Raw genomic sequence first — 144,179 nt, forward strand, 5'->3', positions numbered from 1 at the left:
TTTAATTTTGTTATTTATTTCATGCTTCGGTCATAGTTTAAAATACTGATTTCTCCCTTGGATTTTAACCACAGGTGCGCGAAATAAAATGGTGCCTTCAGTTTCGGCGATAAAGTGTAAAAGTACCAAATTTTTCTTTATAGGCCCAAATGTAAACAATCATCGAAAAATTACAGTATCGTCACATTTTTGTTTTTTTTTGTTTTTTGTTATAAAAATTTGTTACATTAAAAAAAGTAGTTGAAAAAAAAAACAATTTTCTTAATTGTAGTAAAATATTCACCTCCCTTAGAACAATGAGTTAAGATTCCGAATTGTTATTGTTGTTGTTATGGTGTGTGTGTGTGTGTGTGTGTGTGTGTGTGTGTGTGTGTGTGTGTGTGTGTGTGTGTGAGAGAGAGAGAGAGAGAGAGAGAGAGATTATCAGTTGCACATAGCATTTTCTCTTGCAACCAGGGTAATTGCTCCTCGTTTGTTTATTTATTTTCTCATTTCTGGGTTTGTTAGGAAAACAGCCAGAATCTTAAAACCACGACGGAGAAGAATCGACAAAGGATCAAATTGTGCTGATTATTTGGTTAGCCAAATCGCGGCTAAAATTCAAATCATAAAAAAACACCTAAAGAAGAGAAAAAAGCAAACATGTCGCTCATGAAACTGTTGAAGGTTGCCTTCTTTCTTTCGCTTTCCTTTATTTTCTTCGGTATGACCATGTTGTATTTTCTGTTCAAACTGATTACTCACCCGAAAAGGATCGTCTTTTTGTATCACATTCTCAAACGGAAAAGTTTCAGCCGAGAGGGTCAACCGCCTCCGGATCAATGGAACGACCCTTCACTCGGGGAGCATGGGTTTTTACGATTAAAAGTAAGTCGGTAATTTTCCTTAATGTACGGTTGCTAATTTTAACTTGACATACTTGATTTATTTGCATGCATCAGAAAGCTTCGCCACATACTTGAAAACAAAATTCCGCCACTTAACACGGTCTTGACACAATCTTTCAGCTTAAAAAAAAAAAAAAAAATCACCCCAAATAAGGCATATTGTCACTAAGATGTAAAGAGTTACTATTTGGGACCATATTTACAGGGATACTATGTAGAGAGTTGAGCAGCGAGATGTCTGTTCACATTACATTTAAATTTTCTGCAGATTAGTACAGTCAGGGAAGCAGGAGATCGCAGGGGAGTTCTAAAGTCTAGTAGTTCGAGGGAAGAAACTATTAGAGCAAAAGGCTTTCCGGCATCTAGGGACCTCTACAGTGAAGGGTGAGATTTTGTTGCTTGCCAGGTTAGTCGGGGGTATTTATCTTAAGGAGGCACAAATGCTATGAATTCTTCAGAGCACATTCGATTAAAATACTTATAAAACAAGCACAAGAATGCAACACTGCGGCGATGGGACAGGAGTTGAAGCTTGTGTAGCGATAGCAGTGTCAGAAATCGTCATTAAAAAAGTGTGATAAAAACTTGAATAATTAGACTTACTATATTTCGAAGCTTATAACTACTTGAAAAATGTAATTTAAACCCTAATTTTTTTTTCAATAAAAGGAGCAAAGACCAAATTTTAAAATAATAAAAGGTTTAATAGCAACATATGCAATATTTGTTTTTTTTAAATCGGTTTTCTTTAAAAAAAAGATTTCAAGAAAATCAACAAATTTTAACTTACTTCGAATATAATAAATATATATATAAATTCCAAAAAATGACTTACCTATAAAAAATACTAATCAATGGGTACTTCCATTCTTTATCGTTAAGAATTATATCCATATTTATATTTTATATTTCATGTACTTTTTAAATAAAATAATCTTTTAAGCAAAGATTAAAAAATACTGCGATATTAGATGGTCACAACTGGAAGAAAGGGGAAACAAACGCCTCCCTTTCTTCCAGTTGCGATCTTCAGTGGCCTGTAAGCGCCAGAATTAATTTCCCCTTTCTAGTTCTGGCATGTGTTTGCTGTAAACAAAAGTTAGTCTATATGGACCACCGTAGTTGAAAAATGATCACATTTCACTTATCAGTTTTTGCCGTTTAAAAAAATTCCACTCAACCAATTTTCCATTTTTTTTTTTAATTCTCTTAAAGAAATACATAAGTTTTTGATTTAATATATTCTATTTCTTCTTTATGGAGTGATTATTTTTTTAAATCTAAAAAAAAAACAACATTGAATGAAGCAGAAAAAATTGTTGTGGGTATTCAATTTTTTCAAGACAAAATTTAAAAAATGTGAGGTTTCATGTAAAAAAAATCAACGTGGTTTTTAACAACAAAAAAAAAGGTTTTAAACTTTTGACTTTACAGGTAAATTTGCACAAAACTATTCTTTTTTTTGTTTGTTTTAAATTAGATTATTTTATTTGATCTTTTATCTTCAATTTGTGATATAAATCTGAAGTGAGAAAATGAATTATTTTCATTTTAATGGACATTTTAAAATGGGGGGGGGGTGAATTTAAAAAAAAAAAAACGTTTGTCTAGAATATTATATTCGATTTATTGGATGAGCATAAGATTTCACATTAAACCTGCAAATATTGTAAAAATTGAACCAATAAAAAAATTTTGATAGATTTTTAAATTGAAAAAATTTAACTTGTAAAATTCAATTCATTTTATTATGCAGAAAAAATGGCTGCATGAGCACACGCAGGCACTTTTCTTAAAAAATAAAAAATATTCTATTATTTTTCAAAAAACTTTAATCATTTATTTTGGAAGTATATTCCATAAATAAATCAAACAAACCACTTTAAAAAGAAAAATTACGAGTTTTGTCTATTTTATTCACAGTTTTGTGTTAAGGGTGTCAAAAATCCTCCCCCAAATTCTGACACACCTAGTATAGCGACCACTATATATATGGCCGGAACAACTCTCCAGAAGAGACGTTTTAATAGCAATCACCGTTTTCAACACGGACGCGTATGAAGTACGTGTAAAGACTAGTGATGGGACGATGCCAAAATTTTTCCCGATTCCGATTCCGATTCCGATTCCGTTCAAAATTTCCGATTCCGATCCGATTCCCGATTCCGATTCCGATTCTTGTAAAATTTATACATATTTAATTAGAGATTTTTTTTGTTTGTTTTTTCGTAAATTTTCAAATTATTACATAAACCCCTGGTTAATGTCCGCGTATATTTTATCTCAAAATGTTTGCCTTGTAATTGATTAAAAATTGTAACACAACAAAACATTTATTTTGATTTTAAAACAAAGCTATATTGTACCAGTTCGTATTTACTGTATAACATGCTACTTACATGAATAGTGGAAAATATTCGAAGATTGGTAGGCAAAATAAGAAAACAATGTAAGAACAATATATTTAACAACGCCACTTAGCAAAGCCACATCTCATTGTTACGAACGAATTTCTAAATAATAATATTACTATTATGAAAACCATTTTTAACGTGAGATTGCGTGAGCTTTCTGTGCTTTCTCTCGCAGCTAAATCCCTATTCCAAAATGAAATATTACTTTTATAGATTACGTGTTAGAACATTTTTTTAATTGGCGGAAAGAAAAGCGATCATTTAGAATTTAGAGTGTAAGATCAGTTTCGAATATAAATTTAACGTAAAATGATCATCATTTCTGGCCATCCTAATTCTTTATGGATATTAACTAAAGTGTTTCCCACTAAATTAAGTTCGGTTTGCAACGTTGTAAAACCATGTGTAATCGCTTAAAAAGTAGACACCCTATCCCCAATAAGCGCACATAATTTAAAATTGGTAACACACTACAGCTCATGTTACGTTATATTTATTTGTGAAACTGACCGTCTATTTTAAATTCCTAATCGTTTTATATTAGTGTTGTGTCGATTAATCGGAATCGGGAATCGGATAAATCGGTAATTTTGGGGGTATCGGAATCGGTATTGGAATCGGAAAAATTTGTGCCTAATTTCCGATTCCCAAATCGATTCTTTTAATATTTTTAAAAAGTTCATTTTCAATTGTTTGTACCGATTATAAATATTTCTTTCTTTTAAACTATTAGTAAAATTAAAGAAGATCTAAACTTATTTTATATGCGTAAAATAAACAAAACAAAAATTGAAACTTTGCGAAAATTCGCTAGGTAACCTTTAGAAGAATGCAGTTTATTTTCAAAGTAGCGAAAGAATTGCCTAAAATTAAAGAAATATTTTGCCCAGAAAATAATATCAAACATTATTGCTAATTAAATGAAAAGTAGAATATAAAAGTGTTGGGTTTTGTCGGTATGTTTGCTGCTCCCTCACTCGGCAATCGGTATTGACAAATATAACAAGCCGTGCATGCATGGTCCCCCTCTATGTGAGGAGGGGGGATCGAATAAAGTGATAAAAAAAAAGTGATACATAACTGATAAAAAAACAATTTTGAGTGAAAAAAAAATTTTCAAAAGTTTTCAGAAAAATGACTAAGTTCAACTTTTGCTCCACACCCAATATTAGCCCTAAAACCTCCAGGGCTTGTGACTCTGATTTTTCCCAGGGTCAGTGATACTTCCATCAGGTGTATATCAGGTATGCCCATGGTTTTGCCAAGTTTCAGAAAAATCTAATGAATGGATGAAAAGTTATTCTGAAAAATATGTCAATTTTGTCTATTTAGAGTCATTTTGAGGTATTTTTTTTACCTCTTTTGCCCCCATGGGGGAGCTGATTACTTGTAAAAATGGACAAACGGCTATGTTTCAGGCCTTAAGACATGTAAATTTGAGTTCAGCATCATAAAAAAACACTAAATAGAGATACATAATCACATTTTAGACAAATATGAAAAAAAAGAGCCTAAAAAAGGGGTGGTTTTTAGCCCTAAAAGTTCCCGGGGGGCGCAAACCAGAGTTTTGCCAGGATCAGCGATACTGAATTTACATTTGCAACAATTGCCTTCACATTTTGGACAAGTTTCAGTAAAATCTAATGGACGGGAAAAAAGTTATGGGGCCAAAAGTGTCATTTTTGCCATTTTGGGCGTTTTTGACCCCTTTTCAGCCCCTGGGGGAGCAACGAGAGTTTTCTTTAAAAAAAACTCGATGTTGTGCACATCTACGTATTGGAGTACAACTTGTGGCAAAATTTCAGAAAAAAGTAATGGACGGTTATCCGGGAATCATCCGGACGAACGGACGCCACTGAAAACTATAGTCCCTCTCCGATAAATCGGGGGGGGGGGGACCAACAAGGAATGGGCAAAATTGTGAAAAGGCTTGGCCTTTGATTTAATTTGAAATATGCTTCCAGTGTGATTTTCTTTGATTCTGTCGGTATTGTTTATGTTTATACTTAAGGATTGCTACGACGGCGCCAATGCCGTCTGAAGCCGAGGCCTCCGTGAGATATATATATATATATATATATATATATATATATATATATATATATATATATATATATATATCACGGAGGCCTCGCTGAAGCCCGCCAATCTCACTCAAAAGTTGAGTTGAAAGTATTATGGGGTAATTAACACCTTCGATGTTGGTTTCGACAACAATACTTTTTCACACCCACTTGCCAAATTTCTCAAGGAGTTTAATATGAAAAGATTTCAAACGAATAGAGTTTTATTTTATTTTCCTGGAGCCACATTGTCTGACACCGTCGCATTTTTCTCGGGTTTTGGAAAAGTTAAAAATATACATGAATATCTCACAATGAATTTATCAAAGTCTGGATAAAATAGATAAAGAGAAAACATTTAGAAATTTTTCAGATTGAAAAAGAAATTATATTTACATTTAAAAGTCCCCCCTCATTGAAATTCTACTTTTGGACGATATTTGTAAACCCACTAAAAACCAAATTATTTTTAGATCTAGGATGAAGCTCTAAACTGTCTTCACGTATTAAAAAAGGGTGCTTGTGCAGTTTACACTATGTTAAAAAACGAAAAATAAAAAAAAAATATATTCTACGTACTCGTTATGGAATGAAGTTCTCATAAAAAAAAAATCACGTAATTTCATCAAATAGTTTTTATTTTATGCCGTAAAAACGATTTGGGAAATTCGGAATCTTCCTAAAAAAACTGCGATAATTAGTCAAGGGAGCGTAAAACAAAAACTATTTAATGAAATTACGTGATTTTGTTATGAGAACTTCATTCTATAACGCGTACGTAGATCTATAGAGTTTAGTTTTACTAATAGTTTAAAAGAAATAAATATTTATAATCGGTACAAGCAATTGAAAATTAACTTTTGAAAAATATTCAAAGAATCGGTTTTGGAATCGGAAATTATACACAAATTTTTCCGATTCCGATGCCGATTCCGATTCCCCGAAAATTACCGATTTAACCGATTCCCGATTCCGATTCCGATTCATCGGCACAACACTAGTAAAGACGCAACGTCGTGATTTGATTGGAGACTCTCCTTTAGACCTGTCTAATAGAGAGAGACTAGTGATAGATGTGGCAACAATACCTCATGCACAGGTGAACGGTAGCTTTGTAGAGATGCAGGATATTTTCAGGTGAGAGTATTTTTCTAGCACAGTAGAGGGAATCCACTTTCTTTGCAGCAGCTTTGGCAATGTCTTCAATGTATTTGTTTCTTTCTATGTGGCCTGTGAATGTTAAGCCGGTGATAGAGAAGGTTTGTAAAGGAAAAAAAGCATACGTCATTCTCATTCTCACCGCTGATCTGGTCAGCTTATCTCTTTGATGGTCATCCTCTTGACCTTTCTTCAATTAAATCTTGTTGTACACACGGACAAGAAAATGTGCACTAACCCTAAGTCCCGGTGGTTACACTTTTAACTCTGTCTGATGGTAGACCTTTCAAGGGTGACCAGACTCTCGCTGGTGACTGGAAAATACCGCTCAGATGCTGAGAACACACAAAAATTACACAACCCTAAGTCTGTGTGGCAACACTATTTACTTCAGCTGGTTGTATGTTGCTTTGACTTTGTGCCGAGTTCTCTTCTCACAATGGCTCGGTCTGTGTCTTCACCGTCTGGGTGTCAGGGTAGATCTGAAATCAACTGCACTTTAATTCAACACACAATCAACAAATAAAGAAAAACCAGTGGTCATTTTCTTATAAACAAAAAAAATAATTATTCACAGAAAATTACAAAACTCTGATCATTTATAAGTCTCTAACTCAAGATGCAAATATTTGGGGACTGGCGGCTTCCATTAGTAAAGTTATGGTGAATAACCCTGAATCCGGGGGCTTGTCTCTGCACAGTATAGATTCAGTAGCTTGGAGCAGAGTGGGACTTAAATCAAAAGTTCTTTTTCTCTGAATCATGTGGCGCTTCTGGCATCAAGCAGAGTATGTCTTAAGTCAGAAATTCATCTTGAACTTGTGTGAAGCCCCAGGCAGGGGGCGGAGTGTGTCCTCGAGGCTATTTTTGCCTTTCATTATATTGAAAATCAGGTGGGCTTAACCCTGCCTCCAATTCCCAGAATTTCATTTCACAATTCTCAGAAAATCAATCTCAGTCAGTTTTTGAAATTCTTAAGCTCTAAAAACTTTTTTTCTTCATCTTTATTAAGTCTATAATCGCTGACTGCCACTCTCAACAGGAGAGTTCATTGCATTCACCCTCCATTGGGTCTCTACCTTCCACCATCACTCATGTGGGAGGGTCCGTCCTGTCTTTGCTTCATTTGCATAACCAAGGGATTTTTTTCAAGAGCCATTTCATATGAGTAAAAAAATAATTTGGTTATCTTTTTGACAATAATTAATAGACACTTGACTTTGTATATATCATCTTGTTTATCTTTATCCAAAGAAACTCATAACATCTGGCTTATATTTTGGGTGACCCAATAATAAATTTTGATCACCCAGAATTTGGTGAACTGCTTTTCCTTAACAGAGGTGGCCTATTCAAACGAACTTATTAAATCACCAAAAGACACCATTTCTGACATTTTTTGAGATATCTTTATATTGGAGCGACACGTTTTCGGCTAGTGTTCTTTCTTTAATGGCTGTTTATGTCAACAGAAATGATCATAAAAGAAAACATATTTCTTCTTTATCAATATCCACAAATGAGTGTGTGCATGTATTAAAGTGATACCATAACAACCTTTCCTAACAATGCTCTTTCTTTCCATTATCATCATCAACATCATCATCATCATCACCATTACATCCAACAGCTCTGTCACACTTTACATAGATGGAGTCTGGTAGCTGGGAAAAATGTCAAATTAGGAAAATAAAAAGTGGATCTTGGGTTTACTTTCGGCAGCCTCGTCACTCTCGCTTTCCTTATTGTCCGTTAGCCCTCACATTCCATGAGCGATGTTTCTGACAAAGGGGAAGGATTGCTTTTTCTTTCGGTTTGAATCTATCCACCTAACACATATCGTTGGCTAGTTTTTGATTTTGAAGTGGTATTAAAACAATTTTTTTTAGCTCCTTACATCTCAAGGGGCTTCATCCCCTGTCTGATGCGATTTGCATAAAAAATAAATAAATAAAAACATGTTAATTTATTTCTTTTATTTTTTATTTTTCTTAGAATACTGCCATTGATGGGCATGTAAATACGTCTCTTTTTAGTATGTGCATTTCAACAAATTCACTAAATTACAGCATGAGTGTATTGCGATAAAAAAAACTCTGTGTAGGAATTAAAAAATTTTTTAAATTATTATTATATGGGGAATCATTTAGAGTTAAAATCTATTGAGAAATACACATTTTGTATTGAGAAATACACACTTTAAATATGTAAACATTAGAATAACAAAGAGGCCCAAATGAGACGGCCATTTTGGATAACTTATTATTCTCTATGTAATATTTACAAATTTAAAATGTGCATTTCTCATTGGATTCTATCTTGAAAAAAATCCTCATACTTAACAAAAAAAATTTTTTTAATGCCTACACAAAATTTTTTTTTTTTCACATTCCACTCATGCCGTAATTTTGTGACTTTGCCTGCCTTTCTTACTCTTTCTTGAGGAGATTTTGGAGCGATGCCTATATACAAGCATGCTAATAGAAAACAAAAGTTACAACTTCAGAAACAAAGAAATATGTAAAAAGACATTTATTGCTTGCAAACCTGATTGAGTTTACTATAAAACTGTGTCTGTGTGAATGTATACAAAGGCAATCAGTAAATTGTATGAGCGTATGTCTATGTGGAATCTATCCATCACATATTGTTAGCTAGTTTTTGATTTTGAAGTAGTATTAAATTTTGTTTTAGCTCCTTACATCTCAAGGGGCTTGGTTTATAATGCGGGACCAATTTGGTTGGAAACTTTTTTTTTAAGAGCATTTTTTTTTTTTTTTTTTTACACGGTGGTCACCACTTATCAAGGCCTGGAAGCCACTCAGGGATAAGAGCATTGACACACCGGCATAATAACACACCGGTTCTCGTCAGATCACCAAAGTTAAGCAACATTGAGCCTGGCTAGTACCAGATGGGTGAATATTTTGGAATTCTAGACGCTCTGCTTATCTCTGCATTGTTTCTAGTCGTCCTGAACCTCTACTGGAATTTAACAACACTGACTCAGGAGAGGTGTGGTTGGAGATTGCGCAACCCTTGCCACCAAAAAAGTTCCATGTGCAGGCACCCTTACAGTGGGTAGCCATAGTCTGTCAAGACTGAAGGAAGCTCTCGTGTGTGTGTGTGTGTGCGTGCAGATAGAGGAAAGGTTTACATACAGAATTGTGTGTTTGTAGATGTATAAATGAATTGAGTTCAAGAGAAAGTGTTTGACAAAGTCTGGGTAAAAAATTGTGTATGTATGCATGTGTGTGCATGTGTGAGTAGAGAAACATCTTACATACAAGAAAAGTGTGCTTGTGTATTAGCGCACATGGAGGCAAAGCATCTATAGAGAATGTGTATAAGAAAGTTTGTAAATGGTGTTTGTTATGAAAACTGAGTTCATGAGAATATGGTCAACAAAGTCTTAGTAGAAAGATGTGTATGCGTGCATGTGTGTCATAGAGTAAAGAAAAGTCTTATGCACCAGCTTGTGTATGAGCACACATATGTTGGCAAGATATTTATTAAAGCAACTCCCAGAATGGGATCTGTCACTGTCAAGGCCAACTGCATGAAAAAGAACAAAAGGTAGAGGCTTTTATAATCACCAAACAAAACCATATTGCCTGGTTTTAAAGGGGGAAATAACTCAGATCTGAAAACGCTCTCTGTGAGGTGGTGAGTGTAATTGTGTTGATAAAAGGGAGGTAATGCTACAATTTCGAAAAATTATCCTAATGATAGTTCTTTAAGATTCAATTTTAAAGGCATTGAAGTTTTTCTCATGCTCTACTAGTATAGTTCAGGATTCACTTAGATATACAGCAAAAGAAGCTATCAATAATAGTCTGGCATCAAAGGGGAGATAACTCAGTTCTGGGAACAATTTTTCAGCTGTCAGGAAAGAGCGTGCCAATCTCAACCCTTATCTAAGCCCCTCTCTTTGGTATTCTTCTTGATCTTTCTTAGATGAAATCTTCTTTATATGATTTCTTTACAGAGCGGGAATGTGGTATCATGTCTAAACCACCTTAATCTCTTTTTTTCGAATAACATTAATGATGGACATGTTAACATAAGCGTCTTTCTGATCAAAAAGTTAATTTAATGATAGTTCTTAAACCTTTCATTTCAAAGACATTGAACTTCTCATGCTCTGCCAGGATAGTCCAGGTCTCACTGGAATATACAGTAATAGAAACTAGCAATATTATCACTGAATATCCACCTAGCGTTAAAGGGAAGATAATTCAGGTCCGAAAATGCTCCTTAGTGGTGAATCTGTAATTATGTTACTAAAAGGAGGTAATGCTACAATCTCAAAGTTATCTTAATGATAGGTCTTAAATCTTTCATTTCAAAGACATTGAACTTCCTCTCATGCTCTGCTAGTATAGTTCAGGTTTCACTTGTATCTACAGTAATCTATCTATCTATCTATCTATCTATCTATAAAAGTGAACGTGTCTGTGTGTCTGTGTGTGTACATGTTCCTATGCAATAACTCTGTCAATTTTTAGTCTACGGACTCGAAATTTGATATACAGAGTACTGAGATTTGGGAAAATCTATGTGATCGGTTTTCGGCCAGAAATTTGGCTGTTAAGGGGTCAAAGTTCAACGATTTGACCTTTGAGAACTCTACCAAACTCCTCCGCCAATTTGGAGTCTAAACACTTGAAATTTTAGATATAGGTTCCTTGGACATGGATCTAATTTAATAACTTGATTTGAGCCCAAAACAATAAATTTTAAATGGTCATAATAGGGGTCAAATTTTAAAAAAATTGACTACTTTTTTTTTTTTTTTGCTCAACATACACCTACAAACACCGGGCTGAAATGCTAGTAAGAACTATGAATAAGTCACATTGCTTGGCCTCAAAGAGAAGGTACCTCAGGTATTAACTTCAGAAGTGTTTATATGTTCTCCTTGCTTCACATTTTTTTTTTACCAAGCCAAGAAACACAAAATCTTCATTTTTTTTTTTTTTTTTTTTCAAATGTATTGTTATCTGCTAGACTTTGGAATTCCATCTTGGACCCCTGCTTCCTTGACTGTACTGGCATGCAGAAGTTCAAGTGTAATGTAAACAGACATCTCACTACTCAACTCCCTAAATAGTATTCCTGTAGTTTTGGTTCCAAATGCTATCCCCTTACATCCAAGTGACATTGTGTCTTGTTTGAAAAAACAGTTTAAAAAAAGAAAAAACAGTAACAAAAAAAAAACTTTGCAAGGACCCGTGGCGCAGTGGTTAGAGTATTTGGAAAAATCAATTGTAAAAAGTGATATTATCCTGAAGGTTGAAGGTTCAATCCTCAGTGTGGGTGATCGAAAAAATACAATTGCAAATTACTTAGGACCTCTATACAGTCATGGCTGACAGGACAAGAGCACGTTATCCCTAATAAGTAAATAAAGGGTTCCGCTCCAAATTTCATCCAAATTCCCGAGTTTGACAGAAACATTACCGAGTTTGAAAAGATACACCTGAAGAAGGTCAGAAGTTACATCAACCAAAACGTTGTGAAAATCACACTCAAGATGAGAACAGTAGTCCGATGAATCCAAATGATACAAATGACCAATCCTCATCTCAAAAATTTAGAAACAACAAAGAAAAGGTTTTCATAGCTTATACTTTATTAATAATTCACCCTAGGCTTGTTGAACTGGCTTCCTATCAGAGGAAGTTTCATGGGAATATTAAGTTCACAAGCAATCCCAACTCACATGTATAGTCTTATTAAGGAAGATGATGATATAAGGTTTTTGCATTTCTTGCAGGGAGGTGTCAACATATTCCTACATACAGTGTCTGGTATTTTCAAATAGTCACCCATCTGGTACTGACCAGGCTCAACATTGTTTAACTTCAGTGATCTAATGAGAACCAGTGTGTCAACAACGATTTTATTGTATATATTTATACTTTATTATGATAGAATGTCGACATTTTTGTAGCACACTCAGCTTTACATTCTATCTACGAGGGCAGAGTTAGACACAAGATCAGTTTTTAATGTTGGGGAAACCAGCTCCCCCCAAAAGGGGTATTCGAGTTAGAAACAAAAATAAAAAATGTATCTTATGAAGGATTTCTCCTCCACTAACCGAGACAAAAAAAAAGTGAAAAAAAAGGAAGTACAGCATCAGAGCAGATACTACACTTTGATCCTGGCTCGAAAGCCAAGAACATTTTTTTTTTTTTTCACATTTACTCTTTTTTGCCCCAGACAAGGCATATTGCCACTCGGATGTATAGGGCTACTATTTTTGGACCATACCTTTAGGGATACTATGTAGGGAGTTGAGCAGTGATATGTCTGTTTACATTGTATTTAAATTTTTTGTATATCAGTGCAGTTAGAGAAGCAGGAGACCAGTAGAGAATTCCGAAGTCTAGCAGTTCGAGGAAAGAAACTATTAGAGTAGAAGCCATATTTGTCTCATGCCACTCATCACCCAGAAGAGGAAAAGATTTTCCAAAACATATTATTACAATTACATAAGTTTTACCTTGACCTATATGCATATTCCAGAGAACTTCGCCACATGCTTGAAAACAAAATTCCACCACTTATCACAATCTTGGACAAGTCTTTATTTAAGCTGGCCGGAGTAACATGCAACTCTTAACCTTGATCTGATCAGTTCATCTCTTTCACGGTTATCTTCTTGATATTTCTTTATATGATTTCTTTACACAGCTGGAGTTTGGTAGCCGGAAAGCGTGTCCAACCCACCTTAATATCTTTTTTAAAATATGTTAATATTAAGCTTCTTTTTGATATCATCATTTCTTAATCTATCCTACAAGGTTAGCACAAGGTTAGTTCTTAAACCTTTTATTTCAAAGGCATTGAGCTTCCTCTCATGCTCTGATAGTATAGTCCAACTTTCACCTGTTTATACAGTAATAGGAACTATCATTGATCAACCCTACCACTTCACGTCAAAAGGGAGATAACTCAGGTCAGAAAATGCTCTCTGGTGGTGAGTGTGTTGGTAAAAGGAGGTCATGCTGCAATTTCGAAAAGTTATTCCAAAGATATTTCTTAAAACAAATTGTTTTGTCTTATACTGTAATACCTTGAAATACATATTTAATTCGTTTCATGACCGCCATCTTATCTTGAAAAAAAATCGTATCACAAAATAATTATTCTCGTTTGAATTAGAAGAAACAGAATTAATTCATTTCTAAGGTAAGAAATTTATCCAAAACAAGCTAAAATTATGCTCAAATTACACTCAACAATCACTAAAGATAAATACAACAATCATGATACAGAAATTGATATATAATAATAAATAATAATAAAAACTATAAAAAAATAGAGTTGTACTCACCACCTAGACGAGTGCTAGCATAACACACACACACACACACACACACACACACACACACACACACACACACACAATATAGTAACTAAAAATGGGCAAGATTATATGCAATTAAAAATATTGAATGAACTTACTAAATGCTTAATAGTTAAAAAAACAAAAAGAATAAAATTATAACCAACTTACCATGGAGACAAGGATGAGCGGCTAACGAAGGTGAGCTAGGAGGAGAATGAGGCAGGGAGAGAGGGTTGAGAGAGCATAGCCTAGCCTAGATGCACATATGCACAACTATCCAAACACAGATTTTTTTCTTGCTTTGCATTTTGTATTCCTTTTTTTTCCCCAGCTTTTTGTTTTTTTAAATTTTTAACATCACATGATTTTTTAAATCATATCTAAAAAAAAAAACTTGTATCTCAGGGCATAAATAGATACAATGTATCATCATATTAAAAAAAAATCATATCTTAGTGCACTTGTGTACCAAGGTATTACTGTACCACGTTTTTAAAAACAATACAATCAAATATATAACATAACCAACCTTTCATCATATGTGTAAACGCTGAAATAAAATATACACTATTAAAATATACCCTCCACTCCCTTACAAACAAGTCAAATTAGAGGCTATCTAATATATTTTAATTAAAGGGCAGGGTTATGAACTTGACCTCAACCGATGTAGGTATGTGTCTGGCTAAAAGTCAGAAACCATACAATCCCACCCCTACACTGTAGAGATCCCTAGATGCTGGAAATCCTTTTTACTTTAATAATTTCTTCTCTTGAACTGCTAGACTTTGGAATTCCCTCTGGGTTCCCCACTTTCTGGACTATACTGACATGCAGATGTGAACAGACACTTTGCTGCTCAACTCCCTATATTATTGTCTCTATAAGTATTGTCTCAAATAATAGTCACTTACGTCCAAGTGACAGTGTGCCTCGTTTGGGATGAAATAACAGTAAAAAAAAAGACACACTTGCAAACATAGCATCATCGGATCAAGTGTGATACTGATACAGTCATAGTAAACAAAATACTGTAATATTCAGTTCTTTTGGATTACCAGGGATCAAATAAGTGTGAGAGCAGGGTATAACCCTAACACCCTCTCTCCGTCCGAGGGCCGGGCCGCATCCGTCACTATCCTGGTTCACGGGAGCATACTTGTGATGTATTTCTGGCTGTGTTCGTTGCTCCCAGCTCACAGGACCATAGATGCAACCCAGCAGGGCTACATTCTTACTTGTCTAGTGGTGGACCCCTCAAGAGTGACCAGACTCTCACTGGTCACTGGAAAATATCCTTCTGCTGCTCAGGGCACGCAAAATGTGCATAACCCTAAGTCTGTGTGGCAACATTGTCAATTTCGGCCGTCACTCTGGCTTCGTGCTGGACCCAGTCTGTCTCCTTCATCATCTGGCGTCAGGGCATACCTGAAATAAACTGCATCTTTATTCAGGCTGGCAAATCGAGAAACAAGGAAAAACTCTGGGACATTTTTATATAGCGAAACAAAATAATTATTCATAAATCGTTTTACACTTGTTATAGTCGAGTTCTTTGATCCAAGCTTCATGATGCAGGTTAAGTTCCTCTAATTAATTTCCCAGCTAAGAACAAGAGCTTTTCAACTTAGCTCTTATGGATGTTTCGCCCCCCCCCCCCAGGCGGGGTGAGAGCGATGTAGACGCCTCGAATGCCAGCTAGTAAAAAGCCCCCTAACCCTAAAAAGCCAATCGTTTTTATCAAATCAGTAATTCCTCCTTCCACCTTTTTGGAGTTATTCTTCTCTTTTCCATTCTCTTATTCTTTTTCTTCTCTCGTGAACTAATTATTTTATTCTTTTCATTTTCTCTTTCTTTTCTCTCTTCTTCGTCTTTCATGACCATATCTCTCCCTAGGTTCAATTTATTTATTTATCTGTCCAACTAACTTATCACTGGTTAGTGATCTGGTAGTTAAATACAACAGGTGGACCCAAATGACAACATCTCCCAGACACCAGAGCAGACCCTTTGAACCCAAGTCATTGTACCTTTCAACAGAACATTGTTTCTTTAATAATTTGAATTGTTGTTCTAACCTAAACCAGAAAACGACGCTGTATTGTTTTTTCTGCCAACTCGAGAATCTCATTATCATATTTATTTATTTTTTTTTTTTTCATTGAAATATTTTATTTCTTCTCTGGGGACAGGAATCTCATAAACATCTGTTTTTCCTTGACCAAGTATCAGCATGCCCCCCCCAACCATACCTCATCCTCTCCCATCTTCTCTTCCTCTATTTGAAAAGCAAGATCATCTGGTGTCGCCAGGGATCTCGTCATATCGGTACAAATGACGTTTTACATTCTTATTGGTAGTTCATTAAAAAAAATAGGTGTATCAAAAACTACACTGAAACTAGGTTAAACAGTCACTCCTTTTATTTTTTTTTTTACTTCATTTTTATTATATTGCATATTTGTAAGGGATGTGTAAGGAGGAGAGGTTTAATGAAAGTGAGAGGTATAGATTAAGAGATAGAAGAGCAGTCAGGGGGGGAGGTATACAGAGAGACAGAAGCTGTAGGAGGAACAGAGGTATGTGGGAAGGACAGGATGAAAGATTAGAGGCAATTAAGAGAGAGAATGAGAGGGGAGAGGGAGAAAAGATACTGTAAACATTGTTTTTTTGTTTGTTTTTTTACTTTTCCATTTTGTTCTTTATGACACCACACAACATTATGTTACTCTGCTAGTTCCGTAGCAAATTCATCATTTTTGTTTGATTTTATTTCTTTTTCTTGGCCAAAGTAATTTTGACAGCTCAACTTCAAATTACAGTTTTCATAGTCGACTAGTAGAGAAAATAAGGTGATGTAGTTTGTTTGAAACATTGCGCATATTTAGTAGGAGTCATTGAAGGCTATCACAATACAAAAAATGGAATCCTGTTAGTGTTATTAAGAAAGAGAACAAAAACGGAAGTAGTTTTCTAAAAAAATCTAATTACATTTTTTTTTTTCAGATGTTATAATTTTTTCTATAGTAAATCTTACTTGTTTAGTTAAAACTTCTAGACAATGAGCTAATGCATGTGACCGAGTTCCAGGATATATTTCGAGGTAAAACCTCTTTATCAAATGGTAGGTGTTTTGAAATCTCCTGAAACTCGTATTGACTGGTAATGTTGTTTTTTAGCTGTACTGCAGTAAGTGTCCCAGTGATCTGCAGCAAATAAAAACAAAATAAAATCTTTAAAATTTAAGCGATAAAATCGTTCATGTTAAATTTATTTGTAATTGTTATATTTATTTATTTTAAAAAATTTTTAGTGTTCAAGTTCGATTTTTAGTAAAATTTGTTTGTGCGTGTGTATTATGTATATAGATGAGTATTAGTATCACAATTCCAAAATTGGGAATATGTCAGTGTTGAGAAAGAGGACCAAAACAAAGTGATTTGGTTTTCATAATTTTTTCCTTAATGATAAATCTTCCTTGTCTAGTCATAATGTCTACATAATGGTGTGATGTGCGTGACCTTGTTCTATAATATATTTTCTAACCCTAACCTGACCTCTTTATCAAATGATGGAGTGTTTCAAATCTTTTGAAAAAAAAAAAAAGGTTATCACTTACACTTGACATTGTTAATGATCAAAGATTATGAAAAGTAATGGCAAAGTCTATCCATACGATCAATCAACTTTACTTTTAGTTGTTCTATCAAGAAATGAATAAAGAGTTAAAAAAAAATGTTTAAAAAGTCTAGACCTGAAGTGGCCAATTTTTTTGGATACAGGGGCCACATGGACTTTTATATTTATATTAACCAGAGAGTTCATTGTTCAAACTCCCCAGCTTAACATTCACAGGCAACATGAACTGGAACAAGTACATTGAAAACATAAACGACCATATTATCTACATATTAATACGATAGCATGTGTGTTATTTTCTGTGTCACGCTTAAATCCAGGTCATTTAATTGTTATGCACTTCCGTTTCTTGCCATAAATAATTTTACCAAGAATTCTTCATAAGTTTTTGTTTCGGTTTCAATTATAACTGATGGCACTCCAGTAATCTATTATTTTTTATAAATAATTTTATCAAGAATTCTTCATAAGTTTTGGTTCTGGTTTCGATTATGGCTGAAGGAACTCAAGTTATATATATATATATATATATATATATATATTTTTCATAAATTTTTATTTCTGTTTCGATTCAAGCTAATGCACCCAAGTCATATGGATATATTTTTTTTTATTTTTGAAATCGCAACTTTATAATATATAAAAATCAATAGAACATTAACTCTATAATAATATATACGAAATCTGTAAGAATTAAAATATCCTATTTAAGCGTACTCTTTACAACTGGGCTTTGCCGGGTGTTCGTGCTAGCTTAGATAAATATTTTTGAAGTTTTAACAAAAAAGCTACAATAATATCAGAGCGTCTCCATTTACACTGAACATCTACAGAATGCCAACATCACTATAATACATATGAGTCCCCTGTTGAATTTCCATAGGTCCTGCTAGTGTGAATTATTTGGTTTGATTTCCTTTACAAATCGGTGATAATAAATCGCAGAAAAGTAGAAAATGAAAAGCAGTTTTTTTTTTTCTGAAAATACTTATTCCTGCCAATAAAAATCTGTCCTGTACATGTTTCTACTAAATCAGCATGTCATAATCTGCAAAAGGATGACTTAAGATTTGAGTTGATTGTCTATTTATTTTAAATCTAAATTCTTCATGCTGCCACTATGCGTGTACATCACCACTCAGTCACAGTCATGACTGGGTAGAAGCGTGGCTACCGCGAGTAAGAAGAAAACCGATGCACATGACAGCGTGACGTCATTATCAGATCTACTTGTAGGTATATGGTCTAGGCTAAAGGTCCCTCTCAGCAGCAGTTTCGTCTACAGTTCTCAGTTTGGTATCCAACATGATTTGTTCTTGCATTGTTCCAAATTGCCGGGGAAATTATCCAAAAAGCCCCAAAGTACATATATTTTCTTTGGTTAACTCAGTGGGCGTGGTAGAAGCCAATCGCAATTGTACTTCTAGTGCCGCCCACACTGAGGATTGAACCTTCAACCTCCAGAAATGTATAACTTACAACTGAATCTTACCAAGTACTTTATTCACTACGCCACGAGTCCTTGTGCAAATAACAACCAAGATGAGAACAGTAGTCTGAATAATCTAAATAATGGGAATTCTTAATATTGTTTTCTCATGTATTTTTCTTTTTTTTTTTGGTTCTTTTATTACATTTTCACCCCAAACAAGGCACATTGCCACTTTGATGTAGGGGGTTACTATCAGGGACATAAACTACAGGGGTACTATGTAGGGAGTTGGGCAGCAAGATGTCGGTTCATGTTACACTTGAATTTCTGCATGTCAGTACAGTTGAGGAAGCAGGAACCCAGAAGGGAATTCCAAAGTCTAGCGGTTCAGGGGAAGAAACTACTGGAGTAGAAGGCTCTCTTACATCTAGGGATCTCTACAGTGAAGGGGTGTGATTTACCTGCTTGTCGGGTTTGTCAGGGGTATTTACGTCGAGGAGGTACAAGTGCTTGCAGTTCATCGGCGCATTCACCTTTAAAATACTTGTAGAACAGGCAGAGGGATGCAACATTTCGTCGATGGGGCAGAGGCTGAAGCTTAGATGACAGTTCAGGACCTATCAGGTTGGCAACTCTCTTGAACCTTGTCTAGGAGCGAGAGATATGTAGCAGATGCACCGGCCCAAATATGATAGCAGTACTCCATACATGGGCGAATGGTGGCCTTATAGAGGTACAGGATACTTTTGGGCATTAGTAGCTTTCTAGCATGGTAGAGAGAACCTACCTTCTTTGCAGCGGTCCTGGCAATGCTCTCAATGTAATTGTTCTAACTCATGTTTCCTGTGAACGTTAGGCCGAGGAGTTTAAAAGAAGTACTTTCAGATAAAGAGTCTTTGGCATTGCTATTGGTGGTAGAGAAGGTTTCTTGTAATTATTGAAGGAAACAAGTTTAGTCTTGGCAACATTGAATGTGACCATCGATTTTTGTCCCCATTCCACTACAGATTGGATGTCATCCTCTAGTGTTTCTGCCATTTCCTTAGATATGTGTTTATTTGTTTTCCTGTTGTGTCTGTTATAGAGCGTGGTGTTATCAGCATATATACCCATCTCAGAGATAATTTTGTCAGGAAAGTCATTTATGAATATTAGGAATAATAAAAGTCCAAGGCAAGGATAGACCCCTGAGGCACTCCCACATTTATATCATATTGTTTAGATATACGATCGTCGAGGACAACCTGGATTTTTCTCTCATCTAAGAAGGATTTAATTATGTTAAGTATTTGTCCAGTGATACCGTATGATCTGATTTTCCTGAGAAGACCTTCATGCCATAGCCTTAGATATAATCTAGAGCTACCGCTTTACCCTCCCCTGCTTTGTCAAGTGAATGGTATATACATTCAGAGATTACAGTTAGGATGTTTGCTGTGGAACAGGCTTGCCTAAATCCATATTGTTGGTCGGTCAGAAGTTTAGCATCTGTAAGATGATGGCCTAGAGCTTGGTTAATTATGGACTCAAATATTTTGGCGAAAAGGAGGAGGAGGTTAATGGGGTGATAATTTAATGGGTCAGTTCTTTTGCCAGAATTTTTGAAAACTAGTACCACAGAAGCACTTTTATATATGATTTTTGAATTAATTTATTGATATATATGGCTATGCTATATATCATTTTTAAGCACGTTTTTCACGCTATCGAATTGTACTATTTGTTACTGTTCTTAATCTCTTCATTCTATTTTTTTGCAGGTTGTTCAACAGCATGGACAAAATTCAAATCCACATGATTTTCTTGTTCCAGTTCAAACTAGGCTGAAAAGCTGCCGAGATAGCTTGTAATATCAATGATTTGTTTGGCCCAGGAACCATTAACAAACGTGTGACACAATGGTGGTTCAAGAAATTTTGCAACGGTGACGAAAAACTCAAAGATTAAGACGGTTGCGGCCAGCTGACTGTGGTTGATAATGAACATTTGAAATCCTTAATTGAAACTAATCTTTGCAAAATCACACGAGAAGTTGCTGTTGAACTCAAAGTCGACCACTCAACAGTTATTCGCCATTTAAAGCAAATAAAGAAGTAAAAAAAGTTGGATATATGGGTGCCGTATGAATTGAACAATTCTAGAAGTGTAAGCCATGTTTAGTTTCAGAACAGTTTCCAATATTTCGTTGTTCTGCACAAATCCTGGGAGTTGACTGGTTTGCAGTAGACAGTTCTCAAGTTGGAATCCATAGAGCAAAAGATTCTTCCCGTGTTGAGACGGAAAAAACATATGCGAAATTGCTACAGAAATGTTTAATATTTATGGAGCAATTCTGGTTTCTGATTGGTTAGTAGCAGAACACGAATTAATTCAATTCGTCAGTTCCTAGCAGCATCGTTTATAAATTGAATCTCCTGACTATGCGGGATCATACCCCATTATATTGCAAAAATATTGTAACAACAATAATTTTAAAAAGTCGTCGTTTTGAGGTGTCTTCTGTGCAACAAAAACGACCCAGTTCTCGAACGAATTCTGACGTGTGATGAGAAGTGGATCCTCTACAACAACCGGCAACATTCAGCATCGAGGTTGGATGCCAGAGAAGCCCCACAACACTTCCCGAAGCTGAAATTGCACCAAAAAAAGGTTATGGTAACTGTTTGGTGGTCTGCGGCCGGTCTCATCCATCACAGTTTCTTGAATCCGGGCGAAACGATTATGGAGGAGAAGTACTGCCGACAAATTGACGAAATGCACCAGAAGCTCCAACGTATGTACTCGAGATTGGTCAATATGATGGGACCACCTCTCCTCCATGACAACGCTCGCCTGCATGTTGCTCAACTGACCCTGCAGAAGCTGAACGAATTGGGCTACGAAACTGCCTCATCTGTCATATTCCCATAACCTCTCGAACACTGATTATCATTTTTTCGAGCATCTCGACAACTTCCTGCACAAAAAATGCTTCAAAAGCCGAGATGATGCCAAATAGGCCTTCAATGACTTCATCCCTTCCAGAACTCTGGATTTTTTTGCTGATAGGATAAATAAACTTGTTTCTTGTTGGCAAAAAATGTGTTGATTCTAATGGTTCAGATTCCAATTGATAAAGGAGTTATGATTTTTTGAAGTTGAATGTCAAAAAACGACATTATTTTTGCACCAACCAAATATCAATCCTCATCCCCAAAATTCAGAAACATAAAGTGTTGCCATATTATTATTCTCACTTTTCTTCTTCTTTTTTTTTAATTATTTATTTATTTTTCAGGAGGTGAAGCTGCATTATGTTGCTTGTGGGGATGAAGATAAACCTTTGATGCTATTTATCCATGGATTAATGGATTGCTGGTATACTTGGCGTTTTCAGATCCGAGAGTTTAGTAAATACTACAGGTAAAACAGTTTTTTTTTTTTAATTTCATGACAACGATGACGACTACAACAACAACGACTATTATTATTATTATTATTATTATTATTATTATTATTATTATTGCACCAAAATATTAATTTATTTTTCTTATGTGTTTCATATCATACGAATCCAAAGTTTCTATTGTCAGCATTGGTTTCCATATTTTTCTAGTCAAAATTCTTCCTAGAAAGACATAAGCTACTTACAGGAGGAGCTATGTGAAGGTTGTTAACATCCTAAATCCTAAGTGAAAGTGACTAAGTAGAATAAACTGGATTCGAACTTGAGACACTCACGTCATCAGTCCATGTAGTTGACCCCCGTTAACTTGACCCCCGTTAACTCCCTTCTTATGTGGATAACTGTGTGTGATAGTGTATGTGTAAGTTTGGAATAGTGATCTGAAAGAGAAAATCTCAAAGGCTGGGTGGGTAACGTTAGGGACGTTATGTTATGCTTGTCTGTCTGATCATCCTAATAATAATGGATGACTCGTGCTGCGAGTTTGTTATAAATGAAGCTGGTTTGCACAGAGCCAGCCTCATTCTCATATCCCAACCAGACTGATCCAGCAACAGAACAGGGTTAAGACAGCTGGAGGCCAGTTGGAATGCAGGAGCTGCCATAAATGTCGACATCCTCCTTTATACAGCACCTGGCATTCCCAGATAATCACCCATCTGGTACTGATTGGGCTTAACATTGCTAAACTCTGGTGATCTAACAAGAACTGATGTCTCAATGTGATTATGTCATATTAAGTAATGGATTACGTTTAAGGTTAAGGTTAGAGATAATGTTACAGTGAAAAGCAGAAAATTTGATAGTTAGCCAAACATTTCTTTGGTGTGTATTATTGATGATTGGTTAGGGGCAGTGTTTACGTGGTGATTAGGTATGTGAAAAGCCGGGATTGGGGCATACTAGAGATTAGGGAGGGGAGACGTGAAGAGTAATAATTCGAGGGCTCCAGAATCAGCACATCAGATGTTTTACTCTGTTTCATTTATTTATTGTATTTACAATTTCAACAATGACTCATGTGTTTTATATGTCCATATAAAGAGAGTAAATATGAAATAAAATATTTCAGATAAAATGGAAAATTAGTTTAGGGAACAGTGGATAAGCAAGGTAACATGCTATTAAGGACAAAAACACATCATTAAAGCTAAACCGAGATATTTTGGTTGATGGGTCCTACCATATTCACTTGGTAAAATGAAAATTATTAAATAGAACTCGATATTCTATAAAGTGAAGCTTGGAAAAAAATCGGGGGGGGGACAGCAGTAGGAAGAGGGGAGGTAGATGCTGTATTTTGTGAGTTGGGTAAGTGAGGAGAGGAAAAGATGGAGGTGTGAAGTAGGGGAAAAGTGGGAAGGTAGTGCAGAAGGTAGATGATAGAGAGGTGGGTGGAGGGGTAAGCAAGGAAGAGGAGGTGAAATAGAAAATGGATAGAAAAAGAAAGAGAAAAATAAAAAATAAATAAATAATAAAATAAATCAGGAATAATAAATTCAAGACATATAGAATGAGCCTTATTAAATAGAACTCTCCTAAGATTCACTGTAATAAATCTAGTTTTACCAGATAAATATGGTCAGAAAAAATCGAATGCAATATCCTTATTCCATAAATTAATTTTCCGTATAAATATGAGTGATCAAATATAAACCTACTAACTTTCTTGAAGAGGGTGATACCCAAAGAATGCCGCTCATGGCATTGTTAGTAAAATTCGCAATCTTTTTTACAATCTAACCATATTAAGTACAAATATATTTCAATCTATGTCTGATTTTATTTATTGAGATTGTCGGACTGACTTCCTCATCTTGGTTGTTATAGTCACAACGTTTCGGCCGTTTTTCCCTTCGGCCTTCATCAGGTGTTTTGTGTCGAACTGGGGAACCGTTTGTTAGGAGTCTCGAACCCAACCCTTTATTATTATTACGGGGGTACCGTGTTTGGACTCCAGCTAGGCTCTGGGACATAGTTGCTGATTCTCTGGTTTGAATGTTACTTTTCACTGCCTTTGTTCAGGATTGAACTCAGCACCTTTGGGTAACTGTAAACTTTGATACTACGTCTAGGACCACTCGGCCATATGTCACTAGGACACTGATGAAGGCCGGAGGGCAAAACGGCCGAAATGTTGTGACTATAACAACCAAGATGAGGAAGGCAGTCCGACAATCTCAATAAATGAAAACACCTCATCTCAAAAATACAGACAATCACTATGCCTGATTTGTCCACCAAGTTCTAATTCTGAATATCCAACAGTCTTCATTCTACCATCACTCGATGATATGATTGTCTCATCAATAAGAGGTGTGATCCTAAATTGGTTTCACACTCAGAAAGCATTTCATCTCCACATTTTGTTTTCAAACAGTTCGCAGACTATTTACAAATTGGAAATGATGATCACAACTTAAATAAGTCGTATCCAAATGTACGTGAAAAGGCCAAACTTGTCTAAAAAAGTTTCAGTCATCAATGTCCAATAGTCTTTGTTATATTGTCATTCTATGATGGGGGACATTTTGATGATCGTTTCATCAATACAGTTTTATATCCACCAGATTTTTATCTGTATTTTTTCTCAAATGCAATATCCATCAAATAATCTCCGGACTATTCCTTAACTGAAGAGGACTATCACAGCCCAAATCAGAGCAGTGCAAAGAGAGGAATGCATCTGAGTAATTGGCAATTTTGCACATCCTATCTAAGTGAGTTTATCATTGAACAGCGATAAAACTAAAGACTGTTGGATATTTATGACTGAAACTTGCTGGTCAAGTCAAGTATAGATTGAAGTTTATTTGTATATAATATGGTTGGATTGCAGAAAAGATTGTGGATTTTCTTAGCGATTTCATGGGTGATAATTTTGAGGGATCATCTTGTAGATTGCGTAGTGGCTTCCGTTGAACTCTTTTCATGTGGACTATGACCGTGCCGTTAGCCGTTATATTATTACATTCTTCTTTATACAGACTTTACACGCGTTTGTTCCGTTAACTTTACATGGTTTATTATCTTGTTAATTGATAAGTTAACAATTTAATCATATATTTAACAAATATCACTTTTATTTGTTAGTTAGGACGATTTTGGCATAATGGTTAAAGGGCTTGTTAATAGGTTGGGAGATCTGCTGCAAAGAAGGTGGGCTCTTTCTACCGTGCTAGAAAGTTACTTACACCTGAGAGTATCCTGTACCTCTACAAGGCCACCATTCACCCATGTATGGAGTATTGTTGGCACATTTGGGCTGGTGCATCTGCTACTAGTCTCTCCCTCTTAGACATGGTTCAAAAGAGAGTCGCCAACCTAATAGGTCCCGCACTATCAGTTAGGCTTCAATCGCTGTCCTATCAACAAAACGTTGCATTCTTCTGCCTGTTTTACAAGTATTATAATGATAACTGCTCCAACGAACTACAAGCCCTTGTACCCTTTCAATGTAAATACCCCGACAATAACAACAAACAACAAAATCCCACCCTACACAGTAGATATGCCTAGATGATGCCTTCTCTTCTAACAGTTTCTTCCCTGGGACTGCTAGACTTTGGAATTACCTTCTGGGTTCCTGCTTACCCGACTGTACTGACATGCAGAAGTTCAAGTGTAATGTAAACAGACATCCTGCTGCTCAACACCCTACACAGTATCCCTACATATTATGTCCCAGATAGTAGCCCCCCCCCCCCGCCCAAGTGGCAAAGTGGCATTGTGCCTTGTTTGGAGTGAAAATGCAATAAAAAAATATGATCAAAGTTCAATCTTCAGTTCAGTCATAGTGGTGGCGTCCTCTCCTCTATCACAGTGAACAAAAGCCTTCAGCTTCCCCTCAGCTACAGTCGGTCCATTCATTTTAACTTATTATTCTCTAATTTTTTAAATTCATAAATAAGGTTAATTTTTAATTATTAATCAACAAATGTTATTTTTAATTGATAAATGATAAAGTGACACTCAATATGGATTTCGTTCTGCTAGATCTACAGCAGATGTGCTTACAGTTATATCTCATAGGATTAGCAAATCTCTCGACGGAGGCAACCTTTCTAGGGCAATTGCTCTTGACATATCTAAGGCCTTTGATAGGGTATGGCATAAAGGTTTACTTCATAAGATCTCTAGCTATGGTATTGCTGGAAATGTCTTCTCAATTATTAAATCATTTCTTTCTAATAGGTTCATAAGAGTAGTAGTTGAGGGGCAAAAATCAGAAGCTCACAGTATTAATGCCGGTGTCCCTCAGGGATCCATCCTGGGCCCAACTCTTTTCCTGATCTATATTAATGATCTTCCAAATCACATCCTTACATCATTTGTAGACATCTATGCTGACGACACTACCATTTATGGTAGCACATCTAAGACAGTAAACGACCAAGTTCTCTCCAATTCTCTCTCCTTTGATCTTGAGCACGTAGTACAATGGGGTAAGGAGTGGCTGGTTACTTTTAATGCATCTAAAACCAAGCTTCTCTCTTTACATCATCAACATTCTGATCCACATCTGGCATCAATTGAAATGAATGGCACTCGTCTTCAGGAGGCCTCAAGTTTTGACAAGCTTCTTGGCTTGACCATTACTCCTGATCTTAAATGGAACACGTACATCAAATCTGTTGCCAAGGCCGCTGGAAAAATGGTGGGATCTTTCTATCGATCCAGTAGATATCTCACTGCTGATGCAATTCTCTATCTATATAAGAGCCAGGTATGTCCAAGGATGGAATACTGTTGCCACTCGGCAGGAGCTGCTAGAAAGGACTTGGCCTGCCTTGATAGAGTTCAAAATAGACTTTGTAGCCTCGTAGGAGATGTCCTTTTCTCTTCCTTGCAACCTCTATCTCACAGAAGAGATGTTGCGAGTTTGTCTCTGATGTATCGTTATTTTCATGGAATGTGTTCGACTGAGCTTTAATCTATGGTCCCCCCTCGCCAAACTTTCACAAGAAACACTCGTCTAGCTGTAAACACTATCAATAATTCCCCCCACTCTTTATCTGTGCCTAAACCTAAACGTAGATTCCATGAACAAAGCTTCTTTCTTAGAACTGCACGCCTGTGGAATTGTCTTCCGTTTTCCTGGTTTCCAGCTAACTACAATATGGTTGTCTTCAAGTCTAACGTAAACAAGTTCTTGATGAGCCGTTCCATATAAGTTATCAAATTTACCAAATTTTCATTACTAATGATTACTATATTGTCCAATTTCTACTGTACACTCTTTAACCCTTATCCTTGAGTGGCCTCTTGGCCTTGATAATGTGATGATGCCTATGTAAAAAAAAAAAAAAAAAAAAGATCACTTTTAATTATTAAGTGTATTGATATTATTATCGGCAATCAATTCATGTGGAATTTGCTTGGTTTATGATGAAGGAAGGATTTCCCGAAATATTGCAACACGGATATGCTACCTGACCACCTAACGCAAGTAAAGAACATATCACATGTAAAATATTATATAAAAACATATCTACATGTATATTATTTAACTTTATTTTACTTTTTAAAAACAGTAATCTACATACATGTGTTTCGCTGCTCTACAGTTCATCAGCATGGCTTGACTGTATTAGGATTCAAACCCCAAACCATAGGTTCTATGGTTGAGTGCATATACTGTTATAGTATGAGCTGCTACTGATATTATTTGCTATTTTTTTATCACTTTTAAAGTTATATCGATTTTTTTGTTCTTGACTTTTAAGCGATAATTAAATATTTGATATTAGTGTCTCCTACCTATGTATATACGCATGTATTGGATTGATAAAGGTGAAACTGCATAGTTTGTTTGTTCCACCATTACATCTTAAGTTGCTTCAGTTTGTGGCTATCTGTTACATCCCTGCAATTTTTGGATATTTGTCGTCCGAGAGACTGACCTTTTAAACGATACCAATTTTGCCAGTGTGTCAAAAGCTTTTGGCAGGCATACAAACATGCACGCATGCACGCACACACGCACACGCACACACTTTTTCCCTTTTATATGATAGACTAGCGTGGGTGCCTGGCGTTGCCCGGGTGTTTTGGAGGCGTAAAAGAAAAAAGGTTTTGATAGGAAGGTAGGCTCGAACCCACAGCCTTGAGGCTAAGGTGGAAAAGAAAGGGGAAAAAAACCTGACATCTTACTGCTCAGCCAGAGGAGAGGAACTGAAAAGCGTTTTGATTTAACGATTAAAAAGTTAAATGATATGTGCATGAATTTAATGAGGTCGAATATCACACCATAAAGGAATACCATAAAGAAATTAAATTAACTTTGTCTGCAAGCCAGTTTCTACGTTTCCCTCCAAGATGTTGGGAGAACCAGCTCCCCACATAAGGGGGAGTGTCCAAATGAATAGCAATTGTCGTATATAAGGAGTTTCCCCCGCATTGAATAAAGTTGATTGCTTTTCTTGACATCCCTTTCATGAGTTCCAGGGAGCTGCCTTTGCTACGGATTCAGTTTCTCACTTATATACAAAAAAGCTAAACAAACACGTGTAGACCAAGAAATATCGTGAAAATAGCATGTAAAAGTCACCCAAATTAAAGATACACGCGACTTTGTTTCGTAAATCATAGATATTATAATCTAGGTAGCATATAAAAGGTTCTAAGAAACAGTAACCGGCCCGAGCCCCCCCCCCCCCCCGAAAAAAGCCTTTGCCGGACATACACAAAAAATGCACACACACACACACACACAAACTAACACACATTTTGCCTTTTATATATATCGACTAGCCTGGGTACCCTGCGTTGCCCAGGTGTTTGGAGGTGTGTGTTGAGCAAAAAAAAAAGTTATAGTATGCAGGCAGGCAGGCTCGTACCCGTGACAAGAAGGCGGAAAAGAAAGTGGAGATGTGTGTAACAGTGTTGGTTGAGAAAAAAAAAAGGAAAATTGACCAAATGTGTATTTTTTATGACTATGTGGTTTACAGCAAATCAGTTGTCTATTAAACGTTTAATTTTAACTGCTTGCAGGGTGGTGGCAATTGACCGAAGAGGATATTCCTTATCGGATTGTCCTGAGGGAAGATCCAACTATACTTGGTTCAAAAATTGTATGGATGTTGCTGAAGTTATTGAAGCTCTAGGTATGTAAACAAGATGCATCTATTCGAAATAAAGCATGACAGACCAACTGACTGACAGACTGCAATATTATAAGTAGTTTCCCTTGAACTACTCAATTATAAATGACATATCTTGTAATCACATAAGTTATTTCCCTTTATTATAGAACGTTTCAAGTGTGTTATACTGTCTCTGGGATGTGTATGTTTTGTAGAAACATGCAAATCTTGGACAGTTAGCATAAACTTTTATCAACAATCAAAACTATGAGGCATGGTATATTCTAGATACAGGTTTATTGATCATCAACAAAGGTAAAACTGAAAAAAGAAAGAAAACATTGTTTCAAAAATATACTAGCCTGGGTGCCCGGCGTTGCCTGGGTGTTTGGAGGTGTGTGTTGAGCAAAAAGAAAAAAAAAATGGTAGTAGGCAGGCAGGCTTGAACCCGTGCCGCGAAGGTGGAAAAAAAAGTGAAAGAAAATCTGATGTCTCCATGATGCAACCAGAAGTCAAAAGCATTGAAATTAAAGATAGTCAATCCAACAGTGACGATGACTTGCTAAAATGTTGGCGAAAAAAATTGACCATGACCCCCTTGTACAAAACAGCCGAGTTTAAGGTGAAGGAATTAATGTTTTTGGACAATTTTTTTATATTTGTTGTCCGAAACGTCTAGCTTCAAAATGATACTGATCTTGTCAGGATCTGTCGCCTCTGTTGAAAGTTTTTGCGAGACATACATACATACATGCATACATACATACATTTAAACAGACAGGTGAGATTTATATTATAGATAAATACAAAATGAAAACAAGGCAGAGATGAGGAGTTTATCAAAATTTAAAGAGAGACCTAAGTTTAAAGTTACAAAATAGAAAATATTTTAAGCATAAAAATAAGGCGAGAAAGGAAAAGAATTCTTGGAGATCGGTTAATTATAAGTGAGGAGAAATATAGGCTAACATGTGCAGAAAAAATAAACAAAATTCGTTAGATAAAAGAAATAATCGTACAAAAATAATACTAGAACTATCCTAAGAGAAAAGAAAGGTAATATTTCTTACCAGTGATAATCAAAACATTAGGATATTTAAAGAGATAGAAAACTACACCTGAGTTTCATGAAAAAGGTAGATAAATAGATCAGGGACAAGCACTGGAAGCTTCTCATAGGTGATGGGTCTGTAGGAATTCTCTAAGAAAAAAGGGCTAACAAAGGGAGATAAATGTTAGGAGATCTATTCTATGCTAGACAGGACATAACGTCATGTGAAAATAAAGAACTACTTTCTTCCCTGTTCTTAACCATTCACAGCTTTTATATTAAACATATATTCTAGAATGAAAGGCTAAGACCAAAATTACAGTTAGCACATACATAACATAACAAATACAGTTGACAATTATTAAAGACAGTCAACATACATTATGCAAAACAATAAAAGATATGTAGTTCTAACTCTGCCTTTAAAATAGGAGCATTGTTTACTGGGGAGAAGGGCAGATTCTTCATTTTGTAAGAGGCCTGTGAGAGATTTTCAGCAACAGGGAATTCTTAATACTCTCTGATCAATTAAAATTTCTTTAATTTTCTTAATTGTTATAACTTCATTAACAAAAAATAAAAATAAAGTGTGGCATATTTGGCTGTTTTTTTTTTTGTTTCTTTGCTTTCAAATATAGATGGCCACCACAAGTGATGCAATGTATACTATGGAATTGGCCAATCCGAGTTCAAATCTAGTCAAAGTCACTCACGTATACTGCAATATTATTTGAAAAAGTATGAATGCCCCCCCCCACTTATATGCAAACTAGAAGCTTGTGTCTAATATGGTAGAATATACATTATTTTCTTTCACAGTTCATGTATCAAACATATATCCGAAACATATCCATAATTAGAACAAAAACTAATATCAAAGTATGCATTATATAGTGCGGTGCATTTTCATTAATCTAATATATAAATCTCACTGTGTGTGTGTGTGTGTGTGTGTATGTGTGTGTGTGTGTGTGTGTGTGTGTGTGCCTGTCTCCGTTTTTTAAATTGTATCTCCTCCTAGACGGATGGTCAATTGACGTCGTGCAATAGCTCAAAAGATTACATATAGAATGCAGAATTTTATTAGCGGTATTTAATCAGTTAAAACAATTGCTAAGGGATTCAAAAAAAGGGGTTCAAACTTGACAGAAATGACAACTTGAACAGTATAGTGCTCATGTTGTCATTGTGCACATGCACACAATCTGTAACAGAGATTTATTTAAGTAAATTTACAAGTGTTTGTAATCAGTTGTCTCTTTGGTGCAGTGGGTAGCGTCATCGATTACTAATGCCAATGTTGCGGTTTCGAGCTTCACCACTTGTATAACATAAAACATCTTACTGCAGGTTGTCCAGCCTTCATGTGTGTGCATGTGTGTAGCACATGGTAAAGGAAATAGCACATAGAAAATGAGGAATAATAAAGATAATTACTCACAGTTTCTTAGTTATATACATTTATTGTGAAGACAAACACACATAATGACAAATTAAACATAATACGTTTAATTTGTCCTTAAGAAGGTTAATAGTTTGAGTATAATAGCTGAAAACAGGCGAAAATGATGTTCATTTCTCCATTTTAAAAGTCACTCTGTTGTCTCCACTTTCATACAGTCATATTCTTGTGAGAAGTGAATTTAAAGTTTCGGACTGTAACAATGGAGGCAGCTTTGTGCTAAATGGTAAAGAGTTACTTCCCTTTTATTGTATTTTTTTGTGTTGTCCTAACAGTATGGTCAACATATTTATTTACGGTTCTGAATTTTTTAGATGAGCTGTGAATGCTTGTGTTATGTTGAGTAATCAGACTATTATTCTCATCTTCGGTGTTACTAGCACAACGTTTCGGTCGCTGCAACCTGCGACCTTCTTCGGGTGTTGAAAACATGCTTCTTTTTCTCTACTATGGAAAAGAGGGTTGAGTCATAGGAAAGCCTTTAAAAAATATCTCTGTGACCCCTGAAGATTGAACCTTCTTTATGATCTACAGACCCACCCTCAAACCCACGATTCGAATTCTTGTAATGCAGAGCCAACCCTCTTTTCCTTAGTAGCGAAAAAGAAGCATGTCTTCAACACCCGAAGGAGGTCGCAGATTGCAGCGACCAAAACGTTGTGCTAATAACACTCAAGATGAGAATAATCATCTGATTAATCAACATAACACAAGCATACTTATTTACAGTTGAAAGGCAAGCAACTGGAATTGAAACATGTTTGTGTAAGAATATAAATTATTTTATTTTACAGCTCATGTATTAAACATATATTCCAAACATATCCATCATTGATAAGATCAAAGTATGGTTAACACATTTATTGACGTTCATAAAAGACAAGCAACTACATCATTTAAAAAAAAAAAAAAAGCAATAAAAGATGTATGGTTCTTACTCTACCTTTAAGCTAGGAATATTGGTTACGGGTGGAAAGGGGAGAGGCGCACATTCTTCATTCCGGTGGCATTTACTTATATTGTACCTATTTACTATGCCTCCCCACGGGACAGAGTTAGACACCAGGGTCGTTTTTTAACGTGGAGAAAAGGTACAAAAATAAAAATTGTCTCAGTCGTGAAGGATTTCTCCTCCACCGAAAGAGAACAAGAAATAGAAGTGCAGCATCTGAAGAACAGATGGTATTTATTTGCTCCCCCACTGAGCAAATTAGGCACAAGGCCGATTTTTAATGTGAGGAGTGAAGGGAGGGGGAAGGGGAGCTGGTTAAAGGTCAGGCATGTGGGGTTGCCCCCACATCTGGTCTTTGCTAGTCATAGCTTGCAGCATCTGCCGGAACAGATGCTACACTTTGATCTTGTCCCGAAGGCCAAGAAATGATTCTTGTAATATCATTGGGAAAAGTATGAATCCCACCCCCTACTTATGGTTAAATTAGAAGCTTGTGTTTAAAATGTAGAATCTACGTATTAATACCGTAGTACCTTTAACGTATGTACGTACGTGTGTCACGGTTTCCAGATTATAAATTATTCGATCAGGTGATCCTATTTATTAAAAAAAAGAGCATAGAAGGTGATACGATATTATGAATGTTAAATTAGTATATATACATGCAAATTTAATGTTCGTAGCATGTTATCACCTTCTATCCTCTATCCCCTAAATACTTTTGGGATAACAAACTAACATTTCATAGCACAAACAAAAGTTAAACAAAGGGAAGCACATATGTTTTTGCCAGTGAGCGATCAAAAATGCAAATTAATTACATACGTATATGGTCTTCATTTTTTTAGTGGTCATTTTTCTTTTTTTGTTTTGTGTTTAGTTTTAGACACGAATGGGTAAGGGAAAACACAAGAAAAGTAAAAAAAAAAGAAGAAAAAAAGGATCTTCCGGAACCCTTATAACTCCCCCTTCCCTCATAAAGCATAAAATAATGAGTGCATACAAAATGATTCAAATCGAATCAATTTAAATGATATCATTACAATTACCTAAATGATGTCTGGAAGGTTCTTGAGAGCTGGTCTACTTGGGGAATAAGAAATGCAGACGGCAGACATTGGGGTGGCATTTTTTTTAGTTTCTCTCTACATTTTCAGAATGCGTATCGTCCCTCTTGCTTTCCAAGTCCGACTGCTTAGAAACTTTGTTCTATCTCCCAAACATATAATCATTTCTATCTAATCATTCGACACCTCATTTTCTAGCGTGCTTTGTCTAGGGAGCTAACTTTTGAATTCTCGCTCCAATCATGCTAGCTGCACTGGGTCTATTTCCATTTTTTTATTTTTTACAAAGTCCGGAGGCCACTCAAGGATAAGGTTTAATGAGTGTACAGTAGTCAATGGGGCAATTAGCATAATAATCGGTAGTAGTGGAAATTTGGTATAATTTGATTATTTAAGGGGGCGGTTCAACAAGAACTTGTTTACATTGGACTTGACGACAACCATATTGTAGTCAGCTGGAAAGCAGGCCAACGGAACAGAGTTCCACAGGTGGGCAGTTCTAGAAAAGAAGCTTTCTTCATGCAATCCACGTTTAGGTTTAGGCACAGATAAAGATTGGGGGAAATTATTGACAGTGGTTTTAGATAGATGAGTGTTTTTTTGCAAAAGTTTGACAAGTGGGACCATAGATTGGAGTTCAGACGAGTACTTGCCATAAAAATAATGATAGAACAGAAACAGGCTAGCAACATCTTTTCTGAGGGAAAGAGGTTGCAGGGATGAGAAAAGGGTATCAAGACAGGATAGGAGCACCAGGTAGCTGGTTACAGTACTCCATTCAAGGATGTACTTGGCTCTTATACAGGTAGAGGATTGCATCAGAAGTGAGATCTACTGGAGCAGTGGAATGATTCAACCATTTTTCCAGCGATCTTGGCAACAGATTTGATGTATGTGCTCCATTTCAAATTAGGAGTGAAGGTCAGACCCAGAAGCTTGTCAAAACATGAAGCTTTCCCAAGATGAGGGCTATTCATTTTAATTGAGGCCAGATAATGATGGAAAGAGAGAAACTTGGTTTTAAATGCACTAAAATTAACTAGTCACCTTTTTCCCCATTGCATCACTGCTCAAGATCAGAAGAGAGATAATCATTGCCGGCCTTTGAAGTGTTGCCATAGATTGTGGTGTAGTTTGCATAAATGTCTACGAATGATCTAAGAATGTGATTTAGGAGATTATTGATGAAAATCAGGAAGAGAGTTGGGCCCTGAGGAATGCCAGCATTAATACTGTGAGCTTTTGATTTTTGCCCATCAACCACTACTCTTGTAAACCTATCAAAGAGAAATGAATTAATAATTGAGAAGATATTTCCAGCTAATCCAGAGCTGAAGATTTTGTGTAGTAAACCTTTATGCCATATCCTATTGAAATATGTCAACAAAAATTGCTCTAGAAACAAAGCCCACATCGAGAGATTCATTAATCCTGTTTGATATTACTTATTATTTTTGCCACCAAGTTATCCTGATATGTTTTTAATATAAATTTACACTAGTTAACATAATATCTACTTACTGGTGTAGGGTCTCAGTAGGTAACATATTCTTTTTTTCTTTTGCTTTTTTTTTTTACGAGAAATGAATTCTTTATTGTAATCTTTATCAAAGAATAAATAAAGTTTTGAGATTTAACTGTTAGAAAGACCAGACGAGTGCGAAATTGCTTTAAATAAATATTGTTATTTATTAAAAATAAAATTGAAATTTTGTTTTCATTCAAATTATTGGATAATAAAATATTCATCTTCAGAAAATTAGACAGTTTTTGTTTTTCTTTATTTTTATTTTTCTTCCTCTTATATGCCATGGTGGTGGTGGTAAGTCCTGGTATGATTTGAGATGTTTGAAGTTAAGTCAAGAATGATGTTTGTATGTCCGATTACAGATTTTTGGCAGCTTTCAAACACGTGTGTAATAAAAAGAAATTCACTGTTTGAAACACTTTATAACAATTTAAAATTTAACAGTTAGAAAGACCAGGCGAATGCAAAATTGTTTTTAAGGCCACCATTCGCCCATGTATGGAGTACTGTTGTCACATTTGGACTGGTGCATCTGCTACTTGCCTCTCACTCCTTGGTAGGGTTCAAAAGAGAGTCACCAACCTGATAGGTCCTGAACTGTCATCTAGGCTTCAGCCTCTGTCCCATCAACGAAATGCTGCATCTCTCTGCCTGTTCTACAAGTACTTTAATGGTGAATGCTCTAACAAACTACAAGCATTTGTACCCCCTCGCCTTAAATATCCCCGACAAACCCGACAAGCAGCTAAATCCCACCCCTTCATTGTAGAGATCCTTAGGTGTAAGAAAGCCTTCTACTCCAATACTTTCTTCCCCAGAACTGCTAGACTTTGGAACTCCCTTCCTGGATTCTGCTTTTCCAACTGTACTGACATGCAGAAGTTCAAATGTAATGTGAACAGACATCTTGCTACTCATCTCCCTTCATAATGTCCCTACAACTTATGTTCCTGATAGTAGCCCCCTACTTCAAAGCGGCACTGTGCCTTGTTTGGGGTGAAAATTAAATTGAAAAAAAAAAAATGTTTTTAAATAAATATTTCTATTTATTGTAAATAAAATTGAAATTTTTTTTCTTTCAAATTTTGGAATAATAAAATATTATTCAGGAAATTGGACAGTTTTCGTTTTTTTTTTTTTTCTCCTCTTATATGCCATGGTGGTGGTGGTGGTGGTGGTAAATCCTGGTATGACTTGAGATGTTTGAAGTTAAGTCAAGAATGATGTTTGTATGTCTGATTACAGATTTTTGGCGTCTCTTGAACACGTATGTAATAAAAAGAAATCCACTGTTTGAAACATTTTATAGCAATTTAAAATTTAACAGTTAGAAAGACCAGGCGAGCACGAAATTGTTTTTAATAAATATTCCAATTTATTGAAAATAAAATTGAAATTTTTTTTTCTTTCAAATTTTCAAATAGTAAAATATTCATCTTGTTTTATTCAGGTTACAATGATTGTGTATTGGTTGGCTACGAGTTGGGTGCTAAGGTAGCCCTGACAACAGCCCTGCACTACCCAGAGAAAGTCTCCAAGCTGATAGTGTTCAATTCGGTGCCTGATCCGATCTTTGCCAGTCAAATAGGTAAAAAAGTATCAGATGTGAAGTTTATTGTGTAAGTGACTATTTACTGATATACCTTATGCATTGGTTAATCTTCGAAAACAGTGAGGAAATCTATGTGTGGTACTTTCAGCATTCCTACCATCCACCTACCCAAAATATTGGGAAGTGGAGGAGAAAGAGAAAAAGAAGTTTTGGGGGTTTTTTAAAAAAAAATTTTTTTATTACATTTTCACCCCAAACAAGGCACATTGCCACTGTGGTGCTACTAGGGGGCTACTATCAGGGGCAGCAACTACTGGGGCACTATGTTGGAATTTGGGCAGCAAGATGTTGGTTCACATTACACTTGAACTTCTGCATGTCAGTACAGTTGGGGAAGCAGGGACCTGGAATGGAATTCCAGAGTCTAGCGGTTCTGGGGAAGAAACTACTGGAGTAGAAAGATCTTCTACATCTAGGGATCTCTACTGTGTGGGGGTGGGATTTAGCTGCCTGTCGGGTTTGTCGAGGGTGTTTACATTGTGGTGGCACAAGTGTCTGCAGTTCGTAAGAGCATTCACCATTAAAATACTTGTAGAACAGGCAGAGGGATGCAACGTTTCGTCGATGGGACAGAGGCTGAAGCTTAGATGCCAGTTCAGGGCCTATCAGATTGGCGACTCTCTTTTGAAGACAAAAGAAAGGGGAAATAGGTTTATCGGCAAAACAATGGGTAGGAAACTGTTCACAAAGGAACACAGAAGAAAGCTAAAATAGGATTGTTAAAAATAAAATAGGTTGCCTCTAATAAAAGACCGGACATTTAAGGTAGATATATTTAGAGTTAGTTTATGGGTAGTTTTGGGTGTGACTGTGGGTTTTGCGACAGTTATTGACGGTTGGGGACAGTCTTGGGTTTGTGATGATTGATGACAATCCAGTTGAGGACAGTTACGAATTGGACACAGTAAAAGCCAGGTCTGGACTTGGACCAGGTCGGGAGAGTTTGGGGAGGTTGAGATGAGCTGATATCCACTGATGAACTTGACCTCATCAAAAAAAACTAAGATATGGATGTTAGAGCTTAGAGTGCTTATGGATGTCAGTGCTTTTCATCTTTTTTGCTGGAGTGGAACCCCATGGAAACATTCCACTAGCTCATGGAACCCCTATGCAATAATTTAGTTGTCTTATGCAAAAACAGCATTTAAAAGTTAAAATGAAATGAAAATATGCTTCCGAATTTTACTGCGATTCTTTTGACGTTAACTGTATAGTAAATCTAATAGTGGCAAGACAAATTAATTTTTCAAATGCAGTGAGTTTAATTATGTAAAAATTTATATATTTAAACAATAACTTTTTAAAAACATGCATATAATAATAAAATAGATTTTCAAAAATGAATTTAACATTCTGTTTATTTGTTTTTGTCATTCTAATTTAGAAATTGCAGAACCCCTGGACTGTACTGGTAGATCCCTAAGGTTCCACGGAACCGTGGTTGAAAAGCACTGACTTAAAGCGTAGTTTCCAATGATGGTGTCACACACGTACCCAGTATCCAACCGATATTTATAGAATGTATCAAAGTTTGTGTTTTGTTTTTATGTTATTTTAATTTTATACTTGTGAACACTCAACAGTCACTAATGCGAGAAACAACAACATGGCCAGAAGAGAAGAGGAAAGGGAAGACCACGGTAATAGTGATGGAATCAGCGGTTGTTGAGTGAGCAGCATGTGGTTTTAATATATATGTATCAGTTGCAAGTCTTATTACCGAAGTTAAGCAGTATATATAGGGTATGCAAAAAGTCACTGAAGGGTTTTGAACTTAAATAGATTCTGCATTTTTGATGATATCTTTCTGTAATTTTAACACAGTCCGACTAAGACATTGGGGAATTTTTTAAAATATACAAAATTCAAACAATCTTTATTTATGAACTAGTGGGGGTACCCGGCGTTGCCCGGGTGTGGGTAGGTGGTGTTGTAAGGAACCCCCCCCTCCAAAAAGTGGTAGTAGCGGGGAGGGGGGAGTCAAAACAATAGTAAGCAGTTTGGGTGGAGAGAGGTGCTAAAAACAAAAAGAATGGTAGTAGGCAGGTGGGCTCAAAGCCGTAACACAAAGAAGAAAAAGATTACAAAAAAAACGTAACGGCTTAGCCGATGTCTCCATGGCAAAACCGGAAGTCGCAAACGTTGAAATTAAGGCTAGTCAATCGAAAGGAAACGATGACGTGTGAAAATATTGGCAAAAAAACGATCCCTCCTTGTAGAAAACTGCCTAGTTGAAGGTGAAGGAATTAATGTTTTGGGCCAATTTTTCAATATTTGTCGCCCAAAAGATCGAGGTTTAAAACGATACCAGTTTCATCACATTCCGACATGTCTGTCGGAAATTTTTGCAAGACATACAAACACACGCACACACAAACATTTTGCCTTTATATATATAGAAAACATTGTTGCCCATTTTCATCTTTGCATATTTGCGCTCTTTCAAAAACATTATTCATAACAGGTTGCAGAATCTATGGATTTTGATTTAACTTCCTTATTTCATTCTGCAAGCTGGCAGATCTCGAAATGTCAAACCCCAAGCCCTGCAAGAATGGAAGGAAAATATCAGGAACAAAATAAGGGAGTTAAATTGCAATCCAGAGATACACAACTGGCCAACTAGTAGATGGTCTTCAACAAAAAAAAAGAAAACCTGTTTTCATAAAATGGAAATGGAATCATGTCATTTTTTCTAGGGCGACAATTTTATCGTTCCACCCTGTATAATTATTATAAAGTACTTAACTTCAAATTAATGTAATCAGATTATTAGTTTACAATTTATTGTTTACTTGCAGAAATTAGATGTTTTCCTTTCTATCCAGCCCAGCTAACTGAAAAACACCAACTGAGCCAACAGACCCTCTGTTTTCAAGAACCACCAAAACTCAATTGCCTGGCTACTCTCCAGAGAATCAACTCATCACTCATCAAACATAAACATTCTCCTCCTTATTGGAAGGGGGGGGGCATATAACCTCTTTCTCTTTCAATTCTCCTGGGATCTTTTCATCCTTGACTGTTTCTAGCCTTTTGTTGGTGGTCACAGTTCGTTTGTCCTGGGGTTTAGCTGCTTCAAACATTTACCTAAGATAACATCTAAAACTGTCTCCATTCCTGGGGCTTAACCTTCAAATAACCCTGAATATTGTTTTTCTCACAAAGGCGATCCCAGTGGGACTTTTTCCATTCATTGAAGTACTTATTTTCCAGAAAAAGAGAATATATTTTGGGGTGGTCAAAGATATCTTTAAATCTTTACACCTCTGCCCCCTTTCCTCTGACCAAACATTCAACGTTCACCATTAACATGCATGAGCAAAAAAATTGTGCTGAACATTTTTACATTTCCTAGATGCAATAAATGTTTCTGACAAAGGGGGAAGAATTGCTGTTTTTTGGGTCAGAACTTGTCTGAAGAAATCGGCCAGAGGCTTACTTGGTCAAAACATAGTGAGATGACAACAACTATGGAAGGCAGTAATTACTAAGGATGCAGTTAGGAGATTCAGAGTTCCTATCCCGTCACGGTTATCACCTGATGAAGGCCAGAGGAATAGTTGGCCGAAATGTCGTGAAACAACAACTAAAAAAGATGAGGATGATAGTCCGCAATAAATAAATTAATATAAATAATACTCATCTCAATAATGAATTCCAATTAAATGATATATATAATCGCAGCCACTTTTGAAACGTCTCATTATTATCTAGGTTCTCATTCTCATTTATTATTCTGCTTTTACTGATCTTGTTTCCCTCCCCTCAAAAACAAAAAAAAAATGTCACCCCTGAAATCTATATATCTATAAAAGTGAGAATGTTTGTGTGTGTGCGTGTGTATAAGAATACTTTTCAACCTATATACTCAACGAATTTTTGATATACGGACTTGAAATTTGATATATAGGGTATTCAGTAAACTTTTTACATGTTTTTCATACAGAAAAAAAAGGGCTTCTAAGGGGTTAAAATTGAAAATTTGGTACTGGAGGCGGGGGGGGGGGTGTCATGGGATTTTTATCTGTTTGTCAACTGTTTCACAAGGTTTTAAAACACTTTTTAAAGATCTTGGCAAGCTGGTCTAATGGTTATCGTACTGACTCACTGTCTTTAGTCTTTGGTTTTGCTCTCAGCTCGAGTATTTTTTTACTTACAAGAAGTGAACTGTTTAGAAAAATATGATACTTGCAGGCACATGTCTCAGTTTCTTTTCGTTTTTTTTTTTTTTACTTCATTATTTTACAGGAATTTAAAGTTATGTTTAATACTGGGCAATGCCAGATACATCTTCTAGACATTGATAAAATTCACAATCCTTTTTTCAATCCTATCATATCTGTTACAAATAAACTGACTTGTCCACCAAGTTTCAATCATAAATGTCTAACAGTCTTTGTTTTACACCTGTTCAGTGATATGCTCCAAGTTTGCCTACTTTGCATCTTTGAACAGGTTCCATTTGCTGGCTGTCGATTTGTCAACAGAGAGAAACAGGGAATACACAGTTCATCTATTGTCACATATTAATGTAATTTGTTTTTTCTGTGTTAAAACACTTGTGCACTTGTACATATGTTCTATCGACTTCCTATCTAATCACCCATTTTTGTTTTAAATTTCAGCCTTCATTTACTGGCGGCAGTTCCTTACCTTCCAGAATTCCTACTTTCTTTCAATGATTTTATCTCGTTTGAAACTTCATTCTTGAAGACAAAGGACATAAGGAAGGAAAACCTGACGAAAGAAGACATTGAGGTTTATAAATATGCATTTAGCCAAAAGGGTAAGTAATCCATTACATTGTTAAATCATTGTGGAAGCCATCTTGAAAAAAAAATATTCAAAACATCGTTGGATGGAGCATCTGATTATTGTCTTTGTGGTCGAACTACAATAAAACAACATAAGTTGAGTTCTTGATATAACTCAGTATGTGTGTGTGTGTGTGTGTGTGTGTGTGTGTGTGTGTGTGTGTGTGTGTGTGTGTGTGTGTGAAAGAGAGAGAGGAGAGAGAGAGAGAGAGAGAGAGAGAGAGAGAGAGAGAGAGAGAGAGAGAGAGAGAGAAGAATGTTCTAAGTTTATTATTCCTGTCTGGAAGGTTTTGTTTTTTTATAATAATTATTTACCGATTTTACAAATTATTTATCATTCAATTTCAGGGGTTTTTCTTTTTTATTCTCTAAACTCATAATTCAGTTTTTGCAGAATTTAATTGTGTCCTGCTCCAAACATACATAATTTTGGTTTTTATTTTTTGTCTTTGTTCTTTATTTATGTTGAATAAAATTCTGTTTCACAAATAAATTAAGTCGTTACTTTTTCTGTTTTCTAAATGCAATTTTTTAAGTAAATAAACAAATTTTAATCATGGATGTTCAGTGATTCAGTGATCCATGAAACAATGAAATATATATTTCCTTTTAATGCAGAAACAATAAACAACTTTTTGTTTTGAATTAATTCTTGTTTTTCTTTTATTGAATACTGATAAATTCACTGTTTCCCTTTTTCAATGCATATTTTAAAAATTTTCTCAAATTTTATTGTAAAAAGTTGTTAGTCATTAATCGACAGTCTGACTGTTCGACAAATCTTGATTGTTTGTACCTCAGCCATTACATCATTTTTCAGTGACCAGATCTGCTTTACAGTGGCTGTGTGTGTGTGTGTGTGTGTGTGTGTGTGTGTGTGTGTGTGTGTGTGTGTGTGTGTGTGTGTGAGAGAGAGAGAGAGAGAGAGAGAGAGAGAGAGATACCATCACATAACATACAAAAATGAACTCCGAATGTTGTCCATTGATAATTGTCTGGGCGTGTAGATTCCCAGTAATTATATTCTTGGCCCAACCTATTCTCACCCGACCTTGACTCCAATCTCCCCAACCTTTCTTGGTGAACATCCAAGCTACAAACTGTCATCAACTGTTCTGTACTGAAAACTGTCCAAAAAACTAACTCTGACTCCTAAATTTATTGACTCAAAATCAGAAGTTTTATGTTCGGTCTTTTGTCTAAGAGTGACTAATATAAGCGAAAAAAATGACTTGCTCTCTCTCAGTCACTGCCAACTGGCCACTCATCCCATTTCCAACTGCTTTTGTGTCTTTGGTAAATCATTTCTTATTAATATCCTGACTTTTTTATACTTCCAACAACTTTTTGTTTTGTCTTAGTCACTGTTACACCTGGTTAATAGAAACTTGAGTGCTTGTCCTGTCAGCTGGGAGTTGCTGATTATTCAGAAACTAACCACCTGTTACGTGCAAAACACACAGCATATATTGAAAAAAAAAAATAAATGAAGAAGTTTAAGAGAGAAAAAAGGAATTTATTGAACAGATATACAAATGGAAACAAATATTTACAAAACAAATGTGTAAGGGCGGTAACTCTTTGTTACTAGTTTTTGTTGTAGAATAATAATAGAGTTTTAGAAAATGTATATTTTTATTTTGGTCAGAATATAAGATCAGAAAATCAATATTTACCAAGTGTCGGTTTATTTGGGAAGTAGTTTGCAATAGGCTTGTTTTAGGACTAGATTTTATTCCAGGAAATTGGTCCGAGTCATAAATAAGTGAAAGGTCGCCTCAACTTAGCATTTCTTTCTCAGAGTTGATTTAATAACTGAAGTTATGACGCTATTAGCGTTTATTTATAGTCATGTTGAGTGGAACCGGCAAGAATTTCCAAAAATGGAACACTTTGACTTTGGAACCTTCTAAAGGCCTTAAAAAAAGGACACTTTTCTGTTCTATTTTTAAATCTCTCCAGAGATGCTTAAAAAGAATCTTTTTATTTTCTAATTGTAATGTAATGTATTTTAATATTAAAAGTTTTATATTATATATTATATAAATTTAATTTTATATAATATATTTTGTATTATGATGTATTATGATATTAATTTATATTATTATTATTTATATTTAAATCTCTCCAGAGATGCTTAAAAAGAATCTTTTAATTTCTAATTGTAATGTAATGTATTTTAATAGTAAAAGTTTTATATTATTATATATTATATAAATTTAATTTCATATAATATATTTTGTATTATGATATAATCTAATATTAATTTATATTATTATTATTATTATTATTATTATTATTATTATTATTATTATTATTATTATTATTATTTATATTTATATATATTTATTTTTATATTTATTTTATATTTTATATTATTATTATTTATGTAGGAAATGGTGATTTCTTCATATTTTAACAGGAACACTGTTCTCTCATGACACCACCAAACATGAGGTGTCTTCCTGTCCCAAGAATACAAAAAGATCTCGGCTCCATTGTCTTTTCATTAATCTCACTTAGAGTTCAAAATAGACTTCGTAGCCTCGTAGGAGATGCCCTTTTCTCTTCCCTGCAACCTCTTTCTCACAGAAGAAATGTTGCAAGTTTGTCTTTGTTTTATCATTATTTTTATGGCAAGTGCTCGACTGAGCTTCAATCTATGGTCCCCCCTCGCCAAACTTTCACAAGAAACACTCGTCTAGCTGAAAACACTATCAATAATTCCCCCCACTCTTTATCTATGCCTAAACCTAAACATAGATTCCATGAACAAAGCTTCTTTCTTAGGACTGCACGCCCGTGGAACTATCTTCCGTTTTCCTGCTTTCCAGCTGACTACAATATGGTTGTCTTCAAGTCTAACATAAACAAGTTTTTGATGAGCCGTTCCATTTAAGTTAACAAATTTACCGAATTTCCATTACTATATTGTCTAATTGACTACTGTACACTCTTTAACCCTCATCTTCGAGTGGCCTTTTGGCTTTGATAAGTGGTGATGCCTATGTAAAAAAAAACCCCCAAAAAACTATACTTTTGCTCTGCTGATGAATTATTTCCTTCTATTCTCGGGGGTCTCATCTCTGGGAAGGTTACGTACATATTATCCCAATTATTCAAACCCTTTTATAGTCTTATGAGATACCCTGCTTTACTTTAAAGTCATGGCACCACGTAATCACATTAAATAAATTCACTAGCAGGTCGCCTAGCATTGCCCGGTCATAAAATACCCTTAAATATGATATTTTAATTTATGTAGATTTCATATTTATTATTATAGAGCCAATACTCTATTGATTATTATATTGTACCCAATGTATAATAGTGACTTCAAAAGTTTTTTTTTAAATATGACTTGGATGCCATCAGCTAGAATCGAAACCAAAACATTTAGTTCTCTAGTGCCATTTGCTACCATCTAAGCTAATGATACATGTATATGAAAATTTGACAAATTAACACAATTAAATGTACAAACGTATATTTGCACATATGTAGAGCATGCACAATATTTCAAACTATGCCTGCCAAAGTCTTATTTTTCAATTTTGATTCCTTAACAGCTATTTTTTTTTTCAGCTAAAAACCATGTCAATTTTGCTACACAGATCCGAATACCCCATATATCAAGTTTCAAGTCTGTAGACCAAAAATTTAATGGAGTAGTTTGGTAGAGACCGTTCAACAGAGAGAGATATTGATTTACTCTAAATGCACTTCCATATGCTATGCAATTATGTTCAATGTAGAAAATATGCACAAAAAGAACTGTGCGTAAATAGTGAAATGAAACTAATCATCCAATAAGAAAACATGAAAAAGAACAAACAGAATTAATAAAAGTTCGTTTTTAAAGGAACATGCAAATTATTTATCCTTTTTGAAGTCGCTGGTATATTGAAGACTAAGTATATAAGTTGTATTCACTTTTAAAATAGAAAAGTGGGCTTTTAATATCAATGTCAGTGTGACAAATAACCCAGCTTTAGATTTGTCTTTAATTAAAATTAATTACAAATTTTCAAGTAATTTTAATTGATTTTTTATTGACAATTTTTTATGCTTTAATAATTTGACATTTTTTTTTTATTTTTTTTTTTGTAAGTTTAATAAGAATTGAAAATATTTTTTGCTTGCTATGGAACTGATCAAAGGCTTTTTTTATAAGTTTAAGTGTCATCTATGTTTTATGGCTCCGTTGTGCTTGTAAATTCTGACAATGTTATTAATGATAATGTTATTAATTTGGACTAAACATATGATCCAAAAAAGCCCAGTAAAGGAAAGTAGGACTAAGCTGAGAAAAAGAAAGGAAAAAGAAATACATATAAGCAGAGTCAAGGGAAGAGAGAAACACTCGTCTGGCTAAAACTACTGACAATAATTTTTCTCACTCTTTATCTGTGCCTAAATCCGTGAGCAGAGCTTCTTTCTCAGAAGTGCACGCCTGTGGAACTCTCTTCCGTTTGCCTGTTTCCCACCTGACTACAACTTGGATGTCTTCAAATCCAACATAAACAAATTCCTGACAAACCGCCCCCTTAAGTAAGGCACACTATCAAATCTCCAATACTAATGATTACTATAATACTCTCTCATTGATTACTGTACATGCAATAACTCTTATCCCTGAGTGGCCTCCGGGCCTTGATAAATGGTGACCCCCCCCCATGTAAAAAAAAAAAAAAAAAGAGGAAGACAATGTATTCAGAATGAAAGAAAAGTATCTCCCCACTCCTGACATAATCCCTTACTTGTGCAAGAATCAAATACTTCTTAACATAGAGTACTGTTGCCATATTTGGGGAGGAGTTGTCAAAAGCACCCTTTCGTGCCTGGACAGGGTATAAAACCCGCACTCAAAATCTAGTGGGCGATTCCTTCTTCTTCACCTTAGTTCCTTTTTTTCACAGAAGTAACAAGTTTATCTCGGCTCTATTATTATTATGTCAAGTGCTCAACAGAACTTCTATCTATGGACCACCCCCTGTAAAACATTCACAACAAATACTCGTCTAGCTACCCCACTCTCTATCTGTGCCTAAAACTAAACAAAAATTATATGAGCAAAGTTTCTTTTCTAGAACTGTCCGTCTGTGGAGCACAATACCACGGGACTGTTTCCCAGCTGACTATAACATGGTCGTTTTCAAATCTAATGTAAATAAGTTCTTGTTGAGCCATCCTCTTAAATAATTAAACCCTACACAAGTTCCATTATTACTGATGATTATGGCGTTGTCTCACAGTCTTCCTGGCACTCACTAACCCTTATCCTCAAGTGGCCTTTAGGCCTTAATAAGCGATGATTTTCTAGTAAAAAAAAAACAAGCAAAGTATATTAAAAGAATTGTAGTAATTGCATGACGGATCTATTTTGTTTGTATGTACATGCAATATCTTTTGTTATGCTGAGTTGTGGTCCAGCTTGGCCCATATGCGATCATGTCCAGACTTGATAGCATACACAGACTCAACTTTCAACTTCTACCCAGGGAGTTTGACACGAAATATATGAACAAAATTTCTTTCCCAGAACTGTTTGTTTTTGAAACACACTACCACAGGGCTGCTTCCCAGCTGACTATAACATGGTTGCTTTTAAGTCCAACATAAACATGTCCTCATTGAATCATCCTCTTAAGTTATCAAACCCAACCTAAGTTCCACTATTACCAGTCATTACTGTGTTGTCTCCCTGTCTGTCCGACACTCATTAACTCTTAACCTTGAGTAGTTCTTGGGCCTTGATAAGCGGTTACCATATAATAAAAAAAATAAGTGAAACATGCATGGTCCCCTGTGAGTGCACAGTGAACAAGGTGTAAAAAAAATGACTAAGTTCAGCATTTGCTATCCCCCCCCCCCATTTAGGCCCAAAAGTCTCCGGGGGGGGGCATCAAATCCTGATGAAAATGAATAAAAGGTGCAGTTTTAGGCCTTAACATATGTAAATTTGAGTTCTGCAGCATGCAAAAAAAAATGAAATGACTGTCCATCATTTACCCCCTCCCCTCACTTTTAGCCCCAAAAATCCCCAAGGCCTTAACATATTTCAATTTAAGTTCAGCAAAACTACTAAATAGACATACACAAAATTTTGGACAAATAGCTCCAAAAATGGAGTGTTTTTATTAGTCCTAAAAGAGTCCCTGGGGCACACCCAAGAGTTATCACAAAGTATAGACAAACAAAATTATATAAAAATTAGTTAGTTACAACTTTTCAGAGTTTTATAAAAATCCAAGTTTTCATCAAAGCATCCACCAGTTTTCCTGGAAAATCCTTTAGTTACTTTTTTAGTGATATCATGTTTAATGTTTGTGCAAAATTTCAAAAAATCCCAGGCGTACTTATTGAGAAAAGTGCAGACAGACGAACAGACGAACGGACAAGGGTGAATTTACAGGTCTACCCTCCTTTTGTCGGGGGGACCAAAAATCAAGAAAATGTAAGAATATTAAAAGAATTGCAGCACTGTGATGCCCAGACTTATGTAACAGTGTAGACAAGAGAATACTTCTGCACGGACTTAACGTTCAATTCCCACTCAGAGAGTTTGGCAAGAAAGATGCTTCATAAGTTTTCATCCTTAAAGAATATAAAAATGTTCTTTTAAAGAGTTTCTGAAGAGTTCTAAATATAGAATACTAGCAGGACCCGTGTACCGACATTGCCTGGTGGAAGTATGTCCCCCACCCTACCTGTAAAAAAAAAAACAAAACAATTAAACTATGGATGTAAGTGGGAGCCACTGCAAGCCTAGTAAAATAGTGGGCACTGGCACCCATGGCCAAAATGAATGTACCATGCCGAAGTAACAACGTTTGTATCTATAAACCTATTCTTAACATGGGGATTTGATTATGTGCTGTTATTATTCTGTGCTTTCACCTAACATGTCAAATAAAAGTAGGGTAGTGTGGCCTACTAGATAGCAGTTATTATCATCTGCCTGTATTGTATAATGAAAATAAAAGAATGCACTAATAATTAATTATAGCCCAGTGCATTTATTTCGGAGGGAACATTGTGTCACGAGCAAAAGACCCCTCCCCCCAAAAAAAAACTCTGCGGCAGACCTGAACAATGATTCATGTAGTTTTTAAATATTTCCTTTAAACTTTGTAGTAATTTTTTCCAGTGATTATCAACAAGTACAGGCTTAATTTTCAGATTAAAAAAGAAATTTAAGGTACTATTTTTAATGCCTGTAAAAGTCGGTTATCAATTTATAATGATAACGTTCTAATAAATGGAACACACACTTTTTTTGCCATGGCAGTTATTAATGCTGCCCTTAGCTGTTAAATGTTTCCCTTTTCTGTTAGTAACGTGTATACAGTTTTTTCCAATGTATTTTGGTAATGTAAAAGCTAAGCATGTAATCTATGATAAGCGCCATAGAAATTTGCAAAAAACTGAAAAGGAAAAATCTAAATACTAGTGGCGGCATTAATAATGGGAGTGGCCAAAAAGTGGATGTTCACTGTCGTAGAATGTTAAATTCGAGCCTGTAAGCGCTGATAATCATCTGAAAAATTTACGAATAAGTGAAAAATAAAAAAAGTAAATGGTAGGGGCAACATTGTTCAGGTCCACTAATTCTTTTTTTTTTTTTTTTTTTAACTATTTTGCAATCTGAAAGTTATGTGTTTTAAAGGTTCTAAAAGGGTAAATGTGTCCTAATTGGATTTCCAGACTGTACTAAATATTGGAAGCCAAATCTTTCAGAAAAAAGGCCAAATTGATAACTTTAGCCAGATTTTCACAAATAAAAAAGCCAGATTGAACAAACAAAGAGCGTGTGTGTAAATATATAAACATTTATGTATTTTACACGTCATTATTGTTATTTTTTGGTGTGTTTGTGTAGATTGGTGATGTTTTAAACCGACGTATTTCATATATATTTATATATTGAAGAGTTTAGCTTCCAAATAATTGTCTTTTTTATTACGATTTGTTTCGGAAAAAAAAATTACAGAATTTTATTAAAAGAAATAAAATTTTTGATAAAAAATGAGTTTGTTTTATTTCGTTCAATAAACTTCTGTGGGGTTTTTTTTCGGCATAATACTATTAAAACACAAATATTTGAGAGCTAATCTCTTCAATTTATTCCAGAATTAACATCTTCAATATGGCTATATTCTCTGTATAGTATTAATGAAGGTCATGGTCAAGGTTTAAAAAAAATGGTGTTCGAAAGCTACATAAGATAGTGTCTATTAGCCTAGATGTATTAAATTTGTATGTGGCATCTGTTGTGGCAAACCTATGATACTTTAGTCCAGAGGGAAAGTTCTGCAGGCATTTTATTATATATGGAGATAAAAATATTCTTTTTCGAGAACTTCTAGAATGTTCCAAATTGTGGTGTTCCATTTGGAGCATTTCTGGAACTTTCCATCCATCAAAACTATAAAAGAATGCTTATAGCATCAACTAGTTCGTTAGTTAGTCAGTTAGTGAGTCAGTTTGAACTGTTACACCGCTCTATGTTGTCAGATGCTGATTAGATTAACTCCAGCCAATATTTCCTGGGATCCAAATTCGATCAAAAGAAATCTTATAAAAAGAATCAATTACTAGTACCCTCAAAGAAAAACTGGACACATTTGATAAGTATAAAGACTTTCTGACCAAAAAATATTGTTTATTAATTCTCAATAACTCGGTCTTTCTTCTAAATGTAAAATAGACTGAATTAAGAACTTGCTTATCTCCCTTAGATAATTTGTAAATATTTTTGTTTCTTTGTTTTTATTTACAATAAATACTTTTTACTTTTCTTTAAACTCTGAGTTTTATGTTTTTTTCAATATGTTACATGTTTAATACCCCTAGATTCAAACACGTAACAGTGACTAAACCAACAAAGTCTCCTGTTCTGTATTAATCACATCTATACTCTTCAAGTTTACTCTTTCTCTGAGAATCATCAGATCTAAACCTATACATCCATCATATCAATCTCATAGCATTTCTCTCCATTCAACAACACATGTCCTCAATCCTCATTGGCCAGTTTGCACTTTCATACATTTCAATTTTATATACAGATAAAAAAAAAATCCTCTTCTACAAATGTTGTTGTTACTCTACCATTTCATATTTGTAGGTTCCATCTATGCTGTTTGTGACGGTTATCGAAATCTTATAAGACCTGAAAGCAGCTGGACACATAAGATCGATATATATAATTGGAAAATATTGCACATTTACGGGCCCGAAGATAAGTGGATAACGAAAGCGATTGTTGATCAATTTGAAAAATGCTGCCCTAATGGCGTCTTCAAAACTGTGAAGGGTGGTACGCATTTCATGCATCAAGACCAACCAGAGGTGGTCAACGCGTTGATGAAGGAATTCTTGGACAAAACGGAGAGTAACTAAAGAACTGTGACACAATGAGAAACTTGTTGGTGGAAATGTTAATTAATTAATTAAATTAAATTGGTTTTGGTTTTATATAATCCACGTTTATTCATTATCTGATCTTCATGGTCGGGTCTGTACCGAATGGTATATATATTATTTTGATTGGAATTCATTATTGAGATGAGTTTTATTTATTAGTTTATTTGCTGCAGACTATTATCCTCATCTTTCTTAGTTGTTGTTTCACGACGTTTCGGCCAACTATTCCTCTGGCCTTCGTCAGGTGGTAATCATTCTCAGCAATTACTGTCATCCACCAACAACTAAGAAAGGTGAGGATAGTGGTTCCCGGTGGATAAATTGATAAGTGGCACTCATCTCAATGGTGAATTTCAGTTAAATAATATATAAAGCTGAAGTATTGTTTACTATAGGGCAACAATTTTATCGTTCTACCCTCTGTGTGTGTGTATATATATATATATATATATATATATATATATATATATATAAAATGTACACTCTTTAACCCTTATCCTCGAGTGGCCTCAAGGCCTTGATAAGTGGTGATGCCTATGTAAAAAAAAAAAAAAAAAAAGAAAAGCTAGTTAGTAATGAGATCAGGAATGTTTTGAATTTTCAAGACTGAGTATAAAATTAAATACAAACATTTATTGATGTTTCTAAATTTTTGAGATGAGGATTGATTATTCATGTTATGCAAATTATTCGGACTACTAATCTCATCTTGAGTGCTATTTTTACAATGTGCCAGTCGATGAAACCTTCAACCTTCTTCAGCTATCTCTTGTCAAAATCGGGTATCTTTCTATCAAACTTTCAAACGGACGTAGCATGTTCTTGTTTCATCAGCCATAACTGGGTAGAAGTCCTAAGAAATTTGCAATTATATTCTGGGTATTGCCTGCACTAAGGATTGAACTTTCAACCTTGAAAAGAGTGTAACTTACAGCTTAATATTACCTAGTACTTTATCCAGTATGTCATGGGTCCTTTCTCAAACATTGTGAAAATAATAATTAAGATGAGAACAGTAGTTCGAAGAATTAAATTAATGCAAACATTTGTATTTTGGGGTAAAAAACGGTCATTGATCAAAAAAAAAAAAAAAAGGAAAAGAAAAATCCGGGTAAAATGACAGGTTGAAGTGAGTGGATGCTTTGCCTTTTGCTCCCTTTCAGAGAACAGCTGGGGAGTTGACTGTATTTGTATAGAATGAATGTGCCACGAGAATATCAACATTCTATCACAATAAAATATAAGCTTTAAAACATCCTTTCTTTTTTTTTTTTTACTTTTCATTTTTGTTGAAGAAAAAGGCATCTACAAATAGCTTTCACATTTTGGGATTTATTATGACTGACTGAAGCAGCGATTGCTCAAGGCAGGTTAAGCTGGCTTCCTCCAGAGAAGGAAGTTTCATGGGGGTATCAAATTCAGAAACAATCCCCAATCACTTGTATATCCCCATTAGGGAAGATGATAACGTTAGATTTTGGCAGTTCTGTAGGGAGGTGTCAACGTCTTCCTACATACAGCATCTGGTATTCATAAATGGTCACCCGTCTAGTACTGGCCGAGCTCAATGTTGCTTAACTTTGGTGATCTACTATGATTATGACAGGATCTATTATGAAGTGGGTGATGAGTAGTATGACAAATATACCTTCTACTCTGATAGTTTCTTCCCTCAAACTGATAGACTTTGGAATTCCCTACTGGTCTCCTGTTTCTTTAACTGTACTGATTTACCAAAAATTTGATTAGAGAAGATGGAAGAGTGTAGGTTAGTTTCACTAAGCACTAAGATATCCGGGTTTTTTTTTTTTTTTTTTTTTATTCCATTTTCACCCCAAACAATACACAGTGCCACTTTGATGTATGGGGCTATTATCATGTTATGTAATGGATGGCTGGGACCATCCGATACATAACTGAAAAGAAAAACTTCTTTAAAAAAAAAGATAAAAAAAGATTGGAAAGATGGGCATCGAATAATCGATTGTCCACCAGTCGAAACGAAAAAATAATTACGTCATAAACAGAGAAATCGGACGACGATTTTTTTTGTTTACAAAACAAGGAAACGTGATATTCCTTGTAAATTTGGAATGTATATGAAGAGCATGAGAAATGGATTCATGTGTATAAATAAAGTCAATAATCGGTCAGCTGAAGAGAAATCGGTCGCGATGTCTCTAGGTCAAGATGCGGCGAAAGATTGTCAAAACGTGACCAGCAGACGCGTGCACCATTATCGAGCAGAGTGATCGACAGGTAGCGTGGAGTGGAAAAAACCAAGCAAAAACAAATGCTAATATAAGAGGTGATTTTTGGAGTCCAGCAGAAGGGAGAGAGGAGGAGAGCAGAGAAGCAGGAGAGAGGAGAAGAGAGAGACGCCCCCTCTCCATCACTGAAACGACAGTAAGCCCCACTGTTAAATTTTGAACTATTAAAAATCTCGATGTACAAGAACGAGAAAAAATAATTTCAAAACAAAATATATTTTTATATAAAAAGTCAGCGTGTCTTACGTCTTCATTTGGTATGCTGAGTTACATCTGATCTTTGTGTGCATGTTAATTCTCTTTTAGTCAGAATCGTTATTATGACAAGCGGATGACAGCTAAAGAAAGCCGAGAGAGAAAAATGCACAGTCAAGGGGGAAATAACTCTGCCGTCTAAGCCGTTACCATAACAACCAGAAAACTAAACAACATAGACGATCAATAAAAGATGGCTACTTGGTTTTGTTGCAGCGGGGAACTAACTAACAACAACCATTCCCAACCTAGGGGTCCTGGCGCTATATAACACAAGGACATAAGTTGCAGGGATACTAGGTAGGGAGTTGAGCAGCAAGATGTCTGTTTACATTACATTTGAACTTCTGCATGTCAGTACAGTTGGAAAACAGGAACCTGGAAGGGAGTTCCAGAGTCTAGCAGTTCTGGGGAAGAAACTATTAGAGTAGGCTTGCTTACATCTAGGGATCTCTACTGTGCAGGGGTTGGAATTTTGCTGATTATCGGGATTGTCGGGGTATTTACGTCGATAGTGTACAAGGGCTTGTAGTTCATCAAAACATCCACCATTAAAATACATGTAGAACAGGCAGAGTGTTGCAACATTTCGTCGATGGGACAGAGATTGAAGCTTGGATGACAGTTCAGGACCTATCAGGATGGCAACTCTTTTTTTAACCCTGTCCAGAAGCAAGACTAGTAGCAAATGCACCAGCCCAAATGTGACAACAATATTCCATACATGGGCGAATGATGGCCTTATAGAGGTACAGGATGCTTTCAAGCGTAAGTAACTTTCTAGCACGGTAGAGAGAGCCCACCTTCCTCGCAATGCTCTCAATGTATCTGTTCCAACTAAATCATTCTACATTGTCAAAGTTAGATTTAAGTCCATGGATATTTGTGAATGTGAGCCTCAAGGGAGTCTGGTTTGATCGTATAACTTGTTTGTGCTGTCATTTTATTTAATAACTTCAGTTTTAGAGTGAAAGGTGTCTGACATAGTGGATGTGCATGACACCAAACATGCAAGAAGACCATCAGCCGACTCTTCATCTGCAGGAATGTGGCTTCAGGAAAACCCACTGGAGATGGGTGCAGGGTTCCTTTCCCTGCATGACGTGGCACTACAACCATCCCAATATTATACAACTGATGTTTTGATTTCATTTTTGTTGAGGAAAAAGGTATCTACAAACAGCTTAAATGTACTGTAAACAAACATCTCGCTGCTCAACTCCTCACAGTTTTAGCCCCCCCCCTTTTAAAACTCCTTTTCACTCCAAATAAGGCAGATTACCACTTGGACGTAAGGGGCTACTATTTGGCATCATGTCAATCTGCCTTATTTGGAGTGAAAAGGAGTTTTAAAAAGGGGGGGGGGCTAAAATGAGAATCACTTTTTCTCTTGATGCTCAAAGAAAAGGACAAAGTATGGAATATGGACCCTGGAAGTCGAGTGATTTAAAGGGAACACTTTGCAATTGACACTGGTCGACTGCCAACGCATGTTATTTGTAAACAAACATATGCAACCTGAGTATTTTGTTCTCTTCGTTGATTTTAAATATTAAAGAAAGATTTAATGAAAAGTGGGGGAATATATTTTTTTATGCAGGAGGCGTTTTTTTCGGGCGGGGGGGGGCTTTCCTCTTTTTTTTTTTAAAAACAAAACTTTTCAATAAACGAACATAGATCTGGTGTCTATCAAGTAATTTCTCGGGAATGTCAGGTTGTGTATGTTTGACAAATCATTTTTAATATGGCGAGAGTGTTTACTTATTCTGTATTTTCATCTAACAAGTGGCCCATTGCTATGAATTCGGAATAGGGGCATGTGAGCGAGAAAAAATGAGAATAGAAACAGGGATACAAAAAGAACTAAGAAAAAAAATAAAAACGCAGTCTACATTAAAAAATAAATATTTATGTTTTTCTTAAATGCTTAAAAGAGAAAAATATGAAATGGCCCTTCTACACTATTGGAACGAAATTACGGAAATCGTAATACTGAATTTCACATGAAAACAATGGTATTTTTGTATTCCTCGAATTTTTAAGATGATTATATCCAAAAATTACCAAAATCTATAAGGTAGAAAATTATTTATTAAAGAAAATAGAAAATAGATTTAAAGAAAACGATCATATTTGCACAGGAGAGTTCAAAAGGGAGGTAATTCTTTGTTTCGATTTAAACAAGATGGCCGCAATTTTTCACTTGCTAACATAATTAAAGTTATTGTTTTTAATAATTCAGTAATATCCAGGTAATTTCGACTGCATAATTTGGAAGCTAACATTGTAATTTATTAGAATTGACAAAAAAATCTGTAGAAACCATTGGGATTTTTTATCTGAAAACTCCATTTAGCAACTACAAAATTTCGTTCTGATAGTGTAGAAGCGCCGATGGAATAGAATAGTCGTGGAGAATGAATGCATTTTAAAATGAGAAATTACGTTCGTTCATTGAAAAGTTTTGTTAAAAAAAGGAAAGCCCCCCCCAAAAAAAAAAACACACTCTACATAAAAAATATATTCCTCCCCACTTTTTAAATCTTTCTTTAATATTTAAAATCAACAAATAAAACAAACAATTCAGGTTGTGTATGTTTGTTTACAAATGACATGCTTTAGCAGTCAACCGGTGTCAATTGAAAAGTGTCCTGTTTGAGTCTTTCGGCTTCCAGGGCCATTGTTCTATACTTTGTTGAATCAACATGAGGGTGAGAGAAAGGCATAGATAACTAAGCGAAAGATGCATGACTTGCTCAGTTAATTACAAATCACGTATAACTACAAGTATTAAAGTGGAATTTTTAAAAACATAACTCAATCCCAGAACCAAAGAATATTTTAGCATGTATTTTATATCATGAATGTATATAAGGAAGACTTAGGAAATAAACATCGAATTCAGCTCTAGTATAATCTAATATATAAAAGGCAAAATGGCCGCACTCATTTGTGTATGTCCACGAAAGGCTTTTTGCATCGGGCTTGCTATGTGTGTCAGAATTTTGGGGGAATTTTTGACACTCCTAACACAAAACTGCGAATAAAATATAAAAAACTCGTAATTTCTCACATCAGTTAGATTCCGGGAGAAGTTTTCTAATACTGTCTATATCATAATATCTCAGATTCGCAAACGGATATTGTCTCTATCTTTTTTTTTTTTTATCGAGTTTTAAAAAATTCCCTCGTTTCGAGTGTTTGTCTTTTTCGTATAAAGTGAAACTGTTCGAACCCCAACGACAGCTCGACAGGCTGCAGTGTCCGCTCTTGCACTGCGCCACTGGCCAGTTTTAAAAGCAACGTTCATTTCTTAACTTAATTACCAACTCATTGAATACAATATCCCCTCACGAAAAGAGAAGTAACAAGTGAAACAGACAATAAAAGGGAGATAATTGGGGGGATTTTATTATAGCAGACGAGTGCTGTACATTGTTATTACATGTGTATATATTACGTTTATGGGGGGCAAAAAAATAAGACTGAAATTAAACAAAGAACAAGTGAATTTATTGGAAGCCTGGAAAAATCATGGATTACAATAGAAAAATACAAACATGAATAGTTAAGGACTAGTTGTTAAAACTGGAAAGGAAAAGGACAATATATTCTAGTAAAAAATATAAATTTATAACTTAAAATATTGCAGCATTAAATTTTTTTTTTTTTTAAATTCAATTTAACATTATATAATCAATTCTTAATGCTGCAATATTTTAAGTTATAACTTTATTATATTTTTTTATTAGAATATCTTGTCTTTTACTTTTCCATGTTTAAGCTTAACCATATTACTTTTTATGCTCGCATTTTTCTATTGTAATCCATGATTATCCATTTCTATTTACAGGATTCACTCCTAAACTAATTAACTGAATATTATGAATTTTGGAACACAGACGTAAAACATAAGGGATCCAACTATATTTAAATTAATTTAGTTTTATGCTAAAGCAATTTTTTAAAAAGGAAAAAAAGAGGATGGAAGCCCAAGATGAAAATACAAATATCTCCAAATTTGTGAAATTTAAACAATAGGTATTAGACAGCAATTAATAAATATTTCCCAAATTTCAGTTTCTTTAGAATATTTTAAAGAATTTTTAGAAGACATTATGGCCAGAATCTCATTTAGAAAATGCAAATATTTCAGATTTGCATTAAATTTGATCCATGATCATTAAGCAAAATTCTCTGAATTTCAATTTATTCTTTAAGACCTCTTAAGCTTAAATCGCAAGAATCGAAATCATGCAGTGGATTTTGTTCAAAATTGGAATAAGAGTTCTAAACATAAGGTTTGGTATTATTATATATTGATTTTTAATCTTCGTAAAAGCACATAAAAGTAGAGCAAAACTGTTTTGTTCAGGTAATTATTTTTCTGCCTCCTGGGACGAGTATTCTAGTTTTTAAATTACATTTTCAACAAATGAGAAAGGAAGAAAAAAATATATAAACTAGTGATGGGACGATTCCAATACAAGTACAGATTCTGATTCTAAAGAATCGCATAAAAAGTAGAATTTCTTATTTTTAGAGGGAGGGGGGCTTATTTAGCAAAGTATCCTCATCTACTTTTAAATGTAAATTCCTTCTTAATTTGACAAATTTCTTTTATGTTTTCCCTTTATATTGAATTTTCAACTAAGAGTTTCTGCCCATATTATGTCTTCTAAAAATTCTTTAAAATATTCCAATGTAAAACCGAAACGAAACCAGTATCGTTCTAAACCTCAAATTTTCTGACAACAAATAACAAAAAATTGGCCTAAAACATTAATTCCCTCACCCTCAACTGGGAAGTTTTCTACAAGGAGGGGTTGCTTTTTTTAGACATTTTTGCAAGTCATCTACTCTTTTTGATTAACTAACCTTAATTTTGACGTTCGCCACTTCCGGTTTTGCGAGCAAAGACATCACATTTTTTTTTTTTCACGTTCTTTTCCTCCTTCTACGGAGTCGAGATTGCCTGCTTACTACCACTATTTTTTTTTTTTTTTGCTCAACACGCACCTCCAAACACCCGGGCAACCAGTATTTTATAATATTATGGCATGTGTTCTTCAGAATTGTCTGATCTCTTCCCTGCTTCTTTTGTCCCAGCTCGTTTGACTTGTTGGTCTAGTGGTCTTCATCAATTCACTATTTTAATGCCTTATTGCAATACAGCTTCCTTCTAAGAACTGCACATATGTGTAACTCTCTTCCTGCCCACTGTTTTCCGCCTACCTACAGCCTTGGTTTTTCAAAACTAAGGTCAATAGGCATCTCCTGTCTCTACGATAATTAGCTTTCATTCTCATACAATCTTTACATCAAGTGGTTTCATGCTTTGTCTCAAGCGATTTTCATTAAAAAAACAAAAAAACAAAGAACAAGAAACAACAGCAACACGTAATATCAATTCAAATCTCATTTCTTTATATGTTTTATTTGCTTAAAAGAAAATCAAACTTTTTTTTTTTTCTTTCAAAAAGCATGATCACTGGGTAAAATCTCTGCAAACAAAACTGTTTGAAGTTCAAATCCTGTCACCGGTTGGTTCACTTTTAACAAAAAAAAAATCACTTGTTCTTAACCAGAATTCAATCTAATTTTTAAAAAAATACAGAAAAATCTTTGATTTTCATACCTATTATGGAACAAAAATATCATATTCCAAAATTCATGTAAATATTATCAAGGAATTTCTTTTTTATATAAAGAAAACAATTTTTAAACGATTTAAAGTAATTAATATGAAATCAGTAGCTTTACAAGGCTGATCTCACAAGTTTTAAGAAAATCAATTTTTATTAGGAAGCAAAAATAGGATCGTTTCACATGGCTAGCTTGAAAAAACACTAACAGATGCCTTCACGTGTGCAGATATGTTCAGTACTAAATTGAAAATATTTTTATCAATGTAATTGTTGAAGAGAATTAGGTGCTTCTATATTATAAGAATGAAAAAATATTGAATTTCAAGTAAAACAAATGGTACCTATGTAATTGTCATGTCTCAAATAGTGACATATCTAAAACTTAAGGAAAACAATATGGTAGAAAAATAATTATTAATGAAAACAGTTTTCGATAAAGTTTAGATGAGGAATAAAATTTGTCCGACATTTTGAATTATGGTCATTACATGACATAAACAACAGAACTTAATTATCTCCCCTGTCAACTAATCTTTTTTTTCTTCTTTTATTTTAAATTAAATGTAACAGTGATTTCGCTTCATTTCACAAATTTCTTTTTTCATTAATTATTTTTCTATCTTATCGTTTTTCATAATTTTTGGATATTTTACTATTTGAGGCTTGATAATTACGTAGGTATCATTTGTTTCACTTGAAATTTAATATTTTTTCGTTATAATAAAGAAGCGCCAAAAATTAAGGAGCTTAAATAAAGGGAGTTAATAAAAAATACAATTTTGATATTTTAACTTTGAAAATATTTTTATCAATGTAATCTTGTTGATTTGATCATGCAACATATTGGAAATTTTTTTTTTTAATGATATGCATGTAAAAATATATATGCTAGTTGCTGAACTGATTTTCAAAATGGACACAAGTCTTTGATAAGGAAGGAACTAGTAATTGTACAATAGATTCATTTTAGTTATGAATAAATCTAATTTAAAAGTTAAGCTGATTTTTTTCCTACTTCATGTGCAGATGTTGTTTCAGCTTCTTATTCAATAGAAATTTCATAGTTTGAGAAACATTATCTGGAAGAAATAACTGTGCTTGTTTACATTGGGGATCTTTGGTACTTGTACAGTTTAGTCAAGACATTAAAAAATGAAAATATCGAGAAAAAAAAAAGTTTAAATTGTATGTATTCGTTATGGAAAAAAAATTTCACTAAATTTCATCAAGTAGTTTTTTTACAGTGGCAAAAACACGTTTTTAAGAGAGCGCTTTGAAGGCAGCCATCTTGGATTAAAAAAAAAAATTTGTTTGAATTTTAGAAATGCCAAAGGGAGATAACTCCAGTTAAAGCGCTGACACCCCTCCCCATCTTTAATACTAGCTTTTCTTCCTAAAAATCGAACATTTTGCTCGGTATCATAACAAATTGTTTTTCGCTGTAAAAAAAAAAAAAAAAAAAAACCTACTAGATGAAATTAAGTGAAATTTTTTTCGGAGAACTTGATTCCATAACGGATACATACAATTAAAACTTTTTTCGATATTTTCATTTTTTAATGTCTTGACTAAACTGTACAAGTACCGTATCTTTTAAGGCAATGCATTTCAGGTGAAAACATTATTACATATCATGGCAAAATTAGCATAAATTACAAAAGTTATTAAAAAAAATAAATAAATAAAATGATCCAGGAGAAAAATATATACAAGTAAAAATAAGATTTATCAAATTATCAAGTTTTAATGTGAAATAGTTGTGCAACCAGTTTAGTGTGACAAACCAGAGAGATAACTCTTGACTTAAATTGCCAAATTAAGAGACCACCATTTTTAAACCAACACATTTCAGAATGTAACCGTGGATGATTTTTTTGTTCAAAATATATCTAGCACATTTACTGGATCATTTTTCATAATTTTTGGAATTTATACTAATTTCGCCATGACATGCAAGTACATAACGTTTTCATCTGAAATGTACTGGTTTAAAAGATCACTAATATAAACCGAAATATAATTGAAATTTAAATAAAAATTATTGAAACTAACCTCATTCCATATTAATATCCAATTTGTTAAAACTAATTATAAAATGTTGTCAGAGCCCCCCCCTCTTTTTTTTTTGCAAGAGCTAAAGAAAATTAAACAACTTAAAATAAAGCGGCTGAGGTTTATAAAAAAAATGCAATTTTCATATTTTAATTCTTCTGATGTCCATTTTAACAAAAGTTGACAGGCATGCAGTTCTTCAGCACCTAATTTATGATAAATGTAAATTCTGCAAATGTTTGTCATCTTAGAAATCAGTTTGCAAGAATTGAATAGCATCAATGATTCAACAGTGGCTTATATGAATTTCTTATACGAATATTGTTGCTAAAAATATGGAAGAGGGAATGCTTCTGTATTGTTAGCAGTGGGAGCTGTTTCTTGTGGATGGCTTATATGAATTGTTTTGTTGTCTTGCATTAAAAATGTTGATATGTATATGTTTCTTATGTATTAAAAAGACTGCTAAAAATTCGTTTTGAATAAACAAATATGGCAGTCTAAATATAAATTCACAATGTAAATTCTGCTATACGCTTCATTTCCAACATTATATATGGTCATGCTTATTTCTTTCTAACAATTTTTTTTTTTTTTTTACATAAGGAAAAATTCAATATGAACATAAAAATAATGATTGTTCTACATAAACGAAACATGTCTTTAAAATGAAGTTTTCATATGTTGAAAGAACTGATTGTCAAGATAAATCTTAGATCTTGGCATATATCTGTATTGTTATTCTTTTATATATGTTCTGTTAATATATTCAACATTTATTGAGCTTCTAAACAAAAAGGATTGGTATACATAAAGAGTGGAATATAATTGCAAAAGCAGATTTTCCCAAAATATACAAAAAAAAAAAAAAAAAGTATAAAGTAAAAATGTTAAATAATCTTAACCTATCAAGATACAATTAATTTTTATTGTATCTTGATTCTTATATCATAATTTATTTTTCTATACTATTTTTTTATTTATATATTTTTTGTTTTTGCCTGTCAATATTTTTCATATTTCTCCCTATCATTTCTTTTGTTTTTTGTATATTTTTTTTATTTACCTCAATTCTGCACATTCTATTCAGCCTCTATATATTTTTATTTATTTCTAGACTTATGTTTATATATATATATATATATATATATATATATATATATATATATATATATATATATATATATATAGTAATTTATAAAATATATATGGCGATTAAGCTACACTGAATATTCGGCGTTTCATCCACTCTAGGATTCCTCAGGCTTATGCGCATAAGCCTGAGGAATCCTAGAGTGGATGAAACGCCGAATATTCAGTGTAGCTTAATCGCCATATATATTTTATAAATTACTAACTAGCTCTACCTACGTATTGAGCACTTTTGAAGTAAATACTTAAAGTTTACGCATAAATCTACACTTTCGTATATTAATTTTATGTGAGTAAATGAAGTAGTTATATATAACCTTTGTTCTACTCTTCTGATGAGAAGCATTAAGTTTTGAAATACCATATGTAAAGAATTTTCTTTTATCCTTATTGATTAGATGATCATATAAAGTTAACTTGACATCATTTCTTATACATAACAGTATTCATTTATTTTACAATTAAAACAAATTTTAAATTAAAACAAAAGATTACAATGATAGGAAAAAATAAAGAGATTCATCAAAATATTCAGAAAAACTTGGATTCTTTTCCACAAATAATTAAAAATCAACAACTTTTATAACAGTTAAAAAACACATCAAAAAGATACTTTTTTTTTTATAACCCTAACACCGTATATATATATATATATGACAAGTAGGAAGAGAAGACATGTTTTTAACATTCATGGTTAAAAGTGATAAGAGAGAGGGAAAAAAATCACTCAACCAGTTTCCCCTTCACTCGTCAAGAGCTGTATTGAGGGATTTTTATAAAAGGAAAAAAAAAAAAACGAAGAGGGACGCATATACATTTAAAATAAAGTCAAAATATTTTTAGTTCTCTTGATCCCCTTATCACATTTAATTATGAATATTAATAAAATAAGTTTTCCCCACCTGTAATACTGAATATACCCCCTCCACCCCCAAAATCATATATATATATATATATATATATATATATATGTGTGTATGTGTGGCCAGCAATCTTTAGTCTTTAGTTTATCTATCTAAATTAACATTTTTAGTCTTAAAATTCAGATTAAATGGCATATCGACACCTTTGTAGGTCAGTTAATACTAAAAAGGAAATAAAATCTTACCAATTAAAAAAAATTAATATTTGTAGCAAAACCTATGTTTGTGTTAGATATATATATACATATATATATATATTATATATATATATATATATATATATATATATATATAGTCATCCACATACAGTACTGTTTCGCTGTATCACAGCTCATCAGTGCGGCTAGACAGGCAACTACCTCCAGCTAGGGTCGAAATCCGATCACCCGTATGACAGTCAAGGCTTTGAACCATTACGCTACTCAGCAGCTGCTGTGCAGGTAGTGAATTAACAATGTTTTAACATCGTCCCAATACCTAAGCTCGATTTGTTTACACAAAGAGCATCGCTTAATACGCCAATGGTATATGGTGTATCACTTCCCAATATGTTCAACTCAAGATAAGAAGCATTATAGTCATCCACATACAGTATTGTTTCGCTGTATCACAGCTCATCAGTACAACTAGACAGGCAACTACTTCAAGCCAGGATCGAAACCTGACCATCCATACGACAGTCAAGGCTTTGAACTATTACGCTAATTGGCAGCTGCTGTGTGGGTAGTGAATTAACGATGTTTTGCCATCATCTGAATACCTAAGCTCGATTTTTTTACACAAAGAGCATCGCTTAATATGCTATATTGTATATCGGGTATCACTTCCCAATATGCTCAACTCAACAGTACTATATATATATATATATATATATATTATAAACTAGCTCACGACTTGAAATACTTGAGACCAAAATTTTAAATAATAAACATTTCATATGTTTTTTTAAACATAAAACTAAAGCTTTCATATTTATTTGTATAAATAGATTAACATTAACCTCTTGAATGTTAATACAAATTTACTCTACAGGAGACAGAGCAAGTCAATCAGCCTTCCTACCCTTTTATTGCTTTTGCCTGTCAAGGTTTTTTAGTAAGATATCAATTTTTTTTTTTCAATCATTTTGATCAATTACTATTAATATCAATGAAATTATTGCATATATAGATGCAAAATAGGTCAGTAAGATTACAAATGTAGAACACTAAACATCAATTTATGAAAAATAGTAATGCAAATTATATAAAAAAATTGTTATGCTTATTAGGCCTTTTAATGATTTTCTTTAGAGCGTTCGTCAATACTATGTACAGATTACTGCAAACTATGATATTGTATTATTGCTTTAAATAACAGTAACCCATTTTGATTGGCATAAGTATTATTTAGAACTTTTGCTGAAAAACAAAAAATACAAAATCTTTATGATGTACATACTCATCACGGAACGAAAATGTCATATTCCAAAAATCACAAAAATTGATCAAGTATTTTTATTTTAATTAAGAAAAATTATGAGGAAGTGAGGAGGCCAAGAGTGGCCATATTGTTTTGAATTTTCCCAAAAATTCAAGAGCGACAATTTAACTGCAAATATTCTGTTTGAATTCAATATAATTAAAACTTTTTAATTGCTAAAAATCGTAAAATTTAATTTGCTTAAAAAACAAAAAAAAAAACTATTTAACCAATTTACGTTACTTTTGGAATATGACATCTTTATTCTGTGACAAGTACATATATCAAAGATTTTTCTGTATTTTTGTTGTTTTTAATCAAGCCTTATTTTTATTTGTTTACATACTTAACACAATAGTGTTCCTTGAATTCTAATTGGAAAATTACACTTTACACTCTGCCTAACTTTTAAACTTACAAAACTTACTATACTAATCAAATTTTTTTTTTTGCACATTACCTATTATCTTTCTACATTAACTAGTTTGTTTATTCTTGAAAATAGCCCAGGTGGAATTTCAGACAATTTCTACAAGTTTTGATATGGATATATTATCTCACAGAGGTCTTGCTTTTAAGCTACCTCTTGAAATTAAGTATTGCTGGCTAAATACACAATATATATATATATATATTATACTTGTTCAAATTCAACAAGAACCCCATCACAATCCTTTGGGTGGGCAAAGATAATGGGCTTTCCATGCGCACCGATTTTGGATGTCTCACTAAGAAGTCGAATTTTCTTGGCACGAAGATCCTTTATTGCATTTTCAATATCATCAACCTACATGAAATGAAAGGAAAAAAAAAGATAACTCATATGAAATAACTTTGCATGACAAACAGGTTTTGTAGTACAAAACTTATAAATACTTTTAAATAAAATGAATAAAAAAATTGCCTTCAATTGTTTATTTGGTCAACGGAAGACAATTATTAATAACTAATATCAAGTTTTGAAAATATATATATGGCAATTAAGCTAAACAGAATTTTCCGCATTTCATCCTCGAAAGGATTTGTCAGCCAATAGGCCAATGAATCCTCTCAAGGATGAAAAGCAGAAAATTCTGTGTAGTGTAATTGCCATATATATTTTCAAAACTTACAACCTAGCTGTACTTATGCATCAAGCACTGTCAATACTATAGTAAATACTAAAAATATTTACATAAGATTTTATATAGATACATAAAAAAATAGTGATATATATATATATATAGTTGCAAGTGGGAGAATTCAGATAAATCTTTATATAGGGACCTATCAGGGCATATGTCGCATTTTCAAACAGTATCTGTTCTGTTACATTCCTTTAATCCAAAGAGACACTGAATCCACAAATGTACTCTATGGGTGGTATTAAACAAGACATTACAATTATACACAAACAGAATCTTACAGTAAGAACATTTGGCATCCTCACAACACATTACCATTATCTGAACACTGCTGACCCAAGGTTTTAAGGAATTTTCTCATGGAGATTACAGCTCGGTTTCAAGCCAGACATCTACTTGAAGAAAATCTACATTCAGATATAGAAATGCTGTCACCGGCATTGCCATATGATTATCTTTTATTACTTTCACTAATTTTCTGATTGTCTTTTTTTTTGTTTTGTTTTTTATAGTTTATATGCCTATATCTTCTATTTTCTTCAATTGTATTACTTTATCTATTCTACATTATTTTAGGTACTTGTGCAAAGGTACAACTTTTTTGTTTTTCAGCTGAGACATATGGAGAGTGCATAGCAAAGGCAGAAAACTATTTTGTGTTATAACCTTCTTATATTTATTTTAATTCAATAAATGTGTAACAAAAAATTTCTCAACAAAAAGAAAACAAAGAAAACGCATTTGAAAATTTCAGAATTTTGGTTTGTTACAAAAAAAAAAAAAAAAATTGTGCTATTATAATTTTCTTAAATTATTTTTAAAAAAAAATACACGCATTTATTGTTGTGAGATTTTCAATTCACTCCTAAAATTGCACTTGTTTGCTCCTACTATGCACTCTCCACATATCCCAACTGAAAACCAAAAAAGTTGTACCTTCCTAGTAGTGCACAAGTGTTTTATTTTTTATTGAATATATTTTCACTATTTGAATTTGGGTGTTTTTTCAGTGTTATTATGCACTAATTCAAAAAGAAAATGCCAACTCATTACTTGAGGAATCTATTATATAAAGAAGAGTTGTATGAGTGTCCCGCTAGAGAGGTATGGGCTGGGGAGAGAGGTAGAGAGAAGATAGAATGGGTTACTTTTGCCCCAGGCAACGTCAGGTAACCCTGCTAGTTGCTAATAAGAATTTCCCTTATTTTGTCCAATTTTGAATGAGGTCTGGTAAAAAAAAAAAAAAAAAAAAAAAAAAAAGAGAAAAATTCATGCAGGCTCAGTGCAATAATGTGTAAATTACACCTAACTTCTTAGTCTCTGCAGCAAAAGAGCATCAATTCAGATAAAGAGCTGTGAATGGAGGTTTGCAATAAACACTAGTTAAGAAAACTCAACATTTAAAAGGGGAGATAACCCTCTATTTCAATTTTTATAATGAACCTTAAAATTTTATAAATGATTTTTTATTTTTTATTTTATGTAAAATCAAAGCTTCGCTGTGTGAGGAAAATGTCACAAAAATATTGTTAGCATATTGGCTTAAACAAATAATAAACTTTTATAGTATCCATAGTGTTCGATTTATTCCAGACAAAAATTTTATCCTCCAAAATGCTTTTAAACTCAAAAACTATATATCTGCTCAGGTTGAAATTTTGTATGATGATTACTATTATTAAAAGCATAAAATCCAAAAAAATAAATGGGAAGGTGAAATTTTGTAAAAGTTTTGATTGCGACTGAACTTTTCAAAGTCAAAAGCCATAAAAAATGCAAAATTTCATAGGCTCTAATATGGGCCAAGTAGAGTTTTTAAGATGAATAGAAAGTTATTACCAAAATTGTGATTGACTTTTTCTGTGATATTGACCAAGATCTAAATACCCCAAAATTAAATCAGTTCCAAGTTAAACCATGACCGATATTTTGATCAAGTTCAGTGACAATTGGTCAAGCAATGTGAACATTAGATTGTGTGTAAACAAACTCGATCAAAAACAATTTCTGTCTTGGAAATGACTTGCATAGCAATAGCAACTGCAATCATTATAAATATTAGTTGTTTAGTTTAAAAATATATCCAAGCTGTTGTATATAACTGATACGGTAGACTGAAGGTATTAAGGTCTTATTTTCTGATCTTGAAATTTGCCTCTTCTTTCTTTCTAACGCCAGGAAATCTATTATTATATTACATTGTTTACTTAAAGCATAAATACAAGAGCAAGAACTACTAAAACAAATACATTTCAATTTCTTTAGCTCAACTATTTTTATATTGTGTAATTATTTGATAAAAATAAATTTGTTACCCTTTGAAGTTTTACAGTAATTTGGAAGCATTAAAACTGTTGAATATAAAATAAATGATTTATAATATTAAAAGTTACAGCTCAGTTTCACCCACTATAAACAGGACACTAATTTCTTTCTAAAATCTACAAGATGATATATATAATAGTACTGCTTGCTGCATAATTACTCTGAAGGAAGGATAAAATTAATCTCTATTCATCAACTTTTCTCCAAGAGTTGTTGGAACCTTCTGAAAAATTCTTGTGAAATTTATTAAAATTCTATTTGTTCGATGAGGTATTAACTTCTTTAAATGAGTCTTGCAATAGTAAGCCAGTAATTTATTGCCAAAAATGCAATGTAACTTTTTGTGTGAACCACTTTGCTCCTTACCATAATGTGTAAATTTTATTTCTATTTTCTTTCTTTGAAGATTGTATGGGGCAGCCAAACCAGATGTCAACATTGCCCTGCTTTTTATTGAAACCATCCGAGAGCTCTTTTTAGTATCCTCACTGCTTCCTTAAGTGCAATTGTTTGGATCTCTTTTGCACAGGAATATTAGTTAGGTAGGACTTCAGATTCTTCTTCATAAGCCCTGTGGCACCTATGATAACTGATATGATTGATATCTCCTTAAGATTCCAGTTTCTTTTCATATCATACATGAGACCTTGGTATTTGGTCTGTTTATCTCTTTCAGCTCTGTTCAGACCGCCATCATTAGGAGCACTCACTTCAATCAAGGTTGCAACTCTCTCTGACTTATTCCATATAACTATGTCAGGTTTCACAGCAGCATTTTCAAGGTAGTTAGCTATAGGGATTACATGGTCGTAATGTATAGCCTATTGGTTTCTAAAACTTGTACTCAGTCTTATTTATAAGAGGGTCAATATTTCTTTTTCTAAATAAAATAATTTTTTCTTTTCAATTTCTGTATTCCAACTCATTTTTTAGTCATTACACAGTTTCAACTAAATAGTAAAAAATTTAGATACTCTAGACTTAATGGGCTAAAAAAAAAAAAAAAAAAAAAAAAAAAAAAAAAGAAGAAAATGAAAGAATATTCATGGGCAACATCAAGTAGTATTATATATTTAAAACTTTTGTTGTCTTGGGCATACAACTGGAAGACAAGCAGAGGCAGGTGCTAGTCTGATCGCAAGAATTAATTAAAAAAAAAAACACACTTCAAAAATTTACAGCAATTTTGAAATATTTAAACTGTTAAATAAAAAATAATTTTAACTAGCTCAAAAACAATTGAAAGTTATAGCTTAGTTTAAATATAAAAAAAAAAGGAGAACAACATTAAAATAAAAAAAACATTCCTAGGCAACATCGGGTTAGGATCAGCTAGTATTACGTAAAGAATAAAGAATTAAAACTGAATAAAAATGAAAGTAGCATATTCAGCTTTACTTACCTCAATACAAATATGGTGTATTCCACCGTTTTTATTCTTTTCCAAGAAATTCTTGATGGGACTCTTTTTACCAAGTGGGTAGAGTAGCTGTAAGAATTTATGGAAGGCGGTTACAGTGTGGCGATGTATCAGATGTAAGCATAAATGAAAACATGACAAGACAAATGCAAAAATGAAAATAAATTTTTCTCCATTTATTACTATAACTTTAAAAAAAAATCTAACTTAATTTTAGTGTCACTTGATGGAGGACTCTGTATAACATAATATTTCGGGGGAAAATCTTTTCATCAGACATGTTCAACAATGTCACTTGAAGGACTTTGTATAACATATTTTGGGAAAAATCCACTCATACATACATTCAACACCTTCTGCATCTTGGGACTAGTAAAGAACAGAGCAGAAAATTGGTGTAAAAATCAGAACAAAACTATAATGAAAATATATATTGTTTGTATTTTGAGGCATGTGAATTGATGAATGCGTCGAAAATCATTTTCAAAATTACATCACTACAAAATAACCTTTTTTTTCATTTTTATCCTCCTTCATTTAAACATTCATTAGTGCAAATCACATGTAATACATGAAGGAAGGAGGAAAAGATGGAAGAGAAATGATGGAGCAGAAGACAAAGAGGATGATAAAAAGGAAGGGAGAGGAGGGGGAGAAGAAGGGGAAGAGAAGAAAATTTAATTAAAATATTTCACAGAGAGAGAGAGAGAGAAAAAAAAAAAAAAAAAACTGGTAGAATCGCACCTCAATTTTTGCATCGCCTAAGTCAACAAAAACCGTTGTTACTCCATGCTCTGGTAGATCCTGAAAAAGATGAAACAAATACAAATGAGAAAATAAAATTTTATTTTTAAAAAAAAAAGAAAGAAAAGAAAAAAAAAAATTAAAATACGTTTTGTGTATATTTTATATATATATATATATATATATATATATATATATTTTCAGTAACAAAAAAAAAAAAAATCACATAAATTGATCAAGTGGTTTTTTTTATAATAAAGAAAATCAAATTTTATGAGGAAGCGAGTAGGCGGCTGGGAGCAGCCATATTATTTTAAACTTTGCTAAAATTCAAGAGCAACAATTCAATTTGCCTACAGAGATTTTGTTTGTAAAAGCTTTTAATTGATAAAATCGTAAAATTTGATTTTCTTAATTAAAAAAAATACTTGATCAATTTATGCAGTTTTTGGAATATGACATCTTTGTTCTGTTATGAGTATATACATCATAAAGAGTTTTCTTTACTTTTGTTTTTTTAATCTAATATATAAAAAGCAAAATGGGCGCGCGTGTTTGTGCATGTCCACAGAAAGGCTTTTTGCGGGGTTCTTGCGTCGGTTAGATTCCAGGAGAGGTTTTCCAGATCATAATTTCTCAGATTCGCAAACAGATATTGTGTCTATCTTTTTTTGATTGAGTTTTAAAAAATTCCCGCCGTCCTGTCGTGTTAGCTGTTTCTTTGTCTCTTTTGTATAAATAAAGCGAAACTTATCAAATGCAACCGCCAGTGCTTGACCTTCACCCAGGTAGTATCTGTTCTGTAATTGGTCTTTGGTCAATGTAGGGAAAACCTTTCATACTGAGATGATTACTATTTATTTGGATACTGCCAGAGTGCCCCCCCCCCTTTTTGGGCCTAGCTGCTTTTTCCCCCAACATTAAAAACGATCTTTGTGGGAGGTTTAAAAGCAACGCCGTTTCTGCAAGTCATCTTTTTGATTGACTTTGTTTAATTTGAACACTTTACACTTCCGGTTGCGTCATGGCGTAGTGGTAAGATGTCAGGTTTTCTTTCACTTTCTTTTCTGCCTTCGCGTCACGGGTTCGAACTTACCTGCCTATTACCACTAGCAAAATGTGTGTGTGTGTGTGTCTGCCAAAAACTTCCAACAGACGCATCGGAACATGCCGAAACGGACAACAAATATCGAAAAATTGGCCAAAAACATTAATTCCTTTACCCTCAACTCGCCAGTTTTCTACAAGGAAGGGTCGCTTTTTCCAGTGACATTTTTGCAAGTCATCATCTCCTTTCAAATGACTAGCCTTAATTTCGACGTTTGCAACTTCCGGTTTTGCCATGGACTAGCTGGCAAAGAAGTCATGTTATTTTTTCAGCTTCTTTTCCTCCTTCGTGTTACTGCCTGCCTACTACCACTCTCTTCACCCGGGCTGCCTACTTTTTTTTTTTTTTTTTCGGGCTTCCTTATTTGACACACCCGGGCAACGCTGGGTACATCTGCTAGTCTAGTATAATTCTAAATAAACATTAAAAACTTAAAATTTGGATCTATGCAGTTATGATGAAAACTAAAATGACATAAGTAGTGATATAAGAGTAAGGTATATTTAGAGGATGATAATTCAATGTGTAACAAACAAGGAAATAAGCATAAAAGACTAATTTGAACTAAAAGAGATGAACACAGAGTCATGATTTTATTCAATATTTCGCCTGTGTGCCCGGCGTTGGCCAGGTGTTTAGAGGTGTGTGTTGAGCAAAAAAAAGTGGTAGTAGGCAGACAGGCTCGAATCCGTACCGCAAGGGAGGAAAAGAATGTGAGAAAAAAAACGTGACGACTTTACTATTGTGCCCATTTCCAAACTGGAAGTGGCGAAGGTTTAAATTAAGGCTAGTCAATTGAAAAGAGGAGATGACTTTCGAAAATATCGGTGAAAAAAAGCGACCCCCCCCCTCCCTCTGTAGAAAAGTGCCCTGTTGAGGGTGAAGAGAGCAATGTTTTTAGCCAATTTTTCGATATTTGTTGTCCGAAAGACGAGCTTCAAAACGCTACTGATCTTGTGAAAATCCATGGTGGAGGTGTGAAATCCCAAATGCAAAGTAGCATGTTAGGAGAGAGTATTAAGGTGGAAGAAGGATGAGTGTGTATTAGGAAAATTGTTGGTAAAGTGGATAATACAAGCAGGGATTTAATAAAAAAAAGAAAAAGGAAAGAAATTATTCACTATTTTTACTTACCAATTTTTCACTAACTTTGGCACCAAATGCATCCTTGTATAGTGCGACGGATTTATCGAGATCAGCAACTGCAATGGCCACATGACTGAGTTTTCCAATCTGCCATTCCTGTATGAAAATATGGAAACAGATATAAAAAGCGGATAAAGTTATACAAAATCGAATACTCAACAAGATATCAAGAAATAGTCACAAGACAATTCCACCAATCAAAACAAGAGTAAACTTAAGGAAGTGGATGGTAAGGTTACAGTTTTATGACTATTATAGTTGGTGAAATTTAGCTATACCTGCCCTCCCTGCCAAAAAAAATTCCATTTACATTTTAAAATTTTTACCCAGAGAAAAAACAAAACGAAAAACAAAATAAAACAAAAAAAAATAAAACGAAAAACAAAACGATACAAAAACCGAAACAAGAAACAAAAACCGAAACAAGAAACAAAAAACCGAAACAAGAAACAAAAACCGAAACAAGAAACAAAAAACGAAACATAAAACAAAACGAAACATAAAACAAAACATAAAACAAAACGAAACATAAAACAAAACATAAAACAAAACATAAAACAAAACATAAAACAAAACGAAACATAAAACAAAACGAAACATAAAACAAAACGAAACATAAAACAAAACGAAACATAAAACAAAACGAAACATAAAACAAAACGAAACATAAAACAAAACGAAACATAAAACAAAACGAAACATAAAACAAAACGAAACGAAAAACAAAACGAAAAAAAAAACAAAACGAAAAAAAAAATGAAAATGAAAAAAGAATGAAAATGAAAAAAGAATGAAAATGAAAAAAGAATGAAAATGAAAAAAGAATGAAAATGAAAAAAGAATGAAAATGAAAAAAGAATGAAAATGAAAAAAGAATGAAAATGAAAAAAGAATGAAAATGAAAAAAGAATGAAAATGAAAAAAAAATGAAAATGAAAAAAAAATGAAAATGAAAAAAAAATGAAAATGAAAAAAAAATGAAAATGAAAAAAAAAATGAAAATGAAAAAAGAATGAAAATGAAAAAAGAATGAAAATGAAAAAAAAATGAAAATGAAAAAAAAATGAAAATGAAAAAAAAATGAAAAAAAAATGAAAATGAAAAAAAAAAATGAAAAAAAATGAAAATGAAAAAAAAATGAAAATGAAAAAAAAAATGAAAAAAATGTAAATGAAAAAAAAAATGAAAATGAAAAAAATGAAAATGAAAAAAAAAATGAAAATGAAAAAAAAAATGAAAATGAAAAAAAATGAAAATGAAAAAAAATGAAAATGAAAAAAAATGAAAATGAAAAAAAAAATGAAAATGAAAAAAATGAAAATGAAAAAAATGAAAATGAAAAAAAATGAAAATGAAAAAAAATGAAAATGAAAAAAAATGAAAATGAAAAAAAATGTAAAGACAATTGTTTCAATGCAATACTGTTATAAATCAAGCAAGTTTGAAATGTATGTATAAATTATCATCTCCACTTTTCCAATGCATGCGAATGTACATTTGTTGTCAATAACAAAACAAATGATTCCTTTAGTTGATATAAAAACAAACTGCATTTTATTTTGACAAATCGAGCTTGTGGTGATGGAGAGAGAGAAATGGAATGGCGGGTTGTAGTAACAACGGAAGAATGTGGACAATTGCTCTGTTCACCAGTCAACGTTCTTTCCTTTCTGTTTTTTTTTTCTGACCCAACAATTCATTTTTTTTATTATCATTGCATAAATCAAAATTTTCTTTGTTTTATTTGACTTACATCATTCCATGTCAGCAGTCAAAAATTGGGATGTGTTTACCTCAAAAGCTGTTCTTTGTTATTTCCCAAAAACCTGATATTGTCCAGTTTCGTTATCCACTATAGCCATTCTTTCTTATTTTCCAAAAACCCGGTATTGCCTGGATTCATTATCCAACTATACTATGGACTTCACTCGACTACAGCCAGAACTGCCAAAAAATGTCAAGTTAGAAAATAGCTGACCATACAAAAAACAACAACAAAGAAAGAGACCTGCGAATCCATTTAAACTACTAAGGCAGGGTGGTCAGATAAGGAGTTGGGAAATGCAGTAAGTTAGAGGATAGCTGAAAAAAAAAAGCGGATGTGGCCAATTCTAGTGATACACTGAGAAAAACATCAGACATCTAGAATTTCCAGTCAATATTTAGATATATAGTTGTTGTTGTGTACGGCATTCACCCTAGGCGGGTTGAACTGGCTTCTTCCAGAGAAGGATGTGTCAAGAGAATATTAGATTCAGAGGTAGTTCTCAGTCACATGTAATGTTTGATGTATTTTTGCTGAGGAAATCAGTATCTTCAGACAGTCTAATTTGGTAAATCAAGATTCCCTAACAAGTATTACCACACTGGGTCAAAGTGGACCTGGGAGCAATGGTAACTAAGGGGCAACTCCACATTCCCCACAGCACTCCCAACTGGAGCCTCACCAATGAATGCCTTTAGATGCATAGACAGATAGTAAAATACAGATAAGTAGAGAAAAATGACAGGCATGTGATATTAGATATTTTGGACCTCGGTGATGAGAGGATTAGCATGGGTGCTAATGATGGGGCCCCAACAACGCACACATTTAACAAGTCAATCTTACAAAATGTGTTTGTATTTACTTGTTTTGAATAAAACTTTGACTAGTGCTTGCACTGTTACTAGTCTCTAGTGCTAGAATCGACATAGCCAGTGTAAGAAGTTGTGAAGAAAAAAAGCCACAACAAATATGCATTTGGGGTGGAGAGAGAGATCGTAGATGGACATTATCCACACCACAGAGCATTCTATATCTTTACAAAACCATAATTCGCACATGCATAGAGTATGGTTTCCACATCTGGGCTGGTACATCTGCCACTAGTCTCACTCTTAGACAGGGTTAAAAAAAAAAAAAAAAAAAATTTAAAGAAGTCTCAAACATAATAGGTACCACACTATGAGTCAAGCTCCAACCTCTGTCCCATCATCACAATGTTGCATCTATGTACCTGTTTTATAAGTACTTTAAAGGAATGCGCTTATAGTACTTGTGCCCCCTCGACATATATACACCCGACTAACCCGCAACAAAATCATATCCCCTCACTGTTGAGGTCCCTAGATGTAAGAAAGCCTTCTACACTAATAGTTTCTCCAATTCAAATTGTGAGATTTTGGAATTCCCTGTTTCCTGATACCTGACTGTACTAACCTATAGAAGTTGAAATGTAATGTGAACACACATCTTGCTGCTCAACTCCCTATGGTCCCCTGTTAGACACGATCCCAAATAGTAGCCCCCTTAATTTACAAGTGGCAATGTGCCTTCTTTTAGTGAAAAAAAAAAAATGTGAAAAGAATACACCAACATATATAGAGAAATATATATGCATAGGTAACAAATTTGAAATTAAAAACCAGCAAACTCAGTACAGAACTCTGATGTACTCCCACTTTAACACTAAACATCTCTTGATACTCTGTCAAAACGTTTCTCCAGATCCACAAAAGCAAAATATGTTTTCCTATCAATATGTACTTCTCTTTGTTTAGGCATAAAATCACGCTATCAGACTTTTTACAAAGTGAAATGATAAATTTGTCATCCTAAAGAAAACACTGCAGCTTTATTTTAAAGCTTTTATTAAAAAAAATCAATTCAGGTAACTTGATTATGTAGTAGATCTATCTATTCAATGTAGTTGCCTTCAGCCTCAATCACCGCCTCAATACAAGTCTGGAACTGGGAGCATGCCTTTTCCACACGCACAGGCGAATACTCTGTGGATAGTGGCGATCAGGTTAGCTTTGGTGTTGTGGGAGGTCATGTTAGTGATGTTCTTAATGTATGACCAAACGAAGCAGACCAGTAGGTTCAGGTCAGGGGAAGAAGGGGTCAGTGGGAGAAGGGTACAAAGTTGTAGCACTCCTTCTGAAGCCAAGCCTGGGTGTCTTTGGATTGTGGGCCCGTGCAAAGTCCTACTGCCACACCACAGGGTCTGCCAGCTGCCACACTCTTCAGCACATCCAGATACACTTTGGTGTTGACTTTCAAGCCGACTTCAAAGATGTGAGGTGGCATGATGTGGCCCTCACTTGAAACATCACCAAAGACTATAACTGTGGCTGGAAACTTCTTTGAGCTGTACCCTCAAGCATTGAGCCATCCAGATTTGCATTTTGAAGGTGCTGGCAATGGTCTTGTTGTCATAACTTGAATTGGTAAAGAGCAAGAGCTGTATAGCAGCGTATCTCCAATCTCACTCGTTGAACACTGTGTCACTTTCAGACATGATAGAAGGCTTCTATTGCTTTTGGGATTTGTACACAACTGGCCAACTAGTAGATAGTGTGCAAAAAAAAAAAAAAAAAAAAAAAAAACGGTTTTCATCAAACGAAAATGGAATCATATTGTCTTTTCTAGGACAACAATTTTATTGTTTCACACTGTATTTGCTGCTCAATTATTTTCTCAATTACTTTTAGGATCTGATCCATCAACTTTAAACCTCTGTAATCACCTCGAGATAGAGCTCACTCTTTATCCTTGCAACAATTTTCCAAACGCCATCTAATTTTATGATCTGATTTGTCGAATCTGTGATCATTTCAAATGTTTCATTTGAATCAGCCTTTGATGATGCTTCTCTACTACCACCTGAATGTAAACGTTGGAAAAACTCATTTCATCGTAGGAACCGGGATGCCAACTGACCCCTAAATATCATATGGTTCGAAATATAAATTAAAAATCGCACTAACCTTATCAAGCCTCTAGATTCAAATTTTACTAGCTAAGACAAGATGGCTAGAGAATGCCCTCCCCTTGCTGCTACTGACATGAGTATCTTCCTCCATACTTCCAGATTCAGAAGCATCTTGGTTCCAGAAGAAAACACGTTCAAATGCCTGAGATCTGGGGCAATCAAAAGTTGCTATGACCAGATGGGGGCAATCAAAAGTTGCTATGACCAGATGGGGGCAATCAAAAGTTGCTATGACCAGATGGGGGCAATCAAAAGTTGCTATGACCAGATGGGGTGCAATCAAAAGTTGCTATGACCAGATGGGGTGCAATCAAAAGTTGCTATGACCAGATGGGGTGCAATCAAAAGTTGCTATGACCAGATGGGGTGCAATCAAAAGTTGCTATGACCAGATGGGGTGCAATCAAAAGTTGCTATGACCAGATGGGGTGCAATCAAAAGTTGCTATGACCAGATAGGGTGCAATTAAAAGTTGCTATGACCAGATGGGGGCAATCAAAACTGATTTAACTATTTGTGAATGTGGAGAAGAGGACTATATGATGCAACACTGCGTTGTCTGTCTACTGTTGCCCAATCAGAGTAGCTTAAAAAATCTTGCAGAATAGAACAAATAATGCAAAGGACTGTGTAAAAAAGTGGGGAACTGTCGTATGACCATATGCTTCAAAGACATACAAAAAAGAATTCTCATCATTCAACATTTCTGCAACAACGCCTGAGGATCCTCTAGTTTAAACGTTAAAAAAAATAAATAAAATCAAGTATAGTAATTATGACCTTCTTTAATAGAAACAGACAATGCATGAAGCCATTTGATGTAAGAAGCTTACAAGAGCAAAAGATGATTATCGCAAAGACAGGATATGCCTATCGACTTTAGTTTTGAAAAGACCAGGGTTGTATCAGGTTGACAAGGAAGTTCTTGCGGTTTTTAATTTATAAATTCAGATGAACATATCTCAGCTCAAACAAATATTTATTGATCAAAATAAGCACCATCAAAATCAACACATTTTTGCCAATGCAAAACAAGTGTATTTATGCCAGTAACATAAAAATTTTGGGTTTTGGTGGCGATGAATTCATTGAAGATGTTTTTAATGTTACTTAGATTTTTTAAGCATTTCTCACACAAAGTTGTTGAGATGCATGAAAAAGTGGTAGTTGATAGATGAGAGGTCTGGAGAGTATGGCGGATGAGGCAGAGTTTCATAATTCATTCAACTTGTACCGGGTCAGTTTAGCAATGTGTAGTCGGGCATTGTTGTGGAGGAGAATTGGGCCTTTTCTGCTGACTAAATGCCGAGTGATGTTGTCAAAGTTTCTGATACATTTCATCCATTTGCTGACAGCACTTTTCTGCCATAATGATTTTTTTCTGCATTCAAAAGACTATAATGGAGGGGACCAGTCACGGACCATCAAACAGTCAGCATGACCTTCTTTTGGTGCAACTCTGGCATCAGGAAGTATCGTGGAGCTTCGTCGGTGCATAACCACTGAGCTGAGCATTGCCGGTTATCATAAAGAACTTACTTTTCATCGCAAGTCACAACCCAGTCTAGAAACGAGTCATTCTTGTTGCATAAAAGAAGGGAAGATTACTCTTCATAACAGCGTTTCTTTTGGTTGTCGTTCAATTCATGAGGCACTCCTTTATCAAGTCTTTTGTTTTTCCAATCCTTCTCAAACATTTGGAAACCACTGTATAAGTTACGTCTAATTCAGAAGTTCTTGAACAGTTGTGCATGAATTAGCTTCGACTAAGGCTCTTAATTGATCTTTGTCAACATCCGATGACTGACCACTATGCTCATCTTCAAGACTCTCGTTGCTGCCACAAAATTTCTTAAACCACCATTGTGGTATGTGCACAGGAATAGTTCCTGGGCCAAATACTTTGTTGATATCGTGAGCTGTTTCAGCAGCTTTTTGGCCTAGCTTGAATCAAAATAAGAAAATTGTGAAAATTTGCTTTTTTTTTTTTCATCTTGTATTTAACTGAAAAGACATGATTGTTTTAAAACGATCGAAAAAAACGATCGAAATTTAAAGGATTAGATAGAGTGAAAAAATGATATATAAAGTAAAGGTATTATAATGAAAACTTATTTGAAAATACATCATTTGAAATCAAAATAAAAAAATCCACAAGAACCGTCTTGTCAACCTAATAGGTAGAAAGAAAACAGTGAGCAGGAAGAGAATTCCACAACCTTGTATAAGTGATTTTTTTTTGTATGAAAACAGAATTAGAAGCTGTATTACAGTGAGGCATCAAAACAGCAAATTGATAAAGACCACTAGACCAACGAGTCAAACGAGCTGGAACAAAGGAAGCAAGGAATAGATCTGACAATTCTAAAAAAATAAATAAATAAGAAGAATCACTCTCCACCACCAAGCAGGAGCCAAACTAAAAATCACTCTATGGACAGTTTTTTTTTTTTTTTTTTTTTTTACTTTTAATAAATGTAAACTATTTGAAAATACATTTTATTCTACTCAGAATATTTTGGATAAGTGATTTTTTTTTTTTGTATAAAAACAGAATGAGAAGCCGTTTTACAATGAGGCATCGAAACAGCAAATTGATGGAGATCACTAGACCAATTTTAGCTGATGGCATCCATAAAAATGCACTTTCGTAAATAACTGAATTCATTTAAAAACGTATCGCAAAAACAAAAACAAATAACATCTAAGTAAATCACGATATATCCAAACAGTCGTGTGAGATGGACGAGTGGTAAGAGTTCAGGCTCCTTACCGTGGGGTCCCGATTTCGAATCTCGCTAGATTCAGCCACTCTGATGAGTTGTAGGCGATGAAACACGTTTCAGTGGATAATTATATTTAAAGAACAATATATATGCCACTCCCCATATGGGGGTACCAAATTGGCTAAAGGGAAAATTATTCCCAACTTTAGGTAAAAATGCACTTTCGGAAAATTCATTCAAAATATATCACAAAAACAAATAACATTTTATATATATATATATATATATATATATATATATATATATATATACGAGCCCGGCGTTGCCCAGGTGTTTGAAGGTGTATGTTGAGCAAAAAAAAAAAAAAAGTGTACCTGTACCGCGAAGGAGGAAAAGAACGGGAAAAAACGTGACGTTTTTGCTGTTACGATCCCCGCCAAACCGGAAGTGACATAGGTTTAAATTAAGGCTAGAAAATCGAAAAGAGGGGATGACTTTCGAAAATATTGGCAAAAAAAGCGATCCCTCCCTGTAGAAAAGTGCCCAGTTGAAGGTGAAGAAATGAATGTTTTTAGCCAATTTTTCGATATTTGTCGTCTGAAAGGCCAAGCTTCAAAACGATACTAATCTTGTGAAAATCCGTCGCCTCTGTCGAAAGTTTTAGGCAGACATGCAAACATACATGCATACATTTATATATTGGTAGCTCAAATTTTCGACCCAAACTGATTAAAAAAACACTTGCCCTATCTCTGTATACCCTTGATGTAAAATTTCAAATATTTAGACCAGTAATTTGGTAGAGACCGCAGTGGTCAATTTTTTAAAAATTTTGACCCCTATTATGGCCCCTTAACATTTATTGTTTTGGGCTCAAATCAAGTTAAGTTAGTTCCATGTCCAAGGAACCTATATCTAAAATTTCAAGTGTGTAGACCCAAAAGGTGTTTGGTAGATTTCTCAAAAGGTCAAATCGTTGAACTTTGACCCCTTAACAGCCAAATTTTTGGCCGAAAACTGATTACAAAAGTTTTCCCAAATCTCAATACCCTCTATATCAAATTTAGAGTCTGTAGATTGAAAATTGACAGAGTTATTGCGTAGGGAAATGTACACACACAGACAGACAGTTTCACTTTTATAGATATATAGATAAGCTGAAATAAAGGAAGCAATGAATAGATCTGACAACTTTTAAAAAACTAAAATAAAAATAAAAATTAAAAAAATAATAAAAATCACTTTCCACCACCAAGCAGGAGCCAAACTAAAATCGCTCTACGGACAGCTTTTTTCTCTTTTTTTTTTTCTTCTTTTTTTGTTAACTACTTTTAATAAATATAAAGTATTTGAAAATATACTTCATCTTACACTGAATATTTTTTCAAAGGGAAGCCATCTTTGTTCTCAGCAGCAAAAGTAAATTAAATTCTAAAAAATGTAAACTTAAAATTACATCGACTTTAACGTATCATCCTGTTTAGGAAAGAAAGAAAGAAAGGAAGGAAAAAGAAATCAACAAACCTTCCTTGGAATGCAACTTGTGTGGAATGCTTGTTTTGAAAGTAAACTCTGAAAAATAAAAATGAAAAATATAATAATTTCCGTCATGTCGAAGAGAGTTGATATTTTACTAGTGTACACGTTTTTTTTTTTTTTGTTTTTTTTTGATAAGTCATATACGTTCTCATTAAAATAACCCTATCCCCAATATGAAACAAACAACAATTATACTACCAATCTTTTCAAATCTGATACAAAAAGGCATGATTCATCTAAACCTTGAAACTTTTAAAAATTATAATTGCTTGTAATTAAAATTTAGATGTCAGAAATATGATGTCAAGTTGAGATTTGAATTGCTTCATCATTTAATGACAGCATTATTTTCATCTATATAAATAAAACAATAGATGTATGCATGCGTGTGAGTGTGTGAAAATATTTAACCGATAAACTCCTAAACTACTGGTCACATAACATTGAAATTAACAGAAAATAGTAATAATACACCAAGGATGGTTTATAACGAGTAAAATATTTGTTTGGACGGATAAATAGCACATAGAGAAAAATATATTGACAAGTTGAAGTGCAAAATGTTCATTTCAACATGCCATCATATTTCTATTACTTTTGCGCATGAGCAAATCCATTAATAGCTTGAAGTGGTTTAATTTTAAATCTTTATCTATCTTGTGATAACTAAAATGGTAGGGAATGTGGCTGGAACACTAAACGTTTTGGTTTCAATTTTAGCTGATGGCACCCAAGTCAGTTTTTTAATCTTTTGAAATCAGTACTAATATATATATATATATATATATATATATATATATAATTTCTGTAGAAATATATTTTCTTATAATACAGGGTGACCCAAAAAAACGGGCCCAACTCTAATTAAGCCCCGTTTCTTAGTGTTTTGTCTGAATGAAACGAAACTTTGGTCATAACTAGTTCATTATATTCAAAACATCACATCAAAACACTAGGGTCTTTGGCCTTGTTTTTTCTCCGTTCTACAGCATATGTTCTAGATGGCCTCCATTTTGCTTTTATTTTTTTTTTGAGTCGCTCTGTATATACCAATCCTTATTTAAGAAGCTCAATGTAATATTCTCTCTCTCTCTCTCTCTATATATATATATATATATATATTAAATAGAAAACTGTCTCTGTAATAATAAATATGAAAGACCCAACTTTTCCCAGAATAAAAAAAATCCCAAATCAATAATAATAATAATGGTGGGGGTGAGAAAAGATGAAGGACTTATCAAAATGAGACTATCATAATTTCCAGTTCAAGGAATGGGGGATCGATTTACTAGGACGTTGTATGTGAAATTGAACCCCCTTCCAAATCTATAAATACTAAAAATACTATAAATTTTTCAATTTTTTTTTTTTTTTTTATAATCTGGTAGCTTGGTGTCCAATCGATAATAATCCACAAAAATAGTTGAAAAAAAGACAAAAAGGAAAAAATTCGGGGGGGGGGGGTGAAAGTTTACGTGAACCAATAAATGTTACAAAAGCCAATCCCTGCGCCTGTCTTACAAGTACTTTAATGAAATATGCTCTGATGAACTCATTGCACTTGTGCCCTCTCGACGTGCATACCGACAAATCTGCTTAGCTAAACAAAACAAAAACAAAAAAAAAAAATCACACCTCTTTACTGTTGAGGTCCCTAAATGTCAGAAAGTTTTCTACTCTAATATCTTCCTCCCTAGAACGGCTAGACTTTGAAATTCCCTTCCTGCTACCTGCTCTCCTAACTGTACTGATATGCAGAAGTTCAAATGCAACTAAACCAACATCGTAATCTTTCTTAGGCATGGCCCCAATTAGTAGCCCCTTACGTCCAAGTAGCATTATGCCTTGTTTGGGGTTAAAGTGACTAAAAAATAAAAAAATAAATAAGTTACTCTTCGCCTTACCTGGATAAGTTTTGTGTGTTATAACATTTTCAGGCTATTATTTGGTTTGGAAAACAAGCAGAGTTAAGCTGATAAGTTAAGCAACAATCATCATGGCGGACGAGAACACACTATCTTCAGAGCGTCAATAATGGTTCAAATGTCCCCCAAATAAACAGAATATTGAGAGAAATCGATAAATCTTTCCCTGGTTTCCCGAAACATTTTCCTTTAAAAAGACGACTTTTAAAGGTTTTCGGGTATGCTGAAAACATATTAAGCAATGTCATTTTCTTATGTTGCTGCTGGTGGCCATCTTGGCTAGTGCGTAGTTTCTCGGGGTCGCACATACCAAGATGGTCACTAGCAATAAAATAAGAAATGACATTGCTTAATATCCAGAAAACTACTTATTTGCGGAAAATTCAAATGCTATATTCGTTTTTAGCATACCCGAAAACTTACAAATAAAGTTGTCTTTTTAAAGGAAAATGTTAAGGTGGAAACCAGGTAAAAATTTACCTAGTAATCTACTCAAGTGTCACTGACACTTATTGAGTGGATTTCTACTCTTTTCTAAACATCCTTGATTTTCTTAAAAAAAAAAAAAAAAAAAAAAAAAAAAAACGGCGCTTGTCTACATTTGGGCCTATAAAAAAAATTTTTTTCAAGAAAAATCTTGATGTCTGTATCTGTCACCGCACAAAGATATCATATTCCAAAAATCACGTAAATCAATAGTTTTTTTTTTTATTTAAGAAAATCAAATTTTATGACACATTTTATCAAAGAATTAGTGTGCGCCATCTTAATTTCACTGCTGGTGACACCTTTCGGGAATGTAGGATCAACAACAGCAGACAATCAACTTTCCATCCTCAAGAAAAATTTTGGAAGACATTTCTACTGAAATTACCGTCTCCTCAGGACATTTTTATTTTAAAAGAAAACAAAAACATTAGAACCAGAAGGTTCTAGAAGATTGTGAAAGTGCCTTTCAAGAAAAGGACTGAAAAGAGAAAAGGATAAAGACATTTATAAAGACCCCTTTTTGCATGCTTCTTTTCTTTGTTTTTACAAATCAAGTAAGACTATTTTTGTATGATTATTTTAAAAGGGACACTATATATTTTCCCATTTTATTTGTCGCTATCATTTGGGCGATAAATTTAATTTTGTTATTTCATTTAATAGAATTAATTCCAGAATTAGTTTCTCAATTAGACCTCTTTTTTGTATGTTCTATTTTTTTATTTTTATAATTGGGACCGGAGGTTAATTGTTAACCCCTGCTTTGAGAAATAAAAGCAATTCAGCATTTATTTATTTCAATAAAACTTGATTAAATTAATATTCTTTTCGGGTCTGGTTATCATTTGCTTGCTTTTTATATTTTGCTTACCTTTTGTTTATTGTCCCTTTGTCTTTTTTCACAAGATTCTGCTTCATTTTTCTCCCACCCATTTTTTAAATATTTGTTACACCTAAAAAACATCTTGATAATGACAACTTTAAAATACATCACCTGGAAATCTTTTTACTTTCATTTAAGTTTCACTTCATTATTTATTTATTTTGTTAAATTATTTTTTAAGTTTCGTCAAGAAAAGGTTTGCCCAGAGTTATCCTTTGCAAAATGAAACAAGTTTTTTTTTTTTTTTTTTCAAATTCTAATTTTCAAAATAAGCAAACAAAAAGAAAGATTGATAAACCAATTTTTTTTTTGTTCGTTTGCTTATTTAAAAGAATAAATACAATTTGAATTTAAAAAAAAAATCGTTTCATTTAGCAGATGACAGCTCCGCGCAAACTCTTTGTAAACATCGGACGACAAAGCTTGAAGATAACCCTTAAATGATTTTTTTACGATACTTTACTGCATAATCACCGGATTTTAAAAGTTAAATTTAATTGTTTATAGTATTATTTATAATATTGTTTATAGTATTATTTATAATATATAGTCATTAAATTATAACTTTGAATAAAACTTATGAAGTGAAAACTAATTTTATCATTTAATGTGTTTAATATCCATTTATAAAATTATGGAAAGTAAATAACTTTCAAATTCTTCAATATTTTAATATACGTGAGGATTGGTTAAGAATCTAAAAGTCCAAATTTAAATTAAATATGACAGTTTAAAGGTTTCCAAATTCCTTTCAAATTTTGAACGGTCAGAAATTTTTCTATATAATATATATATATAAACATCTAATATATGTATGGTATAATCACGTTGACACACTGGTTCCCATCAGATTATTGAAGTTAAGCAATGTTGAGCCTGGTCATTACTAAAATGGGTGATCAATTTAGAAATTCCAGGCGCTGTATGTAGGAAGATGTCAACACCACCCTTCAAGAGTTGTAAAACCTTAACGTCATCGTCGTCTCCCTAATGGGAATATACATGCGACTAAGGACCACTTGTGAATTTCATACTCCCATGGAACTTCTTCCTTCAAAGGAAGCTGGTTAAACCCAAATAGGGTTAGTACTGCTTCACACACACTCACGCACAATATATGTAACTGTGATAAAAAAAAAAAAAATTATCCAAGTCAGTAGAAGAGTAATTTATCTTGCCTTTAGTAACATTTTTTGTGACTGGTCACGTGTCACCTTATAAACATCATGACATGTACTGTATTTGAAAGTAAAGTATAAGCGAAAGTCAAGATCAGCTGTGATGAGAAAGATTACATCCTGCGGTCTGTGACAGCGAGCTTGTGTGCACAAAGAGGTGCCAAGTTGGAGTTCATGTTACCTGCCTGAGCATGACATGCACAGTTCCAGGTTCTGCGAGACCCCAGACTCCTGTAGCAGTTACCATAACAGACTATTTTCTCATGAATTAATGCTCCATCGCTGACTGATTCGGCCACACACTAACCAGTCAACTACCATGGTGCATTAATCCTATGTATCCCTTAATGAACTATTTACTCCTGTCTGGAATGATCCAGCAGCCAGGAGAGCAGCCCTAACCACCACAGGACACGGACCTCTCTCCTCTTGTTCTCTGAATCTCTCCCCCCCCCCATCCCATGTTGCAACTACCCTACTGAAGACTTCCACTGGACAGCCTGGGGACACTTCAAGTTTTCTGCTTCCAGACGGTAAAACATTTGAGAACTTTCTGTTCCTTTTTCTTTTGCCTCAGACACAGTCCTTCTTAATGCGAAATAAACCTTTTCATTGTTTTGTTATAAAAAAAAGGTTTTGTTTAATTGTTCTGTACCTGTATTTATTAATATTTTATTCGGAGCTTTGTGCACTCGTGCATAAAACTACCTATACCCCTTAAGGTAAGCCCTGTGTTTAGTTTAGGCTAGCCAAGTGAATGCCCCACCCTCTCTTCCCCGATAGGAAAACTCCAAGATGCCCACACCTCAGCTTTTCCTTTAGTTCCTGGCCACCCCAAAAATTGACCTCATCTCATACCCCCAACTCTCTCACCTCCACTTTTTCTTTGTTCTCATCTAGAATTCAGTCTCATTTATAGATCTACCTGCTTGTTTTCAGCCTCCATCAAGAGAAAAACAGTGGGCGCTCTACCACCTAAAAGGGTTGGGAGGGCCTTACTCACACTTTTTGTTTGCTTTTTGAATTTTTCCTCCCCACCTCACGGCAATGAAATTTTACTTATGAATAAAACTATTTTTATAAAATTCTATTATATATACACACACACACATTATATATATATATATATATATATATATATATATATATATATATTACTAGCAAAAGTACCCGTCGTTGACTGGGTTCAAAAACAGCCTACAGAAAATCGACTCTGATTTATGAAAGTATGATAGGTGATGAAAAGGAAGGGTTGTAAAGAGATAGCTTCGAATTTCAGGGGGTATCAAAACCAAAGCAAAATATGATGAAAGTAAAAATAAAATAGATAAACCCCATAATTTATTATACCATACCCGTTCACACTGAAACACTTATCACAATATTCTGTGGATCTATATTAAAAAAACCTTGTTAAACTTTGTGACATATTTCCATTCTATGGAGGTCAGGCGCGAACAAACAACCCATAATTTTATTATATCATATTTCTTCAAACTGAAACATAATTATCAAAGTATACTTACGCAGATAGATATGAAAAGTCTTTATTAAAGTTTGTGCCTATTTCCATTCTATGGAGGCCAGGCGCGAACACAGACCCCACAATTTTATTATACCATCCCTATTTAAGTTAAAACATACTTATCAAAGTATTATGTACATCTATATCAAAAACACTTGTAAACGTTTTTTTTTTTTAAATTTTTAAATTTTTTATTTCTATACTTTGTGGACCAGGCACGTACGTGGACCCCACAATTTTAATGAATCATAATTATGCCAGATCAAGCATACCCATTCCTGTGTCTCGACACATCTATCATTATATGTGATCAGTTTTCTATAATAGCCAAACATATAGGAACCTATTCGTGACCAGACACACACACACACACAGACGTTCAGCTTTATATTATAGAAGATATATAATTAAAAAAAAAAAAAAAAAAAAAAAAAAAAAGGGAAAAAAACGATTTGATTTGGCAATCTTAAGTAGGACGACCTCTGGTATGTTTGTGGTATTATTGTGAATGAGAGCTATAGCTAGGATTAGCATAGACAAATCAAATATACCAATAAAATGGTGTTAGTGCACTTACTGATCCGCGCTATTTTTAAAATCGTATTTCCAAGTTTAATTAAAGTTTTGTTTTTTTTATTCAATTGTAAGATAAAAGTATAGAATGGGTACAAAACACTATCCCCTTCCCATGTTAAGAATTAGTTTTTAAATAATAACGTTATTATTTCAGCACGGATCAATAACTGCACTGCAGGCCACTGCACTAGTACCAAATAAATAAACAAACGGCAAACTTGAATGAGAATCACCCCCTTATAATTTTTATAGTATGTTTTAGTATATCGTATAGTTTTCGAGGTTGGGCGCATTTATTCCGAAAGCCGTTCTTAATATGGCGAGGTTGGGATGTTTATATTACACCAGGTTGGGGTAAAAAAAAAATTCCAACTGTAGAATACCGGTTAAAATTATAAGCGGGGGGAAGGGGTATGATTCTCGTTCAGGTTCGCCAAACAAACAACTTTTTATACAATTTTATTTTTATGGTAAATTTTTATGACGTGCGTCACTGCGTCAGTAGGTGTGTCAGAAATTTCGTGAAAAATATTGAATAATTCCACCCCGTCTTTCCAAGCTTATAACTCCTCGAAAAATGCAATTCAAGCCCTAATTTTTTTTTCAATTAAAGGAGCAAGGGCCAAGATTTCATTAAAAAAAACACAAAACAAAAACAAACAACGTGTTTTTTTTTTTTTTTTTTAAAGGTTTTAAACTTCGGACTTTACAGGTAAATTTCTAAAAAACACTACTTTTTTTGTTTTAAATTTGAATATATTATTTATTGATCTTTTATCTTCGATTTGTGATATATAAAACTTTGGTGAGTAAATTAATTATTTACTTTTTAATAGACACTTGAAAATGGGGGGGGGTGAATTAAAAAAAACCGTTTGTCTAAAATATTATATTCGGTTTATTAGAAAGAGCATAAAATTTCACATTGACCCTGAAAATATCGTAAAAATTGAATCAATAGAAAAAATTTTGATAGATTTTTAAAGTTTAAAAATTGAAAAATACTGAGCTCGTAAAATTCAATTAATTTCATTAGTTTTTTTTTTAATTAAAAAAAATAATATTTCTATTACTTTTTATACAACTTTAATAGTTTATTTTGGAAGTATAATCCATTAAAAAAAAAACCCACTTTTAAAAGAGAAATTACGAGTTTTTTATATTTTATTCGCAGTTTCGTGTTAGGGGTCAAAAATTCCTACAAAAATTCTGATATACCTAGTGCCTCAGCGTATTATAAACACCCCAACCTCTCCATGTTAAGAACGGCTTTCGGAATAAACACCCTCTCCCAACCTCGAAAGCCGTTTTTAACATGGGGAGGTTAGGGAGGGTTATTCCATAACTTAACATAGGGTGGTTGGGGGTGTTTATACCGCGCTGAGGCAGGTCGTAAAAAAAAAATACCACTTTTACTTATATTACACATGTTTAAAAAAAAAAAAACAAGGTGCTAATGCAGAGAGTGATCCGTCGGATCACTCTCTGCATCCGATCCGCGCTATTTTTAAAATCGTATTTCCACGTTTAATTAAAGTTTTATGATATGTTTTTTTTTTTTTTTTTTATGATTTTATGTTGTTTTTTTATTCAATTGTAAGGTTAAAGTACAGAATAGGTACAAAACACTCTCCCCATGTTAAGAATGGCTTTTTAAATAATAACGTTATTATTTCAGCACGGATGGATCACTCACTACCCAAAACAAAACATGATTTGGAAATCTTAAGTAGGACGATCCCCGGTATGCTTGCAGTGACTAGTATAGACAAGCAAAGATATAGTGACGAGGATGACCATAACCCCCCCCCCCCCCCCAAAAAAAAAAAAAAAACTTTTCCTGGTTGCCTTTGTGCCTAATTTTGTTTTGTTAAAACCTGTTTTGGCGAAATAAAATATATAAATCAATTTAGTAGAATATTATAATTAAAAAGTGGTCCCCAACGTTAAAAGTCATTAAAAAGTTTTTTTTCTTTTTCAAAATATTTTTATTAACCTAAAAGCTAAGTCTGTAATGGATGATAATCCCTGGGGGAAAAAATAAGAAAAAGTGAAAAGGAAATCATTTACAAATAGGGGATAAGCTCTTTCAGGTCCACCAATCAAATTTTATTACGAAGCAAGACGCTATTTTTTGATCCACCATTGTTTATAAATTATTGAAAGACAACTCACTTTGAACTATCGAGATCAAAAGCAACATTGTAATAAATACAATTTAACATTGTCGAGTACCACGTAACCTAACTTCTCCCAAAGTGAAAACGAGGCTAGAACTTCAGACCCACATTGCGTCATTATTAGCCCCTAATAAATATTTATTAGTAAAAAAAAAAAAAAAAATGCTTGATCAATTTACGTAATTTTTGGAATATGACATCTTCGTACCGTGACGAGTACGTACATGAGATTTTTCTGTCTTTTTTTTTTTTGTGTGTGTGTGTGTGTGTGTTGGGGGGGGTTTACTTTAATTACAACAGAACACCGACCAATAAAATTTGTTTCTATTTAGGTTTTCGGGGTCGATGACAACGAATCTGATATTCAAACCCGTCGCAAATGTACGGTTTGTATGGCATTAACCCCCTGAACCCTCGCACTATTTTGTGCCAACTCACCGCCATCGTTTATGCTATTCTTACATGATGCGTTCGCGCATGGACACGCGTAGTAAGGTGACTTGTCACATCGCGGAAGAATTTTTTTAGCAGACATTTAAAAAAGGAAAGTTTTCAAAAACAAAATGTGGTTCATTTTTCTGCGTTACGTAGTTTTTGGTGCTTTTTTAATTGATCTAAAAAATTAAGTTTTCACGAGCGGTCTACAAAAGCATTTTTATTTTTCGTTTTTTTATTATTTTTCTTTTGGAGAGGGGGGGTTCAATTATAAAACTTGTACAATATTTAACAGGTGCTTCTGCAGTTTAATTTACCGTTTTCCGTAAGTAACGCGCCGACATAAAGCGAGCAGAAGAACTGTTTAATTTTTCACAAAAATTCTGTTTACATTGGGGGGGGGGAACGCGTGGTGTGTTCCCCCCTGCCCCCTCCATCGCCCTAACTTACTACGCGCGTCCATGCGCGAACGCATCATGTAAGAATAGCATAAACGATGGCGATGAGTTTGCACAAAATAGTGCGAGGGTTCAGGGGTTAATACCATGCAAACGGTAAATTTGCGATGGGATTGAATATCAGATTCGTTGTCAGTGACCCCGAAACCCTAACCAAACCAAATTTTATTGGTCAGTGTTCTGTTGTAGTTAAAATAAACATTGATCTTTTTTTTCTTTTTTGGTGCTAGTACACTTACTGATCCGCCCTATTTTTTAAAATCGTATTTCCAAGTTTAATTAAAATTTTATGGTTATTTTTTTTATTCAATTGTAAGGTTAAAGTACAGAATAGGTACAAAACACCCTCCCCATGGCTTTTTAATAATAACGTTATTTCAGCACGGTCGGATCAATAAGTGTACTGACTGCGCCAGCACTTTTTTTTTTTTTTTTTTTTTTTTAAATAAGTCGAATTCTAAATAAGAACAAAAAAGCCCTTTCCCTCCCCATGTTAAGAATGGGTTTCTAACATTATTTGAGCATGGTCCGTATTCTGCAGGAATAGTTCGAACAATCGAAATTATCACTCTTCACCTATAAAATTGTCAAAATATAATAGCATTACCGGTACTAAAGCCCATTAAAAAAATAAGAAATTAGCAATTAAATAAGAAATTCGGTACTCGTGCAGAGAAGGTACCGTGCTGAAACAACGTTATTAATTAGAAACCCATTCTTAACATGTGGAGGGTAACTATCCTTTACTTTCACACAACAAAACAAAAGATACCGTAAAACTTGAAAATACTTTCCCCAAAAATAGCACGTTACCTTCTCTGCATAGTGCATAAGTACCAAAAATTTAATGAAACTAAAAAGTCTCCCGAGCAACTAAATAAATTTGATAAATTATAGTTTATTTTTTTAAAATTTATTTACTTACGTAAGAACTTAATCTTTATTCGCACGCCGTACGACGGTGTGTGCGGTCACCTCCAACAAAATACGTAACACAAATTATAGAACTGTATTTTTAGTAGCACTGAAGTTGTTTATAATTCAAATATGAGAATAAAATAATGTGCATTACATTAAAAAAAAAAAAAAATTCAATCGGACCATTTATTTATAGAAATCTACTTACGGTAGGTCGGCTTAGGACTGTTCGAACAAGGTGCGTCAAAGGCGACATGTTTTCTTTTTTTCGCTATACTGGAAATTCAGGGGAGATAACTCCTTGTTTTAAGAAAAGATAACTCTATTAACTTAATTTCGTTCGCTTTGAACCGGTATACTAGATACGTGCAAAATGAATGCCTGTACACAAAATGTATAAACATTTTGATCCCTCCCTTTACTTAAAAAAAAAAAATCAGAAAATAAACAAATTTTAATGAAATTTTCAGTATTTATCAAATAATGATCATGGAATATAACGAACACATTATTTTTAGTTGAATCTTAGTGGAAATGTATTGTTTTGCTTAAAAAAAAACACTTTTACTAAAGTTATAGTTTTCAATAGTTAAAAAAAATGAATGAATTTATGTCTGCTTTTTTATATATATAAAATAAAGCATCGTAAATTGTAACATTTTTTTTTCAGAAACACTCGAAGAAAAATTAATTTCTCGAACTACCGATATTATCTATATTATATTAGTTTCGGAATTTGGACGGAATATCGAGCTGAGCCCTTTATTTACTTCATGGAGGTAGCATGCTCTTGTTTCATCAGCCATGGCTGGATAAAGGTGTTCAGTAATTTGTAATTGTATTTTTCGGTCGCCCACACCGAGGATTGGACCTTCAACCTTCAGGAGAAGGTCACTTTTTACAATTGATTTTCCCAAGTACTCTAACCACTTGCGCCACGGGTTCTTGCAGACAAATTCCGTCCAAATTCCTGAGTTCAACAGAAACATTCCAGAGTTCGACAAGATACACCTGAAGAAGGTCGGAGGTTACATCGACCGACGTTGTGAAAATCACACTCAAGATGAGAACAGTAGTCCGATGAATCCAAATAATACGCTTGTTGTTTTTGTTTTCTTTTGCAAAACACAATCATGTTCTGCAAAGCCAAAAACCAGAACAAAACAACCAAACAAAAACAATTAATACAAATAACCAATCTTCATCTCACAAATTCAGAAACGTCAAAAACATCAATGTTTGGTGCATTGTTTTTTGTTTGTTTGTTTTTTTGTTTGTTTTTTTTTGTGTTTTTTTTTCACAAAACTGGTATCTTCAGACAGCCTTATCTGGTATAAAAAGCATAGTAAAGTTTTGAGCTCGATTGCCGAAATTTCTATAATTTTACAGACTATGTTTGTGTGGTTGATGCCTTGGAGAAAGTAGTAAGATTTCTCTTTCACTCTGCACACATAGCAAAAATGCATCTCATCATCATCAGTTTAACGCCCATGCTGGCATGTGTTGGACGGCTTTTAGAAATTTACTTCCAAACTAATCTATTTCTAGATAGGTCCTTATTTATCCCTCTTTCTTTCAAGTTCATTCTTATTACATTTTTCGATGTTTTCCTTAGCTTTTCCTGATGAACTTGCAGTTTCTTGTTTTGCACACACCTCACTATACTGTCCAAATTTAATCTTCCTCTAGGCGAATTGAACCAACTTCCTGCAAAGGAGGAAGTTTCATGGCAGTATGAAATTCACAAGTGGTCCCTAGCCGCACATATATCCCCATTAGTCAAGATGGCAATGTTACGGCATAATCATGCTAACACACTGGTTCTTGTCAGATCACCAAAGCTAAGCAACGTTGAGCCTGGTCAGCACCAAATGGAAGACCATTTGGGAATACCAGGTTCTGTATGTAGGAAGACGTCAACACCTCCCTGTAAAAGTTGAAAAACACCTAACATTGTTTCTCTCAAGTAATCAGATCTAAGCCTCGACTCAACAAATATTTATTGCCCGTTGACGTGAAAATGACCATTTTGTAGTTTGTATAGAAGCATTTCCACCAAACTGTGTTATAGTTGGTAAGTTCTGAGAAAGAGTCTCTGCAGAGTTGGTAGATCTCAACAGTGAGGAAGAATTAGTTTCAATCCATTACAACATTGAGCTATGATCAATGTTTAAGAAAGGTGTTTGATTACAGAAAAATAAATAAATATGACTTATAACAGATTAGGTTGAGTGCCCGGCGTTGTCAGGGTGGTTGAAGGTGTGTGTGGAGCAAAAAAAAAAAAGTAGTAGGCAGGCAGGCTCGAACCCGTACCACGAAGGAGGAAAAGTATGTAAAAAAAATTTGACGTCTTTGCTTTTGTACCCATCGCTAAACCGGAAGTGAGGAATGTTTAAATTAAGGCTAGTCAATCGAAAAGAGACTTTCGAAAATATTAGCGAAAAAAAGCGAATCCTCCCTATAGAGAAGTGCCCAGTTGAGGGTGAAGGAATTAATGCTTTTGGCCAAGTTTTCGATATTTGTCGTCCAAAGGCTCGAGCTTCAAAACGATACAATCTCGCGAAGATCCGTCGCCTCCATCGAAAGTTTTAGGCAGACATACAAACATACATACCTGTTTGACTGTACAAAACATACGAGGGGCGTGCAATAAGTAATGCCGCTGACCCAGTTCCAGCTGTCTGATCTAGCTGAAATTTTGCATGTGCAATGATTTATATCTCTATGGGTTATGTGGCAAATTACAGCTCTGAACTAATTGTGGTTTCTGTTTTATAGGTGTTTGAACTGAGTCAGATGTGAAATGGAGCCTGTTGAATGTCGAGCAGTGATCCGTTTTTTTTGTATTTGAAATCACGCACACCACAGGAGACTTTTGATGAAATGAAAGAAACTTATGGTGATAATGCCCCATCATATGACCTTGTAAAACGCTGGCATCGTGAAGTCAAACATGGCCGGAAGTCTGGAAACAGCTCCCAAACCTGGTCGCCCCCCCCCTCTTCTGCCATTGATGAGGCATCTGTCCGTCAAGTTGAGGCTGCCATTTTGGAAGATTGGTGCATTACTATTCGCCAAATAGCCCAAGATGTCAAGATTAGTACAGGGTCTGTGGAAACTATCATTCATGATCATTTGCATGTGCATAAGGTGCCTGCCAGATAGATTCCCAGGTTGCTCACACCATTCCAGAAGCGAGAACGCATCGAGTGCTCGAGGATGAATTTGGAGATGTGCCAAGAAGACAAGTCAAAGTTTTTCAAAAGACTGATTACACTGGATGAAACCTGGGCCGATCACTATGATCCAGAGACCAAAGCCCAGTCAATGCAGTGGAAACACTTGGACTCACCACCTCCAAAGAAGACAAGGGCGCAGCCCTCCGCTGGCAAGGTCATGCTCAGTCTTCTGGGATCAGGACAGAGTAGTGATGACAGATTTCCTGGCAAAGGGTACCACAATTATAGGAACCTATTATGCTTTACTTTACTGAGGAAATTAAGGGAAGCTATCAAAATCAAGAGGCGGGGCAAAATCAGCAAAGGTACCCTACTTCTGCAGGACAACGCTCCAGTCCACACCTTGCATGTCGCCAGACCAGAAGTACGTGTGTGTGTGGTTATAAAATCCTCCCCAATCCTCCCTACTCTCCTGACCTTGCACCCTCTGACTTTCACCTCTTCCTAGCCATGAAGTTGTTTTTGAAAGGAAAGCGTTTCCCAGATGATGTAGCCTTGATTTCTGAAGTCACGTCGTGGTTGGAGGACCAACCTGGGGTTTTCTACAAAAACGGTTTCCAGAGCTGCATCAAACGATGGGAGAAATGCATAAATCTGGGTGGTTCCTATGTAGAGAAAGACTAATAACTGTGCCAAGTTTCGTTGCTCTGCTGCTATGGGAAGTGGGTCAGGGGCATTACTTATTGCATGCCCCTCATATATTGCTTTAAACAAAATAGCTAGCAAAACCCGAGGGGCCCCTTTTATCAACAGACTCATCAGGAGTTAATCGTTGATCATAAAAATAAATAAATAAATAAAATAACTCGCAAGAACAGACTTAATGGGGTGTACGTGTAAATTTTACTGAGGGGAAAATAGGTGGAAATACGAATAAAATAAAATATTTACAATAATATAAAATATATGTACAAGTGGGAGCAAGGGGAGACTTAAAATATATCCCCAAATAAGTCTAATGATATAACGAACTCCTTCTGTCAACAGAAGGATGGTCTGCGTAGGAGAATAGAGACTGACTCCAAAATCCACAAGTGTTTTAGGATTTTGCATCGGACTCTCAAAATCACTTGTGGATTTTGGAATCAGTCTCTATTCTCCTACGCAGACCGTCTCTCTGTCGACAGGAGTTCGTTAGATCATTAAATTTATTTGGGGATATATTTTAACTCTTCCCTTGCCCCACTTGTGCATATATTTTATATTATTGTAAATTCGTATTCCCACCTGTTTTCCCCCTCTCCCTCATTAAAATTTACATGTACACCCCATTAAATCTGTTCTTGCGAGATATTTTATTTATTTATTTATTTTTATGATCAACAATTAACTCCTGATGAGTCTGTTGATAAAAAGAGCCCCTCGGGCTTTGCCGGACATTTTGTTTAAAGCAATACATACATACATACATTTAAACAGATAGGTGAGATTTATATTATAGATGTCATGGAAGAAGATATGTTTTATTTTGTTTCCAACATTAAATTTAGTAGAAAAGGGTTTCAAGGAGTTGCCTGGCTTTTTTCACAAAAATTAACAAGCACAGAATTTTCATCTGGATGTGGGGAAACAAATATCCCTACAGCCATTACATCCCCTTACTTGTTAAAACTAAATAAAATGGTTTATCATATTAACTGACATTTCCAATACATATTATGGTTTTCAGTCTGAAACGAAATCAAAAAGTATTTGCATGTGTGCATTGACGGTAATTGTGAAAACCAAATAAAATGATTTGAGTAATTTTTTAAAACACAGACTTTGTGTTCACGATTATTTTCACTTTTTGAGAGTGCCAGCCTGAAAAGGTTTAAGAAATATTGATATAGAAAAAAAATTATAATTTCACAAAAATTTCTTTTTAAAGAAAAATTATTTTTTTAAGGAGTAATATCTTTCCAAGATGGTCTCTATGCCATCCTCGATTGATCTCCATGCGCCCGGCATATGTGATATGTAAGACAACTATTTTGCATAATTTTATTTTATTTTATTATTTTATTATTTGGACTATTATCCTCATATTTTAGTTGTTGTTTTCACAACGTTTCGGACAATTATTCCTCCGGCTTTCGTCAGGTTAACCGCAACAGGATAGGGATGTCGAATCCTTCAACTACATCCACAGCAATTCTGCCGTCAATAGCTGTTGACATACATCCTGGTCAGATTAGTTGGTCAAACCGTGATGAGATGACAACAGCTATTGAAGGCAGTAACTGCTGTGGATGTAGTTGGAGGATTTGACATTTCTATCCCATCGCAGTTAACCTGATGAAGGTCAGAGGAATAATTGGCCAAAATGTCGTAAAAACAACTAGAAGATGAGGATAATAGCCCAAATAATTAAATAAAATAAAATTATATTAATTACACATCTCCAAAATAATTCCAAATTAATTCAATAATATAACTATTTTGCAGTTTGCAACAATCTATCCGTAGTGAATGACTGTCCGTACATGACGGAGAGTCACACTCTTCAAGTGGTAACCTTATTAATATGTATAGGCATAGAAAGAACACGGCTGATCTAGAGGAGTAAACGTTAATAAACAATCTTGTTATTCCCATGGGGACCAGTAATTCCTTTGGCATCCAATGAAAGTGTGTTAGTGAGTCGGAGAGCAGTGTGATTGTGTGGATGACCATCTTCTTGACAATGGACAAGCACAATACACCAGTTAGCAAAGAACTATGGCGAGATGGTATCTTGACTGAATAAGAACAGAAGATGGAGAAGAAATCCATAGCGCACAACGTTGGGGTCAGCAACTTTTCAAGTGGGGCATCACGTGGCGTCATAATACTATCAAAAGAATTTTTTTTTTTCAAAAACGAATTAATGATTCACTGTTTACCAAGGCCAAAACCACTCAAAGACAAAAGTTAATGAGTTTTTCAGGGGGATGGTGAAACATTTTGAGGACTGAGAGACAAGGGTTGAAATTTGATCATTTAAGAGGACACCTTGACAAGAATTTAATATTGGACATGAAAACGATCATATTGTAGTCAACTGAGAAGCAGCCCTATAGCAATGTGTTTCACAGACTGGTCGTTCTTGGAAAGAAACTTTTGTTGTCACTAATGTTTCAGATGCTTTGTATGTCAAGGTGGAACACAAAAAAAGCTACAACAAATATGCAATAAAGTGAAAAACAAATAGCAAAAGCTTGTCGGATGCAATGAAAATGAAAAAAAATCAGCATCCAATGAGGTTTAGTGCTCATCCCCCACCTATTCAACATTGTTCTTGAAAATCTTTCCAAAGAGTTTTGTAGTTGAATTTAAGCTCTTTTCTTTAATGGAACCCCATCAGCACCGCCAATTTTAAATTTCCCCTGATGGTTTTAATTTAATAAATTTTTAATAATAAATTAATAAATGTGGTCAACTAAATCTATTTAAAACATTTCTTAGTCTTTTTTATGTCCATGGGAATAGTTGTATGAAGACGATTTGGTAATGATGGCAGATACAATGGACCAATTACTGGAGAAATTGAGAAAAGTGGCATAGAGGTTAAAGGACTAAGGGTCAATCAGTCAAAAGAAAAAAAGTGATGGTCTGTGGTCTAGAACGGGTTTTCAAACTGTGGTCCGCAAGGACCAGACAGGGGGTCCGTGGCTGGACAGCAAAGACATTTTATGGGTAATTTGATTTTATATATGTTTTTTTATTGAACTTTTTCTTCTTATAATTTGTAAATGTATGTACCTAAAATTTTAATTTTGTAGTTAAATTTAAGCTCTTTTCTTTAATGGAACCCTATCAGCACTGCCAATTTTAAATTTCCTCTGATGGTTTTAATTTAATAAATTTTTAATAATAAATCTATTTTAAACATTTCTTAGTTTTTTTATTCTGGTAGTTACTTATCTATTACCATGCAACTAACATATTAAAAATTCAAAATATGTATTTTTAACAAAGTTTGTTTCTTTTATTATCGTAATTGATACACATTTTATGTTTTTTTTTTTTTTTGGAAGAAACATTAAAAAATTTAAAATAAGGTTATTGATAGTTTTTAATTTAAAGTACGTAGTTACAATTTGTAATATTAAAATACTTGTTACTTATTATTTATAACATCTTATTTTAATCTACTTCATAATTAAAACAAATGAAAAATCTGTTGTCTTTTCGTAATGATTTTATTTATTGGCCGACATATGAAAGAACTTTCTTTAAATAAATAGTTTAAGTTTATTTCTGCTACTTAATCGATATGCGATTTTTATTTTAAATAGTTTTTGTTTTATTTCTTTATTCTTTTTATGTTCTGTAGCATTGACTTAATTACTGACGTATGAGTTTTTAAATTTTTAATGTCAAACGGTTTGAAATATTAAACGTTTTGTTTTGGGATTTTATTCTAACTGGTAGAAATACGTTTAACCTCTTTAATACAACAAAATTCCTTTTTCAGTTGAACATTTAATAAATTTGTTTTTAGTGCATATAGGGCAACAATGAAAAAGGAAGCAAGGCACAATGCTCGGCACAAATCCCACACTAGAAAGTTTTAATTTTTATGAGATGTATTTTTTCTTTTTCCTATGATTTTAAACATTTATAAAAATGTAAAGAGTTGTTATTGCTGTTGAAATATATTCGACGTTGTGTTCCTGTGTAGTTTTTTTTACACAAAATTAAATCTCCTGCGTAGTACAGAACAGGATTACAACGGGGTTTGAGCATTGATCGTGTGTCAGGGATTCTTAATGTCTGAATATCTGATTTTTACTTATTTATGTTCCTAAATGACTAAGCTTGCATTATTCATACAAAAAATATTTTATCAAATTTTTCTTTTTCAGGGTGCAAACTTTACTCATGGATAAATTTTTGAAACGGAAAGCTCATGATGAAATCAACTCAGAATCAGATACAGAGACAGAAGAGATTATTCAGAAAAACAAATTAAGAAAATATGATGTGAAGTATATTCGATTCGGATTCAATAAAAGTGTGTCTAATGCTAACAGACCAAAGTATTTACTTTGTCATAAGTTGTTGTCAAATGAAGCCCTGAAGTCAGCTAAATTACAGCGACATTTAACAACACTACATCCTCAATTTGCCACAAAACCAAAAGATTTTTTTTAAAGAAAAAGGAATGATTATTTAAAGCAGACAAAACCTTTTGCAATGTCAATAACATCAAATTATAAGCTATTACAGGCATCTTATTTAGTGGCACTGAGAGTGGCTCGTGCTAAGAAGGCCCATAATATTGCTGAAAAACTTGTATTGCCCTGTGCAATAGATATGTGTGAGGCAGTTTTGGATGAAAAATGTGCTGCGAAATTGAAAATTGTGCCACTGTCAGATAACACAATTACAAAGAATAGAAGATACGTCAGAAGACATAAAAACTCAGTTAATTGAAAGTGAAACCAGGCATTTTTGCATTACAACTTGATGAAAGCACAGATATTACCAGTGGATCTAAACTTATGGTGTATGTGCGATATTGTTGGGAAAGTGAAATGCTTGAAGATTTTCTATTTTGCCATCCTATGCCCACTACAACAACTGCTGAGAAAGTTTTAAAGTATTGGACTCTTTTCTTTCTCAATCAGGCTTGTTATGGAGCCAGTGTATTGGCATATGTACAGATGGGGGTGGCGTCAATGACCGGTATTCACTCAGGTGTTGTGGGGCATATAAGAAAGTAGCACCTAATATCACTGCAACATATTGCATGATTCATCGAGAAATTCTGGTTGCCAAAAAAATGGATATTTCTTTGTCCGAATTCTTGTCATCTTGTATTAAAGTGATAAATTTAATTTAAACCAGACCACTGCTTAGTCGTCTCTTTGCAATACTCTGTGGTGAGATGGGGGTTGAATATTCAAGTCTGGTGTTTCATACAGAGGTAAGATGGCTATCACGAGGTCAAGTAATTCAGCGTTTATTTGAACTTAAAGAAGAACTGTTGATGTTTCTGTGTGTTTATGATGCTGAACTGGTTTCAATAATGGCCGATAAAATTTGGCTTTGCAAAGTTGCTTATCTGGCAGATATATTCAACAAACTTAATGAACTGAATTTATCTCTACAAGGAAGAAATTCAAATATTTTATTTAGTCATGACAAAAGCCTTCAAGAAAAAACTGAATATATGGACTAGAAAAGTTAGTAAGAAAACTTTAGATATTTTCCCTACACTGGACGAATATCTCAGCAACAATGATTCAGTCAATATCGATTTGATAATTGTAGATGTTAAACGACATTTGATATCACTAGCCGAACATTTTGACAAATATTTCTCGAAAGATATTCCGTTAAATGTTTAAATAGCTGATAGTATGCTCACAGAAAATGAACTGGAAGAACTGGCTGAAATTTCATACGCAGAAGTTTAAAAATCAGTTTTATGCAACAACAAGTTTCGGAATCTGGCTCACTCTAGCCTCCGAATATCCATTGTTATCTCGAAAGGCAGTTAAAATTTTGTTACCGTTTGCAACAACATACTTATGCGAAACAGGATTTTCAGCACTGACCAATCTGAAAAACAAATACAGATTCAGACTTGTTCCAGAAAGTGACTTACATGTGTGTTTGTCAATAATATCGCCAAGAATTGACAGTTTTTGCAAAGCCAAGCAAGTACATCCTTCTCACTAAGTGTGTATTGAAAAATCCTATGTGTGTAATTGACAATAAAACTATTTGTTATTAATATTTTAAGCATTATGGACTTTTCTCGCTCCTAGCTGTTAATATTGTTGTCACTAGAATAAAAATCAGAGACGATCGATCTTCGGCTTACAGCTGATTAAAACCAGTGAGAAATGCAGATTATGCCCAGTCATTATAATGTCACAGTTATCGGAAGAAAGGTGACACAGAGCAATCAGACATTTTACTGCCGGAGCATCAATTTCATAACCGTTTATAAGGGGGTCCCTAAGGTAAAGCCTGAAATATAAAGGGGTCCACAAGTCAAGAAGTTTGAAAAACCCTGGTCTAGAATTACAAGAGCTGAAAGATTTCGATCAATATACATGTGCTTTCTGCAGGAAAGAAATGGGATCCAATCACATACGATGCAATTTGTGCACATTATTGGTTCACAGAAATTGTAGAAAAGCTGGCACGAGATGCCAACTAACTATAGAGAACGCCTGAGGCAGGTACACCCACTTCATTGCCAATCTTGCATTGAGATGAAGTCGGACGACAACCCTTTTGAAGTAGTGGACTCCTTTCATTATCTTCGAGATACATTGAGTGGTGGAAATGGTTGCGAGATTTGCTTTACTGTTGAGGTAAAAAGGGGTAAGTTCTGCAAACTCTTGCAAATCCTCACATTTCAAGCCATCCCTCTCATAACCAAGGAAGAATATATAGCAGCTATGGATTCTTGTTCAGTATCTCCCTCCCTCCCTATATAGACAGACAAAAATCTCTGCAAAGCAAAAATATCATATTCTAAAAATTACGTAAATTGATCAAATAGTTTTATTTTTATAAAGAAAATCATTAGTAAATGGTTAATGGGAATTCGCAGGCATTGCAACATAAATCTCCCAAGTTTAAATTATTCAGTTATCTCTCATTGATTTTTTAAAGATTGTTTACAAAATGGCGGACAAGACAATTACTCTTTTGTTATTTAGAAAATTGGATTTTCTTATTTCTATATTCATAAAATGGAAACAATTATTCCCGTCTAGAAAAGGACAGTATAGCTTTGTAAACAGAAAGCCACATACAAATTCAATATGCTCACACTAGATGCCTATATCTGGTGCATGTTTTCCGGATATTCCTATATTAATTCCAGCAAAATTTACTCTCCCAAACAATTCACATAGAGGTGATAGCACGATACTTAGCCCCCAATTACTTTCTCCTTGCACATTCCAATTGCACACTGAGGCAAATACTTCATAGTGATATCTTTGAACAAAGCACCAGTATTATTTATTTTATTTTTGTGTTCGGCTTTTCCTCTAATCTCATTCTTGACAAATACCGATTCCAGCGATTTCATTGGTTGTTTTCTTTCATACCGTTAATCCACAATTCTCGGCTTTCACTATTTCTTAAAACAGTTACATAATGTATCAACTTCATTAAAACTATAGACTATAGTATAGTGTACCTCCTAATTGCACCAAAGTTCCTTCGTATCACACAGACTAAAATAAAATATAGACTACCAGTGTTGAATAATTAACATTGTTAAAAATTAATTAGTTAATATCGATCTATCTGTCTATCTATTCAATGATATTCTTAAAATAGTTTATACTAGCATGGATGCCCGGCATTGCCTGGGTGTTTGGAGGTGTATGCTGAGAAAAAAAAAACAAAAAAAAACGGTCAATTTTTTTAACTTTGACCTCTATTATGACTCCTTAAAATTTATTGTTTTGGGCTTAAATCAATTTATTAAGTCAGATCCATGTCCAAGAAATCTATATCTAAAATTTCAAGTGTTTAGACCCGAAATTGTCGGAGGAGTTTGGCAGAGTTCTCAAAGGTCAAATCGTTGAACTTTGAACCCTTAACAGCCAAATTTCTGGCCGAAAACCAATCACATAGATTTTCCCAAATCTCAGTACCCTGTATATCAAATTTTGAGTCTGTAGACTTAAAATTGACAGAGTTATTGCGTAGGGAAATGTACACACAGACAGACACTTTCACAGATATATAGATTGGGAGTTATTTATTGTTATAGAATAAAGTGTAGCAATGGATTTAAGGTAAAGATGATTATATAAACTAGCTAGGTTAAATATAAACAAAATAACCTTGGCCAAGCAGACGTGGAAAGGTCACACGTAAGGGATACGTGTGCTTTTTGAATGATGACATAACAGAATTGAGGTCAGAGGTCAGGAAGTTTAGAGTCGAGAGTTGGTCACAGGAGTGAACAGACGGCCATGAAGCGGGCTGAGAAGAATCAGCATGTAGACGAAATGCAGAACATGTGAAACTGAAATAAATTTATATTATAAAAATGTAAAGTGTTCTGTGGTTTTACAAAAGAAGGAAGAACAGATGTCTCAATTGGATGGTGCTGGTCATTTCATTGTTCGTCACGGAGCTCAGCAAGTGAAGATATAAGAACTCTTCAAGAAAAAAAAGGTATGAAGCACATATTCTTATTTATGAACTAATATATACCCGTGTGGTAACTCTCTGATACAAAATGACTCAGTTTATATGTCGATATCATATTCACTGGCTAAACAAACATACATACAATTTATACGTTTATATCATAATCCCGTTATAAGAACAATATTTCTCATCCAAAATACATAACATGACACGTTTTAATATCTCCCACCTGACTATATAACACTACTGCTTCACTAATAAGCATTACACATTTTTTTTTTTACACATTATTGGCTAATTGTTGAACAATTCATCCACTTTTATATCAACAGTCATGAACTGACATGAACAAATGCTAAATTCATGTTTGTTTTTTTTTTTTACTAAAACACAAGTCATTAGATTGTGTACTTTCAGATAAAGGTAATTAAAATTTGTTTTCCTAAGTAATGCCGTATTTCCTCTACACCACAAACATTACAGCAGTCTTCTAATATAAACAGGGCAGAATGATAAATTTGTTGCCGTAAAGGAAAAAACAAAAACAAAAAACTACAGCTTTGTTTTAAAGGTTTTATTGAAAAAAAAAATCAATTCAAGTAAATTGATTATGTAGTAGAGATGACATCTATTCAATGTAGCCGCCTTCAGCCTCAATGCAGTTAAAAAACTGGAAGCATGCCTTTTTCACAAGTGCCGACGGAAGCTAAGCAAATACTCAGGGGATGGCAGCAATCAGACCAGTTTTGGTGTTGTGGAAGGTCATGTTGGTGATGTTCTCGACATGACCTAACGAAGTAGTTCAGCGGTTTCAGTTTAGGGGAGGAGAGGGGGGCAGTGAAAGAAAGGTACAAAGTCATAGCACTCCTTCTGAAGCAAAGACTAGATCTCTTTGGAATTGTGAGCCAGCGCTGAGTCAGAGTCTACCAGATTGCACCAGGGGATCACCACACTCTTTAGCACATACAGGTAAACTTTGGTGTTGACTTTCAAGCCGGCTTCAAAGATGTGAGGTGGCATGATGTGGTTCTCACTTGAAACCACACCAAAGATCATAACCATCAATTTTGTTAAGCTGTGCCCTCATACGTTGAACCATCCGGATTTGCACTCTGAGGGTGCTAGTAATGGTCCTGTTGTCATAACTTGGATCAGTAGAGAGCATGAGTTGTATAGTGGCGCATCTCCGATTTCGCTTGTTGCACATCATTGTATCACTTTCAGGCATGATAGAAAGGGTTCTCTCGCTCTTGGAATTTGTACACAACTAGCTAAAAAAAAAAAAAAAAAAAAAAAAAACACAACAGTTTTCATCAAACAGAAATGGAATACCGTATACTTTTGTATTTTTTTTTTTTTTTTTTTTTTTGGTGATTCTTATCCTCGACCCCCAAAATCAACAGAGATTAGAGGATTCCTGTAATGATCTGGTCCGTTGATTGCAGACGTGTTAGTTCTGGGCGGTTATAGGAGGTTCCCATAATATTCTTTGAGAAAGGGTCAGTTTATTACTAATCAAGATATTTTAAATTTGTCCAGATTTATATATTATTATTATTATAGAGTTGGGATTTCAAAAGTAAAGAAAAAAATATTTGCGTGCCATTAGCTAAAATCAAAACGGAAACTGTAGCATTCAAAGCTGGTGACGTTACCAATGTACCAACGCGATACGCATATGAACTAATGAAAAATTAAAAACAAAAACTAAAATGAATGTACAAAATGTGTAACGATTTTTTCAATTTTGACCTCTTAAAAACTATTTTACCCGGCTAAAAACAAAAGAACTGTCTGTAAAAAATCCAATCGTTTGAGGCCCCTAACGCCGCTCTTACTTTCAGAAGAGATAAAGTTTGAAAATATGGAGACAGACAGACATATAGCCTTTTATATATTAGATTAGAGATCTCCATAAATTTTTTAAAAAATAGGCGTTAAAATCAAGTTGACTTCCATCTCCCAGAAATAAACGTTTTAAAAAATTAAAATAATTTTAAGTTGTAGTTAAATTTGCTATTTTATAATTGCCAATAGTCATTTTTATATTATACTAGCAAGGGGTACCCGGCGTTGCCCGGGTGTTTGGAGGTGTGTGTGGAAACTCCGGAGGGGGGGGGATAAATAAAAAAAATAAAAGTATGAGGATCGAACCCGAATCCTGGAGGCAAAGTTGTAAATTGAAGTGTGAAGAAAAAAAACGTACAACGTTAACCATTGCCCCACCGGGAGATGCTAACGGAAACACGTTTGAATTTATTTTATTACTTGGATTTAGCAGGTGCCCGTTTTAATGAGTTAATGAGATCAAGTTTGACTGCGGGATAGTATTTTCCCAAGATGTTATAGGAAAAAGACTAAACCACATGCGGTGAGCGACAAATGTTGAATATTTATCTTCCTGAAATCGAGCAAATTAAATAGACAGGCGAGCTCCGTCGTTAACTGTGAGATATTACGATTTATATGTGATATAAAAGGTTTTAAAAAGTTGTGAACCGACCGACCGCTTCTCTGAAAAAAGCCTTTTGTAGACATACAAAAAAAAGCGAACACACATTTTCGCTTTTATATATATAGATGAAAAAACTTACTCCAAAATCTATGTTTAAAACTTCATATCACAGAATACTGGAATTCTATTCTATTTAAATCTTTTAAAAATTAATTTTTAAAATTGTTTTTTTGTTGCAATTTAACTAATTATAGTTTATATTACTGAGAAACAGAAAGCGATTTTTTTTTTTGAAAACATTGATTTTATGTCCATTTTTTTTTTTTCAAGGTAAGTAAATAAGTAATGGGTTTATATATTTATAATAAAAATATAACTATTTTTTTAAATTATTTAAACTGTTAAGCTTTATAAAAAGTTGCAATTTATATGGATGTAAATTTATTGTTTAGTTTTGATAACATGAAATACGGGGGGGGGGGGGGAAGAACACCTAAAAAAATATTTCCCCTCACATATTTAACGAAAATTGCTTTTAAAATATAAGTTAATTTAAAATTGAATACGTATTAAAAATTTCATGAAAATCTGACCATTAGTTGATATTTGCTAGATTTTTTAAACATGGGCATGTTTACGCCTTCAAAATAATCACTACATAGGAATGTTGTTTTAAAGCATCGGCAAACACGATTTTGGTCTTGCATGTTTATTTTTGTATGCTGTAAAATTAAAATATTACTAGTTTATTTGAAGCTTCTTTTTTTAAATGGCATAAAAGTTATGATAATATTAAATTAAATATAAGGCGGGAGGGGAGGTAAGTCTGTACCTTATATGAGAGGTACCTACTGTAAGAACTAATAGAATTAACAGTCTACAACAAGAAAAAAAACATCACAATAAATTTCTTCTGAATTTTTACATTAATTCTACATTATATTGTTATTTATGCTCATATAAATACAGAAAAAAATTTTTTAGAGAGGGGGGGGTCTTTTAATTACTATATCTCCATTTACGGTGCACACTCCTACAATAAAGTCACAAACACTAAAAATTCCAAATAAATGTAAAGATGTGATTACATTATCTTAATTATTAGTTTATTCTGAATATTTTACAATTTTTTTTAGTTTAAATTAAAGTTTTTACTTTAGCTTTTGTTTATTGATTTGTTAGGTGAAAGCATTTACGTATGATACTTTATATGTATTAGTACCAAAAGTTTTTTTTTTTTTTTTTTTTGAGGGGAGGGGGGGTATTGAGACATTTCCTTGAAATAAAATTACGATTTGTAATAGATATATTTTAAAAACATTCACTATTTGAACATGTGTGTTTGGTTTTCCAAATTCACAAATAGATTCAACTTTGTAAATAATAACTAATATAAAATTGCCATTAACTATTTATTATAAGTAATTAACAGCAGTAACTGAACTAATTTTATCATAATTTGAACGTGATTTTTATGGGGGAGGGAGACATACAATTACACTTTCAAATGTGTTTAGTTGTTCAGTTTTCTCAATAATTTTATACTTGTAAGATAATTAAAGACTCATTAACAAATCATTAACAAAAAAAAAAAAAAAAAAAAAAAAAATTTTTTCATCGTTTAAAAGTTGTTTCCCCCCCCCCCTCCCTTTTTTGGCATAAGGCAGAAAATTACTTACATGTGTTTCCACCATACATTAACATTTTCGTCTAGCACTACTTTACCATGTTTATTTGTTAAATGAAATTACAGAACACAAAAAAGGTACAAGGCTATTTTTTAAATTATTTTGTTTTTTACTTTATTTCAAACGTTACAGTATTTTTTGTTATTTTGTTGGGTGAAATTACAGATTACTTAGAAAACAACCTTCCAGCAAATTAAGTATGGGTCTATAAATAAATTGTTTTGTTCCACAGGGTAATTAACTTAGCTGTCTTTTCCATAGAAAAAAAAAGTACACTTCAGCAGAATTTCATTGAAATTGTTAGCTCTTTGGTTTTTTGGTCTAACAAGAAATTAAAAAAAAAAAAATCTTTCAGCATTTCAAAGTTTGTTCCCCCACCCCACCCCTTTGTTGGCAAGGTGTGAGTTTCCATGACACATCAACACTTCTGTCTTTAACTACTTCAAAATATTGTTTATTTTATTGTTTGATGAAAGTACAGAATAGACAGAAGGTACAATGCTATTTTTTTTTTAATTTTCATTATTTTGAAGTTAATTTTAAACATAACTTGTTTATCAATTGCTTGGTTTTATCATTAAAATATTTGTAAATAACTAATATAAGATAAGATCAACTAATAAAATAAGTAACTGAACTAATTCTACTATAATTTGAACATGTTTAAACAGGATTAGGAGGAATCATACAATTACAATTTCGAGTGTTTCACCAATTTCAGATTTGTAAATAATTTACAACTCGTTACAAAACCACAAACTCACTGTTCATTTTTGTTGTTTGCGAACTGTTATCCTTATCTTCATAGTTGTTGTTCCACCACATTTCGGCCAACTTATCCTCTGGCCTTCTTCAGGTAGTTAATCACGCCAAAGGATTCCAATAAAATATGAATTGTTTTTACTTTATTTAAGAAAATACAGTCATGCAAGTACTGAAGAGTTTCTTTAATAAATAAATATTAAGGAAATTAGGCATAAATTAAGTGCGTTATATCAACTGTTACCACTTTTCAGTTTCAGAATGCTAACATCAGCAGTTACACAGCAAACACAAGTTTATTATTCAAGTATATTAGCAATCTTTCATTTTTATTGCATTTTCTTCCTCTTATTTTTCATCTTTTCACATAAGGACTAAACACGTGAAATCAATAAAGTAGCTTTGTAAATATGTGAATAAAGGCAGTGATCAAGTGATCACATTTGAAAATAATGTCCATGATGAAATTAAGATATGAAACCAATTGCTCCATTACAACTAACAAAGCCATTTGGAGAATATTTAACTTCCATCATTGCATGTACATCATCCCTTAATTATTCACCTGTCAGTCCATCTAGAAAATGGACAGTGGATATATTTTACACCTGCAACCACCATAAGATTTTTCAGTTTGTGTAAAACAGACTTGCTTGCACATACACTTTTGTATGTTGAAGTTTCTGCTTATTATACATAGGGCATTCAAAATAAGATCTTCAAGCGATGATTAAAGGATAGATTATTTTCAGGCTATCCGTGTGTAAAAAAAATGAAGTTTTGGGCAGAGTATACACAGTGCATCCAAATAAAATTGAATGTTTCTCTGAGACTACTTCTACACCATGTTAAGTCGTCCACAGAGCTTTAATGATCTGAAAAGTATTAATGGTCAAATTATTACGAATCTTTTCTGGCTTTGTTCCATATTTCCAGTGGGCAATGCTGATACACAGCTACTTAGTAATTCAAAAAAGAATAATTAATATTTATTTTTCATTTTTTTGATTAAGCTTCTTTTACATCTCCCCAGACAACACCAAGAAACGGGTCCTGCTAGTTTAAAAATATAACTACTTGATCAATTTACAAAATTTTTGGAATATATTTTCGTTTTATCATTTTTTTACATATGGGGTAATTCTGGAAAAGAACCCACCTTGGGTATCCACTTAATCCTCATTCACCCTGATGCAATGATCAGGTGGATATGGGATTTAGAGTCAGCATACCAGCTTTGATATCTTGCTAGTTAAGCTGAATATATCAAACACTGACAAACTAACAATCAGTTGATTGTGTTGATTACATTGAAAACAGCTGCTCTTGAATAAAGAAAATACAGGTGGAAGGCTGGAGGAAAGTTAAATGACTCCAAGTTTTGATGCATAAGTGGTTCCAAACCTCTTTTTTTTGGTCTGCTCTATTCAAACTTCACACCCCCTAAAATATCTGAACTCGCGAGTAAATACATAATTGGATTAAATCTATTCAACCATGTATTAATGGCCATTTAGTAACAATACTTAACCCTAACATAAAAGCAAGAAGTTAGTACATGGAAAGAAACACACACACACACGCACAAATATCCCATTTTTTTCCTCTAAATTTTTCTCACACACCCCTAGAATATAGTCTTGTACCATCAATTGGAAATCCCAAATTTATATAACCGCTCCCAAGACTGCCGAGTTTGAAGACAGATCACAGGCTGTCAGAAAAAGCCAGTTTCCGAAAAGAAATATGATAAAATGAAGAATATTGAGAATCTTCTCATACCTTGCATAAAGAGTTAATACAAATGTTAGAAATATTTCTTCACAGTAGAGAGGAACGGGGTGTGCTATTTTTGTTTACACAGATTTCTCTCATGTTAAGAGATAATTAGAAGGGGGGAAAAGGGGGGAGGGAGAGAGAGCGCAATAGAGAGAAATGTTTTTTTTTTTTTTTTAAAACTCTTTAATCAATCGCTCCTGAATAAGAGAAAAAAAAAAAAAAAAAAAAAAAGAACGCTGATATTTTCATGTTGGTTTCTTTGACATTTTCATTTTTAAAAACCTAGCTACAAGGCGAGTCAATCAGCAAAAGCGTGGAACAGATTTTTAAGTATATGTTTTTCTTTTTGGATAACAACAGATTATTATATATATGGTTAGTGGGAGAGAAACCTGGCAGATTGCTGGATTATTAAGAAAATTGCAAAAATAAGAGCATAATATTTATACATATGAAAATAAAAAAAAACATCGGTATTGTTGGTTTAAAATCTCAAAGGAAATCAATATCTGGTTGCTATTTCCAGAGAAACATATACATATAAAGACATGCTAAAGAAAATCTAACCTAAGCGACTAGATGTTGGTTCCTTTTGTTTGGATTTGAAACCGATGGTACTGATGTTTTGATCTTCAGTAACACATATAAATACTAGCCTGGGTGCTCGGTGTTGCCTGGGTGTTTGGAGATGTGTGTTGAGCAAAAAAAAAAAAAAAGTAGTAGGCAAGCTCAAACCTGCACAGCGAAGAAGGAAAAGAACATGGAGAAAAAAAAAAAAGAAAAGTGACGTAGGTTTAAATTAAGGCTAATCAATCGAAAAGAGGGGATGACATTCGAAAATATCGGTGAAAAAAGTGACCCCTTCCTGTAAAAAAGTGCCCAGTTGAGGGTGAAGGAATTAATGTTTTTAGCCAATTTTTCGATATTTGTCATCCAAAGGGGCCAGCTTCAAAACGATACCGATCTCATGAAAATCTGTCGCCTCTATTGAAAGTTTTAGGCAGACATACAAACATACAGATGAGATTTATATTATAGACTACCGGGAGTGCCCGGCATTGCCTGGGTGTTAGTCAGTGGGTGTAGGGGCAAAAAAAAGTGGAACGGAAAAAAAAAAAAAAAAAAAAAATTTTTGGGAGGCATGTAGGCTCGAACCCAAAACCTTGAAATGAAGTTGGAAAACGTGGTATGTTACTACTATGTTAAGAGATCAAACATCACGCCATATAGAAATGAAATCACGCAGTTAATTCTGGCTTCAAGCCAGTTAAGCCCTATTTGTTTGCCCGAAATGTTTAGGAAAACCAGCTCCCCACAAAAAGGGGAGTGTCCAAATGAATAGCAATCATGTGATATGAAGGGTTTTCCCCACATGGATCAAAGCTCATTGCTTTCTGGATATCACAGCATGAAAGGCCGAGAACATAACTTTGCTTTCATATATGAAAGACATGAACAAACACACAAGGAATAAAATGGCGCAAATTTGTAACATAAAAGTCGCTCAAAAGAAAAGATAGAGACGAACTCCTTTCGTAAATCGGAGATATTATAATCTAGGGAGTATATAAAAAGTTTTAAGAAATAGTACCCCCCCCTAAAAAAAAAGCCTTTGCTGGACATACAAAAAAAAGTACACACACACACTTTCGCTTTTATATCATAGATTACTCTATTTTTGAAATTTTATTAATAATCTGCTGGGATTATCTCCCACTAACCATATACAGGTAAATAGGTAGGTAGGTGTATGTATGTATTATAACAAAATACCTGTTCACAAAATAACGACACTGAAAGAAAAAATACCAAGAGTTTTTTGGGATTATTTTATTTATTCATTTTTTTTTTTTTTTTTCAAGAAAAATTTTAGACTGAGGTAAATAGAATTTTGCCCACAGCCCAAATTAAAATGGTATCTTTTGCTTCTATTTTTTTTTAAAAGCATTTTTTATTTATTTTTTGTCCCTAATAAATTAGCCCTCCCCCACCGCTTATCCAATTCTTTCAACTATCATTCTGATGATCAACTGTTTGTGGTCGTTTTTGGTATTTTTATACGCTTCGTGGGCATCCATATGCATTGGTTTGATTTTGGTTTCATGTTTTTTTTTGTTTTTTGTTTTTTTTTAAATCCCACGAACAAAGTTGGGGAGAAATAAAGAAATTAGTTAAAGTTCAACCAAGATCAAGATATTCAGAACGTCATTGTTTATTGTTTAGGTGAGAGGGTGGCTTTTGTAACTGCTTCATGGAAGGACAGAAAGAAAGGTGGCCATAATGGTAGAAACCCCAGAATAAATTATCAGAAAGAGCTGAAGATATCTCCCCACACAAGCGGACCACCAGAAGATAAAATAAAACAAAAGAGGAATATTATGTTTTCGAATTTCAGAGATGAGGATTGATTATTTACACTATTCAGATTACTGTCCTTACCTTGAATGTTATTCTCACAACGTTTTAGCCAATGTAAGTATGTAATCTCTACATGAACCTGCTGCACAACGGTTAACTGTGATAAGTAATATTCAGTTAAAAGCGATTGTCTTCTGATGGTTGAATCCTCAGTACAGGTGATATTAAGAAAGAATTACTTCTGCTCTATTATGGCCAACAGCAAATGAACAATCTATCCTGTTGATTAAATAGAGGATTCAGTCCGAAATTATGTACAGATTCCAGAGTTCAACAAGATACACATGTAGAAGGTTAGAGGTAATACCGACAGAAAACAATAACATCCAATATGAGAAGAGTAGACCAAATAGTTCAAATAATAACAAATTTTATTACTGGGAAGCAAAACAAGAGAAAAAAAAATAGTTCAAGTCTAGGGTTCAACCTAATTAAAAAATACAGAAAAACCTTAATGTATGTACCTGTCACGGAATGAAAATGTCATATTCCAAAAATAATACAAATTGATCCTGTAAATTTTAATTTTTAGCAATTAATAATATTGTAGCCATTACAAGGTTGATTTTGATCTCTTATTTCTAGAGAGGTTATTAAGGAGGAGGAAACCACTGATATGGCGGGTCAAGACAGCACCTGGCTTATTCATAAATTTTGATTTTCTTAGTAAAAAAAAAAAAAAAAAAAAAAAATTCATCAGTTTACATAATTTTTTAAATATGACATTCATACCGTGATGTGTATGGACATCATAAAGGCTTTTCTGTGCATGTGAAAAAAAAAAAAAAAAAAAGGTTGAACCCTGAACTTGCAGGAAAAAGATTGGAAGAGAAGTAACCATCTCCGCAGAAAGAAACATTCAGTATAAAGTTCTGCCAGTTTTGGATTTGTCATTTGTTTGTTGAAAGTTACGAGAAAGAGCAAGATGTTCTTCGAGATAACTGGAGAGAAAAATAAATGCCATCTCCAGAATTGAGATTTAACCAGTAGTATTATATGCCATTAAACATTAGTTCAAATATTTTCAATGATATACCCCTTTCTTCCTTCTCCAAAATAGGACTCATTTAAAAATGAATGGATTATCTAAAATTTGAACCAACAATCAAAGTAACCAATCTGTTAAAATCAAAAGTATATAATATAAACAACATTTAGTAAATCCCTATTTACTTGCCTCCCCACAAAGGGAAGAGTAATGGTCAGTTTTTAATATGGGGAAAATTAAGCGCTCCAGAAAGGGGCACTCTTGATTGGGATAATGATATAAATCGTCTCAGTTTAGAAGGAATTCCCCTTCACTGATCGAGAACAAAGGATGAAGTGTAATATTAGAACAGATACTACACTTTGCTCTGAGCCAAGTTAACACGTGAAGGCATTTGCCTTTTATATATAAGATGATGTAATTAAATAGGTGAAGTGGTAGTAATACTTTATGAATATCTAATTAAAAATGCCATCTTCCGTTGAGTTAGTTTCTTTAAATGATCCAAGTTATTAATAATTCATCACCGAAAGGAGTATAGTCACTGATGAAGGCATTCATAGTTCTAAAAAGGTCAAGATAAGGTGGTTTTGTTTTATGGCATACCAACATTTTTCGGGTTATTATTCAATAACGAATTCAGTCAATTTGGTAAAACCGTTTATGCCTCAAATTCTTTATATTTTGTAATGTTTATTTATGGAATTGTTTTTTATGTGTGTAAAGAATAAGTTTTGTTTTTGGCTTTGCAGAACATGATTGATTGAGCTTTAGAATGGGGAAAGGAAAAAAAATAAAAAATAAAAATAGCCATGTTTGGTGCATTTTTGGTCAGAAAACCAGTATTTTCAGACAGCTTGATCTGCTAGTATTGTTAAAGAGAAAAAAAGAAACTGATTAAATTAAAAGTTCATTTTGAAGTGGCCGTCATTTTTCATCTATTTCAATCAGTATTAATCTATGAAAAATCTAATCAGATCAGATTAGTGTGAGATGACAATCCCAAATGGAATGATTGATTACTGGATCTACACAGATTTCCAAGTACATATACTCTTTCTCGGATAGAGGACTTCACTCGAGAATAGAAAATCTTAAAAAGGTCATATCAGAAGAAGTAAAATAGAATCTACATTTGAGAAAAATAAGACAAAAAGGAAACATTTCTCTCCAAAACCAATGATGTAGTCTTGATGGAACAAAATTCCAAGTGTTCAATGCTCGTCTTGAATTCTTCCTAAGAAAAAAAAAAAAAAAAAATAGAAAAAAAAAAAAAATAAATAAAAAACGAGAAAAACTTTATGAAAATATTTATGACAAAGAAAATATATACCAAAAATTATGCAAATTGATCAAGCAGTTTTATTTTTAAAAAAGAAATTCAAATTTTGTGGCTGAGTGAACAGCAACTATATCGCGATGACATCTGAGAAAAAAAAAGGCTAAAAACAAGAGAGAGAACTCCAAATAGTTTAAATTTGCCAGATTTTAGATTTTTGTAGAACAACTCAAATACGTTTAAAAATGATTTTATTTATAAAAATAGAACTACTTGACCAATTTACATGATTTTTGGAATACAATATTTTCTTTCCATCATGGGTACTTACAAATTTTTCTTATTTTTATTTTTAATATAGGCAGAATTTTAGACAAGCACCAAGTAGTCTACTAAATGGGTAAAGAGAGAGAAAGATTCTAGGGAGAGGAAGACAATTCAAAGTTATTAGCATTTTCCTTTCATTTTGTTTTTGGCTTAGGATTTCCAGCATTAGCAAGTAACCCATTAATAATCGCAGTTTTATAGTCAGACTTTCAAGAGAAAAGGCTCAAACACCAGAAAAGAAAAAAAAGAAAAGAGAAAAAGAGAGGTGAGATTGAATTCAGGCCATGGGGATCTTTCCTTCAAACCAAGAAGAACAATTTGATTTCTCCATATACAGAAAACCTGTACGAGAAGAAAGAGAGCAGTCGTCACCATTAGCCAACCAGTCACCTTGTTCTGGCCTTCAGAGAGGAAAGGGCAGAGGAGTTTATATTTGTAGAAGTCAGTAGATTTGTGTCTGATTGCAGATATTTCCAAATATTGTAAATTACATAAAGTCTTCAGCAAAGTCATCATAGCCTAAATCATCAGTTAAATCATTGTTACGGGTCACTTTTAAAGATGCTTTGTTTTTCTTTTTCTTCTTCTTTTCACCTTCCTGTAACGAGAAACGATTAATTTAAATGAAAAATAGTAATTAAAATCAAAATTGACAAAAAAAAAAAAAAAAAAAAAAAAAACCTGTAAAACTTAAACTATATGACTTCAAAACAATTGTAACAGACTTTAAAATATTTTTCTAACAGCCTAAGAAAAAAAAAAAAAAAAAAAATACCACTCCATTAAAATAAAAAACAGATCTTACCTTTTGCTGTCTGAGCTTTTCATGATACATACTGTTGAGTGTTGCACTAAGTTTTCTAACTTCTTCAGATTCCACTAAGAGTAAAGAAAATTATGTTAAATTTAATTGGTTTGAAATGGATGGAAAAAAAACAAAACAAAAGAGTTACTCATTTTATCACCAAATTTAAAAGCAGATATTAACGGTAAATGTTACAACAGCATTCAGCCTGGTCAGGTTGAGCCGACTTCTTCCCTGACCTGCACTAAATCCTGAATGATCACAGCATATATTAAGGGGTTCATGTAGAGGGGTAATACCTTTTCAAGATGACCTTTGACCGATCTCCAAGCACTCAATGCTATATTATAGGATGCGTCCCAAAGCACTTTTGTGCAGCTGAAGCTTTGTAGCTAGTCTCTATAGTGAATAGCCGTCCATGCATGGTGAGGAGGTACACCCTTCACAAAGTAACATTTAATGCACTTTACCGTAGAAAGAACACAATAGAGGGATTACACGCTTAAAAATAAATAACTCCCCTCCATCTTTTATGAGTAATTGTAGTTCCTGTGACAATCATCAACAAACAGATGTCTTGGCAGAGGATCCTGGCAAAATTACCCAAAAAGATCTCTTCACTGGAAATTAGGGATTACTTTTGGTCATCCTGTTGCTGCATCTGTTCGATAATCTGCGACAAACCAAAGCATCACAATTGAGCAGAACAGAGAACTCTACCCGCAAACATATTCTCACACCACTTATTTCTAATAGAACACTACAGGATACAAAAAATTAATTGTACATGCAGATGTAAAAGGAAAAACTTTGATTGGTTATTGATTCTGGTAGTTTCAAAAGGATGTGGAGAGATCAGTCATGTTGGGCTACAGAAATCACAAGTTACATCCTCAGCAAACTAAGGGTGAAACATGGGAAATACGGAATAAATATGATGGGATATACAAATATTCATAAAATTTCAATGGTCAACTACCATATATGAACAGCTTCAGTATTGTAAGTCGCAGAGAAAAGAAAAAGGAAATATAACAAAAGAAAAAGTAGGCTTATCGAGTAACAAAGGAAATAGTGTTTATCAGCAGACAATGTATCAAAATTTGTTCCTTAGTGGAAACAAAACAGAGCTACAATAGGGATTTTAATTAAGGTGTAGCAATGACTGTAAAAAAAAAAAAAAAAAAAAAAAAAGGATCAAACAATGAACGTGTTGTGATATTCAGAAGACTAGCCGGATCGCTACATTCCTCCACACCTTTCTTTTTTTTGTCTGAAATGTTGGTTAGTTCCAGCTGATTCCAAATACTCCAGAATTCTGTCCCCCACCCCGCCCTGCCCCATTTTGAACTTCTTTGATGTTATTGCCAGCGCATCTATATCAACCGACTTTCCTGGGTTCAGTTTCTATTGAGGAGCAAGCCCAGATAGCCAATTGTCCTCTTCAGAATCATCTCTGCCATTTGCAACTCCTCCTCCCTCTCTGTAACAAAAATAGATATACTGAAAATAAGCTTGCAGGCACATTGGGGAGTGACTATGGGGTTGAGACAGTCAATGATTTTTTTTTTGACAATATGGAAGTGGCTTGTAGAGTCAAGTGGTTTGCAACGTTTTTACGACAGTCCACTTAGTGCAACAGCTGGGAGCATTTTTTTTTGGCAACAGTTAACAGAGTTGAGTTATCAGCTCGACATTTGAAGTTAACACACAGTTGAACATGGATTGTGACTGAGCAGACAAGGAAATGAATTCATCTGACAAACACGGTCCTGACAGTAGATGTAGACTTTAGCATTTAAAGGATTATGGATGTCACACACACACACACACCCAGAATCCAACTAATACGTATGCAAAGTGTTGGTTTTTTGTTTTTAGACTTAGAGAGTTGACTATTAATGCTGCCTTTACAACCAATCATACTTTGAGATAGAGAAACATGAAGATGCCGAAGAGAAATTATAGAGGAACACAAATACTTACCATTTATTACAAGATCTGTAAATAACTTGTCTAAAAATGCAGCATAATGTGGTGATTTCTGGAAAAAAAAAAAGATTGTTTGCATTGCAGAATAAATTATTAATATTCACTTTGATCATTTATTTGTAATTGGATGACATTTTAGCAAGTATTGTAATGATATTAAAATAGTAATGTGAAAATTTACATGGGCTGAAAATGACGTGTATGCGGAGAGAGAAGCACAAAAAAGAACATTTTTCATAAACAACTTTAATCAGTCAAACAGAACACAGATTGTGTATGTAGAGTGGGGATAAAAGGTCATTCTTGAATAAAAAAAAAGTTATCTCCACCCCAAATCTTTGAAGTTTTAGCCTTCACAGCAAAATTTACTTTTCAGAGAGAACTTGTCATAAGAGGGAAAAGGAGGCAATACCGAGTAGGGAGAAAAAAAAAAGTAAAATTTAACCCAATAGCAATAAAAAGCTGCAAGAAGGTACAGATTTTAGCAGAAATCAGCTCAATTAAAAACTAGCACGGTTACCATTGCCTGAAACAAAAGTGTGACATTTCTATTAAAATTCTTACTCTGCTCCCATTCATCTCTGAAGGTGTGCACTCCCTTAAGGGAATTAACTCCTACAAAATATTAGAGTTACTTCCCTTTAGTTAATGTCCAGAAAACAGACCTTAATTGAAATCTATGCACAATTCAGGATCAAAGAATGAATTTTTTTTTTTTTTATGTCAATTATTCATTCTTGGGCTACACTAATCAAGAATATATGAACTTTGCGAGTCTGTTTTGCAGTTTGGGACTTTTAGCTGGACATACAGACTACTGCCCTTTAAATAATAGAAGGCAAATTTTAACAAAAGAAACGAGAACTAACATCTGACGATTTAAATAGAAATCTGCCTTTTCTGGACGAATTTCTTTTTTTAAAGCAAAGTTCTTGCTAAAAGTGAAGAATTCACATCCTTGCTAGACATTCAGAAATATCTTCATTTAATCATGTTAAATAAATTAAGTATTCGTGAACTTCTGATGTCGCCATAAAATATAACTTATGACCCCAACCACCACTATGTCTACATAAAAGACACAAAAATAGAAAATAATTTATTCACCTCAAATGTGGTTATTTTGTCTTTTAATGCCTGTTCAAATTTTAAAAAGTCTTCTTCTCCTTCAGGGCTCATTTTATCAATCACTCCTTCGTTACTGTCAGACAGACCTGGAATTAAAAACAAAAACATTTAGGATTCAGCAGTAGACAACATTTGTAATAGATGGGTGAACAAACAATGGCATGCAGATATTGTTAGGTAGAAAAGAAATTATTAATCATGCACACATCAAAATATATCTAATTAATTTAACGTCTGAAACATGTCAAATTTGAAATATTTCAAAGTCAGTTTCTAGAAAATGGCCAGCCTAATTGATCCTATTTTTCCATTTAAACATGTTTTTATTTATTTTTTTTGTGTTTGTCCAAAATTCCCTATATTAAAAAAAAACAAAAAAATTATGAAAAATTAGTATGATGTATGTAAGAAAAAAAACAAAAAACAAAAAAACACGCACACAAATTGATCAAGTAGTTTTATTTTTAAATAAAAGCAAGTTCTGTGCAAATAGCAACAAAAATCTTGAAAGCAGGCTGAAAACAAGGGAGAGGCCTCCAAAATAATTCAAACTTGCATGATTTTAGAAAACCATTCTTAACATGAGAACAGAGAAAAGAAACTCAAATTCCCTTAAAGATTTTCTTTCTAAAACTATTACTTGATCAATTTGTGTGATTTTTGGGTGTACAACATTTTCTTTCTAACATGAGTACTTATTACATATTTTCTTTAACACTTCTGTTTTCACACATGCAAACACTTGTTTGCAGATTTGAGAAATGTTTTTTTTTTAAAGTAAAGAAACATTTAAAAAAACAAAACAAAAAAAAAACATGTTGCTGTTTTTTTAAAAATGGAAATATGCCATTTAAAGCAAGCTTGTGCCAATTCTTTGAAACCAAATTAATAATTTGAATAAAACAAAATGTGAAGCCAAGATAAGCATAGCATATGTCAATCATAAGACATATCTGACTATTTAAAGAAATTGTTTTCTAAATCTAACTATTGTTTTCTCGAGCTTTTTTTTTACAACTCACTCCACACAAAACTAAAATTATATAAATCCTTTTTATTTTATTTTCATCATTCATGTGGTTAACATTGAATATATTTTTTTAAGAACTGCTTTAAGGAAAAATTAAATGTTTAAAATTTTTGGGATTATGTTGAATGAAATTTATACTGTTTATAATTCATATATGAAATTTATACTGTTTATAATTCATACACAAAAATTCTTAACTCAAACGTAAAATAAAAGTAACCAATGCGACATCATATTTACTTATATATGACAAGCACTTTTTGTGTGTGTGCGCGCGTGTTCGTTCGTTCTCTATAGACTCCAAAACAGCTTGGCCAATGTTTTTAAAAGACGAAACGTTGATGAAAATATAACTCGGTTTGTTCCTTTTTATTTCTCTATTTCATCGGAACACTATTTCCATTATTCTCATCAATATATATATATATATATATATTTTATATATATATATATATATATATATATATATATATATTATATAAAAAGAAAATGGCTCCAGACAGGATATAAAACTATTTAGTGTAAAAAAAAAAAAAAGGGGGGGGGGGGTATATCACCAAAGAAAGTGAAATTGGTTTAAATTTAATCAAAATCAGGTTTCCAGATTTACGCACCCCTAATTTATTGCAATGATCATTCAGAATAAGAGTATAACTATGTTAGAGTTTGGAATAAGATTTACATGCGAAAGTTTTCCATAAATATTTTTAAACTGATGTAATCTGTCAATACCAAAAATCATAGGTAATCATACCTACTAGTGAAGGGGAAGCGATGGTCACCTTGAAAGTAGAATTATATTTATATAGAAATTGCTGCCAAGGCCTGCTTTTAAAAATAAACACATTTGACACATTAACCGCAAATGTGGCATATTCAGTTTTTTTTCCCTTCAAAGCAAACAAAAATAAAAAGCAGTCAGAACAGGTAGGTAGGTGTAAGAGGCCATGTGATGGCATATGTAAAGACATAAATATCCAACCTGATAACTTGTAGTGTTGTTGCCATGTATTCAACAAAGTGCTAGAGGAAGTTGAGGGCAAATCAACAATACCTGAATAAATTGAGATATAAAGACGTTCAAGGAGGGGGAAGAAAGAGGCAAAAATTGTGTTTTCAAATTGTTGAAACATTTTTATATATACTACTATATAAAAGGAACTTTGACTGTGTGTGTGTGTGTGTGCGTACATTTTTCTGGACTCAGAAACGGCTGGGCAAATTTTTTTTTTAAATTTTGCACAAATGTACTTTAGGTGTCTGGCAGTGTTCTTACGTAAGTTTTGTATCGGAATGCGCTTGATAAGTTGCGAAAATTGAAAAAATCCAATTAAAGAAGGAAGTCAGATTTTGGCCAAAGTTAACACTTGTATACAACCAAATATCACAAGTGGATTTGAGAAGTTTTATCATTGCGCAAGCAGAAAGATTCATCCTATAAGAATCAATTATAGATTCTTTTATAAGACAGGAGCATTTGAAATGAATGTTACTTTTTAGTGCACAACTGAACCATGATACTTGACTTTTGTATGTTTAACTTTAAGTGATTATGCAAAAATAATTTCATGAAATCAACAATTGGTTCTTTGATAAGACTGGGGCGCATTCAAAGTGAATGTTTTTGTTTAGAACACAATTAAAGCATAATACTTGACTATTGCATTTTAAACTTTAAGTGAAGCCATTATTTACAGATTTTATAAAATCAACAGTAAATTCTCTACAGTGCAATGTAGACTACAATGTATTGTGGACTGTCAATGTGGGGAGACGTGAAGCTAAATGAGCACTTATGTCAACGGATATTTAAATCTAAGGGAGATAACCAGCATAGATATAGCAAAAATTAAGCATATTTCACAAAGTATAATCTTTCTATTCTGTAGTTTCATCTAGTAATTTAATAAACAAAATATACAGTAAAAATTGAATTTAATAATAAAAAAAAACTCCCACCATCCTTTCTCTTCCTGAGTACCTGTATTGTCAAAACTCTTATCCAAAAATAAATAAAAATTATCCATAAATCTTTAAAAAAATATATAAATGTATTAAAAAAAAAAAAATAGCGTTTAAAGATTTTGCACAAGATAAAGTGTTGATTTTTAAAAATATTTTTATTCTTAAATAAAGGAAGCATTTTTCATTGGTTAATTGGACAACAATTTCTTTATTGTTATTGATCTTCAAAAAATGCTTTAATCCTGACACTGACTGATTAATGAAAATAAAGAAAAAGAAATTTAATTTAATTTTTTTTTTATTTTCATTAAAAAAAATTCAAATGATGATTTAAATACTTCAAAAAAGTTTATTTTCCGTGAATTAACAAGTTTAATTTACTTTTGATTAATTACCATCGTTTCAAACAAGTTTTTTTGTTTTTGTTTAATTATCATTTCATTGTAACAGGTTGGTTACTTTTGTTTTGTGTACGTTAATTAATAAGTTTATTTTGTTACTTAACATTGTTATATTTTAAGTTCATTGATTAACTTATTTTTTTTTGTTGAAATTTCTGGGACTAACTTCACCAAGCACTTACAAGTATAGTATTTGTGTATTTTAATTTTTTTTACTGCTTAGGCAATTTTGGAGACTAACCTCATTCAGGTATAGTTTGATTGCTAACTTGTTTCCTTTTCATAAACTGATTCAGTGATTTCCAGAACTCGGCTACAGTAATCATGTAATCACTTTTTTTTTTTTTTTTTTTCATTTAACATTCTTTTATTGTTCTACTGATTATTTCAGCGTTCCAAATTATACCTTGCAAAATTTGCTTATTTTTGTTATATCTATTCTAGTTATCTCCCTTAGATTTAAGTATCTGTTGACATATCAACTGATTTGATGAAAAAAAAAAGGGGGGGGATCTCATTAATTTCGATGACAAAGTATGAGTAGTGGAACATTTGTTGATCCTCATTCAATCACGGACAACATTGAGTCTTTCTGCCGGTATATAAGATCTGTTATTTCTTTAAGCGATATTAGCAGCTTTGAAATCCTGCTATATATATATATATATATATATTTTTATACAATAACTTTCTTTCACAAAGCCATCATCAGATGATAACTCTGGGTTATATATATATGTGTGTGTGTGTGTGTGTGCAAGAAAGATGGAAAGTGTATGAATACTCAGGATAAGTAAATCTAACTACCTGCTATCTTGACAAGAGCAGAAACAATAAAAGGTTGAATTTAAAACTGAACACCTTCAAACAAATATAGTCAAGGCAATAAAATTTTAATCTCCTTCAACTATTGGAACAGTCTTAGGCCTTGATAACTGAATTTTCTACTTTAAAGGCAACATGCCAGGCAATAAATAGCTCTTGTAGCCTTTGCCCATGGATGTTGCAAAAAATCTTCACAACGATTTTGATTAAGAAATCATGAGCCAAATGTGAAAACTTATTTTGGTGTCTATAAGCACCACTGAATAGTCGTAACAAAATATTAATATATCTTAAATACCCCCCCCCCCCCCAAAAAAAAAACTCCAAAAAAAAAAAAAAAAAAAGGATGCTCACCAAAAGCCTCTTTAGCTAATTTCAAATCAGATTCTTCTTGGAGCTGTTTCTGACGGAGTTTTTCGGCAGCCTGATCAACAGGAGTTTTCACCCGTTTAAGTTCTTCCTGAAAGAGTTAAGTACAGAGAAACTGAAATTTGGAATTGTTTTAAATCTATTTTTGATAAGCAGAAAGTTATGGTAAATTTCCTCATACGCACATGAAAATGCACACTGTGAGGAAGAGACATCAACAAAAATCACTATTAGTATTAAATAAGAGTTAAATCTTTGTTAATAACATAAGTAAAAAAAAAAATTAAAAAAAATCTAATTCTTAATTCATTCACTATAAAATTATAATAGATTACAACAAATGTATTAGTCAAATCAAAAAAAGACTAAATCTCAGAATTTGTTAGTATGCATTTTAATAGAAAAGGCTTTAAAAAAAATTTAAAACTCCAGATTAAACTGAATAAGATTTTTAGACTGGTTACTATTTACATTGTAAAACTGCTATCCTTATCTTGATTTTTTATTTTAAAATGTTTAAGGCAGTTATTGTAGTAGATAGAGCCCATGTAAGCGACATATGCACAGTACAAGCGATCTTAACAGCTACACTGATTGAAATAAAAGGAGACTGCTGTTCACATTTGGGCCACTTGAACCAGACTGAAATAATCGAAAGACCAAATTTGTCAATCTTACAAGTGGGAAAAGAAAAGAAACAAAAAAATCACAAAAGAAACTGTTTTTATGTGGAAATTAACATGCCAAATTTTAACATTTCAGGTCCCAAATTGATTAGCTTAAGTTATCTTTTGTCCAGTGAAGGATTTGATTAAGAGACATTCTAGAGCAAATTCTATATAAAGGTATGAGTTCAATACCTATCAGCTAAGACTATATCATCTGAAAAAGGCATGAAATGTGACACGAGAGGTAGACAGCTGTGGAATACCTAGTTTTATCAATTATGACAACCGATAAACAATCAAGATGAGGACAACAATCTAAAACAAAAAATTAAGTATTCACCTAAATTCTCAATTACAGGTAGAAATAGGGAATGCTCACACTAAAATATAGTTATATATAAGTAAGCTAAAATTATCTTGCTTTACTTAATTTTTTTAACTTTAACAGTTTATTTTAAAAAACAAAAATAAAAATTAATAATGTATATTGAAGTTAATTACTGTGGAGGTTCTTATTTTATGTTGGATTGTAAGAAGGAATTATTTTTTTAAACTTAAAAAAAAAAAAAAAGTTTTGTTTTTATCATGTAGATACCTTTCTCAGAGGAAAATGAATATCTGTATAATTTTAACCCCAGCATATCTAAATAAAATCGTTGTAATATTAAATATTAAAGAAACAATTTCTTTTTCAAGTTATTAAATTAAATACTACAACAATAAATAATATAGCAAAGAAATGAAAGTTATATTGAAACAAGTAGGGAAACATTACTCTACAGAGAGTAGGGATACGTTACACTACAGATCTTAAAAAAAAAAGGGGGGGGGTATTATATAGCAGATATGTCTGCTTTCGCAGTTCTAGTTTTTAGGTAACCACTACTATTTGAGTGTGAATTTTATCAAGCCATCCTATAAATATTCAGTCTATTTGTTACTTACTTTTTCCTTTTCTTTCGCTTCTGCTAATTCTTTACTCTGAGCTTCTTTTTCGGCAATTATCTCTGCAATCGGCCGTTTCTTCTTTTTCTGGTAGGCCTTCACATCTGCTGCAAAAGAAAAAGAAAATAGAAAACAATTTTAAGACATTTGTACAAGCAATAAGTGCATCAATTCATATGTCTTTAAATAAAAAATTAGAGCATATTCTTTTTGCATTTTTTTTTTGGACAGTTTCTTAATTTTGTAACAAAATTCTGATTAAGTTATAAGTCGTCACACACACATATATATATATATATATATATATATATATATATATATATATATATTAGCATGGGTACCCGGTGATGTCCAGGTCGACATGAAGCTCTGTTTGGAACAAACCTGCTATACTAAGGACATTAATCATTTTCATGGTAGGCAACGTCGATACCCCCCCCCCCAAACAATTAAAAAAAAAAAAAATGAAGAACATGTAAATGTAATTGCCCAAAAAGAGAAGTACAGGATACCCTCTCCGAGATATTTCGACAGAATGGATACAAAGAGAAGCTATCCACCATATATTGAGCACTTTTGTTACTCGTGCGCTGGACCCCCACCCCGCGCAAAAAAAAAAAAAAAAAAAAAAAAAAAGCCATGTAGGCAGACTTCAAAATGAAAATAAAGGGAAAAGCTAATTTGCAAACCACTTTGCCCACGGTAGAAATAATAGTGTTTATAAACATTAACGCGTTTGAAAAGTTTAAGAACAAAATGGAAGTCCTTTTATTGGCTTGTTTTTGTTTTGTTTTTTTGTAAAGGCACTTTTCACTGGTAACATTGCATATAGAAGTCAACAGTAATAATACAAGTTTTATCTAAAAGAACTTTTAAAAATAGATCCATTGTATTGTTGCACATTTTTTTTTTATCTTTATATTGTAATATGCTAAAAGATGAATAAATCGTAAAAAATACTTAAGGTCAAGACATGAAAAAGAACAAGAAATATTTTCTATTAAATGTAGCATTTTAAGTAGAAATCAATTACAAGTGAAAGTAAAAGAAAAGTCTACAAATCATGCAGAATTTATGTACCTGCTCTTTACGGCAAATTTGTCAATTAAATACAAACATGCTGTCAAAGGCAGGTAGGAAATAAAGATTTTAAATAAAAACTTGATTTCATTCATGCAAGTTGATATGATACACAAGAAATATTTTTTAAATCTCTGTAAAACTTGAAATGAGAGTTTTAATTTAAAATAATTCTTGCTATAACATAGTTTCAATAAAACAGATTGAAAGATTCTCTTGTAAGCCTGCAACAACTTATGAACTAAGTCACCTAAAATGAGCAGCCATTTTGATTAAATTCTTTTGAGGTAGAGGGATTTAAAATATCAAACATGATATAGTATGTGACATTTTTAGTAGAAAACCAAATTACAGGTGATAGTAAGAGGCAGGTCTACAAATCCTGTCAAATTTATATCCCTGCTCTTTACGGCAAATTTGTCAATTAAATACAAACATGCTGTCAAAGGCAGGAGGGAAGTAAGGATTTTGTAATAACAATTGAAAATTTTAATTCATGGCAATTATATAATTCTAAAAGGACATGACACAAACTAAAAATATTTGAAGAGCCTTGTCAGATGAGATTTTTTTGTGAATCCAAATGGATGTCTATATCAAGGTCTCGGGGAAACATAGAAAATATGAAATATTCCATACAAAAAGAATTTTTTTAGAAATAAAATCGTCACAAAGAAAAAAGTCAGTCAGAGAGAGAGAGAGGGAGAGCGAGGCTCGTCACAGTTTCTTCATCACCCGACAACTGCCTAATCTCGCAGCTTTCAGAAACATCAAAATAATAATACTTTATCATCAAAAGCTGATACATCGATGTGAAATAAAAGCAATATATATTTTGTAGATCGACTGTGTTGTGATTTTCACTTCACTGTCAGTGTGTGAATGCATTTTGTACCAACGACAAAAGTAAATGTTAACATTTATATAGCTTGGACAAACACAGTTTGAATAACCGGCCAGAGCGATTACGTAATACAAATATGAATACACAAGATAATTCAGTAAGAAAGTATTATTCATGAAAGATACAGGCAGGTCTACAAATTATACACAATTTATGTCTTTACGGAAAATTTGTCAATTAAGTACAAATATGCTGTTAAAGAAAAAAGAAACATAACCAATTCGCTCAACTAAACTAAAATTTTACACAAAGAAAAACCAACAAAATATTTGCATCATAGATTCAACAAAATTTAAACTAATTATTCCAACATTAAACATTTTGATTTTAATGTAAAAAAAAAAAAAGAAAAAAAAAAAAAAAATATCAAACTGACAAAATGAAAATCATTTCTAGATAAGAATTACGTGTTGAAAACAAGAATAGATTACTTGCATTAGATTGTGTTTGTCAAAGATCATAGAAAGTTGATCAAGAAAAGATTTTGGTACTGCGTCAAGAGCATAATGCTGCATGGAGGTGACTGCTGAACTCCACCTCATCTCCTCTCATCCATTTTCAGCATAATGAGATGGATATGCAATGTTGGGGCATATTAGCTCTGATCACATGTTGACAAGGCAGAACATACCAAAGCATGATAAACTTATTGACGATCAGTCTGCTACATTGGTTTGTCAACGTTGAGAACTGACTTTTTGATAAAATGCAATATCCTTTGACGTAGAAGGCTGGAGGAAAGTTGGACAATATAAGAAAACTTGGATGGAAATGATCAACAAGGATCTTTGACAATAGAATTCGAACGGAATCAATCCTGAAGACTGCCAAGCTTGGAGACTAAGATTGTGGATCGTCAGAAGATTTACAATCTCAGAACAAGGGAAATAAGACGATAAAAATGGATAACATTGATTTTCCATTTGTAAATTGCATTAGTGCCATTCTGTTTGTATCAACATGTGGAAAAAGGAGATAGAATGTTTTCAGACATGTAAACATCTAACATGCTAATAAGACTTATTCCAACATGTACACTTCTTTAAAATTCAATAAGGATGAGAAATAAATTTTATTTATTTCTTTTTTTTTTAATAAATCCAATGTAATTGACTCCCATCCCAAAAGGGAGGGGATGGGGTCTAAATTTACTAGTATGAGAAAAAAAAAGACAAAAAAAATCACCATTAACTTTGACAAAAAATATTACATAAATTTACAAGAAAATAATGGCATACAACAACTAAAAAAAAAAGTTTTTCACAGCTCGGACAAATATATAGGCAACGTTATAAATGAATATACACAAAGTTATAAATGAGCGTACGCAAATTCTTTTCTACTAATCATAAAAATAGCCCCACAACTTAGATGGTTGAGATCGACTAATGGCTGAAACAATATGATATATAAATATGTGGCATATTTGGTAGGAATCCAATTACAAGCAAAAGTAAAAGGCAGGTCTACAAATCATGCGCAATTTATGTCCCTGCTCTTTACGGCAAATCTGTCAATTAAATACGAACATGCTGTCAAAGGCAGGAAAAAAAAAAAGTATTACACTACAATTTATAATTTAAACTAATGCACATTTAGTTTTATATAAAAAGCAGAAATGTGCCCCATTACACAGAAGTTAGTGTGTAGAGAACGTGCTTTTTTTTTCTATTTTCTGTATTAAATAATTTGGAGTGGTGAATCCAGAAAATAAATTGCAAGTTGACTAATTCCATCTCCTGAAATGGATTCAGAAAGAAATCTTGTCTAAATACAAAGTTGTTAACTTTTTTAGGTCATCAGAAATGTCAATTTATATGAAAACTGATTTTATATGAAAATGTGAACACTAACGAAGAATGATCCCTCCCATCTTGACGGAGGATGTACACTAGTCTCAAGATTTTTTTTTTTTTTTTTTTTTAAATTATTCTACCACAATTTTAAGCTAACTATAAGGTCAGTTGACCCAATCTACTCAGTTTTTTTTCTTCTGTAAATAAATTTGTGATAAGGATCAGTGAAATACATTTCTTAGCTGTACATACAACTGGTTGTGAACAAGGATTCTCAGCTCAGAAAACCTATTCTCATCCTTCACTAAAACAAGCTATATCATAAGATATATTTTTTCCAGCAACTCATTGAAATCAAATTTGAGTACTCAAAACTCATCAAGTTAAAAAGTAATCATTATCATAGCTACCTATTCATCAACATACACACAGCTAGTATGCACGAGTTGATTGGAATTTGTAAAAGTAAATTCAGAGGGTGGCAATGTTCAATTAGTTTTTCTTTTTAACAAGAGGACCACCATTTATAAAGACACAAATGACACTCGAGGATAAGGTTAATGTGTTTCCATGACAAAGTAGTTCTACGAAAGACTGCTCATGGAATTTTTGTTTAGTTTTAGGCACAGAGTCAAATTTTTTAGTTGTTATAGCTAGATAAATCGATTATGATTTTTTTTTTTTTCTTTTTAGGTGGGGTGATGATACAAACAATAAAACCAAATTCCTAGGACCGAAAAATAGAATTCTCGAGTCAATGTACATCAAGAACAAAATCTTAACATATCACATACTGAATGAATACATGAACAGATACAAAAGTACCAGTCAAAACAGCCAACCTTAAATGAATTTCGCTCAAGTGTAGATCCATTTGAAAATAAAATTCTCTAGTTGTATTAAGTGAATAGGATTTGGAAGTTATCGACAAAAAAATCTCCCAATGTTACATGGAGGGGGGAGGAGGTACAAATCATGCACAATTCGTGTTTGTTCCAGTTATGGCAAACTTGTCAATTAAATACAAACATGTTGTCAAAGGCAGAACGCTTGGCAAGTTATAGACTGCAGGTTATGTATTCAAAATTTTACTTGTTTAAAAAAAACAAAAGCACAGAAAAATCTTTATGATGTGGTAATTATTCACGTGTTCTTTCATTTCTTTTTAAAAATTAAGCAAATCAAATTTTATTAGGAAGCAAGAAGGAGGAGGTTGGAAACAGCCATATTGCTTTAAATTGTCAAAATTCAAGGATAATAGTTTGCATTACTATACACAGATTTGAAAAAAGTTGTCAAAAACAAATATATAAAATGTTATCAATAGCAAGATAAATTACTTTTCTACCTAACTGGATAATTTTTTGTGTTTTTTATTCAATGTAACATGTTTATTCAGCTCAAAAAACAGTGTTTACCGATGTATTGAAAAATTAAAAATGGCACCAGACTCTGTTGAACACTTGAAGTTTGGGAAAATGAGTTAAAAATAAAAAAACTCTACACAATACTGTTAAAACCCATCGAATATGTCTCTACAGAGCTTTTGTTTGTATTCAAAAATCTTTAATTGCTAAAAATCATAAAATTTGATTTTCTTAATTAAAAAGAAAAAACACTTTGAGTGCATAGATCAAAATATTTTTAATATTTTTTTTATAATTAAATGTAATTCTAATTATGCAGCGAAAATTCTATGAAGTTGACATATTGAAAGAATCTCAGGACCAAACATACAATTTTAAAAAGTTTTGTAAAGTTTATTACTTCTCCAAAACCATAAACTTTTTAGCCATATTTATTGGCCAAAAATAAGTTGAAAATTGTGAATATTATTTGCACCCTCTACATTTATACAGGCTGCAAATTGGCCTTCGGGACAAGATCAAAGTGTAGCAAGTCTGTTGGCCTGCGGTTGGGGGCCTGGACCGGGGTAAACTCGCTTCCAGGTATTTTCAGCTGGACCGATGGACCGGTCCGCATTCTCAGTGTCTGGTTTGGACCGGGACTTCAGCTGGAAAAGAATTGGTCGGAAGTACAGTCTAAGGTCAAATCGTCAGTAAAGACTTGGATTGGAAGGAAATTGTCCTTGAAGGGTCGGGCGGAGGCGTGTGCTACATACGTCTTTCCGCTCATCCTTTACCGTTTGTCTGTACTTCCTCTCCCTGCAGAACGACTAACCCGCTTACAAGGGCGCCTCGATTCACTTTTGTGGAACGAGGGTAAGCATTATGTCTGCAGAGAGGTCTGTGTTCAAAATCCGAGCGAGGGAGGCCTGGGTCAGCCCAGTCTCGTGTCATAGAAACGCCGAGAGATTGGCTTTCCTGGGTCGTTCGCTTGAAGGAGACGCTCCTTGGGTCCCTGTGGTTGAGAACTCGTTTCCCAATCTCAAACCCAACCCTTCGGTAGAAGGTCATCGTAGACCGAAGGGGGAGTCCAAGTTCTTCTCCGAATGCCGAACCGCTCTTAGAGCTTTGCCGGGGACCAATGTCCTCGATCAGCCAAGGAAGAAACTGTATCGGGATTTAGTGGAGGGGACCGCGAAGGATCCACTTTGTAGGCGGATGGGATGGTCGATGGAGGTTGTCCGTTCTCAATGGTGTTGGGCGCCGGGACGGGAGATTCTGAATAACTCGGAATTCTCCCTGACTTGGCGACTGGTCCGAAATGCGCTGCCCCTCTTCGACGTACTTTTCCGGTATAAAGAACATACCAGCCGCTTCTGTCCGTGCTGTGACGAACGCGAGCCCGAAACAATCGAGCACGCGTTTTTTAGTTGCAGCCGGATACAGCCCCTATTAAAATACGTCGAGGGGGTAACAGCTCGCATCGATGCCGAGTGTCTGCTCGATCTCGACGTAGGAACTTTTGTGTACAACATGGAGCCGCCGTTCCCCAGGGAGGAAAGTTTGGTTTTCCTGGCGATCCTAGCTGTAGCGCGCATGACCATTTGGATCACGCGCCTCAAGTTGGTCCACGAAGGGACATCTGTTCCTGATCGGGATCTGATCGTTTACTTTAAACATTTGCTTAAAGTAAAGATCAGATGCGATTGGAAGAGGTTGCCTAGAGTGGAATTTGACAAGAGGTGGGTGCACAGCACTAGTTTGTGCATCCGTCGAGGAGCCAAGTTTCGATACGTGTTCCCTCCTTAGGCATGGCATGGGCGGTGCTGGGTCCTACGGAACCCATCCCGCCTAGGTTAGCATTGTAAGTTCAGTAAAGTAACTCTTGACTGGTGGTACAAATGAGATCCTGTTCCTGATTTTATTTTTGGTATTAGAGAACCTCTGAGTCTGCCCAACCCCCCTGCTCCTCATCTTTATTTTCTGATGCCCCCGGTCATCCCCCTACTCAGAGGTCACCTTCCTACCCCCTCCATCCGTAGCTTTGTTTTCTCCCACCTCCATTAAGGCGACTTCCCCAAACCCCATTAGGGATGCTCTGCTTGTTTTCGGTTCCCCGGAAAACAGTGGGGGATCTAGCCACATAGAATAGTACAGGGGGGTCTTACTAACAACACATTAGTAGTTTTTTCCTTATTTTTGAAATGAACATTTTCATTAGTTTTTTCCCACTCCACGAACATTTTATGCCAATTAATTCAAGAACTCTTTCTAATGAAATCGAACTTTATTTTCTCACACATACACACAAAAAAAAAAAAAAAAAAAAAAAAAAAAAAAAAAAAAATGCACACACAACATACAGAAATGAATATACAAATTGTACATAGTTAAATTTTACATTGAACGCTGGGGTTATTAGTTAGATTAGGATCTACAGAGTGATTGAGGTATTTTGGTAAATGTTGCCAGTCAAGAGTAAGACTTCAAAGTCTCATCTGTTACATAGTCAAAAAGACCCTGTACCCTCCCCCTCCCAATTTCTTGTAGGGCCTTGTGCCTAATTTTGTTGAATTGAATTTTTTGTACGTTTTTTTATGTTCAATTTTTTCTTTCTCAATAAAATATATAAACAAGATCAAAGTGCAGTATCTGTTCTTCAGATGCTGCACTTCTATTTCTTGTTCTCTTTCGGTGGAGGAGAAATCCTTCACGACTGAGACAATTTTTATTTTTGTACCTTTTCTCCACGTTAAAAAACGACCCTGGTGTCTAACTCTGTCCCGTGAGGAGGCATTGTAAATAGGTACATTTATACAGGGTGCAAACAATATATATATGTTCAACTTATTATTTTCTTAATTTACTTTTATTGTCAGTCTTGATTTCATGTAAATAGCAACTATATTTCTATATTTTCATTTATATATATGGCAGAATAATAGATTATAAGTAATTTTTAATCCTACATATGCGGAAGAGACAATCTCTGCTGGAAGAAAAAGTAAGGAAATTCCAGACTTCCCAATGAGAGGATGGTAGAAAAACAAAGTGAAATTCAGAATTTAATTACGAGGTGACATTTAGAGAGAAAAATGCATCAATGAAGACTGGATGCAGTTATGTTGTACTTCTTTACTTCTCGAAGAGCCTCAGATGGAATATCGATGGCTACACTCACGAAACTAAAGGGTAGTGGATCAATCAGGCAGATGCACGTAGGCTATATGCGTGTCAAGATGATGCCTTTTTAGTTAGAAGGCAAGTCAGAGAACTTCATTGAATACATATTTTATGATTTTTTTATACGCTTTAGAGAGAGACAGAATGTAATCAGCAATAAGAAAGATGAGGTCAATTAAAGCAACATAGAAAAGGAGATGAAGACTTATTTCATCAAATAAAAACTATTTTTAAGTAGAGCATGTTGCAAGCATAGTAGGACCCATGGAATTAAATTCCATAAGTAAATCTACAAGCTTTGCTGGGCAAAGTTTTATATTCCTGTTTAAACTGCAGAGTCTGTAATAAATAACGATACAGGTCTGACGCAGGAACAGGAGACAAAACACAAAAGTAATCACCGTACAAATATGAAAATAGACAAGAATTCAATAACAGGTAGCAATCAATAAAAGAAGGTGAATAGAGTTGGCAAAGATAAAGTAAAATTTGACATCTGTATACCTAAGCAGGTCAGAACTCTACAGAAAAATTTATCTTTGGTTGACCTTTGGCAACTAAATTTTTGTTTACTAGCCAAATAGAAAGTTACTAGCCTAACTCATGATTTTTGGAATATGACATCTTTGTTCTGCTACAAGTATGTACATCAAAGATTTTTTTTATGCACCAAAATTTTATGTTGAGAGACTTGAAGATATAAACATTTGAATTTCGGGGTGGGGGGGTGGGGTGGGGGGGTTAAAAAAATAATTTTTTTTTAAAGTAGAGTATATTTTTCTATTAAACTTTTGTTTAAATAAATTGGCTTTGTTAGTTTTGATAAAAAAATAAAAGTTGAAAAGACATTTTTACTTAGTAATGAGCTTTGGAAGATTGTCGTCAAAAAAAAAAAACAAAAACAAAAAAAAAACACAATGGCCAAAACAGGCGTTTTATTATTTTTAGTTTCTTGGAAAAGAATCACTTGCAAATGCAACTGTTTCACTCACAATGTAAAACTGCAGAATATACAATGACAATTTTGAATTGGCACCATAGATGCAATATAAAAGTAAAGAGTTGTGTATGTATATATATATATATATATATATATATATATATATATATATTGTTAAATAATCTATATATCTAGAAAAGTGAAAGTGCCTGTCTGTGTGTACATTTCCCTACGCAATAACTTAATTTTCAGTCTACAGACTCGAAATTTGATATACAGGGTACTGAGATTTGGGAAAATCTTTGTAATCCATTTTCGGCCAGAAATTTGGATCTAACTTAATGACTTGATTTGAGCCCAAAACAATAAATGTTAAGGGGTCATAATAGGAGCGAAAGTCTTTAAAAAATTGACTTCTGCGGTCTCTACCAAATTACTCAGACAATTTCTGGTCTAAACATTTTAAATTTTACATAAAGGGTATTCAGAAATAGGGCAAGCTTTTTAATCGGTTTGGGTTGAAAATTTGAGCTACCAATATATAAATGTATGTATGTATGTTTGTATGTCTGCCTAAAACTTTCAACAGAGGCGACAGATTTTCACAAGATCTGTATCGTTTTGAAGCTCGATTTTTCAGATGACAAATATCGAAAAATTGGCTAAAAACATTAATTTCTTCACCTTCAACTGGGCACTTTTCTACAGGGAGGGCCCCCCCCTTTTTTGTGCCAAAAGTTATCCTCTCTTTTCGATTGGCTTAGCCTTAATTTAACCCTACATCACTTCCAGTTTGGCGATAGTCGTAAAAGCAAAAATGTCAGGTTTTTTCCCCTTCACGGTACGGGTTCGAGCCTGCCTTCCTACTACCACTTTTTTTTTTTTTTTTTGCTCAACACACACCTCCAAACACCCGGGCACCCATGCTAGTATTCTAAAAAATTTCATCGTATTCTGTACATTTTATATATTCAAGTGTAAATGGTGGCAATTTCCCAAAGTTTTTTTAAACAATGGTGTGTATATATATATATATATATATATATATAATTTTTGAAAATATGGCAAATAAGTTACATGGAATCTTCCGCAGTTAATCCTCATAGTCAGGCATTTTAGATAAAGATTCTTTATAGCTTATTTGCTATGTATATTTTCATAACTTACTACCTAGCTCTATTCATGTATTGAGCACTGTTAAAGCAAATACTGAAAATCTATACATAAAATATTTATTTATTTTTAATATCAACATATTATTTACCAACAACCATCCATGTGGACAAAGTAACTGTACCATAGGTCAAATGATTTGACAGAGAATCTAAACCTCTTACTGTTATACTGCCATGACAGATAAATTTTAAGTGCAAGTAAAAAAAATAAAAAAAATTTTTTTTTTAAATCCCGTATTTATTTTTCATGTGTAAAGAAGTAAGAAAAACATAGCAACAAAAGTCTCTTAAAGAAAAAATTTGATCAATTATCGTACCATATATAAATTTAGCTAGAAATAGATTCCACCAACATTTACATATACATTTAGCTAGAAGTAAATTTAGCCAATATTTACATACATAGCAGCATATCGGATCAATGATGGTAATTTAGCTGTAATAGCTGTACATTTGAGAAAATTGAAAGTAATTTTATTAGCTTATTCAACAACAGCGTACGGATTGTTGCAAGCAAAGTAGAGCCCAAATGTTTAATTCAAAAAAGCAAAACCTACAGGTGTTGCTGGACAGAGTTTTAATATACCTGTTTAAACAGCAGAGTCTGTAATAGTAATACAGGTCTAACGCAGGAACAGGAGACAAAAAAAAAAAACAAAAAAACTAATCACTTAGTTGGAAAAGTTTTTACAAAATAAATGTATGAGACTAAAGTAGGAGTTTTAAGGTAAATGTCATCGTTATAATAATTTAAATAACAATAGCTTGGGTTAGTCTTGAGGAGAATCTTTTTAATATTTGGCAGTCCGAGTGATTGGTTGTATTGAACAGGAAATTAAATAGTGGTACGCAATTAAAATAGTTATTAAATAATACATATGTTGCTTGATGTAATGCCATACATTTTCAATAGGATTGAGGTCTGGAGATTGTGCAGGTCAATCCAAACACTGAATATCATGCTCAAGGAACCTCTCGACAATGCCAGCTGTGTGAATGAGAGCAATTTCCTGCATGAAGATAGTATTATCATCCAAATTACAGCCAAAGTAGAGTAGAAAATGCTCAATCAACATGTACTTGGTCAAATTAATTCGACCTTGCAAGCAAACTATAGGGCTCTGACCATTGGTACTAATAACGCCCACACCAAAACTGAACCTCCACCACCTTGCAGCGTTGAAACTGTGCACCTAGGATTAAATTCCTCATCCTTCCTTCGATAGATTTTCTGTCTACCATCACTGGCTAGCCTACTGAACTTGCTTTCATCACTAAAAATCATTTTCGACCGGTATGAAGAGTCATGATCTTCATTGCATCTGATGGAAGTCCAGACAGTGCTTTCTGTTCTTTACAGAAATCATTGGTTTGCATCTTGCAACACAGCATCGCAAATTAAATTTCTTCAATTATTAACTATAGAAAGAGAACAATTTTTAACAAGATTACACTGCTGCTGGATTTGGGGAGCCGTTTCAAATCTGTTTCTGAGGTTGCGGATCTTGATAGAATTGTCTTCCCTGTAAGAAGTAATTCCAGAATGACTAGATTTAGGGGCATCACGAACACTGTTGATTCATAGTTTTCTCATCACATTTCAAACTGCAGCAGATTTCTTGATTGGATAAACCAGAAAGGTGGAGATTAATAAGTTCCTGACAATCATTAAGAGAAACTTTGTTGCCTAAAAGGTGGATATTTTAAGTTGGTTAAGTTAAGCTCATTTGTTGCTACGGAGTGTCTTTTTGCCTTCTCAATTTGAAGTTCATTTTTTAAATCGAAGTGAACACTAGGATACTTCAATTAAAAGTCAAATATAAACAGGTAAAAATAGAGGAACAAAAGGGAAATCAAATGAGGTATATGTTGTTTAAACAGTTGCATTCAATTTAGCTTAAATTTTCAGTTTTCGAAAAAAAAAAAAAAAAAAAGGATAAGTGCAGAGTTTCTTTTTGGTGCCACTATATATATATATATATATATATATATATATATATATATATATATATCTCAATGACAGGACGATTCAAATATTTTTTATGATAACGTTACAATTCCCGATTCCGTAATAAATTCCAGATTCAGATTCTTTATAAATCTCTATTTAACTATAAGATTTTTATTTTCCGATTTTCATAAAAAACATGCTAAATATGCAGCTATTTTCTTAAATGTAAAAATACACCTCTGGAAGATGATCTATCGATTTTAGCATTACTTATCAATGAATAAAATCAATGAATATTTACTTATTTATCAATATTACCAGCAATGGAAGATTTTAATTTAAACAAAATCAAATAAAAAAAGACAAAAGAATTCATTTGACATCGGATAATAGGCACCAATATTTCCGATTCTGATACCCACAAATATTCCAATTTTCGATTGCTGATTTCAATTAATCGCCATAACACTATATATACAAACACACACACACACACATATATATAAATAACGTCTCTGCATAGAATAACATTGAGCAATTGCAATTACCTTAAGCTACATTCCCAAATAGATTTGGCTAACATTTTCACTATATAACATCAATGGCTGCAATACCTATCCATTTAAGATAATTTTAATTATCATTAACTTCACACTAGTGCATAAATTGTTGCAAACATAGTAGGGCCCAAATGTTTAAATCAAATGAGCAAAACCTACAAGCTTTGCTGGGCAGAGTTTAATATTCCTGTTTTAACAGCAGTCTGTAATAGTAACACAGGTCTAACGCAGGAACAGGAGACAAATATAACACTGATCGCTTAGAACTGGCTTGGTAGAGAAAATTCATTTAAAAAATGCATGTACAAAACTAGTTTTAAGGTTTATGCCATTGTTATGATTATTTTAATATTAGGCTTGATTAGTTTGAGTGGAGAACATGAAATTATTTCTATAAAGATCTTTACAGACACAAAAAATAAACAAATCAGTACATTAAAATTGGTTTTCTAATGATTTTTCAATCTAATACGTGAAATTATATTATACAGATTTTAAAAGTTGAATTTAAATAGCATTCAAGCTGACAAATTAACCAGATTCTAATTAGTCAATATCCATGTGCTATTATTCTACCATGTTTTTGCAATAAACAAAAATATTCTTTTAGTACATATTGCTAATACGGACACATTCTAAAAGACCTAAAAAGAAAAATCCACTCTTATTCTTTTAGTAAGATTGAGTGTTCCTTATTTGCTTTTACATATTGTTCGAGGTATTAGACATAGAAATACGTAGAAAAAAAAATTAAATATCATGGATCAAAGGTAACAGCTGATTGGTAGACAGGAGTACTACATTGAATTCTTGAGTGAGCATTCATCGAGAACAGGATCTTAACATATTCCCAATAATCTTCACCCGCATTCAGGATTGAACCTTCAACTTCCTTCAGAGTTTTTAATTAATTACTTAAGACTTCTACCAGGTCATGGTTGATGAAATGAGAATGCTACACCCCTGTAAATAAACCATTCCATGCAACAAAAGATTCACAAAATCCACCTAAAAAAGTCAAGATGAAAACAATAGTTTGAATATTCTAAATAATTCAAACTGAACAACACTTGATGAATAGATAAAAAAAAAAAAAACCCATTTTTTTTTTTTTTAAACACATTTTGGGAACAAATATTCTCTGAACCCTGTATATTAAAGTATGAATTTTAATGAAAAATAACCTGTTATAGACTTACCTTCAATATAAAGAAAATGAATTTTATTAAAAAAAAAAAAAAAAAAAAAAAAAAAAAATTGTGCTAAAAATCCTTAGCAACATAGAAAGGTTTGTACATACATAGTAACATACAGGATATATAGAACGTGAGATACATTTAAGAGAATCAAGGTTTCAAAATAAGTATAAATTAAGTATGGCTATAAAAAGACTGTCGAAGTAGATTGATTTAAAATATCAAATATAAATTTATAGTATCTGGCATTTTAAGTAGAAAACCAAATTACAAGTAATGGGTAGACCTACAGATCATGCAAAATTCATGTCCCAAGCAAATTTGTCAAGTACAAATATTCTGTCAAAGGCAGGAGGGAAATAGTAATTTTGTATTAAAAACTGAAATGTTTAATTCCTGACAATGGTACAATTGTAAAAAATATCATACACAAAAACAGAAGCATAATAAGAGTTTCAAACAAACACAAAGAAATCAATATTTTAAATGTTAAACGCGAGGTAAAAAGGAAAAATAACGATACTTAAAGTCATGTAAAAAAAGAAATTGTGTCATGAGGGTAGTGTATATAGAGTAAGTTAAAATAAGTATCGGATGATGAGTTATGGTTTGATCTTGGCATGAAATCAACATTATGAACCAACGGATATGCAAGTGCCAATGACCACAACTTGAAAGGTGAATTTGGAAGAAACATAAATTCATATTAAAAAAATACTATTTCCTTTCACTTATTGTATAGGAATTTATAAGTTACAGGTAGATCAATATCACAATGTAGCCTTTAAAAAAAAAAATTACAGATGAAAGTAAAGGGCAAGTCTACAAATCATGCACAATTTATGTCCCTGTTCTCTACTGAAAGGGAACAGATGATTTATCAACTAAGCAAAAAAAAAAAAAAAAAAAAAAGAAAGGAGTTGCAATTAATTTTAATGCCCAGGTGAGGTAGGTGGCTGGTAAGTTTGAGTAAGGAAAAATAAGTATGAATTAGAAACAGTTTAAAAATTAATAAATAAATAACTAGATTCAAATGGAAAGTCATCTGACTTATTTAGTTCTAGTGTATGGATTGTTGCAAGCATAGTAGGACCCAAATATTTAAATCAAATGAGTAAATCTACAAGCTTTGCTGGGCAGAGTTTAATATTCCTGTTGTAACAGCAGAGTCTGTAATAAATAACGATACAGGTCTAACGCAGGAACAGGAGACAAATATAAAATTGATCATTTAATATTTAGTTCAAAAATAAATAAATAAATTAAAATGAATATGCAAGGCAAAGATAAAGTGTTATGATTGCTTTAATAATATTAGGCTGGGTTAATCTTGAGATTTCAACATAAACAATTATACAATTAGGTTTTTAATTATCTTAAAATGCAATACATTAAATTATATCAAAATGATTTTTAATGTGTTCTATATAGCATTTAAGGTAGAAAAAAAAACATACACTCTTACAGAGGAGGGATCTCCCCGCTAATCAAGGCTTGGAAGCCACTCTAGGAGAAGAGTTAATGAGTAGACAAAGAGACAATACAGTGATGATCAGCAATGATAAAAAATAGGTAGGATTTAATTATATAAGTGAACAGCCGAAGAACTTATTTACATTAACAGGTGTGCAATATTAAGTTCCACAGATGGACGATTCTAAAAAAAACTCTAGGGAAAAAGACCGTAACAGAAGTCTCTGTAAGCCAAACATTAATTACGGTAACATATACACATTTAGCTAATATTTATATACATAGCAGATTATTGGATAAATCATAGGAACCTAGTTATAATACCTGTACGTATGAGAAAATTTAAAGTAATTTTATTAACTTATTTAGTTCTAGTGTATGGATTGTTGCAAGCATAGTAGGACCCAAATGTTTAAATCAAATGAGCAAATCTACAAGCTTTGCTGGGCAGAGTTTAATATTCCTGTTGTAACAGCAGAGTCTGTAATAGTAATACAGGTCTAACGCAGGAACAGGAGGAGATAAATACAAACCTGATTAAAAAAAAGTTAAGAAAACTAGATAGGATTTTGAGAATATGACAGGATAGGTTGATAGATTAGATTCAGCTAATTTTAAAGTTTGAAAAACATACAAGGCCTTCTAAAACTAAAAGGTTTAAATTTTGTAAGTATTTCTGTTTTGTACAAGTTCGAATCTAACAGTTTTCATAAAAGCCAAATACAGCTGGAGTGACAAAGAAACTAAAGATCTATCAGTTAAGTTTACGAAAAAAAGGAAGGATTTGTGTTAACTGTAATGTAAGGGAGATCAGTTTGAGAAAATAGAAAATTCAAAATAAGTAACAATTAAAAACAATTGCAAAAATAAATAAAAACTATCTTTTGAGAGAGAAAAGGATTAAAAATTGTAATTTTGAAACAGCAAATCTAAAAACGCTGAATACAGTTGGTGCCTGTAGCATTTTAAGTAGAAATCAATTACAATTGGAAGTAAAATCTACAAATTATGCAGAGTTTATGTTCCTGCTTTTTAGTCACATACAGTAGAACCCAGGTATACAGCATTAAACATTAGTAACAAAATACAGTACAGTATATAATCAAATAACATTATAAATAACACAATAAAGTGGGGTAAATACCGTAACTACGGACAGGAAAAAAAATATAATCCACATTCAAACTTGATAAAAAAAAAAAAAAAAAAAAAAAAAAAAAAAACATATCCTAGGGCCACCGTATCCTGGGGTTCTATTGTACAAACATGCTGTCAAAGGAAGGAGGGAAGACAACAGATTTTGTATTAAACATTGAAATCATGCAAGTTGATATGATACACAAAAAATATTTTTTAAATCTTTGTAAAACTTGAATTTCTGAAGGATTCTCGTGTAAGCCCAAAACAACTAAGTCACCTAAAATGAGCAGCCATTTTGATTAATCTTTTTAGGAAGATAAATGATATAGTATGTGACATTTTTAGTAGAAAACCAAATTACAGACAGGTGATAGTAAGAGGCAGGTCTACAAATCATGTCAAATTTATATCCCTGCTCTTTACGGCAAATTTGTCAATTAAATACAAACATGCTGTCAAAGGCAGGAGGGAAGACAAAACATTTTGCATAAAAAAAAATTGAAAATTTTAATTCATGGCAATTATATAATTCTAAAGGACATGACACAAGCTAAAAATATTTGAAGATCCTTGTCAGATGAGATTTTTTGGTGAATCTAAATGAATTTTTACATCAAGGTTTTGAGAGACAGTTCCAATTTTGAAATCT

At 33.4% G+C, this 144,179-nt stretch overlaps 3 protein-coding genes across 11 annotated transcripts in view; 1 reads left to right on the forward strand and 2 right to left on the reverse strand.

Annotated features, from left to right (window-relative positions):
- The first annotated feature begins 422 nt into the window (after positions 1–422).
- On the forward strand, positions 423–52,034 carry LOC145249529 (epoxide hydrolase 4-like). Its single transcript, XM_080111144.1, has 6 exons — positions 423–867; positions 22,231–22,355; positions 29,392–29,504; positions 36,994–37,162; positions 41,784–41,944; positions 51,103–52,034. The coding sequence occupies exons 1-6, from the start codon at positions 643–645 to the stop codon at positions 51,375–51,377; spliced, it is 1,068 nt and encodes a 355-aa protein (XP_079967270.1). The 5' UTR covers positions 423–642; the 3' UTR covers positions 51,378–52,034.
- Positions 52,035–64,808: 12,774 nt separating this feature from the next.
- On the reverse strand, positions 64,809–92,965 carry LOC145249530 (methylmalonyl-CoA epimerase, mitochondrial-like). The gene is made up of 6 exons (XM_080111145.1): positions 92,830–92,965; positions 82,037–82,084; positions 73,018–73,125; positions 70,776–70,835; positions 70,014–70,100; positions 64,809–65,949 (listed from the first exon to the last, which is right to left on the reverse strand). Exons 1-6 carry the CDS (start codon positions 92,875–92,877, stop codon positions 65,797–65,799), a joined length of 504 nt encoding a protein of 167 aa, XP_079967271.1. The 5' UTR covers positions 92,878–92,965; the 3' UTR covers positions 64,809–65,796.
- Positions 92,966–114,839: 21,874 nt separating this feature from the next.
- LOC145249532 (eukaryotic translation initiation factor 3 subunit J-A-like) overlaps positions 114,840–144,179 on the reverse strand; it is a 62,365-nt gene continuing 33,025 nt past the window's right edge. For 2 of the 9 annotated variants that reach the window (XM_080111151.1, XM_080111148.1), the window contains 7 exons: positions 126,787–126,890; positions 125,159–125,264; positions 122,596–122,667; positions 120,563–120,669; positions 119,450–119,507; positions 117,464–117,537; positions 116,796–117,256 (listed from right to left, as the gene is read on the reverse strand). In XM_080111151.1, the coding sequence (XP_079967277.1) occupies positions 117,146–117,256; positions 117,464–117,537; positions 119,450–119,507; positions 120,563–120,669; positions 122,596–122,667; positions 125,159–125,264; positions 126,787–126,890 (632 nt within the window). In that variant the 3' untranslated portion in view covers positions 116,796–117,145. Of the gene's footprint in view, positions 117,257–117,463; positions 117,538–119,449; positions 119,508–120,562; positions 120,670–122,595; positions 122,668–125,158; positions 125,265–126,786; positions 126,894–144,179 lie in introns of all 9 variants that reach the window. The other 7 variants (XM_080111147.1, XM_080111150.1, XM_080111155.1 and 4 more) reach the window with 5 other exon arrangements.

The sequence above is a fragment of the Euprymna scolopes genome, chromosome 28 (genome assembly GCF_053919585.1).
Source record: "Euprymna scolopes isolate OS-2025 chromosome 28, ASM5391958v1, whole genome shotgun sequence".
Taxonomy (NCBI): Eukaryota; Metazoa; Mollusca; class Cephalopoda; order Sepiida; family Sepiolidae; genus Euprymna; species Euprymna scolopes.

Excerpts from the sequence above, each read along its gene's own strand:
- LOC145249529 (XM_080111144.1), top strand. The coding sequence starts at position 643 with ATGTCGCTCATGAAACTGTTGAAGGTTGCCTTCTTTCTTTCGCTTTCC. Across the intron at positions 22,356-29,391 it reads GAGTTTAGTAAATACTACAG|GGTGGTGGCAATTGACCGAA; the intron begins GTAAAACAGTTT and ends AACTGCTTGCAG. Across the intron at positions 41,945-51,102 it reads ATATGCATTTAGCCAAAAGG|GTTCCATCTATGCTGTTTGT; the intron begins GTAAGTAATCCA and ends TCATATTTGTAG.
- LOC145249530 (XM_080111145.1), bottom strand. The coding sequence starts at position 92,877 with ATGTCGCCTTTGACGCACCTTGTTCGAACAGTCCTAAGCCGACCTACC. Across the intron at positions 82,085-92,829 it reads CAGTCCTAAGCCGACCTACC|AGTTTACTTTCAAAACAAGC; the intron begins GTAAGTAGATTT and ends TTTATTTTTCAG. Across the intron at positions 73,126-82,036 it reads CAAGTTGCATTCCAAGGAAG|GAATGGCAGATTGGAAAACT; the intron begins GTTTGTTGATTT and ends ATTTTCATACAG.